At 45.0% G+C, this 144,179-nt stretch overlaps 1 protein-coding gene across 2 annotated transcripts; it reads right to left on the bottom strand.

Moving 5' to 3' along the window:
• Positions 1 to 32,649: 32,649 nt before the first annotated feature.
• ice1 (KIAA0947-like (H. sapiens)) lies at positions 32,650 to 128,625 on the bottom strand. 2 transcript variants are annotated; one of them, XM_038797190.1, is made up of 20 exons: positions 128,444 to 128,625; positions 106,362 to 106,420; positions 105,365 to 105,399; positions 103,929 to 103,947; positions 96,915 to 97,026; positions 95,769 to 95,845; positions 94,606 to 94,643; positions 89,258 to 89,340; positions 86,478 to 86,514; positions 86,330 to 86,389; positions 84,805 to 84,885; positions 72,964 to 73,367; positions 69,237 to 69,981; positions 64,114 to 69,002; positions 58,803 to 58,971; positions 53,105 to 53,265; positions 46,918 to 47,108; positions 45,874 to 45,980; positions 42,937 to 43,035; positions 32,650 to 36,175 (listed from the first exon to the last, which is right to left on the bottom strand). In XM_038797190.1, the coding sequence occupies exons 1-20, from the start codon at positions 128,543 to 128,545 to the stop codon at positions 35,964 to 35,966; spliced, it is 7,680 nt and encodes a 2,559-aa protein (XP_038653118.1). In that variant the 5' UTR covers positions 128,546 to 128,625; the 3' UTR covers positions 32,650 to 35,963. The 2 variants fall into 2 exon arrangements, with proteins under 2 accessions (XP_038653118.1, XP_038653117.1); XM_038797189.1 differs by having other exon boundaries at positions 64,114 to 69,981.
• Between the last annotated feature and the right edge of the window lie 15,554 nt (positions 128,626 to 144,179).

The following is a 144,179-nucleotide window of genomic DNA, read 5'->3' as shown; positions in this document are numbered from 1 at the left end:
CTTTCTGTGTGGAGTTTGCACATTCTCCCCATGTCTGTGTCAATCACGCCTCCACAACCGAAAGATGTGCAGGGTAGGTGAATTGGCCACGCTAAATTGGCCCTTAATTGGGGGAAAAAAAAGAATCAGATAATCTAAGTTTATATAAAAAAAAGTATCAACTTCTGCTTCTCCTCGCCTGTGATCTGGTTTGCAGTAAAAAAAAATAGCAGAGCCATTTGATGTACTGACCAATCCTCAGCCCCTTGGTCAAATGGGGATGTTTAACCAAAGATAGGCATTTTCACTTCATGGTTAATGATCCCCGACTCTTGCTGGAGCTTCTCTACTTTCTCAATTGCTCCTTCCTTTCCCCCTCAATTCACGATGCCTGTTGACTGCGATCGAAAACTTTTACCTTGTTCCCGATGTGGTGGTTCAAGACATATACTGGAGACTTCCAGTATTTAACAAAGAGGTTTATTGATGAAAGGCTAAAGCAGATAAGTAGCAGACACAGAACACTACAAACAGGTCTTAACACTTTGACTCCCCGGTCTACACTACCTAGGGTCCTGCTCCCAAGGCCCCACACAAACTCGCTATTGACTGGGATTCATGCACTCCTCTGCGATTGACCCTGAGCCAGTCATGTGGTCTGTTGAGTCCGCCCCCTTAAAGGGGCCGTGCTACCACAAGTTAATTCTCAGTATCTGCACCTGAGGAGTGCTACAGGAAGTCTAATGACCTAACGCGGGTGGTCAATGTCAGTGAATACACCTTCACATGGCATTTCTTACCTTCCACACCACTCATCACTCATACTGCTCAGTGCACACCCCGTCAGTCATCAAACAACACTCACTGGCAAACAGTACCCCTGTGTAACATCTAGATACTCCATCTCATCCTCATTCACCAACCAATGCTGCCAGCTTCACACCCATTTCACACTGTCTCCACACAGAACCAGCTAATCGGCTGTGACTGGCACACCATCCAAACACAGTGCAACAACATTGACTGACATTCTGCCAACTCTCTTTCAGGACAAGGTGGCACGTAATTATTGGGAGCTCAGCAGAGCTGCCCAGCCAAAAAGGACAATTATGGGGTAATTTTACCGTGGCCAATCCACCTACCCTGCACATCTTTGGGTTGTGGGGATGAGATCCATGCAGATATGGTGAGAATGTGCAAACTCCACACAGGCAGTGACCCGGGGCAAGGATCGAACCTGGGTCCTCAGTGCGTGAGACAGCAGTGCTAACCACTGCACCAATGTGTTGCCTGTGGTCCGTCAGGCTTAAAGGTAGACAAAACTCCAGGGCCAGATGAAATATATCCCAAGCTGTTGAATGAGGCAAGGGAGGAAATAGCAAGCAGCACTGCCAATAATTTTTCAATTCCTCGCTGGCCACAGGAGAGGTGCTGGAGGACAGGAGATTAGCCAATGTGGTACCATTATTCAAGAAGGGAGGAATGGATAAATCAGGAAACTACAGGCCAGTCAGTCTGACCTTAAATCGTGGGAGATAGAATGCATCTGCATTTGGAGATGCAGGAATTAATCAAGAACAATCAGCATGATTTTGTTAAGGGAGGTCATGTCTGATCAACCTGATTGAATTTTTTGAAGAGATGACTAGGTGTGTGAGTCAGGGCAATGCATTTCATGTAGTCTACTTGGATGTCAGCAAGGCTTTTGATAAGGTCCCACATGGGAGACTGATTATGAAGGTAAGACCAAGGTGATAGAAGAGAATCTGGCAAATTGGATCCAGAATTGGCTGAGTGGCAGGAATCAAGGGCTGATGGACGCGAGATGTTTTACTGACTGGAAACCTGTGTCCAGTGGGCGCCGCAGGGATCAGTGTTGGGGCCCTTGATGTTTGTAGTTTATATAAATGATTTAGACATGAATGCAGGAGGGTTGATGAGCAAGTTTATGGATGATACTTGAATTGGTATGGTGGTAAACTGTGAGGCGGGTAGCCTTAAATTTCAGGAGGATATTGACAGGCTGGTCAGATAGACTGATCAGTGTCAAATGGAGCTCAATCCGGATAAGTGTGAGGTGATACACTTGGGCAGGACAAACAAGGGAAGGCTATACACGATAAACAACAGGACCCTGGGAAGCACTGAGGATCAGAGGGGCCTTGGTGTGCATGTACACTGGTCCCTTAAGGTAGTGGGAAGGTAGAAACAGTGGTAAACAAGGTATATGGTCTATGTGCCTCTATTAACCAAGGCATAGAGTTTAAGAACAGAGTTTAAGAGGGGGCAGCATGGTAGCACAGTGGGCAGCACTGTTGCTTCATAGCTCCAGGGTCTCAGGTTCGATTCCCATTTGGGTGTCTGTCTGTGTGGAGTCTGCACGTTCTTCATGTGTGTGCATGGGTTTCCTCTGGGTGCTCCGGTTTCCTCCCACAGTCCAAAGATGTGCGGGTTAGGTGGACAGGCTGTGCTAAATTGCCCTTAGTGTCCAAAAATGTTAATTGGGGTTACTAGGTTAAGGGGGATGGGATGGAGGAGGTGTGTGCTTGAGTGCGGGACTCTTTCGAAGGGCCAGTGCAGACTCGATGGGCCGAATAGTTTCATTCTGCACTGTAAATTATATGATTCATATATGATATGAGGAAGGTTATGCTGGAACTATATAAACATTGGTTAGGCCACAGCTAAAGTATTGTGTGCAGTTCTGGAATCCACATTATAGGGAGGATGTGATAGCACTGGAAAGGGTGCAGAGGAGCTTTACCAGGATTTGGCCTGGGCTGGAGCGTTTAGCTATGAAGAGTGATTGGATAGACTGGGGTTGTTTTCCTCTCAGCGGAGGAGATTGAGGGGTGACATGATTGAGATGTATAAAATTATGAGGGGCAAAGATAGAGTGTACAGGGAGAAACTTTCCCCCTTGTTAGAGGGATCAAAGAGCATAGATTCATAGTAAGGGGCAGGAGGTTTAGAGGAAAATCTTTTCGACGCAAAGGGTGGGGGGGGGGGGGGGGGGGGGGGGGGGGAAAGCTGAAACTCACTACCTGTAAGGGTGGTGGAAGCAGAGACCCTCATTACATTTAAGAAGTATTTAGATGTGCACTTGCGATCCCAAGGGATACAAGGCTAAGGGTCAAGTGCTAGAAAATGGGATTAGAATACTTAGGAGGTTGTTTTTGATTGGCTCAGATGCGACGGGCCGAAGGGCCTTTTCTATGCTGTAGACCTTTATGACTCCAGGTGGGTTAAAAGCTTAATAAATATAGAAGTCAAAGAAATATGATGATGGTGTGGTATTTGTTCACTAATATTGCTAGCAGATATTTCTGCCTTTACATATATTATAACTTGTTTCTGTCGAGCATGGTTTTAATATTTTGATTTTGTATGATCTCTACAGAGATTCATAAACAAAAAGAACCAAATTTATTGAATAAATCTCAAATGAAGAAATTACTGAACATGATTACACATTTTTTAAACTTTTACTTTAACACAAATCAGAATTAACACAAGTTAACAGGCAAATCACGGTCAGCACATCCTATGAATTACAGACCAAAAACAGAGACAAATCTCATATATCGTCCAGGCACTGCACTGTAAGCTACTAACTGGGAGCATTTCTGCTGTGGAACTGTTTTCAAAAAAGCATCTTTTCTCAGTTAAAAATGGCAGCATCTGACATACATTAATTGCAACAAGATAAGCCCAATATAATTGATGGCCAGAAGCCTCGTGAGAGAGAAGAATTCACAAATTGGAAAAACTAGCGAGTTGAAATCATTCTGTGTGACATTAGTGCAAATATTCCAATGGATTCCTATGAAATATTTTAATCCTATATGTTAATAATGGCTGGGAATAACAGAACATCATTTATTTTAAATAACTAATGTATTAAAATAGTGGTGAGATTCTACTAAGTAGACTATGCAGGTACAAGAGGAATTAATTGAACAGTGTTAATGGCGAGGCGACAGATTTGTTCATAATTCATCAGTACGCATAGTCCTACTCATTTTCTAAAAGTGATAACCTTCAGTAAGTTCAATAATTGAAACCATGGCATGAACCTTGAGTCACTGCTTCTCATATATGGAATATTGTAATTAACGCTTAAATAATGTGCATTTCTAACAGGTGCACACTGTAACATACGTTGCACTTAAATTCATATCTATTCATTCCACTATTTTAAATTAATCAACTATGTTTTAAAAAAAAAAAAAATCCTTTCTCAAAGTTACAAAGCCAGTGCGCAGAGTGGACAGGACAAGCCCTTAATCCACCTCCTTGCCTTGCTCCAAAAAACAATTTAAATTCAAATTGAATCCAATTAATGGCCCCCACAAAAGGGACACACTAAATCCAAGCTGACAAGGACAGACATTATACCTGATCTCAAGCTTGATCCTATGCTTGATCTTTTTTTTCTTAATAAATTTAGAGTACCCAATTCATTTTTTCCAATTAAGGGGCAATTTAGTGTGGTCAATCCACCTACCCTGCACATCTTTGGGTTGTGGGGGGAAACCCACACAAACATGGGGAGAATGTGCAAACTCCACACGGACAGTGACCCAGGGCTGGGGTTGAACCTGGGACCTTGGCGCCGTGAGGCAGCAGTGCTAACCACTGTGGCACCGGGCTGCCCCCTACGTTTGATCTTAGCCAAAAGACCGAGAAGCGATCATCTACGCAACCACAGGTTACATTCAATGCATTCTCTCCGTCTTACATGAATTGCTCAGAAAGTTGCACCTTTATATAAAATCCCCGAGCTTTAATATAATAGCTGCCAGATAATATCATTACAATTGTAACTTCATTCTTCACCTGTGGGTACGGAATGACACTCAGTATTTGGCTAACCTAAAACAGACTGGACACATTACATGAACCATCCTAGGATTAACCAAGTCACTCAGCATATAAACAGTATGGTCCTGTTAATGTAGAGAATAAAATGTTCAGTCTGAAATACCTTAAAAGGAAGTGGTGCTCAAATTCTACGGCATACACTAATGCTTGTCACTTTCAGAAAAGATGATAAAATGGTTCAACAAAAACTTAATTTCTTGAAAGAACTGAGGCAAAATAAATTACATGATGAGCTCCACATTTGAATTTGGATAGCTTGGATGTAGAAGCTTCATCCCCCAATTGATTAGCAGGAATTCAATCTTAAGAATAGCTTAATTAAATGTCAGAATCTCACTTTTTAACCTTATTAATAGAGAATGTAGGTGGCAGACTTAACATAAATTTAGTTGCAGTTTAGCATCAACCTTTTAGAATGTAATTTTCTTAAAGTTACTTAGAAAGAGAGAATAATCCTCTGAAGCTATGAGGCCAGTGAACACTTCAAAAACATACTTTCATTAATCCTATTTCAGTTTATACTTATTAGAAAAGTATTGTTCTATTGTGCATCACTGTGTGCAAGAGATGTATCCATTTCTCCCCCCCCCCCAACTCCCCTGACTATTCAGCTTTCCTAGCACCTAATTAATCTTACCGGTGATTCTAAACATGGAGTTGGTGAAAATATTCAAATGAATGTATTATGGGTGCAGATGCTGCATGAGACAGCTGTTGTTGCAGTAATCACATTACCATTGTATTACAGCACTTGAACAGCTCGAGTGCATGAATAGTCAATATGAGTGGAATTTAGGACTGAGAGCTCAATGTAATTTAAAATTGAGATTATCCACCGTGTACTCCTCAAAGCCTAAGTCAGCAAAGTCTTCAATATAATGAGCTAAAAATTGGTGTACGGTGATCATTGGGTGTGTGGATCATGATTCGCAATCTGCCCGTGCTAGTTCTGCTGAGACAGACAGCATGCAGATTTGGTGCTGGAATCTTATTTCCGTGATTGGAGTATAGGGCAACGTGGCTGGCACACTGCCGGCTGGGAGCTCGGCAAGGAGCTGAGCAACGTTCCCTTATCTTATTTTGTGCAGCTATCCTTCTGACCTTAAAGGCTATCTGTCCATCTTAAAGGAAAACTGCATTGGATTACAGGAAGCTGCAGCCTTTGGAATACTTTTGCTGCAATTCTAAACAAGGCAAATTGAACCTCAAAACAGATAAGTGTCGTGTATTGTAACCAATGTCCTTCTGTATAGTACATCACATGATACATGGTGACATCATCAGAGGCACTTGGGAGATTTTACCTCTCTTTGACCTAGTGCTGTAAGCAAGCAATACCTCTGTAATAAGGTCTGGCAATTGACTAAGTAACCTAAGGTTTGACAAACTGGTTATCCTTTATTTTCTACTATAAAAGCAAACCCCTAAAACATAATAAACAATAGAGCTGGCAACGACAATGTTTTTCCAGTGAAAGAGTCAGAAGAAACAACTCAGACTTGGACCTCGACTCCAGAGTCACAGTAGCAGCACTAGAGGCCTTAGCGTTGGAAATAAAGAGGAGAGACATGTGAGCTCTGCAGAGGCCAGGAGGCTATCAAGGACAACCACCAGAAGCAATTGGGAGTGCCCAGGGAGTTGTATTTTCAGTATTGTAAGGGTCTTTCCTGTATGTTCCTGTTTATTCCCTTATTTCCCTTTCTTTTATTTTTGCTGTTGCGTTTTTAATCCATGGCTGTTTAATAGACCTGTAACATTAAGGCAAAGCAGCTTGTACCTTTAATTCAAACACACAGGTTACAGAAGGCTGTGCTGTTTCAACTGGTGATTGACGATTGGCTGGCATCAGTGATGACTCAGATAGATTGATTTGGCCAGTGGCCAATGAATTGGCCCAGAGGCTGTGCTCTGCCCAGTAACAGGTGGTGATTGGATCTGAACCAACTGGAGTGTTTCAGAGCTTCAAGGGTTGATTTGGTTTCAGTTTACCTGCTGGCAGACCTGAGGAAGGACATTTTCTCCAGAAAGGCTGTATTTCTGAACTGGCAGGGAGCCTCGGTGAGTCTATGTTGAGGAGAACCTGTACAGACTGTACAAGGGACAGGGGAGCACCAACCAACTCACTCTGCAGAAAAGGCTAATGCAAACCGGTCAACTCTCTCTCCAGAAAAGGCAGAGCACTGGAAATAAACACAAACTGAAAGCAGAGTTTGATGTGAAACTAAGGGACCTCCCCAGGAAAAGCTGTGAATGATATATTTCTAAACTACAGCGAAGATTGTTACAGGCCCGTAAACAAAGAACTTTGATCAACTAGCGTGCTGTGAGGAAAGCGGCTAAAGAACTACCGGTGGAAGCAAGGACTCTTATCTTTTACCTATCATCCTTATTACTTTTACCCCTCCTTCCCCCCGTGTTTGTCTGTCTTGTGTGTATGGGAAAAGGATGGGACAGGTAAAGGGGGTAGCAGTCAGCTTGCTTATTCTTTAGGTGTAATGACTCCATATTTCATATTATTCTTGCTATAAATAGAGAGTGACTGTGTTTAAACTTACAAAGAGTTTGGGTAATTTTATAAGAATTATTGGTTAATTCACTTGCGTTGAGACTCTGGGTGAGTGAGGCGGAATTGACCATTCACTTGCCCAGGGTGTCATGACAGTATGTCAACCTAAGGACCTTGCAACAATGCCTTAGCAGGTCTAATGACCTCACATTGATGTCTAGGCCAGTTAATGGATCTTCACATGGCATATCCTTCCCAACACAACACTGTCCCTTCATTTTGTTCAATGTACCAGACCTCCCAGCACCAGTATTGACATTCAGGACTCACAGAAAACATGCAGTTACACCATTTCACCCTTACATAACGGCAATGCTGCCAGCATTACGCCCATCGCTTTCTGCCTTCACATATCTCCAGTTATTTAGCTATGGCAGGCACATTACACAAAAACAATGCTACACAATCACTAACATTCTGCCATCTCACTCACATGATGACTACAATGTGGAGGCAATCCAGCAGAAGATGGTCATTTATATATGAAGAGTTGAGCCATAAAAGTATAAAACACAAGGTTTGAACCCAGTTACATTTCTGCTATCGCTGGCCTTTTAAGAAGTGTTGTAGCTGTGGCAGACCTTAGGGGGGTATCTGAAATTAATGCTTTCTGCTATAATCTTCCCTCCTGCATTACTGGCAATTCTGCTGATTCTTTCCTCATACATTTACCAGGGTGCTCCGGTTTCCTCCCACAAGTCCTGAAAGACGTGCTTGTTAGGTGAATTGGGCATTCTGATTTTGCCCTCAATTTACCCGAACAGGTGCCGGAATGTGGCGACTAGGGGGTTTTGACAGTAACTTCATTGTAGTGTTAATGTAAGCCTACTTGTGACACTAATAAAGATTATTATTATGTTTGTCACCTGTCAATTGGCTTCTTTTTAGGGCAAATTTATGAAACATAGAACATAGAACATAGAACGATACAGCGCAGTACAGGCCCTTCGGCCCTCGATGTTGCACCGACATGGAAAAAAACTAAAGGCCATCTAACCTACACTATGCCCTTATCATCCATATGCTTATCCAATAAACTTTTAAATGCCCTCAATGTTGGCGAGTTCACTACTGTTGCAGGTAACTCTTTTGCAGTAGATGTTCAGTTTATTGTCAATATAAATACTGAGGCTACAAACACAGGCCAGAAGCTAGGAATCCTCCAGCGAGTACCTAATATCCCGACTCCTCTGTGGTGATTGGAAGATTTTAGGGAAACTGGATTATAAATGTATTGGGCAATTTAAAGGTTAAAATCTTGGGGTTAGACTGCAATGGTAATTTTTCATTAAAAATCTGTTCTGCAGGACCTGGGTGATTGTAGCAGCCAGCAAGTGAAATTGGCGAAGGAATATGTTTTCAGTCTGGGCTAATGCATAGTGATTTGCCTGGGTAACTCCCTGGAGAGTTAACGTGTTTTCAGTTCCTGGAATGTTAATCTGCTTTTTAGCTTGGGGAGGTGGGGTTATTGCTGGGTTGAGCAGCAATGAGTATCTGTTGACATTACTGGTTCATTTTCCTTTAAGGGGTAGATGTGACCCTTTTCTGCAGGGCTGGGTGGTTTTAGAAGCCAGCACATGAAAGTAACAAAGGAATGTGTTTTCAGTCTGGGCTAATGCATGGTGGTTTGCTCGGGGAAGCCATGGTAAGTTAATGTACTTCCAGTCCCTGGAAACTTAATCTGTTTTTTAGTTTGGGGAGATGAGGTAATTACTGGGTGGAAACAAGGAAGATAGAGGGACATTTTGAAAGCATTAGAGAGACAGAGTTTAGAAGAAAGGCTTTTGGAAGTGAAATCGGATCTGGCAATGCTTGTTTTTTTTTAAAACTACAAATAAAGACAGTTTTCTTTCCCATCAGGAGAGTTAAAAAAAAGAGTAATAGTTTTTAAAAGCAGATCAGTCTAGACTAAAGACAAGAGAGGTGCTGAAACAACCCATTCGAAGTAGCTATTTGAAGATATTCAGCCAGAGTCTGAAGGATTTCTAACAAGGGCTAGAATCTGTTCTGTAATGCAAGTATTACTCTATGCCCTGCTGACTTTAAAGCTGTATTGACAACTGTATGTTGCGTTGCTTGTTGTTTAATGGGAAATTGAGTGGTAGTGCTAGTGGGGTATTGTAAACTGTTCCTTTCTCTGGTGTGAAGTTAAAGGTTAAATATTGTATTCATAACAAAATTTTGTTTTAAAAATCCCAAAGCCCTTGGGCAGGATTCTCCGACCCCCCCGGCGGCTCGGAGAATCGCCGGGGCCGGCACCAATCCCGCCCCAGCCGTGTCCCAAATTCTCCGCCATCAGAGATTCGGCGGGGGTGGGAATCGCACCACGCCGGTCAGCGGGCCCCCCTCCGGTGATTCTCCGGCCTGCGATGGGCTGAAGTCCCGCCGCTGTCAAGCCTCTCCCGCCGGCAGGAATCAAAACGCCTACCTGACCGGCGGGACTGGCGGCACGGGCGGGCTCCGGGATCCTGCGGGGGGCATGGGGCGACCTGGCCCCGGGGGGTGCCCCCATGGTGGCCTGGCTCGCGATCAGGGCCCACCGATCGGCGAGTGGGCCTGTGCCGTGGGGGCACTCTTTTCCTTCTGCCTTCACCATGGTCTACACCATGGCGGAGGCGGAAGTGACCCCCTCCCCTGCACATGCGCGGGGATGACATCAGCAGCCGCTGACGCTCCGACGCATGTGTGGACTTACGCCGGCCGGCGAAGTCTTTTCGGCCCCGGCTGGCGTGGCGCCAAAGGCCGTCCATGCCAGCCGGCGGAGCGCCAACCACTCCGGCGCGGATTTAGCCGCTCAATGTGAGGGCTTGGCCCCTAAAGGTGCAGAGTCTTCCTTTGAGGTGGTTCGCGCCACTCCATCACGCCGGGACCCCCCGCCCCGTCGGGTAGGGGAGAATCACGGCCCTTTTTTTTCATGCAATCACACCTCGAGTGAATCATTCTTTCTGCAGTCTTAAAATAAACAAACATATTGGGGTTTCGGACCAGTATTCTGGTCACTGTTGGGGTCTGGTCTGGGATTGTAATACCAAAACCAGTCAACCATTGACAAGGCACAAGTCAGGAGTGTAATGGAATACTCTTCGCTTGCCTGGATGAGTGCAGCTCCAAAAACACTCAAGGTGCTTGACACCATTCAGGATAAAGCAGCCTGCTTGATTGGCAAACCATCCACAAATATTCACTCCCTCCACCACTGACGCACAATGGTAGCCGTGTGCACCATTTACAGGATGCGTTGCAGGAACTCACCAAGGTTCCTTAGCCAGCACCTTCCAAACCAATGATGACTACCATCTAGAAAAACAAGGGCAGCAGACACATGGCGACAACACCACCTGGAAATTCCACTCCAAGTCACTCACCACCTTGACTTGGAAATATATCTCTATTCCTTCACTGTCACTGGGTCAAAATCCTGGAATTCCCTTCCAACAGCACTGTGGGTGTACCTGCACCACATGGGCTGCAGCAGTTCAAGAAGGCAGTTCATCACCACCTTCTCGAGGGCAGTTAGGGATGGACAGTAAATGCTGGCCTGGTCAGTGACACCTACATCCCTTGAATGAACAAAGACAATTATATTAGAAACTTGCAGTACACAGTGTGGATGCTGTAAGGTTGGCCTGATTAGACCTCAATTGTAGCTTTCAGATTTTGAAGATATTTTTCATATCAGCGCACAAAATAAGATATGCAACTTTATCCTTGCTATTACGATCCATGACCAGACCTTAACAGTGGCTAAGATATTGGACCGAAAACCGTAATTTTTTTTTTTTTAAGATTGTGCGGATAGATCAATTCGCTGCAGGAGTGATAGCATGAAGAATTAGGGCTTGGTTATTTTAAAACAAAACTTTATTATAAAGAACAATATTAAACCTTCTTTATTCAAACCTAAAAAGAACAGCGCACTCATACACTCTAAAACTACTATTCAATTTCCCATTAAACAACATGAAAATGCACTTAATCCAATTTAAACAAGCAAAGCATAAAGCGATGTTTGCATTACACAGAAGATTCTGGCTCTTGCGAACCCCATCTTACGTGAGCTGAAGGTTCTTCAAATGGCTGTTTCACTTGGTTTGTTTCAGTCTTTCCCTTGCCTCCAGACAAGGCTGCTCTGTTTTTACAATAGTATCATTTTATAATTTATCTTGCTCAGAGAAAAATTGTGGCCTCAGAGTTTAAACTCAGTTTCTTTTTTCTCAAAACGTCCCCAAACACACGACCTCTCTGCCTTTACTTGTGGTCTCAAGAAAAACAAGGGTTGCTAGATCAGACTTCACTTCCCAAAGCCTTTCTCCAGCCCATGTCTCTCTTCACAGCCTCTCATAAAATGACCCTGTACTTCTGGCCCTGTGCTCTCTTTGCTCCTCCCATCACTGACCTCATCTCTAATATTTAAAAAAAGTTCCCATTAAATTGCCCACTGTCAGCGATGGCCATATCCCTTGAACGAATAGAGAAAGACAATTATACTAGAAACTTGCGGTGTGATGTATGCTGTAAGGCTGTCCTGGATTGAACTAGATAACTCAAGTACTGCTTTCAGATTCTGAAAGTATTATTGATATCATCTCAGGAAGTAATATATGCATCTTTATCCTTGCACCTAATTTCTGTTAGCATGCAGCATTTGGGAACTGACCTCTGACAGGCTATGTTAACTCTGATTTCCCTAGAAAGTGTAACTTAATTTCTTGTTCCCTTCAAAATGGTTTCCTGTATTAATTATAATAATTAATTATAGTAAGCGGCAGCTTGTGCGGAAGCAGACTGGTTATAGCTGATGATATGCATGCTGAGGTTTACAAAATCATAAAACCTTTTATAAATCATTGAAATACTCCTGATCCAAACCAAAAATATCCATTCTTCAGAAGGCATCCAACCACATTGATGAGAGCTGTCCGAAATGCGTTCACTCAATCATACAAGTGTTGTTTCTTTAGTATCATCTACTGTGATTTATAAGAATACTGTCAAGTTCTAGAGTGGTACAGCCTCGGAGTTGGTAAACATGCTCCCAAAGCAGGGGATAGTATCTCCGAGTGATCAAATAAAATTCAAATGAAGAAAGGTAAATGAAATAATCCAGTAAAGTCTTTTATCAGTATCGTTCCCACTACTTATACTGTCAGAAGCAACCACCTATATTCAGCAAATAGGACTCATGCTTTTCCAATTCCATATGCATCAGTTCCAAAGGCACTGTTTACTATTTTAAGCAATTCAGTTCTTTGTATTGGCTAATCCCTTGTCTTGCACTATCTGAAAAGTTGCGCTTGTTGCAGGCAAATTCAGGTCTTCAAGAGGATGTTGGTACCTTATTGAAGTTCGATTATTTCAGTGCAAATAGCAATGAGAGGTTTTTGTCCTTTCATGAACTCTGAGATTGGATCAGGTTGCAATGTTCCACCAATCACTTTCTCCTGTCTTTCTGTCACTCATTCTTCACTAAACCCAGCCCTCCTCCTCCTCTGCCCCTGCAAAGCATGGTGGGTATTGTGAGGAACCCACTGTCTATCACAACAAAGGGATTTGACTGCACTTGCCACCTTATGTAACTGGCAGCCCATTTCACTCTTGCAGTCCCCCTATTCGTTTGCATACAAAACTTAGACTATGCAAAAACTTACAGCAGTTCACCTTTGAATGAAGGCTGCAGCTTTCACATTGCAGTGCACCAGTAATGCCAGTTTCATTTGAGTGAGGTAAATGCATCTAATAAGCGAGGTGACTGTATTCTATTATGGGCTCTTAAATATCGACTACTTAACACTGCTGGTTTAAAATGGATCAACAGGTATTTCACACATCTTGAATAAAATATCTTAGCAATCTTTAAATAGGTGAGAAACAGCCAGTAAAGCAAATACTAAATACTAAAATGAAACCGTAAAATACTGGAAAAACCCAGCAGGTCAAGTGGTCTCTGTCAAGAGAGAAACAAAAGATTCTCCATTCCTAAGACTAAGTGCTGACGCCAACGCATAATTTGTGGACTTTCACGACAACAAAATTGGCGCCGCACCAGGATCAACTCAGCAACTGTGGAGGGGCTAGCACTGGCACCATGTGGAACACAATCGATTCCAATGAAAAATAGTGGGGAATTCGCTGGGTCTGTGATTGACACTCGAGAGGCTGACCAGCTGCAGTAGCATATACACATTACTATCCCCCATACACTCATCCCAGCCAACAAGTTGGCACTGGTTGTGCTGGAGCACGCCCATAGAGCTGATGTATCGGCTGGGGCCAGAGATCACCTAGGGGGGTAGCCTGGGGGATACCTATATGACCCATGGCCCTAAGTTCACAGTGGGCTGTTAGTGGTGTGCGCAGCTGCATGGCTGCCTTGCCAGCTGCAGCAATGGTGTTCCATGCCCGTCTACCCAGACCCCATAGCTCACCTCCTGGCCACACATCGCTACTCACCCCGGGCCTGTCAGAAACTCCCCGGCCAGCGGCACAACTGTCAGCACACTATGACGATGTTGGACACTTTCTGTACCCGCCCCCCGCCCCCCCACCTCTTTCCCTCAGCAGCCACAACGCTGGTTTCACGATTTTTAAAAGCACAAGTGAACCGTCATGCCATCAGGAACTCGGCCCATCGGAGAATTGCAGAGGCCCAGGAGAATACCAGGTCGGGCCAGCTGATGATATACAAACTGTGTTTACTGTATATGCGTTCCGGTATGCATTGATGCCACTGTCGAGGTAATGGAGAATTGCGATTTGGCGTCAAATTGGCACCCGTCGTAATTTCGAACTCGGAACGTATTCTCCGCCCAAGGTATATTGGGTCAGAACATCCACAGATTGGTGCAGTCAGATTACAATCCCACTCCTACTTTCTTATCTTTAAACCTATTTCATTCTATTTCATCCGACCTTCTGACTAGGGCTGGGCAGGATCACTGCAGGCAGCTCCAAACGCTGCTGCCTCACAGGGAAAGAGGCCACACTCCTTTTATTATGTCAGGAGCTGCAATAAGGCAGGTATCTTTAAGGTCCAACCAGGTTTAAAATTCTTTGACAAGGGAAACTGTAGAAGGTAGGTGCAGAGGATTTTGCTGGTTGGGGATTGTGTGGGTGAGGCCAAAGCGGGGGAGGTGGGTGTCAATCTGGAGCAAGGCCCAGCCTGGCCGTGGAGAGGGCTGGGAGTGTAGGCAAGTCAGTTCTTGGGCTGTGGGGAGGGGGTGTTGGGTGTGTGGGGAGGGGCGGTGGGAAGAGGAGTCAGGCCTGGGTTTGGGGAGGGGGGGGCTGAAAGTCAGGAGGCCTGGAGGGGGAGGGCGGGAGGAGGGAAAGTGTCCTCTTTACAGGAGGCGGGGGGGGGGGGGGAAGAGTCACCATTGGGGGCAGGGACAGTTTCCCCATCGGCAGGGGGGTTATGGGAGAAATTCCCCATTGGAAGGGGAGAGGAAGGGTGCCAGTGGCAGATTGGGGTGGGGGTTATAATGAAATGAAATGAAATGAAAATCGCTTATTGTCACGAGTAGGCTTCAAATGAAGTTACTGTGAAAAGCCCCTAGTTGCTACAATCCGGCACCTGTCCGGGGAGGCTGGTATGGGAATTGAACCGTGCTGCTGGCCTGCTTGCAAAGCCAGCGATTTAGCCCTGTGTTAAACAGCCCCAGTGCCCTGTATAGTGGGTATAGTGGCAGGTGAGGAGGAGGGGGGGGGGGGGGGGGCGGTGGGGGAGGGAAAGAGTCCCCATTGGGAGGTCTGCAGAATAAAGCTTCCCCATAGGGTGACTGGAAGAAAAATCCCCATGGGGGGGGGGGGGGGGGGGGGACAACGAGGAAATGGTCCCCCACTGCTGGGGGTGGGAGGGGAGAGTTCCCATTGCCAGGGGTAGGGGGATATTCCTCATTGCCGCGGGTAGGGGGAGAACCTCCACTGCCGGGGCGGTGGGGAGGGAGCCCCCATTGCCTGGGGTGGGAGCCCCCATTGCCGGGTGGGAGGGGGGGGGGGGGGGGGAGCCACCATTGACATGGGTAGGGGGAGAATTCCCATTGCTGGGGCGGGGAGGGTGCCCCCATTGCCGGAGGGGGGGGGGGGGGTGTGGGGGGGAGGGAGAGAGCCGCCATTGCTGTGGGTAGGGTCACACGCCACCACCCTGCCCACATCCCCCAGGCCTAATTAAAAAAAAAAGCCTCCCATCCCAAGGCTGATCCTATCCACCACTTCCCACCTTTTTCAAGGCCAGACCCATCCCACCCCCACAAGCCTCGTATTCACCCCCGTAAGACCTGACTATTTCCCGCCATGCCCCATCCCCCCACCACCGAGACAAGACCCCCACCCCCAAGAAAACAAACATAGAATGTGACTTCTGCACCTTTCCAAAATCTGTTTCCCAATCTGTTCCTCCACATCTCTGCTGCAATTGGGGGGCCTATAGAAAATTCCCAACAAGGTGACTGCTCCTTTCCCATTTCTGACTTCAACCCATACTACCTCAGTAGTCAGATCCTCCTCGAACTGCATTTCTGCAGCTGTTATACTATCTCTAATTAATAATGCAACCCCCCCCCCCCCACCTCTTTTACCACCCTCCCTAATCTCATTGAAATATCTATAACCAGGAATCTCCAACAACCATTTCTGCCCCTCTTCTATCCAAGTTTCCGTGATGGCCACCACATCGTAGTCCCAAGTACCGATCCAAGCCTCAAGTTCACCCACCTTATTCCTGATGCTTCTTGCGTTGAAGTATACACACATCAACCCATCTCCGTGCCGACGACTATTCTCCTTTGTCAGTGTTACCTTCCCCACTGCCTCACTACACGCTTTGACGTCCTGAACATTGGCTATCTTAGTTGCTGGACTCCAAGTCCGGTTCACATTCCGCTGCCAAATTAGTTTAAACCCTCCCGAAGAGTACTAGAAAACCTCCCTCCCAGGATATTGGTGCGAATCTGGTTCGGATGCAACCCATCCTGCTTGTACAGGTCCCCCCTTCCCCAGAATGCGCTCCAATTATCCAAATACCTGAAGCCCTCCCTTCTACACCATGCCTACAGCCACGTGTTCAACTGCACTCCCTCCCTATTCCTATCCTCGCTATCACGTGGCCCCAGCAACAAACCAGAGATGACAACTCTGTCTGTCCTGGCTTTTAACTTCCAGCCCAACTCCCTAAACTCGTTTATTACATCCACACCCCTTTTCCTACCTACGTCGTTGGTACCAATGTGCACCACGACTTCTGGCTGCTCACCCTCCCCCTTAAGGATCCTGAAGACACAATCCGAGACATCCCTGGCCCTGGCACCCGGGAGGCAACATACCTTCTGGGAGTCTCGTTCGCGACCACAGAATCTCCTATCTATTCCCCTAACCATTGAGTCTCCTATCACTGTTGTTTTTCTATTCTCCCCCTTCCCTTCTGAGCCCCAGAGTCAGACTCAGTGCCAGAGACCTGGCCCATAGGGTCGTCCCCCGGTAGGTCATGCCCCCCCCCCCCCCCCACAGCATCCAAAACGGTATACTTGTTTTGAAGGGGAACGGCCACGAGAGATCCCTGCACTGTCTGCCCGTTTGTTTTCTTTCCCCTGACTGTAACCCAGCTACTCTTGTCCTGTACCTTGGGTGTGGCTACCTCCCTGTAACTCTTCTCTATTACCCCCTCTGCCTCCCTGATGGTCCGTAGTTCATCCACCTCCACCTCCATAACATGGTCTCTGAGGAGCTGGAGTTGGGTGCACTTCCCGCAGGTATAGTCAGCGGGGACACTGGTGGTATCCCTCATCACCCACATCCTACAGGAGGAGCATGCAACTGCCCTAACCTCCATCCCCTCTTACCTTCCAGAGTACAGCTGCACTGTGGACCAACTGGAACTCCGCCCTCCAACTCTGCTCCCAGTCAGCTGTACTCACTGTAAACTCCCGGCTCCCTTCACGCTCTTTGAGGAAATGAAATGAAAAGGAGCACCTTACTCCCTCCTCACCTAACTCCCTCCTCACCTAACTCCCTCAAATGCACCCAAATTCAGCACTCAGTGCAAACAAAATCTGCACTGTAACTAGCTCAGATTTATACTGTGACTCTCGCCTCACAAAAGTGGCCTAATCCAATTAACTAATTAACAAGCTCCAACTGCAAGTAGTTACAAGTAGAACCTTTGTTTAAAGCTGATTGAAAACTCACCTTCTTCTCAACCAAACAGCAACTTTTAAGTTAATTAACTAAATAAAAAAAAGACTAGACTTTAGATACAAATAAAAAATAAACCCTTAATATCCCTCAGTCACCAAACTCTCACTATAGCACTCAAATGCACCCAAATTCAGCACTCAGTGCAAACCTACATTTGTTTTCCCTGGAAGCTTGTGCTGTAAAAAAGGGGATGTGGCCTCCTTCCAGCCAACTGGGCAGCCCTTTGTGCTTGGCCCTGGGGATGCAGTGTGCTGCCCAGATCTTGCCTAGTCTGAGTTAGAGAGGTAGGATCAAAACCAATTTCAGGTAGAAAGTAGGAGCAGGGGTTTAGCACTGCTGCCTCACGGCCCCGAGGACCCGGGTTCGATCCCAGCTCTGGGTCACTGTCCTTGTGGAGTTTGCACATTCTCCCTGTGTCTGTGTGGGTCTTACTCCCACAGTCCAAAGATGTGAGGGTAGGTGGATTAGCCACGTGAAATTGCCCCTCAATTGGAAAATCTAAAAACAAAATAAAAAGAAAGTAGAAGCAGAGTGCCACTCCGACTCTGCATGCCGCTCCGTGGATGTTCAGGCCCACTGAGCCTTAAACGCGTAGTCAGTGAGAGGGGGATGGGGAGAAAGAAAAGGGAATATCTGTGCTGATGTGCAAATGGAAATTGCAGAATCTTTATCACAGCTGCTGTCTGAAAAAAAAATGGTAACTATGGTTATGATCCGTAATTGCCCAACTCAATACTGAGTTGGAAGCTGTAAAGTGCTTAATTGAAAGCAAGGTGCTTTCCAAACTGCCTTCCACTGTGATCCTATTTTAATGCTTTTAAATTGACGTGACCCACCCAGCCAAAGTCAGTGCAGCAGGGCGAGTGGTGGAGAGTGGGCTGCAGGAGAGACAAGTGCCTTGAAGGCACCGTAGTGAATATTGCTGGATCAAACTTAAGGTAGCAAAATGGAGGACAGCTCTCAGGGTAACTGGCCAGACTTTGGCTGCAGCCCAGGCCTGCGAGTTGTTGTTCCATCAAAATGGCCAATTAATTGCAAGACTTCTATTCGGGTCTTGGTTCATCTCCGCAGTAATCACTGTTGTTTTGGAAGAGGGGGAGTTCGCAACCCCAATTACGTATTCTGAAATCCTTTTGCTTTGAATATATTTTTAAAATAAATTTAGAGTATCCAATGATTTTTTTAAATATAAGTATGGCCAATCCACCTGCCTTGCACATCTTTGTGTTGTGGGGATGTTTCTGAAAATATTTTAATTAGATTTTTAACGTGTTATCATTTTAAATATACAATACAATAAAGTAAAAGAACAAAAAAAAACACCCCCCCTCCACCACTCTAGTAACTCAAAACCAACACTGCCAACCCCGCCCCTCGCAGCTGACAGTAACCAACTGTAAAATATAAATAGACCACATCTCTTGTGGAACCCCCTCACTCGTCCCCCCCACCCCCTCAAAATAAACTTAACCTTCTCCAAGAACACAAATTCCTTTAAGTCCCCCAGCCATACTGAGGCACAGGGCGGAGAAGCTGACCTCCACCCCAACAGGACTCGCCTGCGAGCAATCAGCGAGGCGAAGGAAAAACCTCTGCCCCCGCTCCCATCTGCAGCTTAGGCATGTCTGAAACCCCAAATGTGACCCCCATTGTCTGGGCTCCAAATCCACATGCAGGATCGCCGACATGGTGCTGAAAGTCAACCTCCATAATTTCTCCAGCTTTGGGCAGGACCAGAACATATGTACACGATTGGTCAGACCCCTCCCACACTGCTCACAAATGTTCTCCACCTCCTCATACATCCGGCTCAACCTTGACTTAGTCAGGTGCACCTTGTGTACCAACTTTAGCTGTACCAACTCCAGCCTCGCACACACGAGGTTGAGGCATTCACCCTCCACAACACCTCACGCCACAACCCCTCCTCCAGAGTCATCTGCAGCTCCTCCTCCCACTTGGCCTTAACCCCCTCCAACAATGACATATCCTCCTCCAAGGTCCTCCCATAGATCGCCGAGATGCCCACCCCTCCTCCCCCATCACTGACAGCACCCCCTCCAACACGAGGATGGTGCCACCGGAAAAGTCGGGAAAACCTTCTTTGCAAAATCCCGCACCTGCATATACTGAAATGTCTCCCCCGCGGAATTCCAAACCTCTCTGACAATTCCTCGAAACTCACAAACCACCTTTCTGGAAATAAGTCTTTCATTTCCATCACCCCCCCCCCCCCCCCCCCCCCCCCACTCCTCCTCCCATCCCCGAAACCTAGCACCCAACCTCGTTGGCTGGAACACACGATCCCCTTGGATCAGCATCAGCTTCTAACTTAAAATGCTGCCAAAATTGCCTCCATATCTTCTGCGTGGCCACCACCACCGGACTACCCGAATATTTCCCTGGGGCAACGGAAGCGGTACCATTACAAGCGCCCACAACCTGACCCTCTAGAAGACCCTGCGTCCACCCTCGCCCATGTAGTCTCCGGCTCGCTGCTCCAACCTCGCACCTTCGCCACATTTGTCACCCAATAATAATATAATAGATTTGGAAGGGCTAGACCCCTGACTGCCGCCCTCTCTGAAGCACTGTCTCCCTTGCTACCCTACCTGCCCAGACAAACAACAAAATTAACCTTTCCACCTCCATAAAAAACGTTTTCGACAAAAAGATGGTAAGGCACTGAAATAAAAATAAGAACCGTGGTGAGATATTCATCTTTATTGCCTGCACCCGGCCTGCCAATGATAGGGGGGAGGCTGTCCCAGCTCATTGTTCTGCGAACCTACTTGGGTGGTCAAGACACACAGCTTAGGAACTCTGTGTTTTGGAGGCCAAGGTCTAGAAAGATAAAAATGGAGCAGAGAATAAAAAAATGACAAGCAATCAGAGCTTGGGGTCCCATATGTGGACTGAACACAAGTGTGCTCAAAGTAATGTTTGGGGGCCTGGATGGTGAGAAGAGATGAAAGGGCAGGTGTTGCATCTCCTGTGTTTTAATGGGAAGATGCTGTGTAAAGCAGAGTAGATCTTGGAGAGGTTTGAAGAGTGGTCTCTTTGGAATGCTGCAAGGGGGAGGGAAGGGAAAGATGTTTTTGACAGTGGCATCAACCTAAGTTGGTGGAAATGCCAGAGGATGGTCTGTTGAATGTGGAGGCTGGTGAGAAGGTGAGGACAAGGGAAGTTCTATCAAGTTTCTAGGATACAGTGGAAGCGGGAGGGCAGTCCTATGGGAAATTAGATGGATGTGGCCAAGGGTCCTGTCATTCATGGACCACCAATTTCCAAGCTGTTATATTTAATTTGATTGCCTTCATTGAAGCACAAGGCGGCTTGAAGTTCATAATCAGCCTAATAGCTCTATGCTAAAACCAAACTGACCAAAGCAAGAAAACAAACAGCATCAGGAAGCGTATTCATTTAAGAGCATTTGTTGCTAATTAATATGAGATAGTCAGAATAATTACATAGCAATAAATAGACCAGAACCGATCAAATCAAGAAAAAATTAATTATGTTGACTAATTTGCCTCTCAGAAGCTCTATTTCTTCAGTAGCTGTAATCTAGTTCAAGCTCCCTAAGTTCTGGAATACTCGTCTGCCTCTTTACAACTCTTTCCTTCTTATAAGTTGCCACTTAGTCATTTCAGTTCCATATCTACTTTGTAATGCCCCAGTGAAGCACCTCACGATGTTTTATTGTCCAAGGTGCTATGTAAATCAAGTTGTTGTAGTTAACTTAGTATGAGAGGGAAGTTGGTATCAATGATTCCCAATGATGGCTGATGTCAGTGGGTTGTTTGTCATCAGTTCCTGCATCAGTTCATGTAGGAATCCTGAACACCACTGCAAACTTGTTGGATTTACAAAGGCTGCCTGCCAGCTAGAGAGACAAAGCAAAAGTTGGTTTTGTTTATTTCAAACTTACCAGTTTAAATTATATGGAATATTGACCCCATTTTCTTGAAGGTATACAGTGACACAGGCTGCTACATTTTTGTACTTGTTATTTAGACGAGTGACTCTTCTGTCAAAATAAAGACTGTACCACTGTGATATCAGTTGTAGTTCTACTCAATGAATTGAATTATCAGTGAAGTGCTAAATGTGAGAATGCACCAGGTGATAAGTGACTCCACAGTAAGATAATGGAATATAATTGAATTCAATATAACAAACTTTAGTTCACAGTGAGAATCCATTGCTTAGTTGGTCTTAGAACATAGAACATAGAACAGTACAGCACAGAACAGGCCCTTCGGCCCTCGATGTTGTGCCGAGCAATGATCACCCTACTTTAAACCCACGTAACCCGTATACCGGTAACCCAACAATCCCCCCATTAACCTTACACTATGGGCAATTTAGCATGGCCAATCCACCTAACCCGCACATCTTTGGACTGTGGGACGAAACCGGAGCACCCGGAGGAAACCCACGCACACACAGGGAGGACGTGCAGACTCCACACAGACAGTGACCCAGTCTGGATATTGCTTGGCAAATTGAATGATTTGCTGTGTGATACATAAAACAGTTAAGTGAGCAATTACACACTCAAAGTTAAATACAAAAAGAACATGAATCAGATTCTGGGGAGTTTATGGGCTCATTTGTTGCTAACAAGGGGCGAAATTCTCCGACCCCCCACAGGGTCTGAGAATCGCCCGGGGCCGCCGAAAACACCACCCGCCGATCGGCGAGCCCCCTGCGGCGATTCTCCGGCCCGCAATGGGCCGAAGTCCCGCCGCCATGGTTTGAACCACCTCTGGTGGTGACGGGATCGGCGGCGCGAGCGGGCCCCCAGGCTCCTGGGGGGGGGGGGGGGGGGGCGCGCGGAGCAATCGGTCCCGGTGGCCAGGCCCGCGATCGGGGCTCACCGATCGGCGGGCGGGCCAGTGCTGTGGGGGCACTCTTTTTCTTCCACCACCGCCACGGCCTCCACCATGGCAGAGGCGGAAGAGAATCCCCCAGCGCGCATGCGCCGGTGGTGACGTCAGCGGCAGCTAACGCACCGGCGCATGCGCGAACCAGCGAAGGCTTTTCAGCCAGCCACAGCGCCGGGCGTCAAAGGCCACTGGAGCCTGTTTGGGTGCCAGTTAGTGTGGTGCCAACCGCTCCGGCACCGGCCTAGCCCCTCAATGTGAGGGCTTGGCCCCTAAAGGTGCGGAGAATTCCGCACCTTTGGGGAGGCCTGATGCCGGAGTGGTTGGCGCCACTCCGCTACGCCGGGACCCCCCGCCCCGCCGGGTAGGGGAAAATCCCGCCCAGGGTTTGTGTCACATTACATGATGTGGGAATTTAAAAGTGCTACAGTGATAACCCGTGCCAGCGTGCTACTCACATGGAATTAGAATAAAGTATTTTAGACCAACTACTATTAAAATAACAATCTTTATTAATGTCACAAGTAGGCTTACATTAGCAATTAAGTTACTGTGAAAAATCCTTAGTCGCCACACTACAGCGACTGTTCGGGTACACGAGGGAGAATTCAGAATGTCCAATTCACCCAACAGGACATCTTTCGGGACGTGTGGGAGGAAACCTACGCAGACACAGGGATAACATGCAGATTCTGCACAGACAGTGACCCAAGCGGGAATCGAACCTGGGACCCTGGCGCTGTGAAGCAACAGTGCTAACCACTGTACTACCAGGCCGCCCTGTAACGGCCAATGAAGCAGTTTAGATCATTTTATTTTTGAGCATTGTGGAGTCGGGAGGAACAATACTATGTCACTATGTACAGCCATTGGCATGAATAGTATAGTTTCAAGAAACAACTAACTGTGCTTCTGGAGAAAGCCAATCAAAAATAAATGGGCCATTAGGCCGAATAGGTTTTTGTGCATAACATTCGCATACATGCAACCATTTATGTTTTATGAAATATAAAAGCATGTTTGTAACTTAAGTATTTCAGTTGCAGTAGAGAATCACGCTGGTGTTAGAACACAAAATGCATTCCATGTGAAGTACTCCAGCACCTTATAACACAAGGAGATGCCAAAACATTTCATGATAGTAACTGCAGCTTGTTCTGGGAGTACTTTTTGCTCTCTCCAATAATAATAATCTTTATTAGCGTCACAAGTAGGCTTACATTAACACTGCAATGAAGTTACTGTGAAAATTCCCTAGTCGCCACACTACGGAACCTGTTCGGGTACACGGAGGGAGAATTCAGAATGTCCAATTCATTTAACAAGCTCGTCTTTCGGGACTTGTGGAAGGAAACCGGAGCACCCGGAGAAAACCCACGCAGACACAGGGAGAACGTGCAGACTCCGCATAGACAGTGACGCAAGCTGGGAATTGAACCTGGGTCCCTGGCGCTGTGAATCCAATAGTGCTTACCACTGTGCTACCGTGTTGCCCACAAACATAAACCACTGCTCATGTAGGACTCCTGAACACTCCCCTGGACGTGATGACTGTGAAGTTGTGAAAAGCATAGTGAGAAAAGGTTGTCTACATTTGGAGTTCACAACTCACGGTAGCATGGTGGTTAGCATATATGCTTCACAGCTCCAGGGTCCCAGGTTCGGTTCCCGGCTGGGTCACTGTCTGTGCGGAGTCTGCACGTCCTCCCCGTGTGTGCGTGGGTTTCCTCCGGGTGCTCCGGTTTCCTCCCACAGTCCAAAGATGTGCGGGTTAGGTGGATTGGCCATGCTAAATTGCCCGTAGTGTCCTAATAAGTAAGGTTAAGGGGGGTGTTGTTGAGTTACGGGTATAGGGTGGATACGTGGGTTTGAGTAGGGTGATCATTGCTCGGCACAACATCGAGGGCCGAAGGGCCTGTTCTGTGCTGTACTGTTCTATGTTCTAACTACCACAGAATGGCAAGCTCAATTAAAAAGATAAGCATTGCAAATGTGGGCAATCTGAAGTAAAAATAGCAAGTTCACTGTAGGCTCATCGCTATCTGAAAAGGGAAAGAGTTTGTGGTCAGTGCACTTGATTAAATATTTGATGAGGCAAGATAGACTGTTGATGAGGTTAATGTGGTGTATATGGATTTCCAAAAGGTGTTTGATAAAGTGACGGATAATAGGTCTGTCAGCAAAGTTGAAGCCTGTGGAAAAACTGCATAGTGTGGATACAAAGTTTGTTGATTGAAAGGAAACAGAGATTATTGGTAAATGATTGCCAATTTTCAGACAGGAAGAAGGTAACCAGTGTTATTCTCCAAGAGCCGTTAGAAGGATCATTGTTTTTCTTGATATATATATTAATGACTTGCACTTGAGTGTACAGGGCACAATCTCAAAATTTCCAGATGGTAATAAACTTGGGAATATTGAAAACCGTGAGGATAGTGATAGACTCCAGGTGAACACAGGCGGGCAGGTTGAATGGGTGAACATGTGGCAGGTGAAACCTAACGTAGAAAAAAATGAGGTGATACATTTGGGTAGGAAAACCATGGTGAGGAAACATAAACTAAATGGTACAATTCTAAAGTGTGTGCAGAAACAGAGAAACCTGGGGTATAGGTGCAAATCATTGAAGGTGGCAAGGCAGGTTAAGAATGTGATTAAAAAGGGATATGGGTCCTGGGTTTACAGAGCCGAAGCGTACAAACGCAAAAGTTCTGGATCTTTTATAAAACACTGGATCAGCCTCAAGTGGAGTACTGTGTCAAATTCTGAGCATTGCACTTTTTGAAAGATGTGAAAGCTTCAGAGAATGTGCAGGAAAGATTTGCAATAATGGTTTCACGGATGAGCAACTTTGAGTACGAGGATAGATTGGAGAAGCTGGGGTAGTTTTCAGAGAAGGCCGAGAGGAGGTTCGATAGAGATGTACAAAACAATAAGGGTCTGCCCAGAGTAGATAGGGAGAAACTGTTCCCTTTGGCTGAGGAGTTGAGAATCAGAAGATAAAAGTTCTAAGATGACTATCAACAGAATAAAAGGCCACATTTTCTAATAGAGAAAGTGGTTAGGATCTTGAATGCACCACTGGAGAAGGTGGTGGATGTGGATTCAAATGACCTTCAAAAAAAAAAAAAAATTGAACAAGCACCTGAAGAAAAAAAAATGTGCATAGTTACAGGAAAGTGGGAGTAGGACTCGCTGAATTGCTCTTGCAGTGAACTGGCATGGATTGCATATAACCATCTTGATCCTAATGATCCTTCATTAAAACAAAACAGGCCTAATTACCAACGTGATCACAAACCATCATGAATCACATAATTAATATGTTAAGTCTGACATTTGCTCATATTTCCTTGTTGAGCATCACTTGATTACTTCCTCCTTTCGTACCTTTTCCTTTCACTCACCCATCATGAATAAACTGATGCATTAATTTTACTTATGCTTGATTCAGTCCTCCAAGTTCAATCCCCAGGCTCAGTATTCACTGATGCTTCCAAAACCAGAATTTCTAACTGGACGACTGAAACAGTTGGATCTGTTCTTTATTAGACCTTTTATTCTTCATCCATGGAATATGTGTCAGTGACATGGCATTTATTGCCCGTGCCTAATTACCCCTGTGAACGTGGTAATGAGCAGATTTTTAACAACTGATTGGATTGCTGGGCCACTTCAGAACGTGGTCACATTGCTGTGGGTCTGGATACACCAAATCAGGTAAGGACTGCAGACTTCCTTGCCTAAAGGACTTTAGTGAATCACATTTTCTTTAAAAAAAGACAAACAGTAGTTGCATGGTGACCACTACAGAAACTATTTTTAAAAATCCAGATATATTTAATTAACTGAATTTGAATTTCCCACCTCCTAATGTTTCTGAATCATTGATCCAGGTTTTTAGATTTATAGTCCAGTAATAAAACGACAATGCTATAATTCTAGTACCATATGGACCACGTGACATGCTATACAATTTCATTCCACTGCAGCTGCCAACTCCTTACGTAACCCAATGTGATCTTGAGCCCCCAAACCCCTTATCCCACCACACCCACCTAAACACCCATCCGTGCTCCACTGTGAAAGTTCTACTATCCCACTGTTAAACTCATGTTTTGAGCCCCTACCTCATTGACCAGCTTTGCTTGCAGTAGGAGGAGAAGGCGAGGGCACTGGGTCATCAACCAAGTCGAATTAAAATTCAGGGGAAAAGTGCCTAAATTACTTTAAAGACTGTAAGAAAAATAAGCATTCAGATGCGTACATTATGTTTAGTAAGACATTTGCTTCATTACACAGCATCATCTTATGAATGGTCATATTTCGAAGAAGGTATCATTCATATATACACTAGACATGGTACTTCTGGTGACGGGGATGTGCTGAGCAGTCACACATCAGGTGGCTCTCTTCCCAAGAACTAGAAATTAGGCTCTTTTACTCAAAAGAGCCTGCTAAAGTAGGAAAAGAAGTATCCCCTCACCCTAGCTAAATACAGCACAAGTTGCTGAGCAACAGTAGCTTCAGAGGCCTTAAAGAAACAAAAAGCGGCAGAAACCAGGAGAAACAAGCTGTCGAGACGGCGGATACACAAGGCAATAAAGTGTCGGTCACACCAGAATGAGAGAGGCCGGCAAATTGCACAGGGGGCTCCCCCTCACTGGAAGGTAGATGGAGGAAGTTCCTCTCCAGGGAACTAAGGGAGCTTAGGGAAGAGATAAAGGCCGGCAAACAAGCTGCGGTCAAGGTGGCGGTAATGGAAGTACTGGCCACCAGGCAGGTGGCCCTGGACAAGTCAGAGAGGCAACTGAAGGCCTAGGGGAGCAACATCAAGGAACTAGAAAAAGCCTCAACAGATCATAGTGACCGGATCGCCGCCCTAGAGATGGAAATAATGATGTTGGTGGCGATGCAAGGAAGCCTAAAAGGGAAAACAGAGGACCAAGAGAACTGGTCACGCGCCAGAGTCTAAAGAATAGTGGGTCTGCCGGAAGGAAGTGAAGGAAGGGACCCCACGGACTATGTGGCACAGATGTTGGGAAACCTAGTTGGAAGGGACAGCTTTCCCAACCCGCCAGAAATAGATATGGCCCACCGGTCTCTCCGACCGAAACCCAAGGCGGGACAGCAGCAGAGGGCAATAATCGCCAAAATGCACCGATACCAGGACTGCAAAAGAATCCTGCGCTGGACCAGACAAACAGGGACCTGCAACTGGGAAGGGAACAGATCAGAATACATCAGGACATTGGGGCAGACCTGGCCAAGTGCCAGGCGGAGTTCAACAGAGCGAAGGCGGACCTGTACAAAAGCAAAGTGAAGTTCAGGATGTTGCACCCGGTCAAACTCTGGGTCACATTCTAGGGCAAGGATCATTTTGGCCTCTGTGCACAAGGACAAATCTGTCCAGGAAAGCGGGCTGGGAAAACAGCAGCAAAGATGGTGGTGAAAAGATCACCCAAAGGAACTGAATTAACCTGAGAGACACTATGCATGGGACTGCACTGCCTTACTCTAAATACGGGAACTAAAACATAGGAAGGAAGGGACGAGGTCAGCGGAGTGCAGAAGAGGATAGGGCGGATAGCAGGAGGGGAAATCATATAGTGAGCGAAGGGTAGACGCAAAGCAGATGCAGAGGGGGCCACCACACTATCGGGAAAGCTAGCATCAGGAGGTACAAACGAAGGGAGGGCCGCTGCGCATCTCCCACAGGAGAGAGCATGCCTGGCAACATGGTGGGTGGGTACACAACACCAATGGGTGGGCAGCTAGGGGTAAACATGGGAAGAGGAGTAGGGGGACAATAATAGGGAGGGAGGGGGGGAGAAGACAAGGGGGAGGGAGAAAAGTATCACAGAGGAAACATAGGTATAAGGGTAGCAAGAGCATTTGGCTGGCTACAACAGGCCAACGTGGCAACCTGGAACATAATGGCACCTCAAGCAGCCACTTTGGAGATGGCTGAACAAAAAGAAACCCCGGAGTGCAGGGGCACACCCACATGGTGTACACATAGTTGGTGGCCATGTTGGGTGGCCCCTGGACAAAGGTATACCCTGGAGCACAGTGGCCCGGCCTTATTGTGAGTACGGTGACCGTGGCCATTTTGGATGGCTTCCTAACAAAGCGAAACCTTGGAGTGCAGGGGCCCATCCACAAGGTAAGTATGGCTGACCTTGCAAGGGGAGGGGAGACAAAAACCCATTAGAATAGACACCTGAAATGTCAAGGGAGTCAACGGTCTAATGAAAAGATCCAGAGCTTTTGCCCACTTGAAAGTATGACAACTAACGTAGTCTTCCTCCAAGAGACGTACATGAGGGAGAAGGATGACTGTCGGTAAGGAAGGACTGGGTGGGACAGACCAACCATTCACATTACAGGGTAGCCCTACTCAGTACAATGTTTACAGCAACGAGAACGGTTATGGGCCCAAGGGAACAATGCCACAGTCACCGGTGCCCTGGATGGGGCACCAGTGGTTCTAGTGAATGTGTATGCTCCCAACTGGGACAACACCGAGTTCATAAAGAAGACCATGGCGGAAATCATGGGGGGGCTTTAACTGTGCACAGCACCCACGTATGGACAGGTCGAAACCCAAAACAGGGAAGACCTCTAACATGGTGAAAGAACTCAGCACATTCATGGAGCAAATGTGGGCAGTGGATCCATAGATCTTCACTCACCCAGGGAAGAAGGCCATTCCCCCAGGTACATAATGTATACACCTGGATTGACTTCTTTGTAGTGGGGAAATCGGTGCTTCCAGGGATAGACTGCCATTTAAACAGGCCCGAAACAAATTCCGCTACATGGAGATCCAAATCGTCCATGACCGTATACAGATCCACAAATGGAACCTGGCCAGTCTCGTGGAGGAAGTTAAAAAGGACCTGAAGAATTGGGACACATTCCACTCTCCCTGAACGGTAGGGTGCAGATGATCAAGATGAACATACTACCAGGTTCCTCTTCCTATTCAGATCCACATCCCCAAGGCCTTGTTCAACTCAGTGGAAAAAATGATCATGGTGTTTGTGTGTGGGGAGGTGGGGGGCAAGAACCCAAGGATCCCCCAAAAAGTCCTGCAAAGAATGAAAAGAATGGAGGGGCCTAGCCGTCCCAAACCTGCAACATTAACACTGGACAGCAACAGCAGAGAGAAGGGATGGATAAAGGAACCAGAAGCTGAATGGGTAAGAATGGAGGCGAGTTCCTGCATGGGAACCGGGCCGTGGCCACAGCAGCTATCCCATCCCTGGGCACAGGAGTGCTCCCATCCTAACTGACTAAGCACTCAACAAGCACAGTGGTAATAGAGTAGGAAGTCTTACAACACCAGGTTAAAGTCCAACATGTTTGTTTCAAACACTAGCTTTCGGGACACTGCTCCGAAAGCTAGTGTTTGAAACAAACATGTTGGACTTTAACCTGGTGTTGTGAGACTTCTTACTGTGCTCACCCCAGTCCAATGCCAGCATCTCCACATAGTGGAAATAGACACACTCCGGTTGTGGAACCAGCTGAGATAGCATTTTGGTCTAACTGAAATGTCCATCAAGGCCCCCATCTGCAACAACCACAGGTTTGCGCCAGCCAAATGGCTGCCGCTTTCAAAATATGGAGACAGGATGGGGGGGACGCTGATAGTTAGGGACTTCTACACAGGCAACAGACTAACAACACTGGAGGAACTGACTGAGAAGTTCCAACTGACGGGGGAAATGGGTTAGGATACAAGCAAGTCAAGAACTTCCTACTGAACACAAACAGCTTGGAGGGGTAGGGGGCTGCAGGGACCTGTATGGGCGATTATTGGGAAAGGCATGGTCTCCACGGAACGAGATAAGAGAAAAATGTGAGGAGGCCCAAGGGTTTGAAATTGGGTGGGGTCTCTGGAGTAAAGCACTGCACAGGTCAACTCCATCTCCACTTGCGCAAGGCTCAGCCTAATGCAGCCAAAAGTGACACACAGAACACACTTAACCAGAACCCCAATGAGCAGATTCTTCCCAGAGGTTAGGGACAAATGTGAAAGATGCCAGGGAGGCCCGGCCAACCACACCCACATGTTCTGGTCATGCCCCAGACTTATTGGGTTCTGGACAGCCTTCTTCGAGGCAATGTAAAAGGTTGTGCGGATGCGGATGGAGCCATGCCCGAGAGTGGCAATCCTCAAGCTTTCAGAACAGCCAGAACTCTTTATGGGGAGGAGGACTGGTTCCCCAGCCTTTGCCCCCTAATCGCCCACCGAAGAATCCTGCTCGGCTGGCGACTGGCAGCACCACCCAAAGCTGAGGACTGGCTGTCCAGCCTGTCAGAATTGTTCCAAATGGAGATGATCAAATTCACCACCTGGGGATTGGAAGAGGGCTACCACAAAATGTGGAGGCCATTCACCAACCCGTTCCATGACCCTATTTGTAGCCAGCCGCCAATAAGCCAGAGGGAGGGAGATGAACCACAGACACAAACTTTAAGAGACAGTGGGCGGGGGGAACAAAGAGGCACAGAACCCAACCATTCCCCACACGAGGCGGGAGAGATGGGCACCACCTCCTCAACAAAAACGCTTATAAACAAGAACAACCAAATAAGAACAACATGTATCAAAACAGTTTGCAATACAAACACCCCGGGAAACATACTTCCCAGCAATCAACTATACAGTCTGTGTAAATTATTTCCCCATACCACACCGCCCCCCCCATCTCCGTGACTAACAGCTCCTCAAACATGGTCACAAACATCCCCCAACTATTCCCAAACCTCTCTGCAGAGCCCCATAACTCGTATGTTATCTTCTCCAACCTGAGGAAGTCATACAGTTTACACGACCAAGCTGCTAGTCCTGGTGGCGATGCCGACCGCCACTCTAGTAAAATTTGCCGATGTGCAATCAGCGAGACGAAGGCCATGACATCGGCCTTCCTCCTCTCCACGAGCTCCGGCTTGTCTGAAACTCCAAATATCGCCACCAAAGGGTCCGGGTCCACTCCCTCCTCCATTACCCTGGCTAAGACCGCGAACACTCCCACCCAGAATCTTCCCAATTTTTCGCAACCCCAAAACATGTGTGGGTGATTCGCTGGCCCCAGCCCACACCTCTCAAACGCATTTGCTACCCCCTGAAAGAACCCCACTCATTCTCGCCTGAGTCATATGCACACTGTGCACCACCTTAAACTGAATCAGGTTCATCCTTGCACAGGAGGTCCCGTTTACCCTACGCAGTGCCTCACTCCATACTCCCTGATTGATGTCCCCTCCCAATCTCCATCCTTGATCTTCACCACCCTCTCTCCTCCCTGCCCCACCAGCCACTTGTATGTATCCCCAATTCTTCCCTCTCCTTCCACATCCGGAAGCAGCAGTCCCTCCAGCAGGGTGTATTCCGGCATCGAATAAGAGCAACTTAACACGAGGCAATATAAGTAGCACTACGCTACCCAAATAGGTTCAGGTTTGATGAAGCAACGAACAAAGAAGGCACACCAGGCAGCAAAATGGGGAGGGAGGGGGCTTGGGAAATAGGGCGAGTTGGGGGTAGGAAGCCAAGCCAAAGTTGGGCACTTGAAAAAAAAGTGAATTGTAACTGATGTATATAGTTTCTGTGCATGTTTACTTTAGCTTTGTTTTACATAAAATGAAAAACCGTGATAAAATCAAAAACAAAAATACACTGGACACCATTTCTAGGTGACTAAGTAGGCAACAGCCTCAAACAGGCCACAGCTAATGTTGCCCAAGATGGTGTGCAAATGAGGGTGTGCAAAAAGTACTCCTGAAGTATATTTATTTGTACTCCTTTTACACATAACATCGTATTTAAGTTATGGATGAAAAGAAATCCCTGCTGCAGCTCAGCATTTCGCTTGGATATCTTAGCAAAGAATGGCAAATGGCTATGAATGTGCATTATTTTAAAATAGTATCAGTCATTGACATCCAGCTGTAAAAAGAAATCACCTGCCAAATCTGAAAGCAAAACAAGAGTTGATAATCTATCAGTATTTGTGGTGGCCCATGTAACATGAGAAAAACTGAAGGAGGAAGTTGTCATTGACACATTTTTCCATTACAAATTGCTTTCCATTTCTCTTGACCTATTAAAATACTGCTCACGAAAACAAGAAATGTGATTCAATATTTTACTTTAATATAAAACGTGTTGCACATGAAAATTCCAGAAGAATTTGTATAAAAAGTTATTAAAAAAAACTCAACAGAACAGTGTTATACATATTTACCAAGTAATCTTTTTACACAACCCAAAACCTACATTGCACCTGTGACTTTATATATAATAAACATTCCCAAATGGAACAAAGATATTTAGAAACAAAGTTTCATCTAATTACAAGCATTCACAGAAAACAAAATCACGTTTTTCACTATGAATAATCATATGTACACAGCTATAAGAAAGTATCATTTTAAGCTAACCTCTGCCAATCCAGGGACTTGAGGGACCCCACACAATATCTACATTGTTACTTTCTGTAAAAATTCAGACTTGGCTCATCCAACAATTTTAAAACAAATATAGCTGAATCATCAGGACACACAGGCACAAACACACAACATTAAATAATGTGTGGTCTGAGGTGAAATTAGGTAATTTTCATTTGGAAGTAAATCTGTGGTCAGATGAACTCTGGCAAAATAAGTTTTAAAAATCGTAACGTTCCAGATTTTTACTATTATTGTACCATTCAAGTGCCTGGTATTTGTAAGTGCAGCATACTCAGAAATACTACTTGGAATAATGGCATACTGGGAAATAATTTAACTTGCGACATAAGGGAGAACATAACCCCGACTCTAGCCCAGCTTGTTCACAATATCCTCAAAATGTCACACAGTGGACTAATGTGCACATCTCACATTTCCCAGTTGGTAACCCTGTCCAAAATCCACATCAGAGGACTTTCAATCGATTCACAGGGCTGACACTAAGGATGTACTAACATTTTCATTGATTGACCACACAGCTAGAAACACAGATGGATGGTGCTAGAGGATGATGCTAAGGAACAAAAAAATGAAAAGCATAATTCTGCTAAAACCTTGTCAGAAGCTCACAAAAATACTAGTTTCTGTTATGCGACACCACACCCCGAGATTTTTCTCTCTTTTCTTCAAAGGTAATGATTGATAGAGATGTGGTTCTGTTACATCATGCAGGGGCTGCTCTCCCTTGAGTCTAGACACAGCATTAGACATATATGCTAACATTTTAGCTAAAAGTCATTAAGCTCTTATCAGCAACAGATGAAGGATATGGAAGCGAACACGTAATTGAAATTAATAAATTCAGCTTAGACAAACCATAAAACCTGAAAGAGTCTTTAGTTTGACGGTGAAGTCATCTTTGAGCTAGTTTGAATTTGACAAGTGACAAGTACAGAATTAAAAACATGAATCTCCTGATGCAGCCTGGCCTGTGATTACTCTGCACACCCGAAAATCATTCTCAGGAAGTTTGAAGGTATTAAACATTTTTCAGGATTGAAAAAGCAAATAACACTGTGCAGTTTGTCTAATGGGGCCATATAGCAGAACAAAATGGATACAAAATGGTCAATTATTTTGGAAGCACTTGGTTAATTACACTTCACCAATGGTAAGTAAACAATACTGCCCTAACTCCAGAAATGTTCTAACCTTCAATCAACTCTTCTTGCTTTCTCTCCTGTGCGCAGTAACTCACACAGGAGTACAGTGCCAAAGGTTATCTGTAGTCTCAAATACTTTGTCAAATGCCATTCTGATGGCACACACTTTTCAGTGGAAATAATTGGATGGCATCTGGAGCAAAATGCCTGGCTGCTATTTTTTCCCCTTTCGTGGCAAGGAAGATTATGGCCCAAATCTTCAACTAGAGTGAGAAAAAATCCAGAATAGGAATTGGTTCTGATGAGGTTTGAAGTTATTTCCCAGTATGAAGAAAAGTACATCTACTGTCTGACATTCAATGAATAATCTCTCTCGCCATTATTACCCAAATTATTTTCTCATCTTGAAATTTTGGGTGAAGACTGTAGTCCTTAGCCCACTCTTACCTCATTTTGTAGCCATCACTTTTGATTTTCTTTTGGCATTAGTGTTATAGTTATGGACAAATACGAGGGAAGTGGGACTAATTGGTTTGCTCTGTGCAAGCAACAGACACAATGGGCTGAAATGGCCTCTTTCTCTGCAGTAAGAATTAATATTTCGATGCGTGTTTTAGATCATAATGGGGGGGGGGGGTTGGAGATTATAAAGAATCAACAAGGAATAGGGGATTAATGAGAATGAAAGAACAGCATAGCGTTTTGCTGCAACCCACCAGGCTCTGGTGGTTAGAACTGTACTCTTTCAAGGGCAGCACGGTGGCCTAGTGGTTAGCACAGCTGCCTCACGGTGCTGGGGTCCCAGGTTCGATCCCGGCTCTGGGTCACTGTCCGTGTGGAGTTTGCACATTCTCCCATGTCTGCGTGGGTTTCGCCCCCACAACCCAAAAATGTGCAGAGTAGGTGGATTGGCCACACTAAATTGCCCCTTAATTGGAAAAATTAATTGGGTAATCTAAATTTTAAAAAAAAGTACTGTACTCTTTCAAAGATAAGAGAGCGAACAATGCAATTTTGTAAAGCACTGCCCTGCTCTGTTCTGGCCAATAATTAGCTATTTTCAGCAATACATCTTATGTCATACTCAGCATTGCTTATTCTGCAAAATAAAACACTGAGGGAATGGCTAAGATTTAAAAAGAATGCAACTGCTTTCTACCCAAAATAAAAATAGGGAACGGTCCAATTCTACAGCATGTGTTTAAGCATCTGAAAAGAATCGTTTTATGTACAAACATTTACAATAATTTTAGGATTATGGTTTCATTAAGGTTTACTTTGAAATCCTAGCTTTAAGCATTAGTTAAGAAGCATTTGACTTTTGATGATTAGCCAATTTTTTAAATTAAAAAAACACAATCAAGTGTTTGTGCATATCCATCAAAACAAGTTTTGACTTCCATGCAATCTAAAGATTTATTGCAATAAGCTGAACTTTTCAGGGATGTTTACTTATCATACACGTGGTATGACCTTTTCAGCGATAACCACCGAATTTGAAACAAAAAGTGGGGCTTAGTAAGTTTAACTGTCGAAGATACCCTCATCAAAACATACTACAAACATATCTGCATACTCAATAAATTGCAGCATCACAATTCCAGGACGCATTAAAGCTTACGTCCTGTCTTTCCATGAAGAACATGTTTTGGGGAACGGGTGGCAGCAGTAGGGTGGGAGGGTTTAATATTAATGCCATTTTCAGAACTGTTAATACCTACTTCACATTGGTTCATCAGATATTGTATGCAACAGATTACCTCCAGTGAAAACACATTTTTTCGAACATTAGTTTCCAAATAGTTATCACCTCTGGTTGACAATATTTTCATTTCAAAAGTTTGCTGGATGCAATTCTGACGGATTCGTTATTTCAGAATTTAATCTTTGATCCAGTTCCATTAGGCAGTTGCTTGCCGCAGAAGGGATTTGCTCAGTTACTGATGCCCTCCATGTATGTAGGGCCTCCATGGCTCCCACAGGGTTACTGGGAGCTAGGTCGTAAACTGCATAAACTGCTGATAACTGTACAGGCCATGGGACACCTGGAAATGTCAGAGAGCAGAAATCATGATCACAAACTGCTCAGTACATAATATATGTAAGATACCATCAGTTTAAAACATCTTTACACATTTTCTTCTATTTACAATCAGTAATGGCAACTTTGGACTAGACCTTTTTCCGACACGTTCCCTGTGTAATCAAGACCTATTAAAGATCTAAAATATACAGACAAAAAGTGTCCAGATACTTCTTCAACAGTGGAACAGATATTCCTTTTCTACAAAATCTTGGTTCCAGCATTGTCTTACTCTATTAAGCCAAACCCAAGTTCAAGTGGAAAGATATTCCCAAAACCAACCAGCTTTGTACTTACTACTTCTGACAGTTTAAAAACAAGCAAGGAAATTAAACATAATAAACATTTAGACCCTCCAGCTTGCTCCACCATTCATTAAGATCATAGCTGATCTGGCTGTGCCTTAACTCCACTTTTCTGCCTGCCCTCATAACCCTCGATTCCCAGGGAGTTCAAAAATCTCTCCAACTCAGCCTTGAATATATTCAATGACCCAGCCTTCACTGTTTTCTGGGGTAGAAAATTTCAAAGCTTACTCACCCTTTGAGAGAAGAGGTTCCTCCGCATTCCAGTCTTAAGTGGGATTATTTCCAAAATGTGCTCACTAGTTCACGAGGGGAAACATCTTCTCAGTATCTACCCTGTAAAGCCTCCTTAATTTTATAAATTTCAATAAGATTACCTCTCAACTTTCTCAACTCAAACGAATATTGGTCCAGCCTGACCAACCTTTCATCATAAGACCACCCCTTCATGCCAGGAATCAACCTAGTGAGCCTTCTCTAAACATCCTACAAGGAACAAAGAAAATTACAGCACAGGAACAGGCCCTTCGGCCCTCCCAGCCTGCGCCGATCCAGATCCTTTATCTAAACCTGTCTCCTATTTTCCAAGGTCTACTTCCCTCTGTTCCCGCCCGTTCATATACCTGTCCAGATGCATCTTAAATGATGCTATCGTGCCCGCCTCTACCACCTCCGCTGGTAAAGCGTTCTAGGCACCCACCACCCTCTGTGTAAAAAACTTTCCACGCACATCTCCCTTAAACTTTCCCCCTCTCACCTTGAAATCGTGACCCCTTGTAACTGACACCCCCACTCTTGGGAAAAGCTTGTTGCTATCTACCCTGTCCATACCTCTCATAATTTTGTACACCTCAATCAGGTCCCCCCTCAACCTCCGTCTTTCCAACGAAAACAATCCTAATCTACTCAACCTTTCTTCATAGCTAGCACCCTCCATACCAGGCAACATCCTGGTGAACCTCCTCTGCACCCTCTCCAAAGCATCCACATCCTTCTGGTAATGTGGCAACCAGAACTGCACGCAGTATTCCAAATGTGGCCGAACCAAAGTCCTACACAACTGTAACATGACCTGCCAACTCTAGTACTCAATACCCCTTCCGATGAAGGCAAGCATGCTGTATGCCTTCTTGACCATTCTTATCCACCTGCGTTGCCACCTTCAGGGTACAATGGACCTGAACTCCCAGATCTCTTTCTACATCAATTTTCCCTAGGACCCTTCCATTGACCATACAGTCCGCTCTTGAATTTGATCTTCCAAAATGCATCACCTCCCATTTGCCTGGATTGAACTCCATCTGCCATTTCTCTGCCCAACTCTCCAATCTATCTATATTTTGTTGTATTCTCTGACAGTCCTCCTCGCTATCTGCAACTCCACCAATCTTAGTATCATCTGCAAACTTGCTAATCAGACCACCTATACCTTCCTCCAGGTCATTTATGTAGATCACAAACAACAGTGGTCTGAGCACGGATCCCTGTGGAACGTCACTAGTCACCCTTCTCCATTTTGAGACACTCCCTTCCACCACTACTCTCTGTCTCCTGCTGCCCAGCCAGTTCTTTATCCATCTAGCTAGTGCACCCTGAACCCCATACGACTTCACTTTTTCCATCAACCTGCCATGGGAAACCTGATCAAACGCCGTACTAAAGTCCATGTATATGACATCTACAGCCCTACCCTCATCAATTAACTTTGTCACTTCCTCAAAGAATTCTATTAGGTTTGTAAGACATGACCTACCCTGCACAAAACCATGCTGCCTATCACTGATAAGTCTATTTTCTTCCAGATGTGAATAGATCCTATCCCTCAGTATCTTCTCCAACAGTTTGCCTACCACTAACGCCAAGCTCACAGGTCTATAATTCACTGGATTATCCCTGCTACCCTTCTTAAACAAAGGGACAACATTAGCAATTCTCCAGTCCTCCGGGACCTCACCCGTGCTCAAGGATGCTGCAAAGATATCTGTTAAAGCCCCAGCTATTTCGAACATCGCTTCCCTCAGTAACCTGGGATAGATCCCATCCGGTCCTGGGGATTTGTCCACCTTAATGTCTTTTAGAATACCCAAAACTTCCCCCTTCCGTATGACAACTTGACCTAGAGTATTTAAACATCCATCCCTAGCCTCAACATCCGTCTTGTCCCTCTCCTTTGTGAATACCGATGCAAAGTACTCATTAAGAATCTCACCCATTTCCTCTGAGTCCATGCATAAATTCCCTCTTTTGTCTTTGATTGGGCCAATCCTTTCTCTAGTTACCCTCTTGCTCCTTACATACGAATAAAAGGCTTTGGGATTTTCCTTAACCCTGTTAGCCAAAGATATTTCATGACCCCTTTTAGCCCTCTTTATTGCGCGTTTGAGATTTGTCCTACTTTCCCGATATTCCTCTAAAACTTCATCAGTTTTGAGTTGCCTCGATCCTATGTATGCTTCCTTTTTCATCTTAGCTAGTCTCACAATTTCACCCGTCATCCATGGTTCCCTAATCTTGCCATTTCTATCTTTCATTTTCACAGGAACATGTCTGTCCTGCACTCTAATCAACCTTTCCTTAAAAGACTCCCACATTTCAAATGTGGATTTACCCTTAAACAGCTGCTCCCAATCCACATTCCCTAGCTCCTGCCGAATTTTGTTATACTCTGCCTTTCCCCAATTTAGTACTCTTCCTTTCGGACCACTCTTGTCCTTGTCCATGAGTATTCTAAAACTTACGGAATTGTGATCGCTATTCCCAAAGTAATCACCAACTGAAACATCAACCACCTGGCCGGGATCATTCCCCAATACCAGGTCCAGTATGGCCCCTTCCCGAGTTGGACTATTTACATACTGCTCTAAAAAACTCTCCTGCATGCTCCTTACAAACTCTGCTCCATCTACGCCTCCAACACTACACGAATCCCATTCAATGTTGGGGAAGTTAAAATCTCCCATCACAACCACCCTATTGCTCCTACATTTTTCTATAATCTGTCTGCATATTTGTACCTCTACTTCATGCTTGCTTTTGGGAGGCCTGTAGTAAAGTCCCAACAATGTTACTGCACCCTTCCTATTTCTCAGCTCCACCCATATTGCCTCAGTGCTCGAATCCTCCATCGTGCCCTCCTTAATCACAGCTGTGATATCATCTCTGACGAGCAATGCAACTCCTCCACCCCTTCTATCTCCCTCTCTATCCCTCCTGAAGCATCTATACCCTGGGATATTCAGTTGCCAGTCCTGCCCTTCCCTCAACCAAGTCTCAGTAATACCAATAACATCATATTCCCAGGTACTGATCCAAGCCCTAAATTCATCTGCCTTATCTGCTACACTTCTCGCATTAAAACAAATGCACCTCAGACCACCTATCCCTTTGCGCTCACCATCTCTTCCCTGTCTACTCTTCCCCTGAGTCACAATGAGTTTATTATCTAATACCTTACTGGCTTTAGTTGCTGCCTCTTTACTGACCTCTAACTTCCTAATCTGGTTCCCATCCCCCTGCCACATTAGTTTAAAACCTCCCCAACAGTGTTAGCAAAAGGACCCCCTGGGACATTGGTTCCAGTCCTGCCCAGGTGTAGACCATCCTGTTTGTAATGGTCCCACCGCCCCAGAACCGGTTCCAATGTCCCAAAAATCTGAACCCCTCCCTCCTGCACCATCTCTCAAGCCACGTATTCATTCTGACTATTCTTGAATTTCTACTTTGACTGTCCCGTGGCACTGGTAGCAATCCTGAGATTACTACCTTTGAGGTCCTACTTTTTAAACTTATCTCCTAACTCCCTAAATTCTGATTGTAGGACCTCATCCCTTTTTTTAAACCTATATCGTTGGTGCCTATATGCACAACGGCAACTGGCTGTTCACCCTCCCCTACAAGTTCATCCTTCCTTAAGTAAGGAGCCCAAATTGTACACAGTACTCTAGATACGGTCGTACCCATGCTATGTAAATGTGTTGGCAGGAATTGCCTACTTTTATATTCCATCGCTTTCACAAAAAAGTCCAGTGCATTTGCCTCCCGAATTACTTGCTTTACCTGCACACTACCTTTTTTGATTTGTGTAAATGGACACCCATCCTCCTGTATAACATTCTGTTTTTCAATTATCCCCACCGAAGCGGGCAAATTCACATTTTCCTGCATTATACTTCATCTGCCATTAATTGCCCTCTCGCGTGCCTTATTCATTTCCCTTTGCAACCTCTGTGTCCTCCTCATAACTTGTTTTCCTATCTTTGTATCAACAACAAATGCAGCTACAATATATTCTGTCACTTCATCCAAGTCATTAATATAGTTGTAAATAGTTGAGGCCTCAACACAGATCCCTGTAGCAATCCACAAGTTACAATTTGTCAAGCTGAAAATGACCCATTTGTCCTTCAGCTTCCACCACCTTTTAGAGGCCAATTAAGGATGGACAACAGATGTTGGCTTAGCCAGCGAAGCCCAAATCCTGTAAAAAATGAATTAAGTTGGCTAATCCTCTATTCATGCTATTATATTACCTTGAACGCCGTGAGCTCTTACAGCGTGCAGTAAGCTTTGATGAGGCACCTGATGGAACAGCTTTAGAAATCCTAATACTCCATATCTACTGGTTTACCATTATCCAGTCAGCTTGTTAGGACTCTTAAGAAGTTTGTGAAAAACATTTCCCATCTATAAAACCATGTTAATTTTGCTTGGATTTATTATGATATTCTAAATGTTGCAATGAACAGGTGATGCAACTACATAAAGAGCATAACATTCTGATGAAACATGAATAAATAATCAAAAATTAACATTTCCGTTAAACTTATTTAGAACTAACATTTTTTCTTTAATGCATAAAAATGGCAACATACAACTCCAATGACTAAAAATATGGGGTGCAATTGACCCAGAAAATGACTTGCGGCGTGATCCAACAGCCACGCTGCGCCCGATAAGCAGCGTGCCATGGCGCACTGTGGCTGATAAAAGCCAGGAGACCCCACTCCCAGGATCTACCCCACTTGCAATGCCTCGAGAGATCTAACATGATCTTGTGAATCGGTGCGATATAAATCCCATCCATTGTGGGAGACAGCTAGTCTCACTTTAATACTGGTCTCCACAAACGGGGATCAGATGCAAAGGGCCCTCATGGGGGTCTTCCAGGGGATTGGAGGCCCAAGTGCATGCCCTTTGGCCAGGGGGCACCCTGACACTGGTGGTGCCAGCCAAGCATCCTGGCACTGCCACATGGATGCCAACCTGGCACTGCCAAGGTGGCCAAATGGCACTGCCAGCTGGCAAGGCACTGCCAGGGTTCCAGGCTCGCGAACAAGTCTTAAGTGTCCTATGCGGGTGTTGGGGTGAAGGGGGGCCTCGGAGATCGGACATAATTTAAAAATGGGGTCCCAATCTCTCGCTGCACTGAGGGGTTCTGGAGAGCCGAGTTCCTCAGTGCACAAAACGGAGTCGTGGAGCTCGTCAGTGCACAAAATGGGGCTATGTGCGGCCCTGGCCTCGCTTTCCCCGCTTAGCCCCTTATCTAACACAGGTGGTATTCTATAGCCATGTGGTTCTGGGAAACATGCAACTAAATGCGCTCGCTATGGGACTTTGTTCCCTTTTAGTAGAATTGTCATTTTGGATGGGTTTGGCAGGGTGTTTGCTGCTAGCCTTTTGGATGAGACCCAGACCTATATTCACCCAAACTTAGGTCATGTTTTTTGGCGCTTGGGAAGTTTCTCAAAGGCCAATCCCACACTTAAGATTAAAAGTGAGCATGGGTTCCCCCCACCCCCAGCATTAGGGTAATCCTGCCCCATACCAATCCATCCTTGTGGGCATTGGGCCCCCCCCCCCCCCCCCATATCCCCTGAGCATACCCTGATATGTGGCCGCTGAAGGCCCTCCACCTTTCGGGGTCCCCTTCCCCTTTTCAGTCCCCGCCCCTTCAGGCCCGCCCCCAACCTTCATACCTCCTGTTCACCACCCCCCCCCCTCCCCCAACACCTGTCAGGCCCCCTCCCCAACAAGTCCCCACGCTTTGACATTGCCAACCTGGCACCTCGGCACTGCCAGGGTGTTCGGGTACTAGGGTGAGGCGTTGCCAGTGTATCCCAAGATACTGCGGCCTGAAACCGGCTGTGCATATTTAGACGAGCCTAATAATTCATTTAAATATGATTATCTGGATCACGCCCTCGCAGGGCACCTGGGGTTGGGCGACTCATACGCGGTTTGGCAGCCGGCCGAAGCTCGTTTTGGGCCTCTCCTGCAATGTTCCTGGCACAGCGGGATCGGCATTAGACACAATGGGGATGGAAAAATTGCACATTGAAATCACATGGTCAAGTGTTTAACAGGATTCAAAATTTAAGCAAGAAAGTTCCTTCACAGTGACATGTACAAGGACACTTACCCTCTTGACATGCATGTTGGAGGAACTTGTTTATCACTGCAGCCATGTTTTTTACAGCGACTAACGATTCTTTCTTCAGTCCTTGCTGACCCAGGCATCCTTCCAATTAAACAAAACCCAGTTAGCACCACAATTCTGCAATGTCTGATAGAAGGCCTACAATATTTTTAAACCCAAAATAATTCAAAATTGTCACTTTTACTGAACACTATCCTCTCCCTAAGTCTTGAAAATATGGTTATCTCTGGTCAACTGAAAAGCAATTTCCTTCAGACATGCATTGATCAGAGAACCAACAGACATATAGTCGTGGCAGGGCCACGCTTCTGGTGATGAACCAAATGAAACGGAGCAAGGTGCCAACACAGAACCATCATTCACTATAGTAACCTGCCTGGGCATCCTCATGCCTGCATTGTACATGCAGCAAAGTAGGGACCCGTAATAGTATATGCTGTACTGCTGCAACACACTAACAGGAAAAATATTAGAAAAATGTTAATGCATATTAAAAAAATCATCTGGGTTATCCAGACTGAAGAGGACACAAATAAATGTCAATAATGGCAGTTAACACTGATTTTTCACTACAAGTAGCCACGCATGCATATATCCATGAGAGAACATTAAAGTTATATAAAACATACTTCAAATGCACCACAATTGAAGTCCAAATATCAAGAAAGCAGAGTTAAATATTCATTGTTGGGCATAAGTAAAATACTGTGGATGCTGGAAAATGAACTGAGAACACCAAATACAGGAAACACTCATGGAGAAGGAAATGTGGCATAAGGGGCTGGTACATAAAGGGTTAATATGAGACTCCTTACCACTCAGACAGTGTTGTAAGAAAACACATTACCCACATCCAGGGGTTAGTGTGGTGTTGAGCAAAGACAAATGTAGACCTAAACCTGGAGATATCTCCTCTTAGTACCATTTACTACACATGTAAATTGTTACAGTTGATAATGACTTACAGTTAACCAATGGTAGACTATAGATATTGCTTTCAGACGTACTGATCTGTAACTAACACCCCAGGACATGGTGGCAGCCAGAGCATAAAGACCAGAGGCAAGGAAGCCATGTCCCCTTGTTTACAGCTGCCGTAAATCAGTTGAGTTTAAAGGTCCAGATACTTTCAATCCAGGGGAAAGGCAGGTTTGGCAGGTAACGTTAGGATTTGGATGGAGAGGTCAGCCAGCCAGGGAGATGTTGGAGGGCGAGTGAGGGTTCGGCCAATCAGTGGCTTGGGGGTGCGAGGCGGGTTGATGACCTGTTGAGGGGGTCAGGGAGGCAGGAGTCTCATGGGCGTCCTTATAATACTTACACAGAAGCTATAAGTGGTTTCAGTTCTAACTTTTCTGGGCAACTGTTGCCTGATGACAGTCAAAACCATCCAAAGTTTAAGTCACAATTAAACGGATTGTTGCCACTGCAAGGCAAATGCCCATAGGAACTTTGCATTTCCCAGGCTATTGCCATGCAATCCTCACCAGGGAACCTCCCCAGCGCGATACGGGTACCCCCTCTGGAGCTCGGATGTTCTTGCCAGTATATAAAGGGCGGGATTCTCCAATAATGGGGCTATGCCCCCACGCTGGCATGAACAGCGGTGCCAACACTCCAGTGTCAACGGTCCCGATAATGGGGAATGCTCCACTTCTTAGGGGGCTAGGTTGGCGCCGGAGTGGTCCCCGCAGCTCCATCCGGCGCAGAACGAGGGGGTGAGCGGGTGGGCGCTGTCAACGACCTCCAACCGGCGTAGCGAGAATCCTGCGGGCACCCGAGAATGGGGAAGTCAGCGTTGGGGCGCGATTCTCACGTCCGCCCGGGGATTTTCCGACCCGGCACCGGAACGGAGAATCCGGCCAATGTTTCTCATTCTCTATGGATGGTGCCTGATTTGCTAAGAATTTCCAGCATTTTCTATGGTCGATCTCAGGGCAAGAGAGAACAGGCAATAACTGCAGTCTTGTTGGTGTTGTTCAAATCAAAACATCCACAGGGGCTGTTTAGAACAGGGCTAAATCGCTGGCTTTGAAAGCAGACCAAGCAGGCCAGCAGCACGGTTCGATTCCTGTAACAGCCTTCCCGAACAGGCGCCGAAATGTGGCGCCTAGGGGCTTTTCACAGTAGCTTAATTTGAAGCCTACTCGTGACAATAAGCGATTTTCATTCATTTAATTTCACTTGCATTTTATTTAGAAGTTGTGTGCAAGAATATGGAAACTTTGGGCTCAAAAAAAAACCAAATAAAATCCTACTGCTCTTTTTTGGAAATAAACATTCAGGGCTATCAGCTTATTGTTTTCAATACATGGGAAGAAGTTAAGTAAAAATAAAATACGGTTAAACATTGTCAAATGGCAAGTCTGAATGCATTGTTTCATTTTCAAATTTCATGACAGCCAAATGTCAATTAGCAATCAAAATAACCTTTTATATTATGCTAGTTCTGTCACAACAGTATCAATTTACATGAAAGTACTGACTAATCTCTAAAATAGCAGATAGGGCAGCAAAATATTACCAAAGCCATCTAGTTTCCTCTAATATTTAAATAAAGGTTTATGATCTTATTTGGATGACAGAAAAATGTAGTTCTGCATTAATGGCAATTCTAAAACGGATTGGGTGTTTCTTTGCAAAAAGATGTTGAAGTTAATTCAATAACCTCTATTGGAGATGGCCTGCTGCCCTGCAAAATAGAGCTAACGTTTTGAAATATAAATCCTGAATGAACATCTTTTCAGTGAACGTTTGTTTTCATTTAAACACAAGTTTTTCCATAAAATCACAGAGTTTCAAAAGCAAAAGCTATATGCGGCACAATTTATAATGAGATGCAAGGGACATGCATGGAGTATTTCATGATTAGCAGGATTTTCAGATAAGGTAAAGACAGTTAGCAGTAATCAAGTTAATTACCAATAAGTCTCATGACACCTGCAACCGTGACATCCTTAATGTGTAGAATACTATTCTGTCCTTTTCTACGTTTCATCCACTTATCCATCACAGGCCATACTTCCTTCCTAAAAGAAAAACCATAGCACAGAAATCAACCACTTTCAAAAAAGGAAAATGCATACTATAACCTCTCCAGCAAAAATATAAACAGCACTGTACAGGGAAATATTATCAAAAAAATCACTTAAACCTCTTGTATGTTTGTCATCACACAGAATTAGAAGTAAATTGGATGCACTTAGTTATATCATGCAAAAGGCAATTTATAGCAGTGTGCCCCGCTAGCTGCTGTTAATTTAATTATGGTTATCTGAGAGGTGCCACAGATGTCTGTTGAGTAGCCATTTTAAATCATAAGTATGAACAATCATTAAAACAAAACGGTCATAGTTTCTGAAGGACCCCATAGAGTAATAGATTTCCAGGCTAACAAGCAAAGCAATGTTATGAGTGCATTTCAGATAATATGGTTTTCAATTTGATGCTGCTATGCGACCTTAAACATGCTGACAAAACATTAAAATTATTAGTTGAACTGGCTTGTGCTAGTTACACCGCCGAAGACCTTCAAACTGCTTGGTGCTCACCCTTGTACATATACTGTCCTGCAAATGTCACTGAATAGATATCATAAGTATGAACCCTGACTTATTTTATCCTGTCCAAGCCTGGGGTGCTGAGGCTAACTGTCGCACCTAACTGCAAGTAGCTAACTGTTTTGGCTGAATTATAAGCTGAGCCATGGAGCAAGTTGTACCATGTGGTCTTTGCCTTTTCAACACTGTAATTAGTGCCATGGCAGGAGTTGTTGAGTTGTATACTCATACACAGTGATGCCAACTAGGAGAATATAACAACTGCTATGTAATCACTTTGATTTAATAAAGTACCTACAATTATGCACGTTAAAATTTACTTAAAATTGTTCTATGGTTACTTGAAATCAATAGCATTTTTTGATTTTTCTCAGAGCTCATTAGTCCAAGTGTATCTATGAAGTACCTTATGAAACAGTCATGTGTCCACGTCCATGGTTGTTGAGAGCACAACAGATCGATGGCATAAATCAGCTCCCACATATCACCATTGAAATCCATTCCGTATTCATCACTTGTTTGGAATCTCACTTTTGGACTCTGCTGCATTGCTATGAGGAAACTCGACACCAACGAACTAACATCTAGAGGCGAATTCTGAAAACCAAATAAATATCAATGAAATTAAACATTTCCAGTACTTTGAAGACACAGCTTCATCAATGAACTCCACAGAAATTGGTTAGCTCAATCTGCTTTCCCCTCTGGAAATTGATCATTCAGATAAGCAGATCAAGTAAAATTTTCACTCTCTGATGTGATGGTATCTAAAGGCTACTTGTGGCTTCCCTTTGCTTTAGTTATTCTCATAAAGGCTGAGATCGTAACCATGTGAAAGGGTAAAAAGGGGAAATTTCAGAAATGTGCACAAGAGAACTTTCTTGAACAGTGTATTAGTAGTCCAGCAAGCAAGGAAGCAAACTTGGTTACAATTCTGGGGAATGAAGTGGAACAACATGCTTTAGTAGAAGCACATTTGGGAGAGACCGGTCGTAATATCAACAGATGTGGAATAGTTACGGAAAAAAACAAGGTACAATCAATTGTAAATATATTTAACTCGAGGAGGATTAAGTTTGGTCAGTTAAGAAAAATATCTGGCTCCGTTAAGATTGGAATCAAAAACTTGTAGACGAAACAGTAAATTAACAAATGGGATGCCTTCAAAGAGGAGATAGTTCGAACACAGAGTCAACATGTTTCTATGAGGGGGAAATGGAAGGCATTCAAAGGTAAACTCCCTGAATAAATAAAAAGATATACAAAGGTTCATGATAGTTGTAAGATTTATAATACGATAGAGAGCCAAACTAAATATAGAAAGTACAGAGGAGATTGTAAAAGGAACAAAAGGTGCAAAGACAGAGTATGAGAACAGATTAGCAGGAACAAAGACCTGGGGGAGTATGTGCACAAGATAAATTGAGAGAAGATTGTTAAAAGAACACATATAGGATCCTTGGTTTGATGAATAGAATACAAATGTAAGGAAACTTCCCTTCTCTTCCTTGACCTCTCTGTCTCCATTGCTCTCATGCCCACATGTTCATCCCTGGTCTGCTGCAATGCTCCAGTAAAGCCGAATGCAAACTGGAGGAGCAGAATCTCCCCTTCCGATTAGGCACGTTACAGCCCTCAGGACTCAACGGAAGTCAACAATTTTAGACTGTGACCTTCCTCATGCATCTTAACCTTTATATATACATATTTTTGTCTGGCACAGTGGTTAGTACTGCTGCCTCGCAGCTCCAGGGCCCTGCGTTCAATTCCGGCCTCGGGTGACTGGGTGGATTTTGCACGTTGTCCCCGTGTCTCTGTGGTTTCCTCCAGGTGCTCCGGTTTCCTCCCACAGTCCAAAGATGTGCAGGTTAGGTGGGGTTAAGGAGATGGGGCAGGGGAGTGGGTCTAGGTAGAGTGCTCTTTCAAAGGGTCGATGCAGAGTCAATGAGCCAGATGGCCCAATTATTCTATAAACCCTCCCTCCCCCACTGGGCCATCTATCACTTGTTCTTAAGTTTTGCTACATCTTTGTTACGATCTCTCCTAGCTCCCACTAATCACTGACTTTCTTATACAGTGTATAATCCAACACATTCTGCCCTCTATTCAGCTCTGAAGAGTCACCTGGACTCAAAACGTTAACTGTGGCTGAAATTTTATGGCCATCGGATTCTCCATTCCTGCTGACAGCTCACCCTGCCCATGGGTTTTCTGGTGATGTGGAGTGGCTTCAATGGGAAATCCAATTGACAAGCGACTAGAGTAGAGAATCCCGCTGCTAGCGAACGTCTCACCGAGAAACACGCGGCTGGGAAACTGGGGAATCCAGCCCTCTGTTTTTGCTCCCTGCAGACGCTGCAAGACCTGCTGAGTTTTTCCAGCATTCTCGGTTCTTATTTCATATTCCAGAATCCACACTCTGTTGCTCTTATTTAAGTTTAAAAGTAGATTTGACATCAGGGTGTACAAAATCATGACTGTTTTTGATAAAGTAAATAGAGAAATCAAGATAATTTTTTTCCAGTAGCAGAGCAGCTACTGGAAGCAGCTTCAGGTGATCAGCAAAATAATCTGAGGTGGTGTGAGGATTTTTTTCAATGCAGTTAGTTGCTGCGGGTTTTTTCAATGCAGTTAGTTGCTGCGGGTTGGAATGCACTGCCCAATAGGTTGACGGAAGCATTTAAGTAATATTTAAGAGAAAGGATAAATACTCGAAGGCAACAAAAAGAGCCACTGGGATAGAGGGGGATGCAAATATTTGGATACTTCTATCAAAGAGTCAGGATAGGTGTCATAGGTCAAATGGCCTCCAGTTGCGATGCATTACACTTTATTTCACTTGCAGTATTTTGAAATCTTGCTGCTACATGTGCTTCTGGGCAAACATTTGTGTCTTGTCTAACTGTTAGATATTGTCCAATGTGGAATCATGGAGGTCAACAAAAAGTCACCAACGCTACTCTGATTCCTGCATGAGCCTCACATAAAATTAGTTTAGCTAGTCTCAGCGTAGTTTCCCTTTCATATGTATCTCATATTACCAATGCCTGGTCAGCTCTCAGCAGTGACTAAGATGCTGGACCAGAGCCGCAACATTTTAAACTTTTTAAGATGGTGCGAAAACATCGATTCATTCCAGGAGTGATAATATACGAAATAGGGCCTGGTTATTTTGTAAATAAACTTTATTAAAACAAAATAAAAAAAACAATATTTAAACTTCACACTTAACAATAACAGATTATATGTAGCTTCTTAACCATACCACACTAATTCCCATTAAACAGCACTTTAAATGAATATGCAGGTTGCGATCCACTTACGCAGGCAGGCAAAGGCGATACTTGCATTTACAAAGTAATTTTTCTTCATTTAGGGAAATTCTTTCAGGAGCCTTTTCCAGAGCCTGCCTCAGTGGCAACTTTCATGACCTCTCTCGGTCGTTTTCCAAAGCCTTCTCCTGTACCTGTTCAAAACAGGATTCTTTTTCGCTCCCTCTCTCTTTCTAAGCTCCGCCCAGCCCTGCAAACAAAGGTTCTCTGCTGGTGCTTACAGACTTGAACCCATCATAGTTATCTTGGCTGTTTTATGGCCCACTCCTGTTTATACAAAAGAACAGAGCCATGCTATTAATATGCAACTAACCTCCCATTGACAGACAAAGAGGCCATGAGACTCTGTAATGAGTTAATGGCTTGTCAGACAGGAGTGTCCCGAAGTACAATGGATCTGGGCCATCCTGTATATTCCCACTAACGAGTTTAAGTCTGACTGGGATGATGTAACTTGACCAGGTGCGGGCATATCCCTTGACTCTGTCTTATAGTCGTCCCCCCCTCCCAGTCTGATTAATGCCTAAATTGCCTGCTACATCTTTGATCCTATTTCTGGAGCCAATTTTCCTAATATCTCTCTTTCGTAACACTCAGTATAAAGCCACCCGGAAATGTAGTTTCAATTAGAATTCATCTGAGACTAAATTGTAACTCTCACAACCATCTCTATAATGGCCATAGAAGAGACTGTTACCTCAGAGTCACACTTCAAGCTGAGCTCACCTTCCGTGACTTTTGATCCTGCACCCTGATGGCCGATTCCTGAAACTTTCCAAGAATGCAAATATTGTCAGGAAAACATACCTGTGCATTCCTCTAACAAAATACTCCTGACGTTATAAAAAAATAACCCTGTCATTCCAAACTTGCTTCTCACAGCTCCAACCCTCGCAGACTGTAACAGAGACCTGGATATTCCTCCATTCAGTTGATAGCAGAACATGTACTTAACCAGTTAGGAACGAAAGAGAAAATGCTGGAAAATCTCAGCAGGTCTGGCAGCATCTGTATGGAGAGAAAAGAGCTAACGTTTCGAGTCCAATGACTCTTTGTCAAAGCTAACAGACAGAGAAAGCGGGAAATATTTATATTGTGGAGTGAGAATGAAAGATGAGTCATAGCCACAGAAACTCAGGGAAACCGGGTGCTAATGGCCACAGAAACCATGGGAAAGAGTGCTAACCAGTCTTAACCAGTTAGGCACCCTTATACCTAATCAAAGTTTCTCCCACATGACCCTTGGTAGGACCTTACTTAGATTATATAGTGGCCCACTCTCATGCACAAAATGCAAATTTGGCTCCAACCTGACAACCTCTCACCCCATTAAAATCGAAATCCAGTCCTGGGTAATTTCTCTCTCCCCAGGCCAAAATAACAAATTTCATCTCCTTATTGAAATAACAATCCTGTCCATAATTCAACTCTACGTGAAAAAAAGTGAACAACGCCCCTCCCCCAAAGTTCTTTCCTCCCAATTCATTTTGCCTTCCTTTTGTCTGTTTAATTTCCTACCGCCATTAACCCTGCTGTACCATCTTCAGAACTGTGCGGAGTCTGCACATTCTTCCCGTGTCTGCGTGGGTTTCTTCCAGGTGCTCCGGTTTCCTCCCACAGTCCAAAGGTGTGCAGGTTAGGTGGACTGGCCATGATAAATTGCCATTAGTGTCCTAAAAGGTTGGGTGGGGTTACTGGGTTATGGAGGCTGGAGGTGTGGGCTTAAGTGGGGTGCTCTTTCCAAGGGTCTATGCAGACTTGATGGACCAAATGGCCTCCTGCTGAACTGTAAATTCTATGATTGTATAACGAAAGCTGTCCCCATAACCGCTTCTAGCCACAAGTGTGACGGCCCTTCTACCTACCTTTAATTCCACTTGACTTGAGGAGTCGATGTAATCTCAAATCCATCTGCACAGGCAACTGTGGCACGATGGTAATTTTATATCGTTGGAAGTTGATTTATGCCATTGAAAAATCTTGCATTCACTATACATCTGTCACTCTTCAAAGCATCTTGATTCGTTACAGATGTGAGCTCAGTATTGTTTGAACTGAAGAAGGGGAAATGGCAACCACTACATGATGGAATCTTCTCACTGGAGCCAGAAATTCATAAGCAGTTTGCACTGCTGCCCCACAGTTTCAGGAGCCAGGTTCAAATCGGGCCTTGGGTCACTGCCTGTGTGGAGTTTGCATATTCTCCCCGTGTCTGCGTGGATTTCCTCCAGGTGCTCCGCTTTCCTCCCACAGTCCAAAGAGGTGCAGGTTAGGTGGATTGACCATGTTAAATTGCCCCTTCATGTCCAGGGATGTGTAGGTCAAGCGGTTAGTGGGATAGGGCAAGGAAGTGGACTTGGGTGGAGTGTTCTTTCAGAGGGTCGGTGTAGACCCGATGGGCCAAATGGCCTAATTCTGCACTGTAGGGATTCTATGAGCTGCTGATTGACTTCAATATGCAAAAAGATGCAATTACCTGTATATGTCGCCAACAGGCGCTGGAATGTGGCGACTAGGGGTTTTTCACAGTAACTTCACTGAAGCCTACTCGTGACAATAAGTTCATTTCATTTTGTTTCATTGACCCTCCCCTATCACTATAGGAGGTTAGATTAGCAGTTCAATATGCTGCAGATCCTTGCCTACAAATCAAGAGTACCATGAGAATGCCTAATGACAGATCACAGATCTGGGATTTTAACTCCGTTTCTCTCTCCACAGATGTTGTCACACATGCTTAGTATTTCCAGCATTTTCTGCTTTTATTTCTGATTTCCAGCATCTGCAGTATTTTGATTTTGTGCTTGTGGAGAGGCCTGTTATTTTCCTTCTGCATTTTTAATTACCATTCTGTTGGTGACTGATTTGGAGTATTCGCGAGTCTACCTTTAAAATTATTGCAGTAAAGAAGATCAGTCTTAAAAATAGAGTGGGAATATGTTATGCAACAGGTCAGAATACAGCAAAGGAAGTTGTAGATAACACAACAATTATACAGCTGCCACCAATGAAAGCACCAAAATGATGGCTTAACATCAGCCTGCAGCTAATGTGATATCACCTTCTAGTTCCTTGCAACAAAACTACAAAAGATATGTGCGTAATCATTTGATTGATAAATTATCCAATATTTTTTGTCCTGTTAAAAAACAAAGAAGCAGATTGCGACTCTAAAATGGGGACAACCCTGGCTACTGACAGCAAATCAAATGAAGAATTTCACAATGTGCTAAGACAGGAACAATCGCAAAAAGACTGTACCTTTTCCCAACTGAGGTATGCACTCAAACAATTCAGAACATCTCCTTTGGCACGTTGCTTGGCAACAGCTTGCATAGCTTTATTCACTGGTCCTTGCATGGAAAATATGCTCCGCCAAACACTCAAGATGAGCAACAACAGTTTGCTTGAATCTGGAAAGTCTGGAAAAAAAATAACATTATCAAGTAGAAAGGGTGCACAAGACAGTCTAAATCTATGACCTGAACACACATGCTACATGCAACATTGCAATGTAAAAGAGAATTTTCAGACGAGATGACCACACAACAGAACCACAAAGCAAACTGTAAGGAGGCATCTGGAAAAGCTTCATCAGCTTCATAACATACAAAAATACAATAATTCCAGTTTAATTAAAAACACTGAATGCTTCCTCTGTACAAATTTTCTGAGACTGTTTGAAATATACTGGTGTCTCAATATATCAAAGTCTGAAGGGCAGCATGGTGGCGCAGTGGGTTAGCCCTGCAGCCTCACGGCGCTGAGGTCCCAGGTTCGATCCCGGCTGTGGGTCATTGTCCGTGTGGAGATTGCACATTCTCCCTGTGTTTGCGTGGGTTTCGCCCCACAACCCAAAAATGTGCAGAGTAGGTGGATTGGCCACGCTAAATTGCCCCTCAATTGGAAAAAATGAATTGGGTACTCTAAATTTATATTTAAAAAAATATCAAAGTCTGAGGTGCCTGGCACGAAGTTCAAAATATCAAGTCTTTGATTATACAAAAATGTCTGCTTCCAGTCTAGGTTCACTCATCTGCACTTGTAGGCTGCTTGTATTAATTACAGGGAAAGATATTTAGCATTCATGAATCTCACCTAACATCAATGTTGTCGCAATGTCGTATTTTGACTTCAGTGCTGGTCTGCCAGTCTCTTGCTCACCAATATCCGGCGCCATGTCAGCGTACAGTGCAGCATCCTCCCCTGTCTGACTCTATGCAGTATAGGAAGAGTCAGAGTGATACTGGGAGTTTGAACAGTTAGTGCTATGCTAAGCTGCTTGGTTTGCACTAGGTTCATTTGTTTGAATTTGCAGGGGCTCAGCAATATGGGAAACATGGGCTCTCAGCATTCGTTCTTCACAAGTGGGATTAGATCTTAGGACACTTACTGAGCAGCAAAGAGGGAAGATCAGCGAACCGGCATTGGAGTTGACATCTGATCAGGTTTGGGTCAAGACGTATTGTATAGATATCTCAGGTAGAATGAGAGGATGGGTTACAACCCCACATTGTTGAGGTGAGGGGATAGTCAAGTAAAACTCAATGCAATTTAATCATAGGTACCAGAACACGCTAAAGCTTCAATAGATCAAGACATCAATATATTAAACATTCCAATATAAGACATGTTGTGCCGTTGTTCTAAATTAAGACAATGAAAGAAACAATTCTATTTGCTAAAAAAAAGTAAGCTGTTATGTTCATTCCCCACTGATGAATTGCAAGTAATTATCCTGTAGTGCAATAAAAAGCTTTTCCAAGACTGGATTCTAATACTCTTCAAATCTTTTCTTTCCACCCAATACACATATTCAAATGCGATGGCATAAAGGAGGTGGAGAGAGGCCATACCTTTCCCTACTGATGGGTACAAAAGGAGTATTTTTGCAGATGGAATGCAGCCTCCCCTTCTTTCTGCCAGCTGATAAAAATTCCCATGAATTGGGTGCAAAGGGAGAGTCAAGATCATGGAACTCCTGCAATCGCTGGCCGACTCTCCTTATAATACAGGACAGGCCATTTAGGAATGAGATGCGGAGGAATTTCTTCACTTACAAGGGTTGTGAATCTTTGGAATTCTTGGCCACAGTGGAGTGGAGTCTCAGGCATTGAGTATATTCAAGAATGAAATCGATAAGATTTATAAAATTTTGACACATAAAAAACATTAAGGGATGCGAGAAGTGCAGGAAAATGGTGTTGAAGTGGAAGATCGGCCTCGAATGGTGGAGCGGGCTCCTGCTCCTATTTCATATGTTCTTATATTACTACCTAGCTAGCCCAAATTAAAACTGCATTCAAAACAGCTCTAATAACCTAGTTAATGGACATAGAATTAATGGGTTCAAACTTGGGGCTCGTTCGGCAGCACCGTAAATATTCATTTCCTTAATCTCCAGTGGTTCAAGGATGCATTGTGTGTTATCTTTTTAAAAATTTGTCAGTAGCATGGCAAGCCAATGCCAGCTGTACCTGAGAAGGTGGTGGTGAGTTGCTGCACTCCACAGGGGATGAGTACACCCACAGTGCTGTGAGAGAAGAGTTCCAGGATCTTTAACCAGTCACAGTGAAAAAATGGCAAAAAAGTTCCAAGTCAGGATGGTGTGTGGCTCAGAGCAATATTTTCAGGTGGTTGTGTTCTCATGCGTCTCCTGCCTTTAACCTTCTGGGTGGTTGAGGTTGCATGTTTGGAAGGTGCGGTCAAAGGAGCACTGGCAAATTGCTGCTGTACATCTTGCACACTGCTGTCTCATTATGCTATTGGTGGAGGGAGAGAAAGATTAGGTGGTGGATGGGTTAAGGTGGTGGATGGGGTGCCGATCAAGCAGGTTGCTTTGTCCTGGATGATGCTGAGCTCTTTTGAGCGTTGTTGGAGCTGTACTCATCCAGGCAAATCAAGAGCATTCCATCATACTCCTGACTTGTACCATATAGATATTGTACAGGCTTTGGGGAGTCAGCAAGTGAATTACTCAGTGCAAAATTCCCAGCCTTTGACCTGTTCCTGTAGCCACAGTATTAATATTGTGGCTGGTTTAGCTCACAAGGCTAAATCGCTGGCTTATAAAGCAGACCAAGCAGGCCAGCAGCACGGTTCGATTCCCGTACCAGCCTCCCCGGACAGGCGCCGGAATGTGGCGACTAGGGGCTTTTCACAGTAACTTCATTGAAGCCTACTCGTGACAATAAGCGATTTTCATTTCATATGCTGGTCTAGTTAAGTTTCTGGTTAATGGTAGGGCACTCAGCCGTGGTTACGCTGTTGAATCTCAAGGGCCATGATGTGGAGATGCCGGCGTTGGACTGCGGTGAGCACAGTGAGAAGTCTTACAACACCAGGTTAAAGTCCAACAGGTTTGTTTCAAACACGAGCTTATGAATCTCAAGGGAGAATGGTTACATTCTCTATCCTTGGAGGTGGCCATTGCCTGGCATTTGTGTGTTACTTGTCCAAGCATAAAACAACATGAGAGCAACCAGGTTCACTTTATATAAAAGCTTGACGAAAGTAGCCAGGACACAGGATAAAAGAGCAAGAAGAGTGAACAAACACAGTATAAACGAACACAAGGAAAGAGGCGGAGACACAGGATAAAATAGTGCAAGGAGTGATGGGGGCACAGTATACATGAGCGTGAAGAGAGTGAAGGAGACACAAGACTAAATAGCGTGAGAAGAACAGTGGACATTCAACATAAAAGAATATGGAGAAGGCGGTGGAGATTCAGTATAAAAATGTGCAAGGAGAACGATGGAGACCCAGTATAAAAGGCCGTGAGGAAAATGATTAAAAACAAAATTGAAGCGCATGAGAGTGACAGAGATACAGTTTAAGAGAATGCAAGAACAGTGAAGGCACAGTATAAAAGAGCATAAGGAGAGTGGCAGATACTGTATAAAAAAGTGAGCAAAGTGGTGGAAACCAGTCTACAGCTTCAGAGCAAACTGACTGTGTTCGAAGAAAATCAAAGTGTGACGACAGGGAAAGTTAAGTGATTGGTTGGTGAGTATTTTTCTCAACTTCCTTCCGAAACTCAGGTGATTAATTTGTAATTGTAAGGTTTTATTAATTGTAGTAAGGTTTAGTAGTGGTAATATAGTTTAACAGTAATGGGGGGGTTATTAATTATAAATTTAAAAAATAAATCAACACACAATTAGGCCGACAGGGTAGGTGATGCGTTGCAGCTCTAATATTTGGGATCTAGTGGATGTTAATCTGATCCACCCAACTGCCTCTGCAGCAAGTGTCTGCAGCTCGAGGACCAGTGACTCAGAATCAATGACCTAGAGGCCGAGCTACGGGCACTGCAATGCATCAGGGAGGTGGAAAGTTACCCGCACATTTTAATTCGGAAGATAGTTACAACCATTAGGACAGGGTCATCTGGTTTGGTCAGTGATCGGGGACAGGGGACTGTGGCTGCAAGTAAGGTAGGTATGAGGATCGTAAAGGTTGAAGTGGAGGAGCCTCAGTTCTTGCAATTGCCTAACAACTTGAGATTCTTCCGGCTTGAATTGATGAGAGCAGGTTTGCAAGGTGGATGAAGGAACTGACCGTGGAAATAAATAGGAACTTAGTGGTAGCAAGAGATATTATAGTCAGAGGGACAGGCAGTGTTTTGCAGTTGAGAGCCAGAGCCTGGAAGGCTGTGCTATGTGCCCAATGTCAGGATTTGACACATCCATCACCTCACGACTGAAAGGGAACTTGTACTGGGAGGGGGAGTATGTAGGTACCAATGACATAGGGAGGACTAGGAGAGACGTTCTTCTTATGGGGTATGAGCAGCTAGGGGCTAAATTAAAAAGCAACCTCAAAGGTAATAACCATTGGATTATTACTCAAGTCGCAAGTAGATTGGTGTGGGGTAAATTAGATTAGAGAGATGAGCATGTTGATCAAAGACTGAAGTGGGAGAAAAGGGTTTTGATTCATGGGGCACTGGCATCAATACTGGGGAATGTGGGCGCTGTGCTGTTGGGACAGACTTCACTTGAACCACACTGGAACCCATGTTTTGGCGGGTTGAATAACTGGGGTGCTTTAAAATAAATAGTAGGGGGAGGGATCATGTGAGAGGCCATGTGCTAAATCAAAGGGAAACAATGAGGTAACAGACAACCAGAGTGGGACAGGAAGGGATAGAGTGTACAAACCTACGGGTGCACTAAGAGGTAATGCCAGAGAGTCCAAAAATGGGAAAAAGAAAAGGTTAAAGGCTCTGTATCTGAATGCATGCATAATATCTGTTGTCTAGCATGCAATTAGTCCTGTATTGTAGCTTCACCAGGTTGGCAACTCACCTTTAGGTGTGACTGGTGCTGCTCTTTGCATGTTCTCCTACACTCATTGAAGCAGGGTTGGTCCCCTGACTTGATGGTAATGATAGAATGAGGGATATGTTGGACCATGAGGTCACAGATTGTGGAGAAATACAATTCTGCTGCTGCTGATGGTCCAGGCATCTTATGCATTCCCAGATGCAGCTACAAGATGCATTGCAGCATACCATTAAGGCATTATTTGGAAGCACCTGTGAAACCTGCAACTTCTACCAACTTGAAGAACAAGAGCATTAGGTGCATGGGAACACGGGTTCCCCTCCAATTCACCCTGAGTTAGAACCATGAATTTGGAACTTTTCCACTGTTCGGACAACATCCTGAAACTCCTTACCTAAACGTACTGTGGGAATACCCTACACAACACAGATTGTAGAAGCTCAAGAAGGTAGCTCACTAGAACTTTCCCAAGGACAAAAGGGATGGGCAATATGCCAGCAATGCCCTCCCCTATTAAAGAATAAAAAATGCATTTAAGAAGCAGAGCTTGTACTTATTGAAGGATATCTGATTAATAAGTTACAATTTCCCTAGGGCATCCAGAATAACAGGTTTCATTAGCTTATTTTACATCAGTATGATCATCCAATTCAGATTCATAAACTTACCTTCCTTTAAGATACTGTAAGAAAGGAGACGGGCTCTTTCAAGATCTCCTTGTTGTCGGCAGATTGCAACATAAACTCGAGAAAGTGCCTGAAGACAGTTACCATCAAGGGTTGTTTGTTCAGCCTTCAGTTTCTTGATGATAGCCATCAGTAAAGCTTCTGTTAAATCCTGTCATCAAAGAAACAAATGAATAGGTACTGCACCAATTCTGGCTTGGGTCACTGTCTGTGTCGAGTCTGCACATCCTCCCCGTGTGTGCGTGGGTTTCTCCGGGTGCACCGGTTTCCTCCCACAGTCCAAAGATGTGCAGGTTAGGTGGATTGGCCATGATAAATTGCCCTTAGTGTCCAAAATTGCCCTTAGTGTTGGGTGGGGTTATGGGGATAAGGTGGAGGTGTTGACCTTGGGTAGGGTGCTCTTTCCAAGAGCCGGTGCAGACTCGATGGGCCGAATGGCCTCCTTCTGCACTGTAAATTCTATGATATCTATGATATCAACAACCACCAATAAATTATAATGCCTCTGACATTTTATAGAGAATCTATACCAAAGAAACAGGCCATTCATCCTAACCGGTCTATAGTTATTTAGAATTGACAAGATCCCTCACTAATTACTTCTTCATCAACATGGTCTTTAATTTTTCTCCTGCAGAATGTGACTCCTTGAATGTTTTTGCATTGTAGTACACACCCATGAACATATGGCCAAATAGCTTAGAAGGACTATTGTTCCTGATCAGAATCAAAACTATATAAACTTACTCAGCAATAAAAACATAAGTAGATATGATCCAATCATGGCATCTCGCCATCTAAAATGGAAACCTAGCCTTGGCTGCCAACAAAACAAGGCAATTGGAACTCCTACCATTGCAAGAGAATAAAATTGGACCTGTCCCCTTTCACATTTACAAATAATTGTGACCTACCACCATTTTCCCACAATCTACAAAGCAATTTGTACCATTGGGGAAAAAACATGACTTTGAAATATTCCTTTAAGCACATCTTTTGACCTGATCCAAATAAAAGGACAAAGAACAATACAGCACAGGAACAGGCCCTTCGAGCCTGTACCGGCCATGATACCAACCTTTGCCAAAACCCTTTGCACTTCCTTGTGCCGTATCCCTCCATACCCATCCTATCCATGTGTTTATCAAAATGTCTTTTGAATGCCGTTCATGTATCTGCTTCCCCAACCTCCCCTGGCAACGCGTTCCAGGCACTCACCACCCTCTGGGTAAAAAACCCTGCCTCAGACATCTCCTCTAAACTTTACCCCACGAATCTTAAAACTCCCCCCCCCCCCCCCCCCCCCCCCCCCCCCCCCCTCCCCCCGTAACTGACACCTCCGCCCTGGGAAAGACTGCCTGCCCATCCACTCTATCCATGCCCCTCATAATCTTGTAGACCTCCATCAGGTCACCCCTCAACCTCGGTCTTTCTAAGGAAAACAGTCCGAGTCTATTCTTCTGGTAGTGTGGTGACCAGAATTGTGCGCTATATTCCAAGTATGGCCTTACCAAGGTTCTACACAACTGATGTTGGGGCTGATTTAGCTCACTGGGGCTGATTTAGCTCACTGGGCTAAATTGCTGGCTTTTAAAGCAGACCAAGTAGGCCAGCAGCACGGTTCGATTCCCGTACCAGCCTCCCCGGACAGGCGCCGGAATGTGGGGACTAGGGGCTTTTCACAGTAACTTAAATGAAGCCTACTCGTGACTTCATTTCATTTTCACAACTGTAGCATGACTTGCCCGTTTTTACCCTCGATGCCCAATCCAATGAAGGCAAGCATTCCGTATGCTTTCTTGACTACCTTGTCCACTGGTGTTGCCACCTTCAAAGATCTGTGGACCTGCACGCCCAGAACTCTCTGACTTTCTATATTCCTAAGAGCTTTGCCATTTACGGTATATTTCCCCTCTATGTTAGACCTACCAAAATGTATGACCTCACATTTGTCCGGATTAAACTCCCATTTGTCATTCCTCTGCCCAAGTCTCCAACCTATCTATGTCCTGCTGTATTTTATGACAATCCTTAAGAAAGTGGACATGGACCGTTCTTTCGCTTCCCCCACCCACCAAATTTAACAACTTTGCCACATTATTATTTTAACAATTGCTAAAGTGGCAAAATCATACAAAGCGTTTCAATTATGGAAATTATTTATCATGGATTTGCATATGTGGCCTCTCCATTATTACTCATTTGCTGGACAATTACCATGGCTAATGGAATTTCACAGCAAAATCAGTAGCTTGTCTCCATTGAATATACAGGAAGACCACACTCCAGATAGCGTTACAATGGTTATTGATATTTAAAACCATTGTGGTATTTGCCAATTTATCATCAAACTGATGCTAAAATTTGTGGCACCTGTTTAAAACGCATACAAAGTGTATAGTGTGGTAGTCTAATACAGGAAAACAGGCAATTTTGGTCTCTCCAGGATGATTCTAAGTTCTCTTTTCAACTTGGGTTGTAAAGTTGCTAAAAAAAAAAACTGGATTGTACTTGCAGTTTCCATGTACATTCCATATTGAATATCCTTTACAGACATGCTATTAGACAGAGCTTCTAACAGAGCCTCACCATGCATCAAAACATATTTAGTTTTGAGGAAGAGATCAGCAGGAGTAAAAGATAATATTAAAGTGAATCTTTAGGGTTACAATTTTCAGGTCAGCATCACTACACCGATAACAATCCTCACAACCCATCCAAATCTTGAAGGGATCCTATTGGGTTGGGGGTAGGAATTACAGTTTCCAACAGGTTAATCCAAAAAGCAATCTTTTTTCTAATCCATTTTCCAACCTTTGACTGGGCCTACCTTTTACACCCTGTCCCCATGCCATCTGGATAATGTTATAACATCAGCAATAATATAACAAATCTTAATATATACACTCAATTCCTTCACAATATCATCATATTTCTTGCCATTAAAGAGAGGCTCTGTGGAGTCCATCCTGTTGACTACAGCGATTAGTTGCTTGATGCTCAGGTAAACACCATAAGGCCATAAATAGAGAAACATGAAATGGATGCAATAATACATTGCAAAGAGCCTGGCACAGCCCGATGGACAAAAATTGCATTCAGCCCCCTTGAGAAAACAGCACCATGGTTTAGTAATCAAGTACTTCTTAAGTAATTGGCCAGCCCATCACAAGACAAATGTCCAGGATGGGAAACGTGGCAGGGCCTGGGTTTTAGGTCTGATAAAATTGGACATGTTAAATTAAGAATTGGACATTTTAAATCAAACTGTAGTCAAACTCATGCAAGCTGGTGGGAATTTATTGGTATTTACTGCAGACTCCACACAGGGATCCAAGCCAGGAATTGAACCTGGGACCCTGGAGCTGTGAAGCAACTGTGCTAATCACTGTGCTACCGTGCTGCCCTATTTTCTTTTTGTAGATGCCAACATGTCTGCTTTATTATTTCCCCCACTGTCTCTTTTAAACTCATGTTTTTTTCCAAATTTCCTTCGCCATCCCAACCCATTGAAAGCATGATAATCTTGTGCGCAGGTCTAGCCATTGAAATAGTCAAGTTTCCATAAATTATTCATGTACTAAATCTATTAACACTGAGGCGGCACAGTGGCGTTGTGGTTGGCACTGCTGCCTCACGGTGCCGAGGACCCGGGTTCGGTCCCGGCCCCGAGTCACTGTCCATGTGGAGTTTGAACATTCCCCCCCGTGTTTGCATGGGTCTCAGCCCCACAACCCAATGATGTGTAGGGGAGGTGAATTGGCCACGCTGCATTGCCTCCTTAATTGAAAAACAAAATTGGATACCCTAATTTGTTTTTAAAAACCTATTGTCACGAATAATATGTGGCACAGTGGTTAGCACTGTTGCCTCACAGCAACAGAGACCCGGGTTAAATTCCGGCCTCGGGTGACTGTGTGGGGTTTGCATGTTCTACCCATGTCTGCACTGGCTTCCTCCAGACGCTCTGGTTTCCTCCCACAGTCCAAAGTGCAGGTTAGGTGGATTGGCCATGCTAAATTTCCCCTTTGTGTCCAAAAGAATAGGTGGGGTTACTGGGATAGGGTGGAGCCATGGGCCTAAGTAGGGTGCTCTTTCCAAGGGCTGTTGCAGAATTGAAGGGTCAAATGGCCTCCTTCTGCACTGCAGGGATTCTATGTTTTTCTCAAACCTGGTAAACTCCTACGTGTGCAGCTTCTTACCTAATGACAGAAATAGAAGCTTGACAGGGTTATGATATTAATTGTGGAGAAAAGTGTGTTTATATAAAAATACTGCACTCAGTTTGTACAGATTGAACAATTTTGCATATAGAATTTTTTTTTAAATTGAAACATTTTCAAAGAATGACAATGGTATAGCTGAATTTAGCTAAATCTGATGTGTTTTACTTTTTACAAACACCCCATGCTACTGGTGAAGGCCAGATCATCAAGTGAAATATTATGCCTATGGCTTATTTCCTATATGTTTGGCATTTGTTCCAGAATTGTCTGTTTTTTTCCATTGGAAAATTGTGCCCATCAGCTATGGTTCAATCATTGTAAAGGCAGAGTCTTTAACCTAACTGCCACCTGCTGGAGCAGTTTTGAATTAGATAATGAGGCACTGTATCTGTTATAGTTTGCTCATTTGTAGTAATTGCCCTAAGTGAAAGCTATTTAAAAGTTGCACTTGTGCTACATTTTCACCCCATTCTCCTGTCATTTCTCATTGGGGTTTACCAGCCAGTTTCAGATATCACAGTTTCAGGTATCACAGTAAGTCAAATTTGAGCCTCAACATCGGCAGCCAAGGCACCCCTTGCTTTGCATAGCTCAAGGACTCACTGGGCTATACAGCTTAGTAAAAGACAAGAAAGACAATCATCCCACGAAACAAAATTGTATAACATGTAACTAAAACGTCAGAACAAAACAAAGCACTCAAACAGCAAACTACTCTTGAAATGCAGTTGCTGTTATGTAAACATAACCAGCAGCACGTTTATGCACAAAATATCACAAACAAGTGAAATGAATTACCAATCAATTGCTTTCAGTGATTATACATGGTGGATTATCACTGCATATTCAAAATTACTTTTGAAGTGTAGTTAATTAATACCACACAGTACAACAAACCTAGCCCTCAGTGGCACTTGTAAATATCCTTACCATCCTCGATTATCAGCAGTAATCCAAGGAGATTAAGTTTTAAACATTTGTAATATATCAAATTACTACCATGAGCCAAGTTTGATAAATCAATTGACTACCGCAGTACAGTGATAGAATTGGCTACACATGCTTACCTTATTGCCACTCAATTCACAAATTACTTCCTTCTCTTCATCACGCAATACCGGGAGCTGAGGAATATTTCCAACAAACACATGGCTGCGAAGAACAGGCAGTAGGTCAAAGCAGGACCGAGTGATTTTCATTAAGGCACTGGCTACAGCCTCGTCATCTGAATTAATAGATTCAAGAGGCTGGGAGATATGTTCAAGCTCAGTTTGCTGCTCTGCTAGATTATGTTCAAACTTAGTTTGCTGCTCTTCTAGCCGATTGGAAATTGGTTGGGTTGCGTCAATGACATTTACAGTAGAGGTCTCTTGCGGGGTGATTGAATCAGTGGTAACATCTCCAGTCTGACACTTGTTTTCTGTTTTCGGTCTCTTCGCCTTTCCTGCTCCATTATCTTCTGCACTTCGTTTGGCAGCCATTTGCTTTCTCCTGGGTTTCTCCACGGTACCTGATGTGCAAGCAATATCTGGCTGTTGCTGCTCCAACTCTTTTTCACGTCCATCAGCTTTTGCGCCTTCTGATCTGTTATTGCTTACTGCTTTCACAAATGCAGTTGTGGCAGAATTGATTGCTTTGAACCCCATAATTTGATTCACAGCCCCAGCCTGGGGCTCACTATCTGTAGGGCCACGGATGCTGAGCTGAACATTTCCACGGAGAATATTTAAAGTTCTGGCACGGGCAGAGAGGTTGGGATACATAGCATCCAGAATTTTTACAGAGTTCTCTTGAGGTAAAGCTGAACCCCCAGTTGATGAAGCAGACTGAGGCAGTCTCCCTGGCACAGGAACAGCATGTTTTGGGGTTGTAGTGCAAAACTGTAATGGAGAAGACTGGATTCTTTCATTACTGGCAAATTCTAATGGGGATGGCGAGTGCATTGAGGGAGACTTTTGTTGAGAATAATCCAAAGGAGGTGAAACTGAAGCAGTTTTTGAGGTCTCTTTTGAAGGAGAAGCCAAATGATCTGCAGGGGAACTGAGAGAGATTATACTAGATATTTTAATAAGAGGGGATACTGGTTTTGCAGCTCTTGCAGTTCTTGGAGGTGTGGCTACAAGTGGTGGCAGCAAAGGAGGCAGAGGTTTTCCCATTTCTAACATTACTTGATGTATTTCTTGGGTGCACAACGCCGGAGTGGAAGTGTCAGTATTGGTTTGTGCAGGTGGATTATTTGGATTTGAACCTCTTTTGTTTCTTCTTAAACCTACACGACTTTTAGAGGTCGACTGCACATCTGCCTTTTGTAAACCGCCATTTTGTTGCGCATCTCCATCTGCTTCTATCGTATCAGCTGGTAATCTTCCACATGGCTTTCTGCTTTTTGCAGTCTTTTTGGAGGTTTGCTCACATTTCGAAGTTCCAAATGACTCCCCATCCACCAAATTGTCACCTGTATTTTCAAATAATGCCCCTTCTTCATTTAATCCCACTGTGTGAACGGGTCTCTGATGGTCTGAAGGAGTATCAGGAATGAATGGATTCCGCAGGTCACAATAACTAGCATGTCGCTTTGCCTTTGGTGTTCCTACCTCACCTTCTTCAACAAAGTCCACCTGAGGAACAGATTTAGGAGCAGTTAATAGTAGATCACTGCCAGTGTAAAGCACCATTTGTGAATCATCATTTTCAGTTTGCGTTGAACTGTCCACTCTTTGTACAAAAGATATATGACTGCAGGTTGTTCCTAGAGGTGTATTTGTAGAATTATTCACCATTGTTCTATTTGAGATGCAGTTGGGCACTTTCTCTGCAATGCCAATGGTATTCTTTTCCATTTGGCTGCCAAAGTGCTCTTTCACACAAACGTTACTGTCTTGGTTGGAACAGACTTCCAATGAGTTTTTCAACATCTCCACAGCCTCGGTTTCATTTTGTTGACAAGTGTTTTTCACCAAATTTTCATTTTCTATTTGCGTACACCCTAACAACTTGCCAGCGCTTGGGCCCAATTCTGAAAATGACTCATTGTCACAAACATGGAGCGCAGAGGTATCCAAGTCTAAAGCTGAAGTTGAAGCTTCACATTTCACTGACATGGTATTGTCCCCATTTTCATCTGCGTTTTCATAATTCATATCAGCATTTGTTTTGCCCACTGGGGTTTGACAGCGATTTTTTTCATCCAAAGTCACTGGTTCAGTTGTACTCTCGATGCATTCAGGATAGATGGCCGACTCATCCTTAGAATGCGTTATGCTTTCGCTATTACTACCTGTTTCGTGAGATTCTGATGCACGTTTAGAATCAAAAGGCAGTTCATCACACTGAACAGTAACACGGCCATTAACAGAAGGGGTGTGATGCTCAGTTTCCAGTTTCCCAACCCCAGTCTGAACTTGGAGCTCACGATTCAGATTTCCAGATGTGCACACTTCAGTCGCAATTTCCCTTTCAACCACTTTCTGATCAATGGCCTCTGTTTCTCCCTGGGGAGTTGGAATCTTTCTATGCCACTGTTTTCTTTTGACTTTTCTAACCAACATTGAGACTTCTGCCTCAGAGTTTTGTGGATTCATCTCACAGATCTGCGGTGAAGCAGTGCCAGATTCTTGAAGTGGTATCTCTTTACCAGGTCGCCTTCTACTTTTCAAATGTATATCCTCACTTTTTTCTGAACTTGCATTTTCTTCAGATTGCTCTACATTATTATTTAACGTATCACGTGCTTTGTTCTGCCCAACTTCTATTAGACTTTCTTGTCCAATGCAGCCCTGCAACTCATCTGGACTTGTGGACTGAGTTGAATAAGTATTAATTTCAAACTGTGGGGCAATTTGAACAGAAGACGTGCATTCTCCTGACGGATTTAAAGTAGGATCGTTTATCTCTCCTATATCACTTTTTCCTTTTTCCTCATTTTCCATCAACTGATCTTTTCCTTCATCCCACTTATCAACTGGACTTTCACGGCCCATGCACTTTATCATTTCCGTATCTTCAGTTGACTCTGACCACGTGGAAAGGAAACTGTCACATTTGTTGGAAATGCCCATAGTAGAAGTACAATCTGCGGATTTATCCTGAGCAAGATCGGTTACCATAAAAGAACAGTCTGATTCAAGAAAAGAAGATGCTTCTTTTGCTCGGGTAATTATGTCATATTCCTTTATTGTGAACTTGATTTCAGGTTCGTCAATGGAAGACTCCACCGAAATCAATGTGCATTCAATAGATGCACATTCACTGGAACTATCATCCTCCATCTCCAGAACATGTGGAGAAACAAAGTCTTTGCACCTATCCGGAAGAACACCACTGTCAAACTCAACAAGCGGAGAAGCCTGCTCCACCTTAAGACAATCGTGACCCCTTGTTGTAGACTCTGCTTGGGTCAGCTGAGTACTGATTGGCACAAAGGTTGATATATATTCATCTTGCTGTCTGTCAGATGTAGAACTGTTTGAATCTACTTCATTCATCTCCATATCCCGTCTAGAAATGGAACTGTTCTGAGCGGTGCCAGCTATCAAAGAGCATTCAGATTGAAGTGAACTGATCTCCTCGAGTTTGTTGAGACTGTCTTTCTCCTTTATTATTAAGACTGATTTGCCATGTTGAATACATTCCTCTTCTGAAGGTACTGTAAGTTCATTGTTAGGACTACCAGAAGTAGAACTCTTGGAATCTACATTGTTTATCTCCAGAGTTCCAGTACAAACACTGTCCTCGGACGTATCCTTAGCAACATCAGTTATGACAGAATTGTCAGTCTTGCCAAGTACAGCAGTCTCCTGTATTCTGTCAAGCCCAATTGGTTCCTTTGTGACAGACTCTTCAATATCATTGGACAGAGTCAGTGTGCATTTAACTTTCTGATTATCGGATAAAGAACTAACAGAACAAATATTCTCCATCTCTGTATCCTCCTCAGAAACAAAGTTATTTGACTTATCCTGAGATACGGTGGTTTCTATAGAACAGTCAAAATCAGCTCGTGGTGCTATCTCTTGCATTTTGTCAAGTTCACTTTGCTCTTCTGCTACAAATGCAGTATGGGTCTGCTCAAAGCCAGAGGCTGGCACTGAAGTCCGTGTGCTTTCATTGTTTTGATTATCAGGTATCAAAGTACCAGAATCCATTTCCTCCATCTCTGCACACTCTGGAGAAATACAGTCCTTGGACAGATTTTGACCAGTTTCCATAGAACAGTAAGCCTCAGCTGACGGTTTTGCCTCCTCGATTTTGTAAAGACTTTGCTCATTTGTCAGTGGTTCCACCTGAGGAAGCTTCACGACAGTTGGCGGCAACAAAATCTGTGTACATTCACCTTTTTGTCTGTCAGATGTAAAACTATTGCCATTAATTTCTTCCACCTGCATGTCTCTAGGAGGAATACATTCAGCCGAGTTATCCTGAGCAACATCATGTACCACTTTACTGTCAAGCTTGGTGAGTGGCATTACTTCCTCCACTGTGCTGGCACCAATTTTCTCATTTGTCAGTGGTTCCACCTGAGGAAGCTTCACGACAGTTGGCGGCAACAAAGTCTGTGTACATTCACCTTTTTGTCTGTCAGATGTAAAACTATTGCCATTAATTTCTTCCACCTGCATGTCTCTAGGAGGGATGCATTCAGCAGAGTTATCCTGAGCAACATCATGTACCACTTTACTGTCAAGCTTGGTGAGTGGTATTACTTCCTCCACTGTGCTGGCACCAATTTGCTCATTTGTCAGTGGTTCCACCTGAGGAAGCTTCACGACAGTTGGCGGCAACAAAGTCTGTGTACATTCACCTTTTTGTCTGTCAGATGTAAAACTATTGCCATTAATTTCTTCCACCTGCATGTCTCTAGGAGGAATGCATTCAGCTGAGTTATCCTGAGCAACATCATGTACCACTTTACTGTCAAGCTTGGTGAGTGGTATTACTTCCTCCACTGTGCTGGCACCAATTTGCTCATTTGTCAGTGGTTCCACCTGAGGAAGCTTCACGACAGTTGGCGGCAACAAAGTCTGTGTACATTCACCTTTTTGTCTGTCAGATGTAAAACTATTGCCATTAATTTCTTCCACCTGCATGTCTCTAGGAGGAATGCATTCAGCTGAGTTATCCTGAGCAACATCATGTACCACTTTACTGTCAAGCTTGGAAAGTGCCATTACTTCCTCCACTGTGCTGGCACCAATTTGCTCCTTTATTGCGGACGCTGATGTGGTATGCTCCATATCAGAGGGTAGTACTGAAGCTACTATGCTTTCATCTCCTAGACTGTTGCTAGTACAATGAACTTCTGCCTCCGTTGCTTCAAGGTTTGTACCCAGCTTCCCAAAAGAACTGGCTTCTTGTGATGCAAGCTCCCTGGCTTCTACTTCTTTAACAAATGTGCCCAGTCCATATTCTTCTTTACTGCATGGTTTTGACCTTTCAGGTTCTGGTTCCACTGTTTTAAGAATATATGTTACTGGAACCACAGTATTTTTTGAACTTTCTGTGGTATCGTTTCCCTGCATATCATCATTGTAATTGTGTTGTGGAGATGTCAGATTCTTAACGTTGTACATTTCTGGAGTTCTGGTTAGAGTTTCCTCAGATAAAGACTGAACTTCCTTGCTCTCCTCATTTCTACACTGAGCAACTTGGACAACCAAACAAGGATCTGGCATTTCACCCTCTACTTCAGTTTTTGTCAAAACGTGCTCATTCAGGTCTTCAGTTTCAGCCTCAGAACAATCCATTTTCTCCACAGATAACTCTCCAACCATACTTGATGAAATGCCTGCTTCTGCCATGGATGTCTGATCAGTTATCAGCACCTCGGTACATCCAGAACTATCCAATTGTTCAGTCTCTGGAACACTTTCACTACTTCTTCCAGGAAGATTACTACTTTCATCATCACTTGAATCTGTAATATCTCCAAATAAGATCTGGTGCATAAGAGAGAAAAATATTTAATTTCGTTATTTTAAGTTGTTTCTATTTAGAAACTAAACAAAAAATGGCAAAGCAGTATGACATTACTTTTTCATAATTTAATAAATATCAAATGAACCAAAATCAGTGTCCCATGATCTCTTACTTACAAGCCGAGTCTGAGAAATAAGGAAGATCCAGTGGTCAGTGTCCAGCCAGTGCGGTGCTTCTAATTTCAGTTGGACCATTAGTTGGGATGCCTACAATTCAGTTAGCATTACTGGGTTGTGGAGGTAAAAAGACTCCCAGATTCACTGTTGTTGGAAATGCAGTGCCATGGATGTAGATGGCAACAGAGTCAAACAAGTCCTTAGCTCACACACAAATGATAAGTTACTTGGACCAGGGATTGGAGGCTGCTTATTGCACTGGCTTTGTACCTAAGCAAAGTGTTAACAGTTTCTGGCGAGGACAGGGAACGGAACTGGTAAGGGAGAAAAGATGAAGTGGAATTCCTTTGAGCTATTGGCACCGTTGAGATTTGAAAACACAACTGATGGTCGGTTTTCATTTTCAAACTGTTTGGGCCTCCAATTCATATTTTATTCTTCTTGGATCTGTTTCTATTTGAAATGTTCTTTGATAAAAGTTACCAATATATAAACAGATTTTGATACCCTCAATATACCAATCAGCATGACTTTACATTACACTGCTTCAATTGTGGTGACCACATATGTGGGGGTGCTCTGCCTTTTTGTGAAGCTTGGAGCATGCAATGGCATTCAAACACTGTGCCCTGCATTAGACCACTGTAAATATAAATACTGGTTGTCAAAATATAATGAATTAAATTAAATTATAAAATTTAACGGTTGAATAATTGATCCCTCCCCACAGCTATGCCAATATGGATATCGAGGCTGAAAAGTGTAACTGGACTCAATTCCTGACTATTCCCGTTTAGTTAAAAACATTTTCTCATGTATTATCAAATCTCAAGTGAATTTGAAAGTAAGGGAATATAACAACATTTCAGTGACATTACTTCTGAGGAGCTCAGCTGTAGTTGCATTGTTTACATGCTAACCTGAACTGTCGCTCTTTGTATTTCCTGTATGCTAATGGTGTAAAATATATAAATGCAGCTTAATGTTCAATAGTTAGAAACTGCAGAAATCGATAAACAACCTGTAGGTTTTAGGCTGCAGGTCAATTATAAGTTTTCTTTCTCTTTGGGAGTGGGTGGCAGTCCTGACACTGCACAAGAAACTGGGAAGTTTCAGCAGTACTTTCATCACGGATGGCATGGTATCACAGTCGTTAGCACTTGCTTCACAGCGCCAGGTTTGATTCCCAGCTTGGGTCACTGTCTGTGGAGTCTGCATGTTCTCCCTGTGTCTGCATGGGTTTCCTCCAGGTGCTCCAGTTTCCTCCCACAAATCCCAAAAGACATGCTGTTAGGTGAATTGGACATTCTAAATTCTCCCTCAGTGTACCCGAACAAGCGCCGGAATGTGGTGACTCAGGGATTTTCACAGTAATTTCATTGTAGTGTTAATGTAAGCCTACTTGTGACAATAATAAAGATAATGATTATTCTATATCAGTGGCTTTTTAACCTAGCCTAATTCACCAAACAATGTGCGTGAACGGCTGTCATGACAACTTGCACGAGATGATTACATCAGAGCGATTTAAAGGGACACTGTTGAACGGTGGTGCAGGGTGAACAGAGGAATCAACTGGAGTTCTGAAATCCCACGGTTTTACTTTGCTTCACAGATACCTCCCTAGACCTGATGCTGCTGTCTTTAGTGGCCAGCAGTGAGATGCTGTTTGCTGCTGATGGGAGGAATAAGCCTGTCGTGCAGAGCCACGTGACCTGGCTGGACAATGCTGAAGTGAGGAGCAGAAATGCAGTGCTATGCTTCTGGATCCAAAGTCAGAAGCAATTTAGTGATCGAAAGCAGGGCAGAGTCACACGTAAAATTTAATTCTGCGCAGGGATTGACGCCAATGTCCTGTCTCTTGCTCACTCAATTTCCCAATCCTTCAACCCCCCCCCCCCCCCCCCCCCCCCCCCACTTTCACTGGTGAGTTCCAGGAAACCAGTGTACCCACAGTTGAGTTAAAAACCACAGTTTAAAAAACTCTCATTGCCACTTTATGTATTTAATCTGCAACTGCTTTTACTGAGGGGGGTTCCCTGATACACTGCAGCCAACACTGAAATCGGCATGCTGGAGCTGACTTCACAGAGCACTGTCAATTTCAGTGTCTTTAAACCACCTACCTACTCCCAAATTAACTTCATTTTTCAATTTGAACCCCCTCCCCAACCTTTCTCTCAAACAATGCATTTCCAGACATTATTTCAAAAGTTGTACCTAGCTGTCCATAAACACATGTTTCTTGTAATACGAGCTATTCCTTGTCCACTTTTCTAACACAAGCACCTAATCCATATTTTTCATTACATGGTTTGACCTTTCAAGTTTCACTGTTTAAAGATTAGAAAGTACTGAAACCACAGTGTTTTTTTTAATCTTGTGTAATATCATTCCCCTACATACTCTCATTGTAATTGTGTTGTGGAGATGTCAAATTCTTTTCATGAACAGCCTGAAGCAGGAAAAGAATCAACATTGGGACTGGTTTAGCACAGGGCTAAATCGCTGGCTTTGAAAGCAGACCAAGGCAGGCCAGCAGCACGGTTCAATTCCCGTACCAGCCTCCCCGAACAGGTGCCGGAATGTGGCGACTAGGGGCTTTTCACAGTAACTTCATTTGAAGCCTACTTGTGACAATAAGCGATTTTCATTTCATTGTACATATTTGGAGTTTGGGGTCACAACAAAATATTTAATGTTGCACTTTAATGTTCTGAAATAAGGTCGCCCAAGGACCCAAAAAGCATAACTAATAGAACATTTGATAAAATCTATAAAATTATATTCTTCTGTAACAACTACCAACTTTTTGTTTAGACCTGCCTTTTTATTTGAAGGGGAACAGGGCAGTGGAGACAGCTGTGGAGGAAGAGGTTCAGTCCAGTCAAGTATCTCTTGCAGTTGTCGGCTTAAAGCATCTTGTTCATCATCGTCGACAGCATCATCAGTATCAGTACTCGATGCAGTTGGACTGGCAGCGAGATCTTTCTGTCCAGTCAGTTCTATAGTTTTGTCTTCATAGAAGGCACTGTCACCATTGTTTTTCAATCCTTCATCAATTAAACTCTCATCCATCTTTGAAAGTCTGATTTCCTCTTGGTCACACTCCAGCTGATGTGGGGGTGAGGATGTTGGCAGCTCTGATGTTTCCAGTGGACTGCTGTGACTTGGGTTACTTAAACTGCTTCTAACAGTCTTACATTTCTTCTGTGAGGGCCCCTGTTTTCCTACAAGTTTAGGATGAAAATAGTTGACAATAATTTTAAACATATTCAAACATTTGTACTTTGTGAAAACAGGTTTCCCAGACCCGAAACATCAAACAATGTAAGTACAAAGTGCGGGATCACCATATAAGCTTTTTGATTAAGAACCAAGAGCTAGAGGCGTGATTATATAACTGGGTGAATTCTATAGGCCACCAAACCAGTGCAAAAGATTTTAGAGGAACAAATTTGCAAGAAAATTGCAGAGATGTACAAGAACCATAGTGTTGTGATAATGGACAACTTTAATTGTTCTAACATAAACTGGGAAAACAACAGTACAGGCCAGAGAGGGAGATGAATTTCAGGAGTGTGCTCAGGATAACTTTCTCGAGAGCATGTTTCTGACCCAACAAGGAGACATTACTGGATTTGGTCCTGTGGAACGAGATGGGTAAAGTGGATCAAATGTCAGTAAAAGAACATTTTAGGAACAGTGATCATAAGCTTAGATTAGCTATGAAAATGGAATGAGGTTGGTCAAGCGGATCAAATGTCTGTAGAGGAATGTTTATGGAAGAGTGATCATAAGCTTAGATTAGCTATAGAAAAAGACATGGTGAGCTATTCTCCAGAAAAAATTCTAAGTGAGGTAGCGAGCGGGATTTGCTGCGAGTTTCCCGGCGCTCCGCCAAGCGAGTCCAGCAATGCAATTCAACGTTAATTGGTCCACATAATGAAGCCTCGCGGGCTTCTCGCCACAAATGAAGGCTCAGCAGCTGTTTCGCCAGCATCGTGCTCGCCAGCCTCCCGGGTTGAGCAGCATTTAAGCTGCACTTGCTCAGCCAACACTAGCCAGCTCGCAGCAATGGTGCCGAGGAGTCCAGCCCCAAGATTCAGGGACGCTGTGGAGGCCAGGAGAGTGAGCCACAAGGCAGCCAGTGCTGCCTGGGATGAGGTGGCGGCAGCTATCAGTACAGGGAGTGTGACGAGGAGGACTGGCCTCCTGTGCCAGAATAAAATTCAACAACATACACCTGGCAGCTCGAGTGAGAAGACACCAACCCGTACCACCCAGGCAGCATTCACCCCTGCTCCCCACCCCCACCCCAACCCTCCCCTCACCTGCCCCTCCCCCAATCACTGTGAGCCACAAGTGTGGCTAATGATGCGTCTCTGTGTCTGTGCAGGAAAAACTCTCCCATAATTGGCAGGAGAATTGGCACCAGAGTGGCGGTGGGGTCCGGGCATAAGAATCCTCACCTCCTTCGAGGAGCGGGTCCTGGAAGTGACCGGGATGGCCGAGGACAGATCGATCTCCCACACGGAGGCTGGTGGGTGCCGCAGAGGTGAGGAACCACGGGGCTCCACCCATAGGACCTATCAAATGGGAGTAGTTATTGCCTTACTGACTGACCCATCCCTCCCACTGACCGCATGTCCAACCTCCAGCAGGTCCTCCAGCTGACGGTGTTGGCCCATCCCAGGCGGCATCCTTTCCTGATTCTGAGGAGAACACCCAAGAGGAGAACTCCGAGGGTGCAGCCGTGGTCGCAGCACAGCCGTCATCCCCACCCCTTACCAGCGCAGATACACACACCTCAGTGAGAAATGTTAATGGACAGGCTTCTGGGCCACAATCTGGTGAGCACAACACTGCTGATGATGTACATCAGGTGGAGGCAGGAACCTCCACGTGAGACAGTGGACAGAGGGCTGCTGGATCCCAGGACCCAGCTGGGTCCCAGCCTGATGCTGAGGTTGTGGAAGTGGGTTACCCAGAGCTGATGGAGATGATGGGGAGCGGCTGGGACATTCAGAGGAAGATGTCAGCGGCGCTCCAGCAGATCCATAGCCAGTTGGAGGAGTCCCAGAGGCTACGGCGCAGGAGATGGCGCCGGCAATGCGTGGCACCGAGGGCAAAACTGCGAGGGTGGTGACTGCAGTGGACAGCCTGGTGCACGACGTCGGCATTATTAGTGAACTCAGGTCTTCTTGAGATTGAGGCTGAGACCAATTCTTCGGTATGCGTCTGCGAAGTTGTCAAGTATTGTTTGGAGGGTCTCTTCTGAGCGAGTGGAGATGGCGATATCATCTGCATACTAAAGTTCCACGAGCGATGTCAGTGCCATTTTCTTCCTTGGTTTCAATCGGTTGAGGTCGAGTTTGAAGAGTTTTTCGCCATCCTGTAAATAATGTCCACTCCACTGGGGAGCTTGTTCTTGACACGATGATGGATGGTAGCGATAAAGATGCAGAAAAGGGTGGGGGCGATAACAGATCCTTGCTTGACCGCAGTCTTCCCTCAAAGGTTTCTGTCTTCATTCCGATGGTGAGCACTGTCGCTGACATCTCATTGTGGAGGAGTCGGAGGATATTGATGAATTTCTCTGGACAGCCGGCTTTTGACAGGGTCTTCCTCGCACTTCCTGATTGATTGAGTCAAAAGCCTTGGCCAAATCGATGAAGGCCAAGTAAAATGTTTGACGTTGCTCCTGACATTTCTCCTGGGGTTGCTGAGTAGCGAAAATCACGTCCGCTGTTCCACAGCTTGGTCGGGCGCCACTCTGGCTTTCTGGAAGGATTTTTCCAGAGACTGGACAAGAACGTCTAGCAAGGATTCAGGCGATGATTGTCCCAGTGAAGATGAGTAGGCACATTTCTCAGTAGTTCCCACAGTCCGCTTTGTCTCCTTTCTTGAAGATGGTGGCAATGACAGCATCCTGGAGGTCGGCAGGAATTTCTTCTGTCTCAGATTTTCAGCGACAACTGATGGAGATGACTGGTGACCTCTTCTCCTCCAAGTTTGAAAATCTCTGCTGGCATCCTATCCACACCTCTGGTTTTTTCAGCCTTCATGTGCTTAATGGTGGCATCTATTTCGTCCACGCTTGGTGGGGGTCCAAGATCATCTTTGATGGGAAGTTGGGGATTTCCTATGGCTGTATTGTGGTTTTGGGGTTCTTTGAAGTGTTCTCACCATCGAAGGCCAACGCTTTCTCTGTCACTCAAGAGGGTTCTGTTCTTGCTTCACACTGGCTTGAGGTCTAAGATATTGGGTCCGTATGTTGGCTTGGTGGCACTGACGAAGCCCCAGGTGTCCTGCTGATCTGCGAAGAGTTGCAAGTCCTTAGCATTCTCAGTCCACCACTGGTTCTTGATTTCCTTCGTTCTTCTTTGTACCTCCCCCTTGGCTAATTGATGAGCTCTCCACTGTGCCTTGCTGGTTATGTCATTTTGCCAGATGTGGAGAGCTTTCCTCTTCTTGTCAATGAGGTCTTGAATGGTGTGGTCATTCTCTTGAATCAGTCTTGGTGTTTCCTGGTCTTGTAGCTGATGGTTTCTTCACAGCTTGAGATGGTGGTTGTCTTCAGCTCTTTCCAGTTTTCCTTCACTCCATTAGAAGTCTCTTTGGGGATTCTGGAGAAGACAAGGTTGGAAGTTAGTGAGCATGCTTGGCTCTTGAATTTTTTTTTTTAGCTGTTTCTTCATCTTCCCTTGCTTCTGGTGGAGTTTCATGGAAATAGAGGAGTGGATAAGCCGGTGGTCTGTCAAGCAGTATTCTGCACTGCTCATCACATTGGTAATGAGCGCATCCCTTTGGTCACGGGATCAGACAATGATGACGTCAATCATGTGCCAGTACTTTGATTGTGGATGTCTCCAGGAAAGTTTGAACTTTTATTCTTGGCAGAACAGCGTATTGGTGATGGCAAGCTGATGTTCTGTGTATTTGGCAAGCAGGAGAACCCTGCTGGAGTTGCAATTTCCAACTCCTTCCTTTCCAGATTTGGGAGTCCTTTCCAACCCTGGTGTTGAAGTCCCCAAAGGTGATCACATCTTCCTTAGGAATATTGGAGAGTATGGTGCCTAGGGTGGAGTAGAAGGCTTCTTTGAACTCAACACTGGTATCAAGTGTTGGTGCATAGGACCTCAGGTCAGTTTCATGCTGGTTCTTGGTAAGTTGTAGACAGAGGGTCATGAGGCACTCATTTATGCAGACAGGGAGCCGAGAGTCAGTTGCCAAGTTTGCGCTTGATGGCGAAACCAATGCCATGTGTCCTGGGCTGATCTCTGGGTTTGCCTCTTCAGAACGTGTATCCATCTCCACCTTCTCTCAGCTGCCTCTCGCCTGCTCTTGATGCAGAGCAGCGAGGTCAATGTTGAAGTGCCTAAGTTCAGAGGCAACAAGCACAGTTCTCCGTTCCGGTCAATTGTTTTTCTCATTAACCATTTGGGTTTGTACATTCCAGGGTTCTGAAATTCAATTTACTTTCGCACAAGCGGTCTCCTGTTCCTATTCTAAGAGCGAGATGACTGAATGAAACTCCACCATTTACCTGTTGGTCCGAAGCTTGGGATTTCCGTATTTCATGGTCCTGTCCCCTGTCACCTCTCGCCGAATGGCTTTGTCTGTGTGTATGTCTGTGTGTTTGGAGGGGTGGGGGGTGTTGCTGGTTTCTTCTAAGTAGATGCTTGGTGCAGGACATCTTTTAACGTGGATATGCTGTTGCATATCAGCAGATGTACGGTCCTTGACAGAGGGTAGGTCGAGTTCCAGTGGCAAGAGAACCTCGATGACTGAGATCTACCTACTGCTACAGCCTTTATATCCCATTGCAGCCGATGATACCATACGAGTATCTTCCGCCCTATCCACCGCTGAGGACTTGCTTTTGATTGCTCTTCGCCTAGTTCCTCCCCTCCAACCTTACCGTCGGAGGGGACTCCCGATGGCACTGCTCTCCGGATCAACGGAACACTCAAGCCTTTCCACCGTGGCAATGCAAGGAAAGGAATTGCCTTCAAAGATAACTGATTCACATTTCTATTTATATACAAATAGAATGTGTTTCCAATTGCCATAGGGAAGTGGATGGAGACGGCATTTTGAGATCAGGAGACGGGCTTCTCTTGAAAACCCAGGCATATCCCAGATAAGAGAAGTTTGCAGTTTTATCTCATGTGGTGGACAGCCAACTGACAGGTACAGAGCAGGAAGATAGAATTATCCAGTCCTGCACATTTGAGCAGAGAAAGTGCTGAATCTACCATTCACCATGCAGAATACAGGTGGGAGCATATGCTCAGTTTGAAGTCTGATTTCATTCGGACCTAAAAGAGGCTGGATGATTTGCCTAGCTGGGAGCTAGATGACTAAATCTACACTGCAAGCCTCACAGAGAGACAGTTCCGGGATTAAAATTTACTCAGCTGGGAAGTAGAAATGAAGAAATCCACTGGCGACTGGGACAAATGTGAACTGTTATGAGACATGCAATTCTGGGGAGAATGATTAGGAACAAGAACCTGTTTATTGCTATAGTTTAAAGTACAAGTTGCCTCACAAGAAAATGCTGTTTTTTTAGTCGTATGATAACAGTAAATTAACTTTAAAAAGTGAAATCTTGACATGAAATCATTGTAGCTGGAAGTTTGAATTTCTCCTTAAAACAGGCTTCGACGGAGACCATAAAACGGGAAAATTTTCAAACATGGGTGTAAGGCTAAACCTAGCAATCAAAGGCCTGATAGTTGACCTAGGTGGTGGAAAAGCTGTTCAAAATGATAATCCAGGACAAAATTAGGAGTCATTTGGGCAAGGATGGATGAATTAATTAAAGCCAGCACAGATTTTTAACGGTAAATAACTGATGTTTTTAAAGATGAAGTAATAGAATCACCAGAATTGTTACGGTGCAGAAGGAGGTCATTCAGCCAGTTAAATCTGCACCGACTCTCTGAATCAGCATTACAGCTTAATGTCATTCTGCCTTTTCCCTGTAACCTAGCACATTCCTTCTTGAATGCCTCAATTGAACCTGCCTCCACCACACTTCCAGGCAGTGCATTCCAGACCCGAACTACTCGATGTGTGTTTTTTTCAGACAGTTTACAATGTTTCCAAGTTTTGGATTCTCTGTAAACTTTGAAATTGTCCCTGTACACCAAGATCTAGGTTATTAAAATACATCAGGTAAAGCAGGGGTTCCAATATTGATCCCTGGAGAACTCCACTACAAACCTTCCTTCAGCCTGAAAAATATCCATTCACCATCACTCACTGTCTCCAATTAATCAGGCAATTGTTTTGCTACTGTCCCTTTTGTTTCATGAGCTATAACATTTCTCACAAGTCTATTGTGCGGCACTGTATTGAACGCCTTTTCAACAAATACATCATCAGGACTGCCCTCATCGAACCTCAATGTTAACCCTTCAAAAACTCCAACAAATCAGTTATCAGAATTTTCCCTTAAGAAATCCATGCTGGCTCTTCCTAATCAACCCACATTTTTCCAATTGATTAATAATTCTATCCTGAATATTTTTTCTCGAAGTTTCCCCTCCACCAAAGATAAGCAGACTGGTCTATAATTGCTGGCCTTATCCTTGCAACCTTTTTCTGAACAAGGGTGTAATGTTTGAAATTCTCGAGATCTCTAGCACCTCTCCGAGTCTAGGGAAGACTGAAAGATTATGGCCAGTGCCCCTGAGACTTCCTCTCCCACTTCCTTTAATATCCTTGGATGCCTCTCTTCTGGTCCCAGTGTCTTGTCTGACAGTTCATCTAAAGGCATAAAAACAACAGGATTGTTGTGGTGGGTGATTTTAACTTCCCCTGTATTCACTGGGACTCACTTAGTGCTAGGGGCTTGGATGGGGCGGAGTTTGTAAGGAGCATCCAGGAGGGCATCTTGAAGCAATATGTAGATAGTCCAAGAGGGAAGAGGCCGTACTCAATCTGGTATTGGGGAATGAACCTGGCCAGGTGATTGAAGTTTCAGTAGGGGAGCATTTTGGGAACAGTGACCACAATTCAGTAAGTTTTAAGGCCTTGTTGGATAAAGAGAAGAGTAGTGAAGGTGTTAAATTGGGGGAAGGCTAATTAGAACAATATTCGGCAGGAACTGAAGAATCAAGATTAGGGATGGATTTTTGAGGATAAATCAACATCTGGCACGTGGGAGGCTTTCAAATGTCAGTTGATAGGAATTCAGGACCAGCAAGTTCCTGTGAGAAAGAAGGACAAGTTTGGCAAGTTCGGGAACCTTGGATAACGAGGGATATTGTGAGCCTAGTCCAAAAGAAAAAGGAAGCATTTGTAAGGACTAGAAGCTGGGAACAGACAAAGTCTGTGAGGTATGTAAGGAAAGTAGGAAGGAACTAAAGCAATGAGTCAGGAGGGCTAAAAGGGGTCACAAAATGTCATTGGCAAACAGGATTAAGGAAAATCCCAAGGCTTTTCACACGTATATAAAGAGCAAGAGGGTAGCCAGGGAAAGGGTTGGCCCACTAAAGGACAGGGGAGGGAATCTATGCGTGGAACCAGAGGAAATGGATGAGGTACTGAATGAGTACTTTGCATCAGTATTTCCCAAAGAGAAGGACTTGGTGAATGATGAGTCTGGGGTAGGGTGTGTAGATAGTCTGGATCACAATGAGATCAAAAAGGTGGTGTTGGGTGCCTTGAAAAACATTAAGGTAGATAAGTCCCCAGGGCCTGATGGGATCCACCCCAGAATACAGAGAGAAGCAAGGGAGAAAATTGCTAGTGTCTTGCTAGAAATCTGTGTATCCTCACTGACTACGGATGAGGTCCCAGAGGGCTGAAGAATAGTTAATATTGTTCCTTTATTTAAGAAGGGTAACAAGGATAATCCAGGAAATTACAGGCCGGTGAGCCTTATGTCAGTGGTAGGGAAATTATTGGAGAGGATTCTTCAAAACAGGATTTGCGCCCATTTGGAAGCAAAATGATGTGAGAGGCAGCACGGTTTTGTGAAGGGGAGTCGTGTCTCAGTAACTTGATTGAGTTTTTCGAGGAAGTGACGAAGCTGATTGATGAAGGTAGGGCAGTGGATATTGTCAACATGGACTTCAGTAAGGCCTTTGACAAGGCCCCTCCTGGCAGACTGGTACAGAAGATGAAGTCTCACCGGATCAGAGGTGAGCTGGCAGTGAAAGGGTAGTGGTGTTCTGCAGGGGGCAGTGCTGTGATCTTTGCTGTTTGTAGTATCTATGAATGATTTGGAGGAAAATGTAACTGGTCTGATTAGTAAGCTTGCGGATGACACAAAGGTTGGTGGAATTGCAGATAGCGGTGAGGACTTTCAGAGGATACAGCAGGATTTAGAGCGATTGGAAACTTGGGCGGAGAGATGGCAGATGGAGTTTAATCAGATAAATGTGAGGTCATGCAGTTTGGAAGGTCTAATAAAGGTGGGAAATATACAGTAAATGGCAGAACCCTTAAGAGTATTGACAGGCAGAGGGATCTGGATGTACAGGTCCACAGGTCACTGAAAGTGACAACACAAGGTGAAGAAGGTAGTCAAGAAGGCATATGATAAGCTTACCTTCATTGGTTGGGGCATTGAGTATAAAAATTGGCAAGTCATGCTGCAGCTGTATACAGTAGTCCCCCGTTATACCGCGCTCTGCAATACCGCGGTTCGCGATATACGGTGGGGGGGCTTATGGACCCCAACTGTCAGCTTCCCTCTCCGGATCAAAGTGAGCCGGCCGCTGAAATTGACACTGCCCGCTGCGCTCTCCCTCCAATCAGCCGGCAGTGTCAATTTCAGCGGCCGGCTCACTTTGATCCGGAGAGGGAAGCTGCTCTCTCACTGAAACAATCAGCCGGCCGCTGAAATTGACACTGCCGGCTGATTGGAGGGAGAGAGCAGCCGGCCGCTGAAATTGACACTGCCGGCTGATTGGAGGGAGAGCGCAGCCGGCAGTGTCAACTTCAGCGGCCGGCTGATTGTTTCAGTGAGAGAGCAGCTTCCCTCTCCGGATCAAAGTGAGACGGCTGCTGAAATTGACACTGCCGGCTGCGCTCTCCCTCCAATCAGCCGGCAGTGTCAATTTCAGCAGCCGGCTCACTTTGATCCGGAGAGGGAAGCTGCTCTCTCACTGAAACAATTAGCCGGCCGCTGAAATTGACACTGCCGGCTGCTCTCTCCCTCCAATCCAACTTTTAAGTTGTTAAAAATGCAGCAGTGCTTGTTTTAATTAGATCCACGATGGGGGTTTTAAATTTAATTAAAAATCTATGCATGCGCTTCCCATTGTGAGTCTACAGGGGTCTGACCTCTCCCTCCGCCCCCCGTAGACTCACAATGGGAAGCGCATGCATAGATTTTAAAATAAATTTAAAACCCCCATCGTGGATATCCGCGGCTTGGATGCAACGAGGGTAGCTGTCTTGGACCCAAACACCCGCGTTATAAAGGGGGACTACTGTAGAACCTTAGTTAGGCCACACTTGGAATATAGTGCTCAGTTCTGAGCGCCACACTACCAGAAGGTTGTGGAAGCTTTGGAGAGGATACAGAATAGGTTTACCAGGATGTTGCCTGGTATGGAGGGCATTATCTATGAGGAGAGGTTGGATAAACTTTGTTTGTTCTCACTGGAACAACGGAGGTTGAGGGGCAACGTTTTAAAAAATATTTTACAATACCCAATTAATTTTTTCCAATTAAGGGGCAATTTAGCATGGCCGATCCACCTAGCCTGCACATCTTTGGGTTGTGGGGGAGAAACCCATGCAAACACGGGGAGAATGTGCAAACTCCACACGGACAGTGACCTGGAGCCGGGATTGAACCTGGAACCTCGACGCCGCGAGGCAGCAGTGCTATCCACTGTGCTACCGTGTTGCCTTTTGCAGAAGGTGTTTGATAAAGTGCCACAAAATTGGCTCATCAGTAAAGTTGAGGGCCATGGATTTAAAAGGACAACGGCGGCATGGATCTGAAGTTAGCTGAGTGACAAGAAACAGAGCAATGATAAATGGTTGTTTTGCAGGCTGGAGGAAGATACATAGCAGTGTTCCACAGGGGGGCAGTACCAGGAACACTGCTTTTCTTGATATATTAATGACCTGGACTTAGGTGCACATAGCACAATTTCTAAATTCTCAAATATTGTGAACTGGGACGAAGAGAGCAATAGGTGTCAAGTCAAATACAGGCTGTGGAATGGGACGGACGTGAGAGATGAAACCTAATACAGAGAAGTGTCAATTTTGGCAGGAAAAATGAGGGGTGGCAATATAAAATAAAGGCCACAATTCTAAAGGGCTGCTTGAACATAGACTCTTGTGTGCAAATCATTGAAGGTGGCAGTGCAGGTTGAAAAGTGGGTGAAAATTGGTTAAAAAAGGCAAACCGAATCCCTCGGCTTTAGAAATATACGCACCGAGTGCAAACGTACGGAGGTTATGATGAACCTTTATAAAACACTGCCTCGGCTTCGGCTAGAGTGGCGTAGCCATTCTGGACACCACATATTAGGACGGATGGCTTTGGAGAGGGCACAGAAAAGATTTACGAGAATGTTTTAAAGGATGAAGGATATCAGTTAAAAGGAGATTGGGAATGTTTCCTGATAGAGGAGATTTGATAATGGTGTTCAAAATGACAAGCAGTACAGACAGAACAGATAGAGAGACACTGCTCCTTCAGGCGGGATGGTCAAGCACCATAGATAACATAGAACAGTACAGCACAGAACAGGCCCTTCGATGTTGTGCCGAGCAATGATCACCCTACTTAAACCCATGTAACCCGTATACCGGTAACCCAACAATCCCCCCATTAACCTTACACTACGGGCAATTTAGCATGGCCAATCCACCTAACCCGCACATCTTTGGACTGTGGGAGGAAACCGGAGCACCCGGGGGAAACCCACGCACACACGGGGAGGACGTGCAGACTCCACACAGACAGTGACCCAGCCGGGAATCGAACCTGGGACCCTGGAGCTGTGAAGCATTGATGCTAACCACCATGCTACCGTGAGGCCCCAAAGGACACATTAATGGTGACTGGCAAAGGAACCAAAGGCTTGGAGCTAAAGGAAGACATTTCCTCTTGGGTCACTGTCTGTGCAAAGTTTGCACGTTCTCCCCGTGTCTGCGTGGGTTTCCTCCGGGTGCTCTGGTTTCCTCCCACAGTCCAAACATGTGCAGGTTAGGTGGATTGGCTATGCTAAATTGCCATTAGTGTCCAAAACAGGTTAGGTGGGGTTACGGGGATAGGGTGGAGGCTTGGGATTAACTGGGGTGCTCTTTCCAATGGCCTCCTTCTGCACTGTAAATTCTATGCTTCAATGATTGAGTGCAACCCTCACAGTGAGAAATTGTCATGGAAAGAGGAAAAAAAAATTACGCTGAGAGTTGCTAGAATCTGGAATGCACTGCACGAGAGGGAGGTGGAAGCAGATTTAATTGTGCCTTTCAAAAAGAAATTTGGTAAGCACCAAAAATATGAAGGTGACAGGGACTGGGTAGGGGATTGGGACGAGCTGAATCGTTCTCGCAGAGAACTGGTGTGGATTTGATGTGTTGTAGTCATTCTGTGATCCTATAAAGGTAAGGAACGTTCATGTTATCCCCTTTTGACATTAGGTGAGAGTCAAACAATTCAAATTAGACTCCGCATACCTGTACTCTTGTTCGGACTCTCTTGTGCATTCGGCTTTTCAATACACATCCATATTTCTTCCAGCAACACTTTTACCTTATCTGTGGGTACAATCAGCAGTAAATACATCTTCACCAATTACGATTTGCAAAATGACAATGAAGAAAGGGACCCTTGCGTGCTGGAGAACGTATTGCAAATTCAGACGTGCAGATTCGCCATTGAAAATAATGGTCAGAAAATTATGGCAGTAAGTGCATGAGTGTCTAATATATTTTCAAAGTTCTTTCATGAGAAGTGGCCATCACTGGCCAGAAGATGGTGGTGAGTCACCTTCTTGGTATTGCGGCAGTCAATCTGCTATGACATTTCTGTAACAGTTTGGTGCAACTCAGTGGTTGTTGGGCTATTTCCTGGAGCAATTAAAAGTTAACCATGGGGCTCTGGATTTATATGTCGGTCAGACAGGACAAAGTTGCCAAATTTCCTTCCTTAAAAGGGCTTTCATGAACAAAATGGGTTTTTATGACAATCGACGATAGTTGATCATTACAGAGATAAACAGTGAATTTTTGATTGATTTTTTAAACTTACTAATTGAATTTAAATTCCACTAGGTGCAATGGGATTTGAACCAGTTCCCTAGAGAATTTCCCCAGAGAATTATCCAGGTTCTCTGGACTACAAACCCAAAGACATTACCACTACACCACTGTCTCCCTCAATAAGTGTTCTTTGTGGGCTAGGCTCTTGGCAGGATCACATAAACAGGAAATTAACCACAATCTTTTATTTCTAACGCAGAACTTTTGAAATTCTATCAATGTCAATATTTCTAAAACAAAACATTGTTATTTTGGTGCAGGTCTTGGGAAATATAAAACCTGAAGTGTTTTGTTTTCAAATCACACCGACATTTTACATTATGAGTTGATACTGTGATTTTTTTAATTCATTAAGGGTACTTAATGTAGTTTGAAAAACAATGGTTTAGAATTTTTGAAATCCGAACGTGTTTTGAAATTACTTTCTGAAGCATAAAGGAAACAGCTAAAACAAAACCCATTTCAGGATTTTCTTTTTTCTTTCACAAATTATCAATTTAAATACACATCCTATCACTTGCCATTTAACATTACATGATCCATCAAAAGACTCCCAAATAGTACCTTTGATTATCCAGTTAAAATATGACTATCTTCAAGTTACAAATTAAATTCAGCAGGTGCAGGTTATACACACCGTAGTTCGTTATTGATCGACCTCAAAATTTTCTAATTCAAAAGAAATCCAGCATTTACAATGGGCATGAGAGGCACATGATCAGGTCAAAATACGAGAAGGGTCAATTTACTTTTGGCCATTTATAGCAATATGATTGGCACATGATTAGCGAACACTTATGCCTCAAAGACTTAAACTCTTCCCTAATGACTGTGCTTATTCAACCCTGAAGAATGATTAATAAATCCATGAAAATCCAAAATCGAAACACATTATACACGCACAAAATGCATAAAGTTGTTAGGACGCCGAATCACTTACTTGTGTCAATTTTCGTTGGTACTTCCTTCACGACATTCTGTGTTTGTGCATCTTTCAAAACTGTAAGACATCATATTGCACATGCTTTAACATGCACTTGATACACAATTAGTGAAACAGTTGTCAGAATGAAGGTTGTGGACTTTACCTTTTATACCGTTCTTCTGCTGAAGCATCAGTTTATCCTGTTGATTTAGAAATACGTTACCAACCTCAAAACAACAAAGTATACACCCTTTAAGCAAAAAAGGAACACCCCTCAGGCAACTTTCAGTTAAAGATGTGACAAACTTGGCATAATGTTGTAGCATCCAATTATTCCCCATTCTCCGTGTATTGTTCCCCAGCACGCACCTTGACAAATTTAATTGTATTGTACTGCAGCGCCCATGGAGTGATCCTTTTTTTTTACTGTTATTTATATTCATAAGAATAATGATAATCTGAAGCTGAAAAACAGTGCGTGGCATTCTCCGCGCCCCCGCCCCCCTGCCGGGTCGGAGAATCCCCGGGGTGCCTCGTGAATCGTGCCATGCTGACGCCGGGACGTGATTCACCGCAGAGCGGAAAATCGGGCCGGCGTGAGCGCAGCGAGGTAGAGCGTCCCCCCTGCTCGATTTTCTGGCCGGAATGAGCCGAGCGGCCGTAGCAAAAAACCCAGGTCCCGCCGGCGCCATTCTAACATGCTCTTAGCCAGCAGGACCTCTGCATTGAAGAGTCCTGGGGTGGCCTGTGGGGGGGGTGGGGGGGGCAACCCCAGGGGAGGCTTCAGTTGTGGCCTGGCCCACGATCGGGGTCCATCAATCGGCGGGCAGGCCTCTCGGGCTGGGGGCCCTCTTTCTTCCGCGCCGGCTCCTGTAGCCCTGCCCCATTTAGCGTCGGGGCCAGCGCAGAGAAGAAAGCCACTGCGCATACGCTTGTTGGCGCCGGTGCCACTGCGCTGCGCGGGCCCCCTGGCGCCCAGTTGACGCCGGGGTCAGCAGCTGGTGCGGCGTGCTGTGCTGCCCCCTGTTGCCCGGAGATTCGGATGCCAGAAGGCTTGTTGACGCCGGAGTAAAACACTCCCGTTTTTACGCTGGCATCAACACTTAGCTGCCCAATGGGAGAATCCCGCCCATTATATATGGTTTAAATTTGCTGGTCTCATGTTTGTTTCTCCAATCTCAAACCCCAAATCTTAGCCCCCTAACCCCAAGTACAATAAAAGGCCGTTTGATTTGAAGTTTACTTGATACAAATTGAAACTTGTGCTTAAAAATAAGGAAACTGGTAAGAATGTAGGAAAAACAAACACTACAAGTACAGATATACTTAAAATAGGTTCAAGTATATTTCCCGTTTGGCCAGTACAGCTCACCACATCACTGACCAACAATGGTGTAATGTGGCAATGCATTATTCCCTGTTGATTCAGTGGAAGGCAGTGTGCAATGAAGATTGTGACTTAGGAAAGAAGCAACTTGAAGGCGAGGACAGTCTGCCGGAGCTGGTATTCTCTATTTTAAAGAGCAATATCATGTAAGATAAAGTAATTATATAGTGCAGCTCACATTCTCATGATGTCCCAACCTACTTCATAGTCGATGTGTCCGCTTTGAAATCATAAGAGTCATATTATGTTATGGCACAGGAAGTGGCTATTTGGCCCGTCGAGTCTCCGTGTATCAATCCAGTCAGTCCCATTCCCCAGCTCTATTCCATAGCCGTAGAAGTTTATTTCCCCCAAATGACTATCCAATTCTCCTTTCAAATCATTGATCGTCTCTTCTTCCATCATCCTTGTGAACAGCAATTTCTAGATCATCAGCATGTCCTCCATAAATCAAGTTCTTCTGTAAATTCACCCTCAATTTTCTGCCCAAAACCTTAAATCTGTGTTATCTGGTGCTCATACTATCAGCTAAAGGCAATGTTTTTTGACTACCTTATTCGAACCCCTCATAATCTTATGCATCTCTATCGTATCTCCCCACAATCGCCTTTGCTCCAAGGAGAACAACCACGGTTCTCCAACCTAACATTCTGGCTGAAATCCTAGAAACTTTTGAGTAAACCTCCTCTGCATCCTTTTCACATCCTTCCTAATATATGGTGATCAGAACAGGATGCAATATTCTAGTTGTGACCTAACCACAACTTTTTAAATGTTCAGCACAACTTCACTGCTGCTTTTCTACTCCATGTCTCTATTTGTAAAACCCCCAATCCTTGGCAAGTCATTCTCTCAATAGGTCCTGTCACCTTCAAAGGTTTATGCATATGTACACCAGGTCCTGCTGTTCCTACAGACTCTTTAGAACTGTGTGATTGAGTCTATAATGCCTCTCCCTATCTGTTCTGCTAAAATGTATTATCTCATACTTCTCTGTATTAAATTTCTTCTGCTACTTGTCTTGTATTTTACTGCCGCCGATCAGTACCATCCTCATTGTTTGCCACTCCTCCAAGTTTGGTAGCATCAGCAAAATTTTAAATGAAACTGTACTCCAATAAATAAATAGGTAACAGGAAAACTTCTTTCCCATGCTGCTCTTCAGATAGTCTTTAAAATCCATGGTATTATCTGAACAAGGTGAGACCTTGGTTTAATGCATCATCCAAATGAAAACTGGCCAGGCAGCCGCATTACAAACATTTAGGGCCTGATTTCAGACTTGCACCACGGTGACTCAAACTACAGAATCCTGAGATACTACACTGCTGGTTGGATACTCTCTTGTAACTTCAGAGAACAGTGTACTAGGGGGAAGGAGGAAATAGCTGAAGCTCCCAGGTCCAAGAAATTTAAACAAAAGATACAATTTCAGGGATATGCAACAGTCACCCCCATTTTTTGTCTATAAAAGCAATGGTAGAATTGTTCATAGGCAGTGGAATTTCTTAAAATTGGCTTCACTTGTTTTTAACCTAAAAGTACTTCAACTGTACCTGAGTTTTCTTTAACTTCCTTTCCAATGTAGCCTTCTCCTTTTTCAACTGTCTTATTTCCGCATTTTGTTTTGATGTTGTTTCTTCGTTGGAAAGAAAGGAAAAGAAAACCTTGTTATCATGACAGGAAGGGACAATGAAATGAGAAATCCCAAAATGAATCATACTTGCACGGAATCACAGAAATACTTTTGTTTACTTCCTATTTTATGGAAATAAAATGCAATATTTCTTCATTACCAAGATGGAATTTATCCAGTTAACAAATTCAGAGTTGTAAAATCCCAGGTGCTCCATAAAAGAACTCCTTCCTGCATTGAAACTACATTTCTACAACCAACAATGATATGCTTTGCTATCTAGAATGGGGCACTTCAGGATTTGTTTTAATATTGTGACTGCGGATGGGTGCAGTAACTTTTATCAAAACACTGCAGACTAGATTGTCACCTGCCTTGTTCGCTGGGGGGTGGGCAGAAGGGTTACGATCTGTGACCTGCCAGCATTGGTTCCAATTGGGGTGGACAGTGTGCAAGTCTGGGTATCCACCACATCTATATAATTGCAGGGTGTGGTTGAGAAGCTACTGCACTGTCGCCATTTTATTTGCATTGCTGGCTGCCTCTTCACTCAGCAGGGGCTTGAGCAGAGCTGTGAGATACCATGTGGCGCAGCTAGCTTGCTTGTCTTAGAGTCAGGCTGTCGCTCTGAAGAGGAAGCTGCGATGAATAACATTAGTGGAATTCAAATGATGGAAAAGTGAACACTAAAGCAGAGAAAGGGTTCCAGAGTGATGGGTGCAGCACTGCCGGCCCGAGTGGTGGGCAGGAAGAGAGAGACTTTGATTTCACGTACCATCACCTTCAATGCTCCCATCATTGGTCCTAACTACCACACCATCAAGCTATCATGCTGCTTCATGCATAAACCCAGCAGCCGTCCAGCAGCACTCTTGGCATTCAGGAATAACATCCAGATACTCTACATCATCCTTACATATCTACCAATGTTTCCAGCTTCATGCCCACTTTTTGTTGCCTGCACATACCTCCAGCTATTCAGCTGTGGCAGGAACATCATTCACAGACTGTGCTACATAATCACAAATGTTCTGTCTTCTCTCTCTTGCAGAATATGGTGACAGAAAGGGCAGAGAAGAGTTAATGGGTCAAAAGGACAGTTGCACCTCGAGTTCCAGAGGAGATAGCTCGTAGTCTCATGGAACTGACAGCGACAGAGCCCATGTTATCTAGTGTTCACTGAGAATATTGAGGGTAACAGTGTGCCTTCGATAACAGTCTGCCTTATGCCTTTCTCAACTCCCAGAATCCTGCCAGCTGGCAAGTTCTCAATCGTGTGATCATGAACCCTTCCTTCCCCAAACTTTACTTCTGGTTTCCTAGTTTCAGACACCAAAGAACTGCCACCTAAGCAGTCCAAGAAAAAGAGGAGAGAACAGCACAGTATCAATGAAGAGATCCATCACTTGATCTGGCAAATGCTGGCAGGAACGTGTTGCAGAAGCGAATAGGAATGTGCTTGATGGGCATGCATTTCAACCTGCTGGGTGCACTGGTTGGCCTGTCAGATAGTCATCTCTCCTTGTCAAGGAGATAGCAGAAGCTTGAAAATCTTTTCTGCAGCCTCTGGTCTATCTTTCCTGCTGTGCTGCACACCCAGAGGCACTGCTATTTGCAGCTGTTGTCTGGACAGGTCACCCTATCTGCTGCCCTGACACGATGCAACACTCACTGGAAAATCCAGGAATATGTCACAGTACCTCTAAAAACAATCCTCCGTACTTACACTTTTCAATAGCAGAAGATCTTAGAAATTATTTTCCCTGTAATTTTGGTGTCTGGCTTTTAAGAAAGGTTAGTGAAGGGCCCATTTAAAAACAAATGACCCTGGGATGTGGGTGTCACAGGCTGAGCCAACATTTGTTGCCCATCCCTAATTGCCCTGAACTGAGTAGTTTGCTTGGCTATTTCAGAGGGCAGTTAAGAGTCTCATGTAGGCCAGACCAGGTAAGGACGGCCGATTTCCTTCGCTAAAGGACATTATTGAACCAGGTGGGATCTTTTTTCATGGTCACCATTAGACTTTTAATTTCAGATTTTTATTGAATTCAAATTGCACCATCTGCCATGATGGGATTCGAACCCGGGTCCACAGAGCATTACCCTGGGTATCTGGATTACTTGTCCAGTGACAATATCACTACGCCACCGCCTCCCCTTTGTTTCACTGCACCTATCGCTTTCAGAGTGATGTCTGGACCTGTATGGCTCAAATTTGGTCTGGCTATGTGGCATCAAGATAGTGTTTATTCACAGTCTTCTGGCAGACACAGCATTGCTCATACATGGGCCCATTTCCATATGGAACACCACATGGCCACAATGGAAGCAGCTGATGGTGTATCACACCCCAGAAGAGCGCTGCTTGGCCTCCATAGCTGGGATGCATTTCTGGCCCCGTATAAGTTTTGACTACAACTTTGGAGCGAGTATTTACCAACAGAATAGACTGTCATATGAAAAATACAGATGTCGTAACCTCCTCAGAGTTATAATCAGCTGTGGATAACCACCAAGTATTGACTTACCTGCACTTAAAATGAAAAGTCCCAGTCTCACTCAACCTTCCTGACTCAGGCTGGGTGAGATTGAAGAAGCAAAGTGCATCCACAGCTCCTGCAATCAAGTGGCGGCCATGCCCCCTCTCCGCCCTTTTACAGCACCAGCTGCCGTAAAGCAGGTTAATTTGAAGGTGTCATTGAAAGGGGGAGGGTACGTTTTTCAGGTAAGTGAATAGGATGTGGGGACTGGTGGTTGGGGCATCAGCGGGTCAGGGATCTGGGACATCAGCGGGGCAGGGATCTGGGGCATCAGCGGGGCAGGGATCTGGGGCATCAGCGGGTCAGGGATCTGGGACATCAGCGGGGCAGGGATCTGGGACATCAGCGGGGCAGGGATCTGGGGCATCAGCGGGGCAGGGATCTGGGGCATCAGCGGGGCAGGGATCTGGGGCATCAGCGGGGCAGGGATCTGGGGCATCAGCGGATCAGGGATCTGGGCCATCAGCGGGGCAGGGATCTGGGCCATCAGCGGGGCAGGGATCTGGGCCATCAGCGGGGCAGGGATCTGGGCCATCAGCGGGGCAGGGATCTGGGCCATCAGCGGGGCAGGGATCTGGGCCATCAGCGGGGCAGGGATCTGGGCCATCAGCGGGGCAGGGATCTGGGCCATCAGCGGGGCAGGGATCTGGGACATCAGCAGGACGGGGATCTGGGACATCAGCGGGGCGGGGATCTGGGACATCAGCGGGGCGGGGATCTGGGACATCAGCGGGGCGGGGATCTGGGACATCAGCGGGGCGGGGATCTGGGACATCAGCGGGGCGGGGATCTGGGACATCAGCGGGGCTGGGATCTGGGACATCAGCGGGGCAGGGATCTGGGACATCAGCGAGGCAGGGATCTGGGACATCAGCGGGGCGGGGATCTGGGACATCAGCGGGGCGGGGATTTGGGACATCAGCGAGGCAGGGATCTGGGACATCAGCGAGGCAGGGATCTGGGACATCAGCGAGGCAGGGATCTGGGACATCAGCGAGGCAGGGATCTGGGACATCAGCGAGGCAGGGATCTGGGAAATCAGCGGGGCAGGGATCTGGGAAATCAGCGGGGCAGGGATCTGTGACATCAGCGGGGCAGGGATCTGGGGCATCAGCGGGGCAGGGATCTGGGGCATCAGCGGGTCAGGGATCTGGGACATCAGCGGGTCAGGGATCTGGGACATCAGCGGGTCAGGGATCTGGGACATCAGCGGGGCAGGGATCTGGGACATCAGCGGGGCAGGGATCTGGGACATCAGCGGGGCAGGGATCTGGGACATCAGCGGGGCTGGGATCTGGGACATCAGCGGGACAGGGATCTGGGACATCAGCGGGGCAGGGATCTGGATTTTGAAGGGTGTGGGGGGGGCTGCGTTGGGCCCAGAGAGGTCAGGTTGTGGGGTTTGGGGAATCCTGTTCAGGTGAGATGCTTGGGGATTTAGGGGTGAGGGGTCCCTGGAGGTTTGGGGATACACCATGTGGGGCTATGTCTGTCTGTTTAAAATACTTACTCTGAAGTTAGAAGTCTTTTTTTCCCTTCTAACTCTTTCAGAGTAACTATGTGCATAAAAATGGCAGAAACATCTAAAATTAGTGATTTAAATCATTTTATCGGATGGTTACCAGCCCAGCTCAATTCCTCGGGATGTTAGCCCTTCTGGGCATTTGCTGGGTAAACCCTTATGTGGGAACATCGAGAGGAATTCCCCAGTGCATCTTTGGGGTATGCTGGGAGTCAGGAAGTTATGGTCTAATAACAACTATGGGCGCGATCCCAAAGGGAACAAAGTCCCTTAGCAAGCACGTTTAACTGCATGTTTCCCAGCACTTGCTGTGCCGAGAAACACAGGGCTATTCAACGCATTGAATAACAGGCCTAAACTGGGAACGTTCAGGTGAGGCCGCACAGAGCCCCGTTTTTCACAACTGGGAGCTCCACTCGCCGGACTCCCCATTGTAGCGAGAGATCAGGATGCCATTTTAAAATGACATCCGGATCGCCAAGGCCCACAAAAAAATTCTCGACCTCGACCCAGCCAAAATGCAACTTGAAAGGGTCCCCCGTCACCAACACCCATGGTGAACAACCCCGGCCCAATTGCACATGCACAAAAAAATGCCAGCTTGGCACCCTGCCAGTGCCAGGCTGGCACCCAGGTGGCACTGCCAGGGTGTCAGGCAGGCACTGCAACGGTGCCAGGCTGGTACTGCCAGGGTACCCAGGTGGCACCATCAGTGCCAGGGTACCACCAAAGAGCATGTAGCTGGGCGTCTCCGATCCCCTTGGAGATCCCCCTTTGTGGAGACCAATGCCAAAAGGCGCTCGCCCAAGGCGAAGGGATTGAATCCCAAAGTCTCAGGTACCTCGGGAATCTGTACATTAGAGTAAGGCTTACTGTGTTGCTCTAATATGCAGGTTTGCTAAAAAGTGATCCCGCCCATTGTGGGCGGGATTCTCCTTGCAATGTCTTGTGAGATTGCAAGCCGTTTGGATCCAGGGAGTGGGGTCTCCCGGCTTTCAACGGCCACACTACTCCACGGGGAGCTGCTTTTCCGGAGCAGCGTGGCCAGAAGATCGTGCACTTGTTTTCAAGGTTTGAAATGAGACAGCTCACTACCATTTTTGCAATTTATAGCTATCAGATTATTTCGTCCAGGAACCCAACTGTACGAAATGCCAAAATCAAAGAAAGCAAGCTTCTAAAAATAAAGTGCATTTTATGAGTTACCTTCCATTTTTTTCACCCGGCTTTCCAATTTCTTCTTCCTAAGACACAAGGTTGAGAAAAGTAAATCAAATCACAATCAGCAAGAATAAACAACACTTCCTCCACGATAGTCTCAATACCGGGGCCCCACAAGGCTGCGTACTTAACCCCCTACTATATTCCCTGTACACATACGACTGTGTGGCAAAATCTGGCTCCAACTCCATCTGCAAGTTTGCTGATGACCCAACCGTACTGGGTTGGATCTCGAACAACGATGAGTCCGAATTCAGGAGAGATATAGAAAACCTGGTGGAGCGGTGTGACAACAACAATCTGTCCCTCAATTTCAGCAAAACTAAAGAGCTGGTCATTGACTTCAGCCAGTGAAGTATCGTACAAACCCCTGTCTGCATCAAGGTGGAGATGGTCGACAACTTCAAATTCCTAGGTGTGCACATCACCAACAATAGTCCTGGTCCACCCACGCCGAGGCTACCACCAAGAAAGCATAACAGCGCCTATACTTTCTCAGCAAAGTAAGAAAATTTGGCATGTCCACATCAACTCTTACCAACTTTTACAGATGCACCAGATAGCATTCTATCTGACTGCATCACAGCCTGGTATGGCAACTGCTCGGCCCAAGACTGTAAGAAACTAGAGTGTTGTGAGCACAGCCCAATCCATCATGCAAACCCACCTCCCCTCCGTTGACTCTGAATACATCTACCACTGCCTTGGGAAAGCGGACAGAAAAATCAAAGACACCTTCAACCCGGCTTATTCACTCTTCCAACTTCTTCCATCGGGCAGGAAATACAAAAGTCTGAGAACACTCAGGAATAGATTCAAAAACAGCTTCTTCCCCGCTGTTACCAAGCTCCTAAACGACCCTCTTATGGACTAATCTGATCTCTTCACACATCGTCCCTCCTGTGTAGTATTGCACTCCTGTATGATTCACCAGATACCTGTGTTTATGAATTTACATTGTGTATTTATGTTTGCCCTATGTATTTTTTTGTCATGTATGGAATGATCTGTCTGAACTGTACATAGAACAATACTTTTCACTGTACTTCAGTACATGTGACAACAGACAAATCCAATTCAATCCAAAATCCAAAATATCATGTCAGCCAAAACAAGAAAAATCAACAAATATAAAACTCTGTACTCACACAGCATCATTTCTTGCCTGTTCCTGCTGCAATTCGTTGAATTCTAAATGGGTTTGCTGGTACATCTTGACGGAGCTCTACAAGGAAAATCAAAAAGACTGGAAATGTCTCCAAGTGGTTGTTTTGTTTTAACTTGGGAAAATAGGGGAGTTTCTGTTGGCCAATACTTTTGAATTTCATGTCCTGTCAATGAGATGTGCTTTTATTTTAATGAGTCTTCAGCATACATTTAACATGTCTATAAAAATAAGAGCAAGAATTTAGCACAATCTCTCAATTATCTCATGCACATAACCAAAGAGGTTCAGTAATTAACATGCACTCGAGAGAAAATGGTCTCTGAAGACCGTTTAACTTTATAATTTTTATTATTATTTTTTTTTTTATAAATTTAGATTACCCAATTATTTTTTCCAATTAAGGGGCAATTTAGCGTGGCCAATCCACCTACTCTGCACATTTTTGGGTTGTGGGAGCGAAACCCATGCAGACACGGGGAGAATGTGCAAACTCCACGCGGACAGTGACCCAGAGCCGGGATCGAACCTGGGACCTCAGCGCCGTGAGGCGGTTGTGCTAACCACTAGGCCACCGTGCTGCCCCTATAATCTTTATTATAATCTTTATTAGTGTCATAAGTAGGCTTACATGAAATGAAATGAAAATCGCTTGTCACGAATAGGCTTCAATGAAGTTACTGTGAAAAGCCCCTAGTCGCCACATTCAGGCGCCTGTTCGGGGAGGCTGTTACGGGAATCGAACCGTGCTGCTGGCCTGCCTTGGTCTGCTTTCAAAGCTAGCAATTTAGCCCTGTGTGCTAAACAGCCCCCATTGACACTGCGATGAAGTTACTGTGAAAATCCCCTTGTCGCCACACTACGGCGACTGTTCGGGTACACAGAGGGAGAATTCAGAATGTCTAAATCACCTAACAAGCATGTCTTTCGGGACTTGTGGGAGGAAACCGGAGCATCTGGAGGAAACCCTCAGACACGGGGAGATCGTGCAGACTCCACACGGACAGTAACAAAGCCAGGAATCGATCCCAGGTCTCTGGTGCTGTGAAGCAACAGTGCTAACTACTGTGCTACCGTGCCGCCCATTAACTTTATGGTTAACAGCCTTTTTCATCGATGACCATATTACCCTCTTTTCTTCCAGTTCCACCCTCATGGCATCCATTTCTTCTTTGCATTTTTCCACAGGTGCAAATTTCTGCAATAACTCATCCAGTTGATCTCGAAGTGTTTTACAATCCCTATGAGGAGGTAATGTTAAAAAATGTAACACTCACAAGAGAGCAAATAAGAATGAAGAATGGGATGAATCCAGACTGTGAATAATAAAAATATATCTGCAAAATATGAGACTTAATTCTAGTCAACTCAGAAATGGAATGAAAGACTATGTTGAATAATAATAATATGAATGAAATGAATAGAAGAATACTGAAGTTCTTTTCCTGTTCTGAGTTAGTTGGCCAAACTTTTGGTGGCTGCAATGACTACAGTGTCCATAGAATTCCTACAGTGCAGAAGGAGGCCATTTGGCCCATTGACTCTGCACCAACCCTCAGAAAGGTACCCTATGACTTCCGGTTGCGGCCAAGCCGCATGTTCGGCAGCTCCCGCTTTAATAGGACTTGTGGGCTCTTTTAAGGGCCCCAAACGGCGCTGATTCGACGATTCCCGGTGGATAAAGGGGTCTGGAGCAAAACCCCCCAGGATTTATGGTGTGGACTCGGAATGGGGCGAGGAGAAAAACGGCAGCAGCTCCCCTGGAAAAGCGGGGGAAGGTGGACAAAATGGCGGCAGGTGGAGCCCCTGAGGAGTGGAGGCCATGGGCGGAGGAGCAGCAGGCGGCCCTTCTGCGCTATTTTACGGAGCTGAAAGGGGAGTTGTTGGAATACCTGAAGGTAACGACTAGTAAGCTGCTGGAGACCCAGACAACCCAGGGTGCAGCGATACTTGAGTTGCAGCAGCAGGCCTCTGAGCGCGAGGATGAGGTTTCGGCCCTCGTGGGGAAGGTGGAGATACACGAGGCGCTTCATAAAAAGTGGCAAGATCGGTTCGAGGAGATGGAGTTTCGGTCACGGAGGAAGAACTTGCGGATCCTGGGCCTCGAGGAGGGGCTGGAGGGGTCAGACCTGCCGGCCTATGTGGCCGTGACGCTGAACTCGCTGGTGGGGGCAGGATCCTTCCATCTGCCCCTGGAGCTGGAGGGGGTACACAGAGTACTGGCCAGGCATTCTAAGGCGAATGAACCCCCGCGGGCGGTGCTGGTGCGGTTCCATCGGTTCAGTGACCGGGAGTGTGTTCTGCGATGGGCCAAGAAGGTGAGGAGTAGCAAGTGGGAGAATTCGGTAGAGCGTATCTACCAGGACTGGAGTGCGGAGGTGGCTAAGCGGAGGGCCGGGTTCAACCGGACGAAGGCTGTGCTCCACGGAAAGCAGGTGAAGTTCGGCATGCTGCCGCCTGCGCGCCTGCGGGTCACCTACAAGGACCGACATTACTATTTTGAGTCCCCGGAGGAGGCGTGAGCCTTTGTGCAGGCTGAAAAGGTGGGCTCGAACTAGAGATTGGCGGCTGTGGGAGTTTTTTTATTTCTGTATCACTGTTTATGCTGTTGCTGGTTATTCTGTCTGTTTCTGTTTTTCTCTCGCTTTCGGATGATGTTGGTTATGGTTTTGTGTTTTAAGTGGGGTATTGGGGTTTGTGGTTGATCTGTGTTTTTGTTTGTACGGAGTTGGTGGATGGGTTGGGACAGCTGTTTGGGAGCTGCGTTGGGGGGGGGGGGGGGTGGGGCAGTGTGAAAGCGCGGGCTTTTCTCTGGTTTCCCGTGCTGCGGGACGAGGGGGGTGGAGCTGGTGGCAAGGGGCGTGGCTATCAGATCCGTTTTCCCAAGGAGCTGATGCAGGGGAGGAGGGGTGACCTCATATCGGGAGGGGTCGGAGTTAGGGCGGGAGCTGCCGGGGTCAGCAGAAGTCAGCTGGCTCACGGGACTACTATGGAGGGAGCGTCGCGGCTAGGAGGGGTCCTAGCCCGGGGGGCGGGGGGGGGGATACCGGGTTGCTGCTGGATAGGCCAGGGAGGAGTTGGTGTGGGTCGGGGGGAGGTTCTATCGTCGTGGGAAACGGGCCAAATGGGTGCTGGCCAGGGGCGAGCAGTCGATGGGCTATGGCTAGTCGACGGGGGAGGGGGGCGGGGTGGCCCCTGATCCGGCTGATTACGTGGAACGTGAGGGGGCTGAATGGGCCGGTTAAGCGGGCCCGGGTGTTTTCACATCTGAAGGGGCTGAAGGCGGACGTGGCCATGCTACAGGAGACCCACCTGAAGGTGGCGGACCAGGTCCGTCTGAGGAAGGGGTGGGTGGGGCAGGTTTTCCATTCAGGGCTCGACTCGAAGAACCGGGGGGTGGCGATCCGGGGGGTGGGGGGGGAGAAGAGGGTGGCGTTTGAGGCATCTGAGGTGGTGGCTGATAGTGGTGGCAGATATGTGATGGTGAGCGGTAAGCTGCAGGGGGAGAGGGTGGTGTTGGTAAATGTGTACGCCCCAAATTGGGATGATGCTGGTTTCATGAGGCGTATGTTGGGCCGCATTCCTGGCCTGGAGGTGGGGGGCTTGATCATGGGGGGACTTCAATACGGTGCTGGATCCCCTACTGGATCGTTCTAGTTCAAGGAGAGGCAGGAGGCCGGCGGCGGCCAAGGTGTTGAGGGGGTTTATGGACCAGATGGGAGGAGTGGATCCCTGGAGGTTCGGGAGGTAGAGGGCTCGGGAGTAATCTTTTTTCTCCCATGTGCACAGGGTTTATTCCCGCATTGATTTCTTTCTTCTGAGTAGGGAACTGGTCCCGAGGGTGGAGGAGGCCGAGTATTCGGCTATTGCGATTTCGGACCATGCTCCGCATTGGGTGGATCTGGAGATGGGGAGGTGCGGGATCAGCGCCCGCTTTGGCGTTTGGACGTGGGGTTGTTGGCTGATGAGGTGGTGTGTAGGAGGGTCCGGGGATGTATCGAGAGGTACCTCGAGATCAATGATACTGGGGAGGTCCAGGTGGGGATGGTGTGGGAGGCTCTGAAGGCAGTGATTAGGGGGGAGCTGATCTCCATCCGAGCCCATAGGGAGAGGGGGGAGAGGAGGGAGAGGGAGAGACTGGTGGGGGAGCTGCTGAGTGCAGATAGGAGGTACGCGGAGGCCCCGGAGGAGGGATTGCTGGGGGAGCGGCGTAGCTTGCAGGCCAAGTTTGATTTATTGACCACCAGAAAGGCGGATACACAGTGGAGGAAGGCGCAGGGAGCGGTCTACGAGTATGGAGAGAAGGCGAGCAGGATGCTGGCGCATCAGCTTCGTAAGCGGGACGCGGCTAGGGAGATTGGTGGAGTGAAGGATGGGGTGGGAATGTGGTGCGGCAGTGGGCAGAGGTCAATGAGGTCTTTAGGGACTTCTACAGGGAACTCTACCGGTCGGAGCCGCCGGTGGTGGGAGGGGGAATGGAGAGCTTTTTGGACAGACTGCGATTTCCAAGGGTGCAGGAGGAGCAGGTGGAGGGACTGGGGGCGCCGATCGAGTTGGAGGAGCTGATCAGAGGGATTGGCCACATGCAGTCGGGGAAGGCGCCGGGACCGGATGGGTTCCCGGTTGAATTTTATAAGAAATACGCGGACCTGTTGGGACCCCTGTTGGTTAGGACCTTTAACGAGGCATGGGAGGGGGGTGTTTTGCCCCCGACGATGTCTCGGGCGCTGATTTCCATGATCCTGAAGCGTGATAAGGACCCCTTGCAGTGCGGATCATACAGGCCAATTTCACTGCTGAATGTGGACGCCAAGTTGCTGGTGAAGATCTTGGCCACTAGAATAGAGGACTGGGTGCCGGGGGTGGTACATGAAGATCAGACGGGTTTTGTGAAGGGGAGGCAGCTGAACACTAACGTGCGAAGGCTGCTAAATGTGATAATGATGCCGGCAGCAGAAGGAGGCGGAGATTGTGGTGGCATTGGATGCGGAGAAGTCCTTTGACAGGGTTGAGTGAGGGTACTTGTGGGAGGTGTTGGAGAGGTTCGGGTTTGGGGTGGGGTTTATTAAATGGGTGAGGTTACTGTACGAGGCCCCGATGGCGAGTGTAGCGACAAATGGGAGGAGGTCCGAGTACTTCAGGCTCCACCGTGGGACGAGGCAGGGGTGCCCCCTGTCCCCCTTGCTTTTTGCGTTGGCAATTGAGCCTCTTGCCATGGCTCTCAGGGAGGTGGAGCGGTTTGGTGCGAGGTGGGGAGGAGCACCGAGTGGCGCTGTATGCAGACGTCTTGCTGCTGTATGTAGCAGATCCGGTGGGGGGAATGCCGGAGGTGATGGAGATTCCTGCTGAGTTTGGGAGTTTCTCGGGCTATAAATTGAATCTGGGCAAGAGTCAGCTGTTTGTTGTGCACCCGAGAGATCAGGAGGAGGGGATTGGTAGGCTCCCGCTAAAGAGGGAAGTGAGGAGTTTTCGGTACCTGGGGGATCAGGTGGCTAGGAGCTGGGGGACTCTGCACAAGCTCAATTCTACTAGGTTGGTGGAGCAGATGGAGGAGGAATTTAAAAGGTGGGACATGCTGCCGTTGTCGTAGGCGGGTAGAGTACAGTCCGTTAAAATGATGGTGCTCCCGAGGTTTTTGTTTTTGTTTCAGTGCCTCCCCATTTTCGTTCCGAGGGCCTTTTTTAGGAGGGTGAACAGCAGCATTCTGGGATTTGCTTGGGCGCACGGGACTCCGAGGGTGAGGAGGGTCTTTTTGGAGCGGGGCAGGGATAGAGGGGGGCTGGCGCTGCCCAACCTCTCTGTGTACTATTGGGCGGCTAACGTCTCGATGGTACGTAAGTGGGTAATGGATGGGGAGGGGGCAGCATGGAAACGGATGGAGATGGCGTCCTGTGGAGGCACGAGCCTGAAGGCAATGGTAACGGTGCCGCTGCCGCTCCCTCCAACGAGGTACACTACGAGCCCGGTGGTGGCGGCTACCCTCAAAATTTGGGGGCAGTGGAGGCGACACAGGGTGGAAGTGGGGGGGCTCAGTGGAGGCCCCGCTGCGTGGGAACCACCGGTTTGTCCCAGGGAACATGGATGACGGGTTCCTGGGGTGGCACAGGGCGGGCATTAGGAAGTTGGGAGACCTGTTCATTGACGGGAGGTTTGCCAGCCTTGGTGAACTGGAGGAGAAGTTTGAGCTCCCCCCGGGGAATATGTTCAGGTACCTTCAGGTCAAGGCGTTTGCTAGGCGGCAGGTGGAGGAGTTCCCTTTGCTGCCCCCGCGGGGGGTAAGGGGTAGGGTGCTTTCGGGGGTGTGGGTCGTTGGATGGGAAGATGTCTGACATCTACCAGGTGATGCAGGAGGTGGGGGAGGCGTCGGTAGAGGAGCTGAAGGCTAAGTGGGAGGTGGAGCTGGGGGAGCAGATTGAGGAGGGGACATGGGCGGACGCCCTGGAGAGGGTGAACTCCTCCTCTTCATGTGCGAGGCTTAGTCTCATCCAGTTCAAGGTGCTGCACCGGGCCCACATGTCCGGGTCTAGGATGAATAGGTTCTTTGGGGGCGAAGACAGGTGTGTCAGATGTTCGGGGAGTCCAGCGAACCATGCCCATATGTTCTGGGCATGCCCGGCACTGGAGGAGTTCTGGAAGGGGGTGGCGAGGACGGTGTCGAGGGTGGTGGGATCCAGGGTCAAGCCAGGCTGGGGACTCGCGATATTGGGGTTGGGGTGGAGCCGGGAGTGCAGGAGGCGAAAGAGGCCGATGTTTTGGCCTTTGCGTCCCGAGTAGCCCGGCGGAGGATCTTGCTGCAGTGGAAAGATGCGAGACCTCCGAGCGTGGAGACCTGGATTAATGACATGGCGGGATTCATTCAGCTGGAGAGGGTCAAATTCGCCCTGAGGGGGTCGGTACAAGGGTTCTTTAGGAGGTGGCAGCCTTTCCTCGACTTTCTGGCTCAACGATAAGGAACTAGGTCAGCAGCAGCAGCAACTCGGGGGGGAGCGGGTTTAGTGGGATAGTGTTAAGTTAAATTTGCTTGTTGTTAATTTATTTTGTTGTTTATTGGGTTTGGGGGGGGGGGGGGGTTCGTTATATGCGTTGTTACGGGTGCCGGGGGGTGTTTATTATTGTTATTGTTATTATTGTTCTGTTGATATATATTTTTCAAAAAATTCCAATAAAAATTATTTAAAAAAAAAAAGAAAGGTACCCTATCTAAGCCCACTCCCTATCCCATCGAACCTGCACATCTCTGGACATTAAGGGGCAATTTTAGCGTGACCAATCTACCTAATCTGCACATCTTTGGACTGCGGGAGGAAGCCGGAACACCCAAAGGAAACCCATGGATACACAAGGAGAAAGTACAAACTCCACACAGACAATCATCGGAATTGAACCCGGGTCCCCGATGCTGTGAGGCAGCAGTGGCATTAGATAGGGGAGAAGTCCGACTCCTGATGGGAATTCAGCAATCCCTATAGGAAAGTGAAAGTAAATTATCTGGTGGCTGGAGGGGGGGGGGGGGGGGGGGGGGGATGTGTGTGTGTGTGTGTGTGTGTGTTCATATTCAGTGCTGATACTGCTCACTGTCAAAGAGCCTGGAATATATTCTACCTGAATTAATTCAGTAATTAAAACCACTTGAGTGAGATACTGAAGAGCACCAAAGAACAGGGAACAATCAAGAACAGTCAACATCTGCAGAAATGGAAGATGGACATAAAATATGGCAAACAAAAATATTTTCCGAACTACTATGATCCTTTTCTACAAATGTCTCAATCCTCAGGTCAGAGCAGAAAGTGCTCACTTATTTGATCATTTTTGATTTCTGAGGAAAAATCCAGGCTGGTATTAATTTCTCGGTGCTTCCCTATCACTTCATAATTCTAATGGAGCACCTTCCACAATAATGACAGGATATTCAATCTATTGTTTTAGACATAATTAAGAGATTTTTAAAAAAAAGCTTGGCTTGCTTATGAAATCAAGTAGTGTGGCTATAGCAGATGGATAAACAAAAACGCAAACAAATTATTCATAGCAATTAAATAATGTATAAAATAAAACCTCAGCACTGAAAGCTAACCCTTTAATTCAAAAACATTGCATTCCATTCATATAAAAAAGGTCGAAAAATTTAACATTGTCTTACCTTTCTGTCTTTTGAAGTTGTAATACTTTGTTAAAGAAAACACAGGTAAGCCTTTTACATGTACACTAACTCCGTTGTAAAGGAGAATGTGAATTTTAAAAAACAGTCAACTTCAATGTTGTCCAGCATTTTTATTAGATCCACATTTTCTTCACTTTACTTGTTTGACATATCACAAGACTGATACACTAGATTTATTTTGCACCATAATTAACCTTATTTTCAAGTGTGTGAATATTGTGTGTCAATATACTTCACAGTGAAATCTAAAGACAAACCACATCAAAAGGGATTTCCAACCATCACCCAGAGTTTTCACCTAAGCTTATTTGCGCATTGTCAAATGCAAAATCTGCCATGATTCAGTGCAATTGGATAGCATTTTCTAAGTTACTTAATAGTTTGCTTTGAAAATGTTCCTCCATATATTTAAATATTATTACAAAAAAAGAAACACTTAGAATTGTGTAACACAGGAAGCTACCATTTAGCTCTACACCAGCTCTACAAATGTTCTCCACTTAGCTCCTTTTGCTGTTGCCAAGTTATCAATTTCCTTTTTAGAAACTAATGTGAATCTCAACACTATTTTGATCTGCTGCTCCATATTCCTCTGTGAAAAATCCCCAAGTTAGTTATTTTTTTCTTTTGATGATTATAAAAGCTCCCAACTCTAACAATACAACTGCAGGTATATTAAGAGGAGCTTGAAAAACAAATTGGACCAAATTAATGTAAATATATCTCACAGATAGCTCAGCCCCTGCAATGCGGTTTGTTTACTGCTGTTTCATTATAGCCTGAACAAGATAGCAGTTCACCCATAGCTATAATACATTAATGTTACTGAAGCTGTAGATTACAACTGACCAAAATATATATGCAATATTGTTTACCTACATTCCAAAAATTGCTTAAGATTAAAGAAACTATAACCTTCCGTTCGCAAATCTCAGTTGTTTACATGCTCATTAATTTTTGCTGCATCTCTCACAGTGAGGTTTCAGCATTTCACAGACCAATAAAGTCAGGAGAAATTATTTTACTCCAAGTGATGAGAATCAGGCACATGTTACTGCATGGAGAAAGGTAATGCAAATTTGCATTTAAGGAAAGGCTATAACTGTAAATATAGGTGAGAAGAACAGAAGGATAAGTTGATTGGGTAAGACAGAGTAAGGGCAAGATCGAGTAAGTAGAGTGGGAAGAGGTTCCATTGGAGTCTGCCTTCCCTTCACTGTCTCACTTGATTTTCCTCTCTTCTTTGGCCTTGAGAACATCATAGGAGATCAATGAGTAAACAATAAGTTCCGTCAAACCTAAAGCTTTATAAGAAAAACACAACATACAAAACTGAAACTCAGGAAATTTGGCATTTCTGAAGTCAAAAACCTCCATTGAGTTTACTACACTTATCTTGCATGGATAAAGGATATCATCACACTTTTTTTGGTATTCTGTGAGAACATGGCTGGAAGAGAAAAGAAACATTTAGCTGTTACACAAAATATTTACACCAGTCTTTAAACAAGACTAACAACTTGCATTTGTAGAGCGTCTGTAATCTAGTAAAGGTGCTTCACAGGAGCATCATCGATTATAATTTCACATGGAGCGAGAAAAAGGAGATTGGGCCAGACCGCACCCCCTCATGGTGGAGCAATTAAAATCAGGGATGCATAAAAGGACAAAATTGCAGGAGCAGAATATCAGAATTAAATTGAGATGATGCAGGACCGGAAGCTAACATAAATTAGTGAGCAGAGGATTGATGGGTGAACAGAACATGGTGCGAGCTAATATAATGGAATTTGTGGCGATGACAAAGATAATGGCTTCAGCCTTCTCAGTATTTTTTAAGGAGTATTTCTCTGCTCATCCAGTACTAAATGATGGACAACTAGTGTGAGAAATCAAAGAGATTGAAGGGATCAAGAGAGGTGGTGCTGAATTAGAGCTGGATATCATCAACGTACATGCGAAACCGGATGTTCTCTTGGACAATGGCAGCGAGGGGAAGCATGTGGTTGATAAACAGGAGAGGTCATAAGATTAGATCTTTGGGAGGCTAGAGAGACAATGGTGTAGGAGCCAGAAGCAAAGGTATCCCAGGGTAATTCCCCGGCTACGACTGGGTAGATAAGAATGAAATCACACAGGTGGACAACAAAGCAGGCACGTTGGAAGAGGAAGGGGTGGTCAGTGTTAAGGCAGCAGGCAGGTCGAGGTGGATTTGGGATAGTTTGCCATGATCAAAGCCACAGAGAGGATAAGGGCTATAAACAGTCTAACTTATGGTGCTTGTCGCAGAAATTGCCAATGCGGAAAAATGTATTTGAAATGATGGTACATTGTTAAAAAATGTATATATTTCTTGACAGCAAGTAACAGAAAAAAAAATTGACAGTGCATAAAATATACTGATATACTTACTCGGTGTCAATTATTTTTTGTTTCAGTGCAATTAATGCAGTTATATATTCATTTAAATTCTGAAAGGATAAACAAAAGTTACAATGTTAAAACGCAGAAAATACAATAAAGTATGTTCACACTACAAACAATCTTCTTTATCTATCTCATGAAAGTTATCAACTTCAGCATTGCGATGGTCTAATTTAGAAGTGTCATTTTTCTGACCAACACAGCCCATATTTCACAATGAATTTGCAATCTGTTCACATGGACGCACGTATTGCTTTTCAGTGTTCATCAAAGCAAATACTCTAATATTAATGCAAAAAATATAACATGCTTCCTACACAAAACCTGTAAACTCTGCTGCAGAGATGTTACCTCATGAACTGCATCTACTGCGCATATCACCTCAGTACTATATGCAGAATTTTAGAAGAAACAATTGAGAATCACCAAACTCAATACCAATCGTCAGTTTTCCCTCCCTGGACGCCGATCCATGACTGCTGTCCAGTGAGCCCCACTGGAGAATCTATGTGAGTGAATGCCAGGAAAAGACAGGGTTAGAGTGACTATGTCATAACCCTCCACAGTTACCTTGCCTGCTGACATCCCCCAGAACTAATCAACACTTTTTAGTGCAGTGAACTATGGAGGAAATAAATAAAGCACACCTTCATCTTTGCAGCATGCTCTGCCAGAGTTTTAAACTTTGCATTCAAAATGTTTTCCGTTCAATGCCCTAATGAGAGCACTCCGCAAATTATGGAAAATATTTGGAGTGCAATTCTGTAAAAAATATCCCTTGCCTTCTAAAGTACTGAACTAAAATTCTAGAACAGACTTTACAATCTACAATATTGATTAGTGGATCGAAAGATGCAACTTTAGTATTGGGACAAAGCACTGACACCACAGTTAGAATCTAGGAGCATAGGAACATCAGTAGGCCATTCAGCCCCTCGGGCTTGTCCTGCCATTTACTGAGATTATAGCTGATCTGTGGCCTAACTCTATATACCTGCCTTTGGCCCATATCCCTTAATATCTTTGCTTAACAAAAGTCGTTCTATCTTGGATTTAAAATTAACAGTTTTAGCTTCAAATGCTGTTTGTGGGAGAGTTCAAAACCTCTACCACCCTTTAAATAAAGAAGCGCTTTTGAACATTTCTCCTGAATAGTCCAGCCCTAATTTTTAGACTATGCTCCCGAGTTTTAGAACCTTCAATCAGTGGGTATAGTTTATCTTTATCAACCTAGTCTTTCCCTGTTAATATCTTGAAAACTTTGAACACAACACACCTGAAACTTCTAAATTCTAGCGAACAAGCGGTGTAATCTCTCCTTGTAACTCAACTCCTGTAGTCCAGGTATCATTTTAGTAAACCTACGTTGCACTCCCAAGGCCAAAATATCCTTCTGACGGTGTGGTGCCCAGAACTGCTCACAGTACTTCAGCACGGTAGCAGAGTGGTTAGCACTGTTGCTTCACAGCGCCAGGGTCCCAGGTTCAATTCCCGGCTTGGGTCACTGTGCGGAGTCTGTACATTCTCCCTGTATCCTCCGGGCGCTCTGGTTTCCTCCCACAAGTCCCAAAAAAATTACCCTGTTGGGTACTTTGGACATTCTGAATTCTCCCTCCATATACCCAAATAGGCGATTAGAGGTTTTCACGGTATCTTTATCAGTGTTAATGTAAGCCTACTTGTGACAATAAAGAAGATTTTAAAAAGTGGGGTCTAACCAGGGTTTTGCGTAGCTGCAGCATAACGTCAGTGTCTTTATTCTTTAATCCTCTCCATTAGCCTTTTTGATTATTTTCTGTACTTGAACATGGCATTTTAAGGATTTATTCACCTGAACCCCCATCTCTTTGGTCATCCACTGCACCTAACTGCTTTCCATTTAGAAAGTACTCTGCTCTATCCTTTCTTGGTCCAAAATGGAAAATCTCATACTTGGTTACATTGAATTCCATCTGCCACAATGTTGCCCATTCACCTAGTCTGTCAATATCCCCTTGCAATTTCATGCTATCATCTCAGCTGTCCACAATGCCCCAACTTTGTATCACCCACAAATTTGGACACATGACTTTCTGTGCTGTTATCCAAGTCATTAATGGATAGTGTGAATAATTGATTTCATAGATTTCATAGAATTTAGCAAGCAATAATCTAGTAATCTACACTTTACTGACACTAGTCTCTACAGTCTATCTATAACTGTGCTCTGCACTCTCCAGACCTCTCCTCTGCACTCTCTCCAGCTCTATCTCTGTCAGTGTTTATATAGTTCTGCATCAAGCGGTCAACAATGATATTACATTAACCCTTGCTTTATATTTCAGACATTCTACATAATGTCATACCTCTGACAGTGCAGCACTCACTCAGCACTGACCGTCCAACTGTGCACCACTGCCTCGGAACTGACCTCCGGCTGTGCACCACTCCCTTAGTACTGACTCTCTGACACTGCAGCACTCCCTAAGTACTGACCCACTGACAGTGCACCACTCTCTCAGTACTGACTCTCTGACAGTGCTGCACTCACTCAGGACTAGCACCAGGAGTGTTGGCCTGAATTATTGATCTAGCAGGTTTGGAGTGGGACTCGTACCACAACCTTCTGACTCAGAGGTGAGAGAGTGCCGATAAACCCAGTGAGCGATGCCCCAGCACAGGTCCCTGTGGTACACCATTAGTCACCTCCTGCCACTTACAGTAATTACCCATTATCCCCGCTCTCTGTCGCCTGCCACTCAATCAATTTCCTAACCATGTCAATAATTTGCCTTCAACTCAGTGGGCTGAGTCTCTTGTGTGGGACTTTGTCAAATGCCTTCTGGAAGTCCATATAAATGACACCCATAGACATTCCCCTCTCCACTACATAGTCACCTCTTCAAAAAATTCAATCAGGTTAGTCAGGTACGACCTTCCCTTCACGAATCCATGCAGGCTCTCCCTAATCGACCAACATTTTTCAAGGTGTTCAGTAACTCCATCCCAGAGTATAGACTCCAACAATTTCCTCATCACAGATATTAAGGTAACTGGCCTATAATTTCCTGGTTTCCCGCTTTCACCCTTCTTAAAACGTGGAGTGACATGTGCAATTTTCCAATCCAGAGGGACTACAGCTGAATCTAGAGAACTCTGAAAGATTATAGTTAGGGCATCTACAATGTGCTCCATTACTTCCTTTAACACCCTCGGATGGAAACCATCAAGCCCTGGGGATTTGACACTCCTTAGTTGCATTAATTTCCTAGTTACTGATGCTATACTTACGTTAATTGCATTAAGTCCCTATCCTCTATTGACTGTTAATTTTTTCGGGACTTCCGGCAAGTTATCATCCTTTTCAAATATAGGATGGGCTAAACCTGGCTTGTAATGCAGACCAATGTCAGCAATGTGGGTTCAATTCCCGTACTAGCCTCCCCGAACAGGCGCCATTGAAGCCTACTTGTGACAATAAGCGATTATTATTAAATACTGAGGCAAAGTAATTGTTCAACAGGTCTGCCATTTCCCAATTATCACTGACAATATCTCGACTTTCAGCTTTTCGTGGGCCTATTTTCCATTTTCCCTTACATAACTATAAATTTATTTTTATTAGTTTTGATGTCCCTTTCATAATCCCTTTTAGTAGCTCTTATAAACTGCTTTGTGACATTTTGCTGGTCTTTGTATCTATCCCATTTGTCCGGATCTGTGTTATGTTTTGCATTTATATCTAATCCTGGAATTACAGTCCAATTTCATTCTGGACAGAGTGTGAAACTCCTAAGAGAAGGAATGCTGCATCGATTACAACACACAAGAACAAGTTAGACTGAATTCAAACTAAATGTTACATAGAGGACATAAAATCTACAGTATTCTGTGTTTCGGAAGCAAAAGTTGAAAGCAATGAAAAATAGGAAAAAAGGGCAGAAACCAATTATTTTTATAAAAATATAAAAGCAAAATAAGTCAGATATTGAAAATCTAAAATGAAAATAGAAAAAGTTACAAAAACCTAACAGGTCAGGTAGAATCTTTCGAGAGAAAAAAAAAGTCTTGTCATCGACCCAAAATTTTCAATTCTGTTTCTCCCTCTACAGATGCTGCCTTATCTGAGTATTTTCAGCAATTGTCAACTTTTTTAAAACTGTTGGGGAACTTCTAAAAGTATCATATTAAAATGAAAGTGAAAACGACTCTTGATATCAGTGTCCCAATGAGACTATAATACTGTGCATAAGCTGAAAACTTAGAAATTTGACCAATTTAATAATTACAGAACCTTTCTGGAGCTTTAGGTGCTTTGCAATGTAATTCTGTGAGGGCTCGGGTGTATATATTATTTTATTGGTTTGCAGGATGTGGGCACCACTGGCTAAACCAGCATTTATTGCCCATCCCTAGTAGCCCTTCAGATGGCAATGATGAGTTCCCTCCTTGAATCGCTGCAGTACTGAATACCTGCAGTAGGTACACCCATTGTGCTGTCAGGGAGTTCCAGGAGTTTGCCCCGCAACAGTGAAGGAACGGCAATATATTTCCAAGTTGGGGTGGTACGTGATTTGGAGGGGAACCTCCAGGTGGTTTGGGGTTCACAGGTGTCTACTGCTCTTGTCCTGCTAGATGGTTGCGGATTTGGAAGGTGCTGTCTGAGGAACCGTGGCGAATTACTCCAGTGCATCTTGTAGATGGTACACATGGCTGCTACTGTGCATTGGTGCTGGAGTGATTGAATGTTTGTAGGAGGGGTAGCAAACATTGGGCTGCTTTGTCCTGGATGGTGTTGAGCTTCTCAAGTGTTGTTGGAACTGCACTCATCCAGGCTAGTTACATTCCTGACTACTGCCTTGTAGATGGTGGACAGTCTTGGGTTGGGGGGCAGCCAGGTGTTGAATTCCTCGGTGTAGGATTCCTAAATAATAATAATCTTTATTAGTGTCACAAGTAGGTTTACATTAATAGTGCAATGAAGTTACTGTGAAAATTCCCTCATTGCCACACTATGGCGCCTGTTCAGGTACACCGGGGGAGAATTCAGAATGTCCAATTCACCTAAGAAGCACATCTTTCGGGACCATAAGACATAGGAGCAGAAGTCGGCCACTCGGCGCATCGAGTCTGCTCTGTCATTCAATCATGGCTGATATTTTTCTCATCCCCATTCTCCTGCCTTCTCTCCATAGCCCCTGATCTCCTTATTAATCAAGAACCTGTCTATCTCTATCTCAAAGACACTCAGTGATTTGGTCTCCACAGCCTTCTGCGGCAAAGAGCTCCGCAGATTCACCACCCTCTGGCTGAAGAAGTTCCTCCTCGTCCCTGTTTTAAAGGATCGTCCCTTTAGTCTGAGATTGTGTCCTCTGGTTCTAGTTTTTCCCACAAATGGAAACATCCTCTCCATATCCACTCTATCCAGGCCTCGCATTATCTTGTAAGTTTCAGTAAGATCCCCCTCTCATCTTTCTAAACCCCAACGTCTGCATACGACAAGCTTTTCATTCCAGGAATCATTCTTGTGAACCTCCTCTGGCACTTGTCAGAGGAAACCCACACAGGCATGGGGAGAACTTGGAAGACTCGGAAAAGACAGTGACCTAAGCCAGGATTCAAACCCGGTCCCTGACGCTGTGAAGCAACAGTGCTAACTACTGTGCTACCATGCCGCTCTTACTAACCGTTGACCTGCCCAGGTAGCCACAGTATTAATATGGCTAGTCCAGTTCAGTTTCTGGTTAATGATAACCCCTAAGATATTGATTATAGGAGATTCAGCTATACTAATGTCATTGAATGTCAAGGAGCTATTGTTAGATCCTCTCTTGTAGGATATGATCATTGCCTGGCACTTGTGTAGCGCAAATGTAACTTGCCATTTGTCATCCCAAGCCTGGATATTGTCCAGGTCTTGCTGCATTTGGACATAGACTGCTTCACTATCTGAGGAGTCTCAAATGGTTCTGAACATGGTCATCTAATAATAATAATCGCTTATTGTCACAAGTAGGCTTCAATGAAGTTACTGTGAAAAGTCCCTAGTCGCCACATTCCGGCGCCTGTTCGGGGAGGCCAATACGAGAATTGAACCCAAGCTGCTGGCCTTGTTCTGCATTGTTCTGCATTACAAGCCAGCTGTTTAGCCCACTGTGGTAAACCAGCCCATTCCCACTTCTGACCTTATGATGAAAGGGAGGTCATTGATTAAGCAGCTGAAGATAGTTTGGCCTAGGATATTCCTTATTATAATACTAATATTTTAGAATGAAAAATGTAAACTTCTAACACAACTTCTAATAATGCTTCTGGGTCAGTTAAATTACAAGTTGGAACACTATCCCCCTAAACGACCTAATCTACAGGAGCGTGTAGATTCAACCTACACAGTCCGCCCACTTGAGAGAATTTTGTCATGCAAAACATTCAAAGCAATCTGTGCATTAAACAAGGGAACACATCCTGCAGTTAAACAGAAGTTAATTGCTATTGGTCAGCGAAGTGTGACTGTAAAAAGCTATGCAGCATAAACTCCACTTTCCCTCTAGATATGAGGCTGCTGACTGTCATCACTGGCAGTCATTTGTTAAACACCAGCTCTTCACCCTGACATTAGCACGTTGCGCTACTTCTTGCAATTGAGAAATGGAAACATTTAGGCATTCAAATCTTGACAATACAATTATGAATACCATCCTAAAGACTTATTGAAGAAATGTTGCTACCCAAGTCATGCAAACACTCTAATGCTGGATGCATGTCAGAAACAGAAGATAATCCAGGAATAAGGAAGCTGCCACCTAAATAAAATTATTATGTTTGCAAAGCCTATTAGGATCTGTTGATGTTGAATTGTAACCAGGGAGTCTGATATCCACTATTAAATGGGAGAGCAATCTGGTTCTGCTGAAAATGAGCAAAGAAGTGGCCTTGGGAAGAAAGAAATTAGAGCTACCATAGCAGATAAGAAGAAAATGCAGGCGAGGAATTCTGAATGTATGTTGAACTCATAACACAGAGCTATGCATCAAGTTACATGTGTACAGTGCAACTTCTACGTTCAAGTCAAAATAAAAACAGATCTACAAGAACAGCAATACCACATAAGTTAAGGCAGGAGGCCAAAGTCTGACAGATTGTTTCTGAAAGTGTGATCCATGAGCTGAGGCTACAGTGGGATATTAGCAAATAATGGGTGTAACAGATTGGAGAATATCTGAGGGAAATATCTGTTAAGGTGTTAAAAGAAGTGTTTATGGTGCTAAGGTGAGGGTACAGGCAAATGGGACTTATTAGAAACTGAATGGATGCTGTATTTGGTAGGTGAATCACTGATCATGGAGAGAAAAAACTTCAAAAGGGAGAGTTAATAACTGGATCGATATTAAATGAGCTACAAAAATGCAAGTTGTCTTTTCAGAAGAGCCAATGAGCTAGAATAATTAGTTGGGACTTCTGTAATGAGTAATTACTCAAAGTACCGCATATAGAAAGAAAATGTGGCAAGAAGCCAAAGAGAGATAAGATGATGTTAAGTACAGCAAGGCAGCGGCTTCACAGATGCCCATGCACACTATAAAAAGAAAAGTCACAAAGCTGTAACTTGTCAATGTGAAAGAAGGACCGGTGGGAAGTAACAATGTGTCTTTCTGCCTGGGATGTCGAAGTAAACATTGAGTTTTATCATTCAGAATGTAACTGCAACGCTGCAGATGAGAAACCACCTCGACTGTCTTTTAAAACATAAATTAAGTCAATCAAGAAGCTGCAGTTATCCTGACTGATAGTTTCTGTTTCGGGAGAGTTTCTCAGGAACACTCTAAATGACTGCTTTTATTCCCTTTAACGTGAGATGGAGCTACAAGTGCGACATTTAAAGTGTGACAAGACAAGAAACCCAAGTTTGACAGACCATTTATATCAAATACATTTAATTAATAAATCTGACAAATTAGTGCAATCAATATTAGCAATGTTACCAGTGCTAGAATAAGAAGCATAGAATTTTCTGTACTGTGCTGTCAGTTTATCAAAACGGTAAAACAATAGTTCGATCATAATCCACCCTAGACAACTTTAAGTATTGAAATATGAATTTAAATCTGCGGATTTCATTATCCACAGTCAAAACGCAGGAAGCAAAAAGCTTTAGCGGCAAACAATCAGTGCACTTTAGAAAAAATAAGCAGGCATCAATTTCAAAATTGCAATCAAACTTGAGATAACTGGAAGAAACCATTTCAAATTCACTTGCGGTTGACAATGCTAGTCTGACAATCTGATTGAATGGCAGTTGTGTAAACATTCCCTAGATATTTACCAGAACATGCACAGTCAAAAGCAAAATTCACAGAACCTATCTTTTGCTGCTAACAACATATTCTTTGATTCACTCATAGAACGAAATGGCAAAGAATTAGGCTATTCAGTCCACCAAGCTTTTGCCAGCTCATGGAGAATAAGCCCAGTTTCCCCACCCATATATATCTCTCATTCTAGTACCATTCTAGTAAATCTCTTCTGCACTTGTACTAAGATCTTGCCCATCTTTCTTAAAGTGAGGTACACAGATGAGGCGGACATGATATTCCAGCTGAGCCATAAAGAGTGTTTTATAAAGGTTTACCACAAGTTTCTTGCTTTCCTCACAATATCTCAATTTTAAAGCCCAGGATTCTCTAATTTTTTTACAAACAATTTTACCAAATGCCCTGTCACCTTTAAAGGTTTGTGTATATGAATTCTTCCCTTGAAATAGCACCATTTAGTTTATATTGCCTTCCCTCATTTTTCTTCACAGGAAAGTGCCTGACACAACTTAGACGTTTTATGGATAACCATGTAAATTAAAAGGTGAATTGCACAACAATTCAGACAATACAGGTGGAATTTTTAAAAACCGTATATTTAAAACAAGTGAGCAAAATATTTGAATGCACATTTTTATCACGCATGCTCACAATGTCCAGTAACTAGTTCACATCCCAATATCTCTGACATCTATTTATCCATCCTCTGTCACCAGGTCCACAGAGCATTCTTAATGGTTGACCTGCCAGCCTGGCTCAAGGACGGGATCTGGTATTTCCCAATCAGCTACAGATAACCTTGCAAGTCAGTGCTCCAACAAGTAGGCTAGTCCTAGCTGGAAAAGGATCAATAATCTGACCAACTAATCAGACGCCACTATGCAAACATGTGGGGCTTCCTCAGCCTTCGGGTCAAACCACATTTTTAAAACTTCCACATCTGTTGAGTTGTGACGGTCTGTGTTGGATGGGTTTACTAAACAGTACCCAACTGTTGGGAAGAAAAAGATTGCACAGCTAGATGGCTGGATAGAATTCATAGGGTAACAGAGGTTGTAGATGCAGTAACTAGCAACCTAGTGAAATGTTAATCCAAGTACATTCATTTTTCTTGCAAGACACTAGAAGATTGATAACAGATTGATTGATTTTATACCATAGATGATTAATTAAAGCTGATTATTTCTAAAGTCATTGATTTATGTTTGCCCTGGTGAAACAGAGGTGTTCACACGCAATTATGCCAATTTATTGTCATGACTTGAAATAATGGGCCAAAGAGTTCTGCTATTTGAATGATCCCCTGATGTATTTCTCTCTCTAGCCTTATGTGCACTGATAACACTTGGTAACCCACAAGTGTCCAGCATTAATCAAACCACCGGTTGTATAGTACTTGCAGCTTCACAAGCACAAGATTTAGTTTGCCAACAGGTGGTATTCGTGACATCCCATTGCAAGATCATCAGTGTGAGTCCAGCGATTAGTTACAAGCATCCCTCAAGCCACTGCAAAAATGCATTCTTTGCAATCTTGCCTCCAATGTGGCTGGTTTCTTACTGCAAGCTTTGCCATATCCAGGAACATTACCTGGAGAAAACACAACTTACTCAAACTTACAGAGCAAAGTGGAAGGATGTGGAAGCTTTGGAAAAGGTGCAAAGGAGATTTACCAGGATGTTGCCTGGAATGGAGAGTAGGTCATACGAGGAAAGGTTGAGGGTGCTAGGCCTTTTCTCATTAGAACGGAGAAGGATGAGGGGCGACTTGATAGAGGTTTATAAGATGATCAGGGGAATAGATAGAGTAGACAGTCAGAGACTTTTTCCCCGGGTGGAACGCACCATTACAAGGGGACATAAATTTAAGATAAATGGTGGAAGATATAGAGGGGATGTCAGAGGTAGGTTCTTTACCCAGAGAGTAGTGGGGGCATGGAATGTACTGCCTGTGGTAGTAGTTGAGTCGGAAAAGTTAGGGACCTTCAAGCGGCTATTGGATAGGTACTTGGATTAGGGTAGAATAATGGAGTGTAGGTTAACTTCTTAAGGGCAGCACGGTAGCATTGTGGATAGCACAATTGCTTCACAGCTCCAGGGTCCCAAGTTCGATTTCGACTTGGGTCACTGTCTGTGTGGAGTCTGCACATCCTCCCCGTGACTGCGTGGGTTTCCTCCGGGTACTCCGGTTTCCTCCCACAGTCCAAAGATGTGCAGGTTGGGTGGAGTGGCCATGAAAAATTGTCCAAAATTCTATGATTAACCTAGGACAAACGTTTGGCGCAACATCGTGGGCCGAAGGGCCTGTTCTGTGCTGTATTTCTCTAAAAAAAAAGTGTCTGGAGGCCACTATTATCTGCAGCTTCACAAAGGTTCGAATGTTCCAAGATGCAGAACAGTGAATCTGGATTGAAGTCTGTGATTCACATCAGGACCCTGCGGAAGTCCTGGTGTACACATAGGCGCTGTAATTATCTATGAAGTTTAAACTTCCAATGGGCTGATTTGCTATGTCCAGGACACTACGTAACAATCTGTTACGCAGATTTTAGTGTTGGAGGCTTGGTCTAGATCAGGGGTGGGCAAACTACGGCCCGCGGGCCGCATGCGGCCCGCCAAAGGTCTTTATGCGGCCCACCAAGATCAAGTCATTAAAAAAAAAAAATTTTTTTTTTTTAACTTTTTATCTATTTTTTTATAAGGTTAATGGGGGGGGCTGTTGGGTTACTGGTATAGGGTGGATACGTTGACTTGAGTAGGGTGATCATTGCTCGGCACAACATCGAGGGCCGAAGGGCCTGTTCTGTGCTGTACTGTTCTATATTCTATGTTCTATATGAGGCGCCCAGAATCATAACCGGGTGAAGCGCCATTTTTGAAAAGTAGAGAAAAAGAGGGCTAAAGGCAGGATGCCGCCGGGGGAAGCGCTGAGGTATATGCCGCACGCTAATTGGTTACAACCGGGACTATTAATTAATATACTATGCGGCCCTTTAAAATTGTGAATTTCTGAATGCGGCCCTTGCACGGAAAAGTTTGCCCACCCCTGGTCTAGATACACGGAACCTAGCTGGATACTTAGCCTGAAAATATTATGCTGATTAATCTCTGGTACAATTCAAGAAATTAGCCAGTGTGACTGAATTGAGCAACACAGCTGAACCCCTCAATCATTCTCCCAACCCAAAGCACTTTCCCACAACCACAACCCCCCCCGTCACAACCTAACTACCCCCACTAATCTAACTGCCTACTACAGACCCGACTACACCTCAAACCTAACCACCCACTCCAATCTCACCACACAAGCACCCCCCCCACTAACCTCCAAAGTCACCTTCATAGAAGAAAATCCCTACATTGCAGAAAGAGGCCATTTGGCCCATCGATTCTGCACTGGCCTTCTGAAAAAGCCCGTAACCTAGGCCCCATCCCCAGAGCTCCATCTAGGGGCAATTTACCATGGCCAATTCACCTAACCTGCACATCCTTTGTGGGAGGAAACCGGAACACCCGGAGGAAACCCACGCTGACACGGGGAGAATGTACAAACTCCACACAGGCAGTTAGCCAAGGGCGGAATCGAACCCTGGTCCTGATGCTGTGAAGCATCAGTGCTAACCGCTCTGCCACCCTTAGTAACCCACCCGCAATCTTGAGACCTTTGAGGCCTTCTCAGAACATGGCAGCTAATTTTGTAAAACGGTGGTATGTTCGCTCTTTGTCCGCCTTCTCTTGTGCTTGCGAGTGCTCCTCTTGAAAGGCTGCATGGATCCATCACTGCAAAAGCCAGAATTCTAAGTCCTTGCTGAAAAAGGTAGCAAGCAACAGCAATGTGTCTAGCATTGCCACTGACCGGATAATCTGGGCCAATGTGTGCAGCAGTCAATTCACCCCTACATTGAATTCACCTGATCAGATCACAGTGCAACAATTATATGGAACAAAGCATGCAGCAGCAACCTGCAATGGCAAGTTCACAGACATGAAAATACCGTATGCTTCTGTCACAGTAGTATCTAGAGCAGGGGTGGGCAAACTACAGCATGCGGCCCGCCAAAGGTCTTTATGCGGCCCACCAAGTCATTAAAAAATAAAAATTTTTTTTTTTTTTTTTAAAGATTTTCTTTTTTTAATTTTAAATTTTTTTTTTAAGGTTAATGGGGGGGGGGGGGGGGGGGGGCTGTTGGGTTACTTACTGGTATAGGGTGGATACGTTGACTTGAGTAGGGTGATCACTGCTCGGCACAACGTCGAGGGCCGAAGGACCTGTTCTGTGTTGCACTGTTCTATGTTCTATATGAGGCGCCCAGAATCATAACCGGGTGAAATAATTATTTTACTTAATATACTATGCGGCCCTTTAAAATTGTGAATTTCTGAATGTGGCCCTTGCACGGAAAAGTTTGCCCACCCCTGATCTAGACTAATATCCATCATTGTATTTGTGGTTGAGAATTGAATACAAAATCTAGGCCAACACTCCAGTGTAGCACCAAGGGAGTGCCAAACTATCAAAGGTGCTATGCTTCAAAATGAGACGTTAAACCAAAGCTGTTATAATCTTTCTTTTGTGTAGGATCACCGTCTAGTTTACTTTCTCCTTCAGGTAGCAGTCACACATTATGAAATAGTAAATTTAGTCTCAGTATTACTCTCACTTCTCTTATTTGTTTTCTAATTTCACTTCAATCTGTTACCATGAACCGCAGAACAGCTGTTCAAGTTACTGAAACAGCATTTCTAGAAATAAACTTGAATTATATGATTTTTGTACTGAACCTAAAACTGCAATGCTGCAAATTCAGTATGATAACTATTCTAAACTTCACCGGTTTTAAATCTCTCCAAGTCTGCCAGTTCAAGGTAACTTACTGCCAATGTAGATGGGGCCAGTTGTCCAACCTGCAACACAGCTCATTGCCTGCGATGCTGCTAGTTAGATGGTAAAAAGGCAATTTGAGTTTGCAGTTCAGCAAGGCAATATTACTGGTCCTACCCTCGCCACACTATCTTTGACAAAGGATATGTATGCCTCGCCTGGGTCTCAAGATTGTTGAATGTCTCAACCATTAGTAATTGAGAGGAAGGTTGCAGGGCCCTTTGTCTCAGCAGACAAGCAGACTCCCATTGGCCAGCTTGCATTATGAAATGCATTTGTATAGCTCTCGTTGAATTATGTCTGTGCAGCCCACAAGGACGTCATTCTGGGTTCTTCAGGGATAAAGAGATGTTAGTTTCTTTTATACTGCCAGGTAGTCAAACAGACATAGATTCAGCCATGTTAGGTCTTCGTCTAGTTTGAATTATTTAGATATAGCAAGGCGCAAATTTCTATATCTTTTATTTAAAAACATACAGGGTGAGGTCTCAGTCTCTCACATAAGAAAGAACTGATACATCGCTGTCTTCTACAATCTCAGGATGCCCCAAACACCTTATAACCAAGAAAATATGGTTAAAGTATAAATGCTATAGTAATGTAGGGTGCATGGCAGCGAATTCCACAAACAGATTAGATAAATAGCCAGATCATCTGTTTTCTCTTAGTGAATTTGGTTTAGGTTTAAATATCACGTGGACATTGGGGAGAACTCACTGGTCCTCCTCAAAATAGTGCCATGGGATCCTTTATATCTACCCAAGAGGGCAAATGGGCTTTGGTTTAACAGCTCATCTGAAAGACTGCAACTTCAACAGTGAAGTGCTCCCTCAGCACGAGTCTCAGCCCAGTATACAAATCACTGAAGTGGAACATGAACCCACAAATATCTGACTCTGAGGCTCGTTACACTGCTATCTGCTCCAGTTTCCTTCTAGCAAAGGAAACATGCTAATTACCACCTTCAACTGATGAAGCAGCACAATGCGACATTAAACACCACTTGAAAGAAGTACTAAGGGTAGCAAGGGCACAGGAAGTACTCTAGTTGGGGGACGTCAATGTCCATTACCAAGAGTAACTCAACAGCACCTCTCTTGACCAAGTTGGTTGAGTCCTGAAAGGCATGGCTGCGAGACTGGTCTGCAGCAAATGGCAAAGGAGCCTACTAGAGGGAAAAATCTGCTCAACTCTGTCCTCACCAATCTACATTTCCAGATGCATCTGTTCATGTCAATATTGGTAAGAGTCATACCCACAGTCCCAGGAACCCAAAGTCCTCTTTTCACATTGAGAATACCATCCACCACATTGTGTGGTACTACCACTGTGCTAAATGAGATGGATTCACGGCAGATCCAGCAGCTCAAAACTGGCTATCCATGCAGTGCTGTGGGCCAACAGCTGCAGAATTGCATAAAACCACATTGGCAAACCTCAAGGCCCTGCATATCCCTCACTCTATCATTACCATCAAGCCAGGGAAAAGTAAGGTACCAACCTGGTGAAGCTGCAATACACGATTCATTGCATGCCAAATAGTGGAAGCTGCATGACAGCTGAACAGATTAGATCAAAGTTCTGCAGACCTGCTAGATCCAATTGTGGACAATTAAACATAGGAAGAGGTTTTATGAACAATCCTCCTCCACAATGATTGGGGTGCCCAGCATATCAATGCAAAAGAGAACCAACTGCAATCATCTTTAACCAGAAGTGCCAAACAGAGGATCCATTCTAGCAATTCTCCGAATGCTGTAGCATCTCAGATACAGGTCTTCAGTCAATTCAATTCACTCCACACGATATTAAGAAACAGCTGAACGCATGGGCCCTGACAACATCTGGGCAATAATACTGCAGACTTGCACCCCAGAACTATCCTCACCCCTAGCCAATCTGTTCCAGTAGAGTTACACCATTGGCATCTAGCCGACAATGTGGAAAATTGCCCAGGTGTCCTGTCCACAAAAAAGCAGAATAAATCCAACCCGGCCAATTAACGCGCCTTTCAATCTACTCTCAATCACCAGCAAACTGATGGAAGGTATCATCAAAAGTGCTATCAAGCGGTACTTACACAGCAATAACCTGCTCATTATGCTTAGTGTGCTTTCTGCCATGGCCACTTGGCTTATGACCTTATCACAGCCTTGGACCAAAGGCTAACTTCAAAAGGCGAGTGTAACAGTCCTTGACATCAGGGCAGTATTTGACTGAGCATGTCATCAAGGTATCATAGCAAATTTGAAGTCAGTGGGAATCAGGTGGAAACCCTCCACATGTTGCAGTCATACCAGGCGCAACACAAGACGGTTGTGGTTGTTAAAAGCAAATAGGCCCTGGACATCACTGCAGGAGTTCCTCTGGATAGTTCCTTGAACCAACATCAGCTGCTTCTTAAATGACCTTGCCTCCATTATAAGATCAGAACTGGGGATGCTCACTTGTGATTGCGCAGTCCTCAGTATGATTTACAACGCCTCATGTACTCAAGTAGTTCATGCCAATATGCAGCAAGGCCTGGACAATATTCAGGATTGGGCTGATAAGTGACAAGTAACATAAGCGCTATACAAGCTCCAGGCAATGGCCATCACCAACAAGTGAAAATGTAACCATCTCCCCATGACATTCAATGGCATTACTATTGCTGAACCCCACTATCAATGCCCTGTGGGTTACCATTTACCAGAAATGGAACTGGATGCCATATAAATACTGTGGCTTACAAAAGGTAGGTCAGAGGCTGGACATTCTGTGGTGAATAACTCACCTCCTGACTTTCCAAAGTCTGTTCATCATCTACCAGACACAAGTCAGGTGCGTGATCGAAAACTCTCCATTTGGCTGGATGAATGAAGCTCTAACAGCACAAAGACCACCCAAGATAAAGCAGCCCACTCGATAGGCACCTCATCCACTATTTTAAACATTCATTCCCTCCACCACCAGCGCACAGTGGCAGCAGCGTTCTAGAAGGTGCACTGTTGCATCTGAACAAGCCTCATTCGATAACACTCCAAACCCATTTCTACCAACCCAGATGGATAAATACAGCTGACACATAGAAACACCATCACCTGCAAGTTCCCTATCAAGCTACACCAACCATCCTGATTTAAAAATTATATCACTGCACGTACATTGTCAGTGGATCAAAAGTCTGGAATCCCCTTCCTACTAGCACTGTGAATGCGTACACCAAATGGACTGCAGTGGTTCAAGAAGGCTGCTCACGATCACCTTTTCAAGAACTATTAGGAACGAACAACAAATGTTGGTCATGTCAGCGACGCTCACTTGCAATGAACAATTTTTTTTATCATTCTGGTAAAAATACGCTGCACTATATTTAAGGGCCAAAATGTTTAATTGATCTGGGTGGAAATAAAAAACAAGGAAAAAACTCCTTCTTAGCTGTAATTTACAGTCCTCCAAGCCGAGCAATACTTCCAAAGTGGGGCATAGTATAAACCAAGAAATAATGAGGACTTGAGAGAAGGGCCCAACGGCAATCATGAGTGATTTTAACATGCATATTGACTGGATTAATCAAATTGGCAAAGGTAGCCTCGAGGGAGATTTCATAGAGTGTATGAGGGATTGTTTCTTAGAGCAATATGTTGTGGAGCCAACCAGGGAGCAGGCTATATTAGATTTAGCATTATGTAATGAAGAAGGGTCGATAAATAGTCTTGTCATTAAGGATCCTCTTAGGAGTGGTCACAGCATGCTAGAATTTCAAATTCAACAGGCAGCACGGTGACACAGTGGTTAGCCCTGCTGCCTCACAGCTCCAAGGACCTGGGATCAATTCCCACCTTGGATGACTGTCTGCGTGGAGTTTGTACTTTCTCCCCTTGTCTGAGTGGGTTTCCTCTGGGTGCTCCGGTTTCCTCCCACAGTCCGAAGATGTGCAGGTTAGGCGAATTTGCCATGCTAAATTGCCCCTTAGTGTCCAAAAGGTTAGGTGGGGTTACTGGGATAGGTGGGAACTTGGACTTAAGTAGGGTGCTCTTTCCAAGGGCCTATGCAGGCCCAATGGGCTAAATGGCCGCCTTCTGCACTGTATGAATGACTATGGATTACTATGAAATTCAGATTGAGCGAGAGAAGACAGTGTGCCATACTAGAGTTTAGCGTGGGCAGAGGTAATTATACAGGGCTCAGGAAAGATTGCCCCAACTACACTGGGCACAAATAATTGAGGGTAGGACAGTTGAAGGGCAATGGCAGATGTTCAGGGAGATATTAAATACCACTCAATTAAAGCATATTCCTGAGAGGAAGCGGAATTGTAAAAGGGAGTAAAGCATTCCATGTCTAAAGAGGACATAAAGGCATACCATACTACAAACGCTAGTGGTAAGCTAGAGAATTGCGAGAACTTTAAGTTTCAGCAAAAGACTATTAAAAAGAAAATCAAGAGAGCCAAGATGGAACTAAAAAAGAAATCTAGCAGGAAACTTAAACACTGATACCAAAAGTTTCTATGAGTATATAAAGAGGAAGAGAATATCTAAAGTAAATGTTGGCCCTTTCAAGGATGATACTGATGAGGTAATAATGGGGAAGAGGCACTGAACCAATATTTTGCCTCTGTCTTCACGGTAGAGGATAATAGAAAATTTCCAAAAACTGCAGTTAATACATGGTGCAATAACCATCACTCGGGAGAAGGTATTGAATAAAGTAATATGATTAAAAGCAGATAAGTCTCTGGGGCGTAATGTACTGCACCCTAGGGTATGAAAGGAGGTGGCGTCAGAGATAGTGGATGCATTGGTTAAGATATTTCAAAATTCCCTGGATTGGAAACATGCTAATGTGGCACCCCTATTTAAAAAGGGAGAGAGCCATAAAGTAGGAAACTACAGGCCAGTTAGCTTGACCTCTGTTGTGGGGAAGTTGCTTGAATCAATCATTAAGGAAGAGGTGACTGAACATTTGGAAAGACAAAGCTCAAACCACCATTGTCAGCATGGTTTTATCAAGGGTAAGTCATGCTTAACAAACTTGCTTGAGTTCTTTGAGGAAGTAACCAGCAAGGTGGATAATGGGGTACTTGTGGATGTGCTATATCTAGACTTCCAGAAGGTGTTTAACAAGGTGCCGGATGAAAGACAGATCCAGAAGGTGAGATTGCAGGGTTTTGAGGGGTAGAGTACTGGATTGAATTGAGGATTGGCTGATTGTCAGAAAGCAGAGGCTTGGGATAAGTAGGTCCTCAGGCTGGTGAACTGTTACTAGCGGGGTGCCTCAGGGGTCAGACCTCGGACCTCAACTGTTCACAATCTACATAAATTATCTGCAAACAGGGACAGAGTGTAACTGAGCAAAATTTGCAAATGATGCTAAAATAGGTGGGAAAGCAGGCAGTGAAGAAGAAATGAAGAGTTTACAAGCTGATATAGACAGGTTAGGAGAATGGGCCAAAATTTGGCAGGTGGTGTTTAGTAGATAAGTTTAAGGTTATCCATCTTGGCTCAAAAAGTAGAAAGGCAATTATCTAAATGGAAAGCAGATTCAAAATGCGCCTGGGCAAAGCGATCTGGTGTTTTTGTTGATGTATCGCAGAAAGTCGTGTGCGGGTACAGCATATAATAAAAAAGGCAAATGGAATATTAGCGTTTATTGCAAAAGGACTGGAGTATAAAAGCAGGGAAGTGTTACAATTGTATCGGGTGTTGGTGAGACCACATCTGAAGTATTGTGTCCAGTTGTGACCGCCTTATTTGAGAAAGGATGTGGTGGCATTGGAGGCAGTTCAGAGGAGGTTCACCAGATTGATGAAAGGGGGTGACATACGAGGAGAGATTAAACAGTTTGGGCTTAGCCTCGCTGGAGTTTAGAAGGATGAGAGGGGATCTAATCGAAGTGAATAAAATACTAAGAAGGATTGATAAAGCAAACGTAGACCAAATGTTCCCCCTTGTGGGGCAATCTAGAATGAGAGGTCACGTGTATAGGCTGATAGACGGTAGATATAAAACTGAGATGAGGAAGAACTGCTTCTTGCAGAGGGTGGTAAATTTGTGGAACGCGCTGCCGCATAGTTCGCTGGAGTCTGAATCATTAAATGGTTAAGACGGAGATAGATTTATTTCTTATTTTAAAAATGGGTCAAAGGGATCTGGGGAACAGGCAGGAAGGTGGATTTGAGACCAAGAAGGAATCAGCCATGATCTGACTGAATGACAGAACAGGCTCGAGGGGCTGAATTGCCAACTTCTGCTCCTAATTCCTCTGTTCCTTTGTAAATCCAAAACTGTAGTCCCTTCCTAATATGCTTGCCCAGAATTACTGACAGTGCTCCAGGTGTGGCTGAACCAGAGTATTCTAGTCCTCTAGATATAAAGGTCACTGGAGTCTGAATCATTAAATGGTTAAGACGGAGATAGATTTATTTCTTATTTTAAAAATGGGTCAAAGGGATCTGGGGAACAGGCAGGAAGGTGGATTTGAGACCAAGAAGGAATCAGCCATTATCTGACTGAATGACAGAACAGGCTCGAGGGGCTGAATTGCCAACTTCTGCTCCTAATTCCTCTGTTCCTTTGTAAATCCAAAACTGTAGTCCCTTCCTAACATGCTTGCCCAGAATTACTGACAGTGCTCCAGGTGTGGCTGAACCAGAGTATTCTAGTCCTCTAGATATAAAGGTCACTAGTCTCCCCAATATAATACAACAGTTTTTATTTGCTTTGTTTTCACGCTTACTTTTTTTCCACTAACTTTTACAAAATAGCAAAGTAAATAGAATGGCAGGCATAAATTATTCAAGAAATCATATACTTGTTACAAAAGACAAAGTCTGTAGAAGTTTACAAAAAGGTTGTACTCGATTGGTATCGCTCAAAGATCAGCAGTCACAAGAGGAAATTACAATGCAGTTCAAAAACGTGTTAATTGGTTTCACATTCTGATTTGTTTACTGAGAGGATGACTGGACACATTGCCCTTGTATACAAGCATTATTCCCTACATGGTCACGCAGTGGTATTGCCACTGGACTAGTAATCCAGATATTCAGGGTAATGCTCACCAGCACATGGTGAAATTAGAATTCAATACAATTCTGGAATTAAAACTCTAATGATGACCATGAAACTATTGTCGATTGTCATAAAAACCTATCAGGTTCACTAACATCCTTTATGGAAGGAAATCTGCCATCCTTCCCTGGTGTGGCCCACAAGTGATTCCAGACCCATAGCAATGTGGTTAACTCTTAAAGGCATAGCAAACCACTCAGTTTAAGGACAATTAGGGATAGACAATAAATGCTGGTGCAGCCAGTGATGCCCACATCCCATGAACAAATAAGAAAATAAGCAAAACAATGTACATGCCATTTAAAAAAATGATATGCCTTGTCGGTCTAAAACACATAAAATGTTAAATGATATTAATGCACTGTTTTACTTATTTCAGGGAAACAAAATTATAACCTAGTTTATTTTCTCTTTCTGGTCTCAAATCCACCTTCCTGCCTGTTCCTCATATCCCTTTGATACATTTTTAAAATAAGAGATATATCTATCTCCGTCTTAACCATTTAATGATTCAGACTCCACTGGACTATGCGGCAGCGAGTTCCACAAATTCACCACCTTCTGCGAGAAGTAGTTCTGCTTCATCTCAGTTTTATATCTACCGTCTATCAACCTATACCTGTGACCCCTCGTTCTAGATTGCCCCACAAGGGGGAACATTTGGTCTACGTTTGCTTTATCAATCCTTCTTAGTATTTTATACACTTTTCTTAAATCAGTTTTAAAATGCAAGTCAAAACAATGCTGCAAAAAAGTTTATTTGTATAATTTAATGCCCTTTGAATCATAATATTACACTCAATTATGTCACATAATTGAATGTTTATATTGCAATAAATTGATCGGTGTTGTAATCCATACTGCGTTATAATGCAATGTTCACTCTCTAATGTAATACAAATACTGGCTGCAGCTCTCCCCTTTTGTCTCAAATCAAAACAATCCCACACCAGTTAACTGAACACAAAGTCTAAGATAACACTCTTTGTGCTCCATGGTCAGAGGTATGATCTTTCAAATAAGATGTTGAACAGGGGTCTTGTCTACCTCCCAGGTGGATACTAAAGATCCCCTGGCACTATTCAAGGAAGAGCAGAAAAGTTCCCCTGGTTGCCCATTTCAAAATGTATGCTTCAACAAACATCATTAAATTGATGACCTGGACACTATCACATTATTTTTACAGGACCTTCCTGTGTGAAAATAGCCTGTTGTCTTTCCTGCACTACAACATGACTTACACTTCAAGTACTGGCTATAAAACACTTTGGGACACCTTGAAAGATGCTACGTAAATATAAGTCTTTCTTTATGTCATAACCAATATGATCTGTGCTCATCTCTAATCTAATGCATCATTTTGTACAAAAGTACAATCTTCTTGATTATAAACCAATTGTTGTTATCACAATCCACCACTTGACTAGATTGCATTCACTCTGGGAGCCTGTCACTCTTTCTGAGCATTATAATCCAATGATCTTTTATAATATATTTCCCTATATTCCAATCGGTAGTTAATTGTCATTGACACCTGTATTACAATGCATGGCTTATTATAATGTATGCCCTTGTTATGACAATCCTTTGTTCTCTATATTGCAATCCTATGTACGTTTTGGCCTAAATTATTATTTCTTATTTTAGACCACTGCTCTGTCTCAGTCTAATATACTCTATTCCACCATCATAATGCACTGATCTCTATCATAATTATTCTATATTTCAATCCATTAATCCCATACGCCGTTCTCTATTCTAATCCATTGCTCACTATTATGTGTTGCTCCTTGTTCCCAGCAATGTTGTAGATTCGGAATCACCGACGTTGATCATTTACCTGTTGTAAGGTGTCACAGTTCATACAGGAGACTGACCCCGCGGTCACAGCATCCGCCGCCACCACCTCAGCCGCCTGTGAACGGGATTCTCCGGGCATCATGTTCCCAAGGAGCGGGTCCACTCCACACTCAGCCTCACTCCCCTCTCCGGCCCCGCAGCGACGCCATGCCCGAGTCGCACAAGCATACGTCCAAAACGCGCGCCACAGACAGAAAGGACCCCAAGTGGAGGCTGCCGAGCCCACACTCTTAACAACAAACACAGAGCCAAAGAGGAGCAGCCACAACGCGGCAGTAGACACAGTCGCGCGGAGACGGCCGCCTCACAGACAAACACACAACAAAACAAATGTCGGAACATCTGAAATAATAACCGGCAACTCCACAGTCAGCCCCACAGGGGCTGGTCAGGCCCTCGGATGCTGGAGTGAGAGACCAGGACAATTTGGTTGAGACCAGGTTCCCTTGTCTGTTGTCAGCTTGGATCTAGTCCGTCTCTCTTGTGGGGACCACGAATTGGATTCAATTTGAATTGGTTTTTGGAGCAAGCAGACAGATAGATTAAAAGTTTGACTTGTCCACTCTGCGCACTGGCTTTGTAACTCTGAGAAAGAAGTTGAAAAACTTAAACAATTTTTAAAAAATACATCTGACTTACTTCAAGATCAGACTTACTCCAGGATCAGACACAGTTACATAGGATCAGTCAGAGTTACTCCAGGATCAGTCAGAGTTATTGCAGGATTAGTCACAGTTACTCAAGGATTGGAGTTATTCCAGGATCAGACATAATTACTCCAGGATTAGCCATAACTACTCCAGGATCAATCATAATTACTCCAGGATCAGCCGCTCAAGGATCAGAGATACTCCAGGATCACAGTTATTCCAGAATCAGTCAGAGTTACTCCATGATCAGATTTACACCAGGATCAATCATAGTCACTCCAGGATTAGAGTTACTCCAGGATCAGTCAGTTATTCAGGATCAGATAGAGTTGCTCCAGGAATAGACTTACTCCAGTATCAGTCAGAATTATTCCAGGATCAGTCAGATATACTGCAGGGTCAGACTTACTCCATAGATTTCATAAAATTTACAGTGCAGGAGGATGCCATTCGGCCCATCGAGTCTGCACCAGCCCTTGTAAAGAGCACCCTACTTAAGTCCACACCTCCACCCTATCCCCGCAACCCAGTAACTCCACCTAACCATTTTTGGACACTAAGGGCAATTTAGCATGGCCAATCCACCTAACCTGCACATTTTTGGATTGTGGGAGGAAACCGGAGCAACCAGAGGAAACCCACGCAGACACGGGGAGAACCTGCAGACTCCGCACAGTGCCAAGTCGGGAATCGAACCTGGGACCCTGGAGCTGTGAAGCAACAATGCTAACCACTACTGTGCTACTGTGCTGCCCATTACTCCAGGATCAGTCACAGTTACTCCAGGATCAATCATAGTTTCTCCAGGATCAGTCACAGTTACTCAAGGATCAGAGATACTCCAGAATCAGTCACAGTTATTCAATGGTCACAGTTATTCCAGGATCAGTCAGAATTACTCCAGGATCAGATTTACACAAGAATCAATCATTGTTACTCCAGGATTAGAGTTACTCCAGGACAAGTCAGAGTTATTCTGGGATCAGTGTAATGCCTGTCATAATATACACACAAGTATATGATGGTGCACAGACAGACATTGATTGACACACAGGATGACCAATGAACACACAGAACATAGCAGCCAATCACCAGACAGGACACGGCCACTATAAAGCAGAGGGCACTAGTTTTCCCTCTCTTGGGATGCAGCCTCTCTGAGACAGTCAGAGCCTGTGAGCAACAACTAGAACATGCACCATGTGGTAGTAAGATAGTCTGGTCAGGTTAGCCTCAGGTCTCCAGTCAACTCAGCATAGTGTCAACCCACAGTTAAAGTATGTTTAATAGTTAAGAATTCAATAAAATAGAGTTGCATTTCTTCAAGTGTTGGAAGCCTGTCTCTCTCACTGCTATAGTAAACACAGTCCTCGCAGACCCAGCATACCCAACACATCAATGCCCAGATCAGTCAGAGGTACTCCATGATCAGGCTTCCTCCTGAATCAGTCAGGGTTATTCAGGACCAGCGTTTCTCCAGGATTAGATAGAGTTGCTCCAGGATCAGACTTACTCCAGTATCAGTCAGAATTATTCCAGGATTAGTGTTATGCCAGGATCAGTCAGAGGTACTCCAGAATCAGTAAGAGTTACTCCAGGATCAAACTTACTCGAGGATCAGTCAGAATAATTCCAGGATCAATGTTATGCCAGGATCAGTCAGAGGTACTCCAGAATCAGTAAGAGTTACTCCAGGATCGAACTTACTCGAGGATCAGTCACAGTTACTCCATGATCTGATTTACTCCAGATTCATTCATAATTACACCAGGATTAGAGTTATTCCAGGATCAGATAGAATTACCCCAGGATCACAGTCACTCCAGAATTACAGTTACTCCAGGATCAGACTTACTCCAGGATTAATCATAGTTACTCCATGATCTAAGTGTGCCAAAAGCCTTTGAAAATGCATATAAACTTAATCAAATGTGCTATCTTCATTGACCTTCCGTACTACCTCCTCAAAAATACAATCACGTTAGTCAAACAGTCCCTCAACAAATCAATGCTGATTATCTCTGAATAAACTGTACCTCTTTCCTGAACACTATCAGTTGTGGCACATCTGGCAGTACTTTTGCCTCTGAGTTACAGGGTTGCAGTCCCATTCTAGGACATGAGCACAAAAATCTAGCTTAACACTCCAGTGAAGGAAGTGCTGTCTTTTGAATGGGATGTTAAACTGAAGCCCCACCTGCCTGCTGGGTGGATGTAAAAGATCCCATGGCACTATTCCAAGAAGAGGGGAGATATCCCTGGTGTTGTGGCCAACATTTATCCCTCAAGTCAGCAACTCAAAGCAATTTACCCTGATCATTATCATTCTCACCTTGTCTACGTGCGTCTCACCCCCACAACCCAAACATGTGCAGGGTAGGAGGATGGTCATGCTAAATTGCTCCTTAATTTAAAAATAAATTAATAATTATGCTGTACGTATAGTGGCTGTCACGTTTCCTACATTACAACAGTGATTACACCTGAAAATGTACTTAATTGGTTGTAAGGAACTTTAGAGATGTACCGTGGGATAAAGAGTGCCATATAAATGTGAGTTTTTAATTTTTCTTTCACATCAGCCCTAAATGGTTGACCCCTTCTGAGACTACAACCCTCAATTTTAGATTCTCTAGTCAGTGGAAACATTTTCCCAGCATAAGGCCTTTCATAATTTTAGATGCTTCAATTAGATCACCTCTCATTCTTCTAAACACCAAGAAATATAGACCTAATGTATTTAACTTCTCATGGGACAATCCCGTTACCCCCACAATCAGTCTAGTGAACCCTTGTCACACTCTAAGCCAAATATGTCCTCCCTTAAAGAAATCAAAATAGCACAAAGTATTCCCGAGTTGGTGATGGAGGCAGAGACCCTAAACTCCTAAAATGTGCCTGGATCTGCATCTTAAGCGCTGTCGGAAACAGGGCTATGGACCGGATGTACGAAGGTGGGATTAGAAAGAGCACCTGGGTGTCCTCGGGTTAGCATGGATGATGCAATGTTGAAAGTCCTTTTTGGCGTTGTCTGATTGCGGATCCAGCTGCAGGCGATCCGGCTTGATGCGGAGGTCCATCTTCTGAAAACTTAGTGTAATAAATTGATGCATGATCAATTACACAAAGACGAGAGTTGGATGCAATCGAGGCTTTATTACACTAAGATGTGTGGCCTCCTACAGCAGCTGGCGAAGTGGCTGCTGTACTGGGAGCACACATATTTATACTCCGCCTACTGGGCGGAGCCAGCATGCAGGGAACTACCCCGTACCTGTAGTACAGGGCCTTACCACAAAACACCTACACCAACATCCTCTATTTACAATATATACATCAGTGGTGACTACCACATTCACCGCCTGTCAAGATTGAGTCCGGTAGGGTGGTGGAGAACTATATACAGGTAGACTTTTCAAGATACAGAGAGCAAAAAAAAATTGAGTCCAGCGGGGTGGAGGGGAAAATTATGTACAAAGGGATGGTGTTTTAAAAGTCCAGGTCATGTTACAGATTCAGTCGGTCTGGAGCCTTGATCTGCCGTTGGGAGCGCCGCAGTGCTGGCGGTGATTCCGGTGTCAGTTTGGTCTTCGGTGACTCCGGGAGCATGTCAAAATCCTCTTCATCCTCGGATATGGGCAATAGGGAGGACGGATTGTCCCGGAGCGGGGGCTGCGGTGGTGTGCACCGGGGGAAGGGAGGGTGGTGGCAGGTCGGAGGGGGGTGCTTGGGGAACCAGCTGGTGCCAGGTCCCTGAGGGAGACAGTATCTTGGCAGCCGTCGGGGTACGCTACATAGGCCTACTGTGGGTTGGCGTGAAGTAGCTGTACCCTCTCAACCAACGGGTCCGCCTTGTGGAGTCGTGCGTGTTTACGGAGGAGTACGGGTCCTGGAGCTGCGAGCCAAGTCGGGAGCGATACCCCAGAGGTGGACTTCCTGGGGATGGCAAAGAGACGTTCATGGGGTGTTTCATGAGTCGCTGTGCAAAGGAGTGACCGAATGGAGTGCAGGGCATCGGGAAGGACCTCCTGCCAGCGGGAGGCCGGGAGATGTCTGGACCGTAGGACCAGCTGGACGGCCCTCCAGACCGTCCCATTCTCCCTCTCCGTTTGTCCGTTTCCCGGGGGTTATAGCTGGTCATCCTGCTCGAGGCAATGCCCCTGTTGAGCAGGAACTGACGCAGTTCATCACTCATGAATGAGGATCCCCTGTCGCTGTCGACCTAGGCGGGGAAGGCGAACAGAGTGAAGATGGTGTTGAGAGCTTTGATGACTGTGGCAGACGTCATGTCGGGACATGGGATGGCGAAGGGGAATCTGGAATACTCATCGACTACACTGAGGAAGTGCGTGTTACAGTCGATGGGGGGAAGGGGCCCTTTGAAGTCTTCGCTGAGGCGTTCAAAGGGGCGGGAGGCCTTCACCAGGCACGCAAGGTCCGGCCGGTAGAAGTGCGGTTTACACTCCGTGCAGACCTGGCAGTCTCTGGTGATAGCCCTGACTTCCTCGATGGAGTAGGGCAGATTGTGAGCCTTGATGAAATGGTAAAAACGTGTGACCACTGGATGACAGAGATTGTTGTGCAGAGTCCGGAGTCGGTCCATTTGTGCGCTGGCAAATGTACCTTGGGATAGGGCATCGGGGGGCTCATTGAGCTTACCAGGGTGATACAAAATCTCGTAGTTGTAGGTAGAGAGCTCGATCCTCCACCTCAAGATTTTATCGTTTTTGATCTTGCCCCGCTGTGTGTTGTTGAAGGCTACCGGCCGTTGGTCAGTGAGGAGAGTGAATCTCCTGCCGGCCAGGTAATGCCTCCAATGCTGCACAGCTTCAACGATGGCTTGGGCCTCTTTTTCGACGGAGGAATGCCGAATTTCGGAGGTGTGTAGGGTTCATGAGAAAAATGCCACAGGCCTGCCTGCCTAGTTGAGGGTGGCGGCTGTCGCTCTCGACTTGAAATGGTAACGTCTCATCGACTGCATGCATCGTGGCCTTGGCGATGTCAGCCTTAATACGGTAGAAGGCCTGGTGAGCCTCGGCCATCAGGGGAAACAGAGTGGATTGAATGAGTGGACGGGCCTTGTCCGCATAGTTTGGGACCTACTGGGCGTAATAAGAGAAGAACCCCAGGCATCGTTTGAGGGCCTTGGGGCATTGGGGAAGGGAGAGTTCCATGAGGGGGCGCATGCGGTCGGGATAGGGCGCCAGAACTCCGTTCTGGACCACATAGCCGAGGATGGCTAAAAGGGTTGGGCTGAACACGCACTTCTCCTTGTAGGTTATGTTGAGGAGAGTGGCGGTGTGGAGAAATTTGGCAAGGTTGGCGTCATGGTGCTGCTGATCGTGGCCGCAGATGGCGACATTGTCCAGGTACGGGAAGGTGGCCCGCAGTCCGTACCGGTCAACCATTCAGTCCATTTCCCGTTGAAAAACCGAGACCCCGTTGGTGACGCCAAAGGGAGCCCTGAGAAAGTGGTAAAGGCGGCCATCTGCTTCGAAGGCAGTGTATGGACGGTCCGCCTTACGGATGGGGAGCACGTGGTAGGCGGATTTCAGGTCCACAGTTTAGAAGACCTGGTACTGTGCAATCTGATTGACTATATCAGATATGTGTGGGAGGGGGTACACGTCGAGCTGCGTGTACCTGTTGATGGTCTGGCTGTAGTCCACGACCATCCTGTGTTTCTCCCCAGTTTTCACCACTACCACTTGGGCTCTCCAGGTGCTGTTGCTGGCCTCGATAATGCCTTCCCGAAGCAGCCGCTGGACTTCGGACCTAATGAAGGTCCTGTCCTAGGCACTGTACTGTCTGCTCCTGGTGACGATGTGTTTGCAATCCGCGGTTAGGTTTGCAAATAGGGAAGGTGGGTCGACCTTTAGGGTCGCGAGGCCGCACACAGTAAGGGGTGTTAGGGGCCCGCCGAATTTCAGTGTTAGGCTCTGGAGGTTGCATTGGAAGTCCAGGCCAAGTAGCACGTTGGGGAGGACGTAGAGGCGGAAGCCGCTGAACTCCAAGCCCTGGACAGTGAGAGTGGCTATGCAGTACCCCTGGATCGCCACAGAGTGGGACCCGGAGGCCAGGGAGATTCTCTGGTTGGCGGGGTGTACCGTGAGGGAGCAGCGCCTTACCGTATCGGGATGAATGAAGCTCTCGGTGCTCCCGGAGTCCAGCAGACAGGAGATCTTGTGCCCATTAATCTTCACGTTGGTGGAAGCAGTTTACAGGTTGTGTGGGCGAGACTGGTCAATCGTGACTGAGGTGAGACGCGGCTGGTCGTCGATGGTGGCAGACGATGAGGTACCCGGGGGGGCCTGGGTCCTGGTAAGATGGTGGCACCCACGGGCCGCACATGTCGTGGGACGACAAGGTGGCGGTGCCCGATGATCCTGGGTAGAACAAAATGACGGCGCCCACAGGCCGCACGTGGTGGGGGTCGAACAAGATGGCGGCACCCACGGGCCACACGTGGTCCAAGGAGGGGAAGATGGCGGTGCCCACGGGTCGGACGTGGGGGGAGTTGGAACAATAGTGGCGACTGTGCAGGCCTGGCACTCCACAGCAAAGTGTCCTTTTTGCCATAGGCCTTGCAAAGGGCGCTACGGGCCAGGCAGCGATGTCGGGGGTGTTTAGGCTGCCCACAGAAGTAACATTTGAGTCCCCCGGGGTTGGTTGGCTGCCGCGCGGCACAGGCGTGGGGTTGGCTGAGGGGGGTCGCTGGTGAGGTCCACGATGAGGCAGCCGTCTGTGGAGTCCACAATGCGCAGGAGGGGTGGGCCGTGCGGCCGGGGGCTTAGGCCTGGATGTTGCGCAAAGCGACCGTAAGCGAGAGCGCTAGCTTTTTAGTCTCCGCGAGGTCCAGCATGGCCCCTTCTAAGAGGCGCTGTCGGATGTAATCGGACCTTATCCCTGTGACAAAAGCATCTCTCATGAGCAAGTTCGAGTGTTCCGTGGCCGTGGCGGCCTGACAGTCACAGTCTCTAACTAGGGGAATCAAGGCACGCCAGAAATCTTCCACTGACTAACCGGGAAGTTGACAAGTGGAGAGGATGTGCCTGGCCTAGAGCGTGTTAGTCCGCTGTGCGTAGTTTCCTTTCAGTAGTGCCATGGCTTCTGCGTAGGTCGGCGCATCCTGGATAAGTAGAAAGACGTTGGAGCTCAGCCGCGTGTAGAGGAACTGAATCTTCTGAGATTCAGAAATTGGGTCTGGCGCAGACCCGATGTAAGCTTTGAAACAAGCTAGCCAATATTGAAAGTCCTTTTTGAGTTGTCTGATTGCGGATCCAGCTGCAGGCGATCCGGCTTGATGCGGAGGTCCATCTTCTGAAAACTTAGTGTAATAAATTGATGCATGATCAATTACACAAAGACGAGAGTTGGATGCAATCGAGGCTTTATTGCACTAAGATGTGTGGCCTCCTACAGCAGTTGGCGAAGTGGCTGCTGTATGTGGAGCACACATATTTATACTCCGCCTACTAGGTGGAGCCAGCAGGCAGGGAACTACCCACGTACTTGTAGTACAGGGCCTTACCACAAAACACCTACATCGACATCCTCTATATACAATATATATATCAGTGGTGACTACCACAATGGACAAGAATTGTCTTTTTTTGTGCTGCAACTTTTCTATGATTCTATTCTATGTGGCTTCATCAGTGCCCTGTATACTTATAGTAACACTCCTATATTCTTAATCTCCAACCCATATGTAACAAAAACTAACATACCATTGCCTTTCTAATTGCTTGCTTTACCTACATGCTAAGTTCCTGTGATTCATGATAAAGTACGCCCAAGTACCTCTGAACACAAGGCATGGAACTTTATTGGTCCTTGAGAGGTGAGTGAGGAGAGGGGGGAGGTGTGGGCGATAAATGCTGGGAAGCCTTATCGGGACAGATTCCTGATGTAGTCCTGCTGCTGAGAAAGGAATGGCAATAGCCTGGCTGCCTACCAATGCAGTCGGTGGATAGAGAGTCTACACAAAGGCCCAATGATGGGCCATTTCCCTGGGCCCCTGACATTATGTTAGCAGCAGAGTGGCATCACCCTGCCATGTCAGCTGCAAGGAGGTGGCTTCCTAGCGTGGGCCCAAGGAGGGTGATGCCAGTGCTAAAGACCACCCTTGTGGCCCCGATGCTGTATGGGAAAGTGGGGGAGACCGCCATTTAAGAACATTGGGCAGGTCCCATGCTGCCTGCCCAGTCAGAGGGCAGGTAGCTCCACAACCTCACCACGACCTAAAGAGAAATCTGCTGCTGAGGCAGCAAGCGAAACACAAGGGCACCTTCATTTTGAGGTGCCCATGTAGGGAGGGCAGGAGGTTGTTTTTTTTTTGCTCGGCCCAAGCAGGTAGGCCTGTAGCCACCTGGGGTGGCCATGTCCCGATTCCAAAATGGATACTCGCAAGGAGTGCAGGGAAAAACGGACAACACTAGAGAAAACAAGCATGAGCAAGGTTTCCTGTGTATTAAGATTTACAGAACCCAGACAGAACTGAAACCAATACCCATTAACATATTAATGAGCTATCTCCAGGGACAAAAAGAAACATTGAAACAATCGAGACCAGGACAGACTCCCTGGCGCCAGTGGGAGCTAAAACAAAGGCAGGCCAACGGCCACATAGGGCCCGCCCAACGATCAGGGAACAACTCCGGTATTGGAGAAAATCAATGCGAACGATTGGGACATGGTCCAATTAATTGGGACCAAGTCCGGGGTCCGCCCAGAAGGGCACAAAACCCCTTGGGGTATAAAACAGAGTCCCCAAGGTCAGTTCGCTCTCTTGGCCTTGGCTCTCAGCGAGGAGAGACCTACCTAACAGCTGCATCAACCAAGTAAGTCTACGGTCAACACACGCTACGAGATAGACGCTCCTAGCTACTATTCTGTACCAGTTCGAAGCCAGCAGTATCAGAACTGGACAACGGCCATTGTTCCTCTGACTGGGTGGGCCACTCGAAGTTAAGTATAGGCTTTTAGTAGTAGTTGTAGTTTAGCGAGTAGAGTTTATGCATGAGTAATTATTGACTGTGTGTGTAAATAAATGTGTATTGATTTCAAACTTACTAACTGGTGTATTGAGTTATTGATCAGTACTTGGCTTTGAACCCTGTGGTGGTATCAGAAAGATACCTGGCGACTCTTGAGCAAAGGTAATTAAAACAGAGCAAATTAAGGGAAAGCATAACGAGCAACAGGCCCAGGCAATTGCTGGAAGAGGGCAGCCCCTCCAGAATGGCATCAGGGCCATAAGGGTGTTTTTTACAGCTGGTGCCCAAGAAGGTTGGGGATGTTTACAGAGCTCCTTCCTCCCATTGATTGGTTAATTATCCACCACCATTCATGGTTGTGGTAGTACAGCAGAGCTTTGATCTGGTCCGTTGGTTGTGGGATTATTTAGCTGTGTTTATCACAAAATAGCAGTGGTAGATGTCACAGTACGTTAGATGTCACAGTACATTACGAGGACAACAACAAGACACTTGAAAAGACGTGGGAGAAAAAAAAGCTGAAGTATGAACACCTTGGATCGGAGATCATGGAATTGCCAGGAGGCTCTGAGCCTAAACATTTTGGCTTTGTGCTGGGTGCAAGGAGAAAATGGCTCAGGTTGAACAATTTTCTACATATTCAAAGATACAAATCCTTTGCCCAGCAAGTATCCAGACTCACAATAAATGATGCAAATGTTCAGTGACCGGTGAGTGAGATGGATTACATCCATCCAGCCCGGCTATGAGCTGGTGACAATAAGCCAACCCTCAGTGCCAGAGTGTGGCATTCTGTCCACAGAAGGCGAGTGGTGGCACCGGCATCGGGTGCAAAATGGTGATGAGGAAAAGAAACTACAAAAAGTAGAAAAATATATATTTTTTAAATATATAAAATGACAAAAGTACAAAGAAAATTAATGGTGGTGGACAATCACAAACATGGGTGTGATAGTTAAAAAGTGCCTGGTGATATAGATGGTGCTGGTATGTAGCTACACACATCAATGATGGCATATATGTGGTAAAGTCTGTGGACAACAAACAAGAACAGTTCCAGCTCCACCCTTTCCTTTGCTCGGAACAATATGCTTGGGAACACGGAAGAGTTGGCCTCAGCCAGTGTCTCCCAGAACAACGTACTTGGTAACTTTCAAGAGTTTAGCCATTACGCCAGCCTCGGGTGACTATCTGTGTAGAGTTTGCACGTTCTCTCCATGACTGGGTGTTTCCTCCGGTTTCCTCCCACAGTCCAAAGATTTGCAGGTTAGGCGGATTGGCTATACTAAATTGCCCCTTAATGTTGAAAAGGTTAGGTGGGGTTAGGGGGATAGGGTGGAAGCATGGGCTTAAGTAGGGTACACTTTCCAAGGGTCGGAGCAGACTCGATGGGGTGAATGGCCTTCTGTACTGTAAATTCTATTAACAAACTATATGACCATGCTGCTTCCACTGATATAACGTTTTTGTAGTCCTAGGTTGCAGCTTTCCCAAGTTGGTATCTTATTGTTAGTTATGCTTGCTACTGATCCTAGCATGCTCTCATACACTGCTAATTGTTCCGGGAGCAATGTTTTCGCTTGAAGGTAATGGTAGAGTGAGGGATATGTCAAGCAATGAGGTGACAGATTGCGGCTGAATACAATTCTGCTGCTGTTGATGGACCACAGCGCCTCATGGATGCTCAGCTTTGAGCTGCTAGATCTGATTTAAGCTAATATATCCCACCGAAAACTGTTGTACGTTCATCATGTGCCCTACATAAGGCCTGTGCGATGGTCACTCCTACCAATACTGTCAGACAGATGCATTTGGGATAGCTAAATTAGTGAGGGCAAAGTAAAGTATGTTTTCCCTCATGTTGGCTCTCTGATCACTTCCTGCATACCCAGTCTGGCAGTTCTGTCCTTCAGGGCTTAGCCAATTCAGTCAGTAGTGGTTTTACCAGGCCATTCTTGGTGTTGGACAATTAAGTCTCTCATGCAAACTACATTATGTGCCCTTGCTTGATTTGTTAGTGGAGGGAAGGTGGTCGGTGAAAATGAGTGACAAGGTCTTTACCCATATTGGCCTGAAGCCATCAGACCTCATGGGGTCCAAAGTCAATGTTGAGGACACATTGGGCCACTCCTTGACTATACCAATGTCGCATCATCACTGGTCTGTCCTTTTGGTGGGATGGGGCATACGTAGGGATGGTGATTGAGCCTCAATGTTAGCTTTAAAGTATGATGCTGTGAATATAACCCTCTGAGAATGTTGCTTGACTAGTCTGTGGGACAGATCTCCCTATTTTAACACACGTTCCCAGATATTAGTGGGGAGGATGTTGCATTGTCGACTGGGCTCAGTAATAATAATAATCTTTATTAGTATCACAAGTAGGCTTACATTACCACTGCAATGAAGTTACTGTGAAAATCTACTAGTCGCCATATTCCAGTGCCTGTTCGGGTACACTGAGGGAGAATTCAAAATGTCTAGTTCACCGAACAGCACGTCTTTCGGGACTTGTGGAAGGAAACTGGAGCGCCTGGAGTAAACCCACGCAGACATGGAGAATGTGCAGACTCTGCACAGACAGTGACCCAAGCTGGGAATCGAACTAGTGTCCCTAGCGCTGTGAAGCAACAGTGCTAACCACTGGACTATCGTGCTGCTCCGCATATTCCATTCCCCTATGGATACTGGGTGGTCCATCCTGTTTTATTCTTTGATTTTTCTCTACGTAGTTGATACAACTGGGTGGCATGGTCAGCCATTCCAAGTCAACCACATTACTATGGGTTTGGAAAGTTTTTTCTGCTGGACAGATGACAGACATGGATAGCACAATTGCATCACAGCTCCAGGATCCTAGGTTCGATTCCGGCTTGGGTCACTGTGCGGAGTCTGCACATCCTCCCCGTGTGTGCGTGGGTTTCCTCCGGTTGCTCCGGTTTCCTCCCACAGTCCAAAGATGTGCAGGTTAGGTGGATTGGCCATGCTAAATTGCCCTTAGTGTCCGAAATTGCCCTTAATGTTGGGTGGGGTTACTGGGTTATGGGGATAGGGTGGAGTTGTTGACCTTGGGTAGGGTGCTCTTTCCAGGTGTCGGTACAGACTCGATGGGCCGAATGGCCTCCTTCTGCACTGTAAATTCTATGATAATCTATGATATTCATGAGCCAGATATGTTTTTACGATAATCCAGTAGTTTCATCATCACCGTTACTGATACTAGCTTATTAAATCCAGAGATATTTTATTATTTGTACTTAAATCTATGCAATTGCTGTGGTGGGATTTGAAACCCATGTCTGCGGCCCATTGGTCCATGCCTTTGGATTACCAGTCTGGCAAAATGCCCACTGTGTTATAGAACATAGAACATAGAACAGTACAGCACAGAACAGGCCCTTCGGCCCTCGATGTTGTGCCGAGCAATGATCACCCTACTTAAACCCACGTAACCCGTATACCCGTAACCCAACAATCCCCCCATTAACCTTACACTACGGGCAATTTAGCATGGCCAATCCACCTAACCCGCACATCTTTGGACTGTGGGAGGAAACCGGAGCACCCGGAGGAAACCCACGCACACACAGGGAGGACGTGCAGACTCCACACAGACAGTGACCCAGCCAGGAATCAAACCTGGGACCCTGGAGCTGTGAAGCATTGATGCTAACCACCATGCTACCGTGAGGCCACAGTCCAAAGATCTGCAGGTTAGGTGGATTGGCCATGATAAATTGCCCTTAGTGTCCAAAATTGCCCTTAATGTTGGGTGGGGTTACTGGGCTATGGGGATAGGGTGGAGTTGTTGACCTTGGGTAGGGTGCTCTTTCCAGGTGTCGGTACAGACTCGATGGGCCTCAATACATGAGCATCAGGTGTAATTGACCATGCAATCGGGTTAATGAACATGTGATTCAGCTGCCTGGAGGTTGCCCTTCAGAATGATTGTGGTCTGCTACCCTATGCACAACATAGCACAACAGCGAGGTGGCACAGTTGTTATGTCACCAGACTAGTAATCCAGTATTCCCAGCCTAATCTCTGGGGACACAGCAGCCATTGGAATTGGAATTCAGTTAATAAATCCGGAATTAAATAGCTAGTCTCGATAATGGTGACCCTGAAACCACTGTTGAGTGTTGCAAAAATCCATCTGGTTCACCAATGTCTTTAAGAGAAGGAAATCTGCCATCCTTATCTGGTCTGGCCTACCTGCGATTCCACAACAATGTGCTGGACTGTTAAATACCTTCTGATATAGTCCAGCTAGCCACTCAGATGTATGTGCATGAACTAGTCGTGTGTACAAATCCATAGGCTTCAGTGAAGTGCATAAAATGTTTGTTTGCAAACTGTGGGCCATTGTTTGAAATTTCATGTGTGGTAAATTTCCTTCAGTAATTAATTGACAGCTTCTAAGATGGGGACCATGACTCTATACTCAGAAATCAATAGCAGCACTCCCAAGCAGATGTGCCTACTCAGCCTTCCAGTTCACACTGTATGAGATACTATGTAGTCTTATCTTCAAATAATGAACCCACATCATTGTTTTACTAATCCTTCTCATATTATTTGATATGTTTATATTGAATAGAAAATGTAATAATCTGGAGATCATGTTATGGGAGCGGCGATTTCAGAACCCCAAAATGTATCGTGGAGTTCAACCAACCTCTCCCTTTAATGTATTGTTGCTTTTGAAGCACACGGCTTGGTCTCCAGGTGTGGTATTACAATTATGGACACGTGGGTTTTTAAACACAAAACAATGTTTATTCTATGAATTCAATTTAATCTTTTAAATAAACATTGGATCCCTTAACACCCCTTACTTCAAAGATAACCCCAAAAATAATACAACACTAAATAACCCCTCAAAATGTTCCTTCAAACCTCCAAAAGACTGAACACCTTTAAACAGAAACACATCAGGTTAAAGACATTATTATTATGAGTTTAAATCATCCAAATGATTCAGAGATAGTCTTTTCTGGCAGAGATCACTGCAGATCCAGCTCACTGCAAACACAGACACACCCAAGCTCTTTTCCTCAAAACTGGCTTTCTCCTTTCTAACAGCTTACAGCAAACCAGCTTTTCAGCTGCTCTCTCAAGCTGAAACTTAAACACTGCAAAATGACTGAGCTAAAAAACCCACACTCTGACATCACTTCAGCAATATGAGCTGCTTCATTTCTTAAAGGTACATTGCTTAAACATCCATTTCTTAAAGGTACTCTCACATGACAATTATAAAAAAGATATAGAGGTATTGTGGAGAAGGTGGGAAAAAGATTTGCAAGGATAACCACCCCAATCCAGAATTCTTGGAACCAAGTCATTTCTGGATTTGGAATTTTCTGGATTATGGAATGATTTTAGAATTCCTAACCATACGTGTGCAAACCAGAAAACACCACCAAAATAAATATTTGCCTGAAACATAAAATAGTAATAAAAATAATTTTACTTATCTAAATACTGTATCATCTATGTATCTGCTCACTGTACTAAAATGATGGCAATGGCATTGAGAGAACATGTGATTCTGCTCAAAGGATTCCTGGATAACTGTTTTTTCTAAATGCCAGATTTCTGGACTGCGGAGGTTACAGTGTACTAGATGTGAGTTGTTATACATATCAACAGACATTGAAAATGCTGTGCTCCTTTGCATAGGAAAGAGAAGGTTGCAAGGTAACCTGACAAAGGATTTAAAAATTCTGAGGGATCTGATGGAGTTGATGTGGGGAAGATGTTTCCACTTATGGGTCGTCTAAAACCAGTGAACCATAAACACAAGATCGTCACTAATAAAGACAATATGGCCTTCAAGAGGAAGCCCTTTACCTAGAGAACAATCAGAATTTGGAACTCATTTAATTAAGGTGAATAGCAGAGATACGTTTAAGGGGAAGCTGGGTAAATGTGAGGGAGAAAGAGGGAGGGCAGCAGGGTAGCATGGTGGTTAGCATAAATGCTTCACAGCTCCAGGGTCCCAGGTTCGATTCCCGGCTGGGTCACTGTCTGTGTGGAGTCTGCACGTCCTTCCCCTGTGTGC

This window comes from Scyliorhinus canicula, chromosome 5, assembly GCF_902713615.1.
Source record: "Scyliorhinus canicula chromosome 5, sScyCan1.1, whole genome shotgun sequence".
Taxonomy (NCBI): domain Eukaryota; kingdom Metazoa; phylum Chordata; class Chondrichthyes; order Carcharhiniformes; family Scyliorhinidae; genus Scyliorhinus; species Scyliorhinus canicula.
This window is presented reverse-complemented; position numbering and strand designations above follow the sequence as displayed.

Coding starts and splice junctions, on each gene's coding strand:
- ice1 (XM_038797189.1), bottom strand. CDS start 128,545: ATGATGCCCGGAGAATCCCGTTCACAGGCGGCTGAGGTGGTGGCGGCG. Junction 86,390..86,477: donor GCAGAAGAACGGTATAAAAG/GTAAAGTCCACA, acceptor GATGTCTTACAG/TTTTGAAAGATGCACAAACA. Junction 53,266..58,802: donor TTACAGTATCTTAAAGGAAG/GTAAGTTTATGA, acceptor TTTTTTTTCCAG/ACTTTCCAGATTCAAGCAAA.